This window comes from Beta vulgaris, chromosome 9 (assembly GCF_026745355.1).
Source record: "Beta vulgaris subsp. vulgaris cultivar EL10 chromosome 9, EL10.2, whole genome shotgun sequence".
NCBI classification, from domain to species: Eukaryota; Viridiplantae; Streptophyta; class Magnoliopsida; order Caryophyllales; family Amaranthaceae; genus Beta; species Beta vulgaris.
In genome coordinates, this window is record NC_079210.1 from 48,129,965 (window position 1) to 48,273,757 (window position 143,793).

General features: G+C 35.3%; 10 protein-coding genes, 2 long non-coding RNA genes and 2 other non-coding genes across 19 annotated transcripts; 8 read left to right on the forward strand and 6 right to left on the reverse strand.

Annotated features, from left to right (window-relative positions):
- The first annotated feature begins 1,596 nt into the window (after nucleotides 1-1,596).
- Nucleotides 1,597-7,199, forward strand: LOC104904331 (protein RER1B). The gene is made up of 4 exons (XM_010692551.2): nucleotides 1,597-1,793; nucleotides 2,032-2,417; nucleotides 6,452-6,632; nucleotides 6,746-7,199. The coding sequence occupies exons 2-4, from the start codon at nucleotides 2,074-2,076 to the stop codon at nucleotides 6,797-6,799; spliced, it is 579 nt and encodes a 192-aa protein (XP_010690853.1). The 5' UTR covers nucleotides 1,597-1,793; nucleotides 2,032-2,073; the 3' UTR covers nucleotides 6,800-7,199.
- A 3,293-nt stretch (nucleotides 7,200-10,492) lies between these two features.
- LOC104904332 (phenylcoumaran benzylic ether reductase Pyrc5) lies at nucleotides 10,493-19,378 on the reverse strand. Its single transcript, XM_010692552.2, has 5 exons — nucleotides 19,084-19,378; nucleotides 18,710-18,844; nucleotides 15,777-16,014; nucleotides 14,899-15,102; nucleotides 10,493-10,842 (listed from the first exon to the last, which is right to left on the reverse strand). The coding sequence occupies exons 1-5, from the start codon at nucleotides 19,348-19,350 to the stop codon at nucleotides 10,676-10,678; spliced, it is 1,011 nt and encodes a 336-aa protein (XP_010690854.1). The 5' UTR covers nucleotides 19,351-19,378; the 3' UTR covers nucleotides 10,493-10,675.
- Nucleotides 19,379-21,043: 1,665 nt separating this feature from the next.
- On the reverse strand, nucleotides 21,044-25,135 carry LOC104904333 (probable pinoresinol-lariciresinol reductase 3). Its single transcript, XM_010692553.4, has 5 exons — nucleotides 24,841-25,135; nucleotides 24,604-24,738; nucleotides 22,649-22,886; nucleotides 21,875-22,078; nucleotides 21,044-21,422 (listed from the first exon to the last, which is right to left on the reverse strand). The coding sequence occupies exons 1-5, from the start codon at nucleotides 25,018-25,020 to the stop codon at nucleotides 21,256-21,258; spliced, it is 924 nt and encodes a 307-aa protein (XP_010690855.1). The 5' UTR covers nucleotides 25,021-25,135; the 3' UTR covers nucleotides 21,044-21,255.
- Nucleotides 25,136-26,319: 1,184 nt separating this feature from the next.
- LOC104904334 (protein THALLO) lies at nucleotides 26,320-34,689 on the reverse strand. Of its 3 annotated transcripts, none has more exons than XM_019251997.2 (17): nucleotides 34,538-34,689; nucleotides 34,292-34,403; nucleotides 34,073-34,167; nucleotides 33,706-33,832; nucleotides 32,863-33,008; nucleotides 32,519-32,662; nucleotides 32,133-32,275; nucleotides 31,289-31,376; nucleotides 30,800-30,979; nucleotides 30,076-30,246; nucleotides 29,911-29,988; nucleotides 29,663-29,793; nucleotides 29,419-29,551; nucleotides 27,502-27,770; nucleotides 26,914-26,977; nucleotides 26,757-26,825; nucleotides 26,320-26,650 (listed from the first exon to the last, which is right to left on the reverse strand). In XM_019251997.2, exons 2-17 carry the CDS (start codon nucleotides 34,398-34,400, stop codon nucleotides 26,525-26,527), a joined length of 2,073 nt encoding a protein of 690 aa, XP_019107542.1. In that variant the 5' UTR covers nucleotides 34,401-34,403; nucleotides 34,538-34,689; the 3' UTR covers nucleotides 26,320-26,524. The 3 variants fall into 3 exon arrangements, with proteins under 3 accessions (XP_019107542.1, XP_010690857.1, XP_010690856.1); XM_010692555.3 differs by having other exon boundaries at nucleotides 29,663-29,799; XM_010692554.4 differs by having other exon boundaries at nucleotides 29,663-29,799; nucleotides 34,292-34,445; nucleotides 34,538-34,676.
- A 2,381-nt stretch (nucleotides 34,690-37,070) lies between these two features.
- Nucleotides 37,071-41,139, reverse strand: LOC104904335 (putative pectinesterase 11). The gene is made up of 5 exons (XM_010692557.2): nucleotides 40,650-41,139; nucleotides 39,731-39,890; nucleotides 39,110-39,298; nucleotides 38,077-38,321; nucleotides 37,071-37,456 (listed from the first exon to the last, which is right to left on the reverse strand). Exons 1-5 carry the CDS (start codon nucleotides 40,970-40,972, stop codon nucleotides 37,261-37,263), a joined length of 1,113 nt encoding a protein of 370 aa, XP_010690859.1. The 5' UTR covers nucleotides 40,973-41,139; the 3' UTR covers nucleotides 37,071-37,260.
- A 2,959-nt stretch (nucleotides 41,140-44,098) lies between these two features.
- Nucleotides 44,099-44,183, forward strand: LOC125493916 (small nucleolar RNA U30). The gene has a single exon (XR_007270241.1). It is a non-coding gene; the product is annotated as a small nucleolar RNA U30 (small nucleolar RNA).
- Nucleotides 44,184-47,541: 3,358 nt separating this feature from the next.
- LOC104904336 (hypothetical protein) lies at nucleotides 47,542-54,849 on the forward strand. The gene is made up of 5 exons (XM_010692558.4): nucleotides 47,542-47,916; nucleotides 48,030-48,109; nucleotides 54,230-54,348; nucleotides 54,474-54,550; nucleotides 54,637-54,849. The coding sequence occupies exons 1-5, from the start codon at nucleotides 47,682-47,684 to the stop codon at nucleotides 54,660-54,662; spliced, it is 537 nt and encodes a 178-aa protein (XP_010690860.1). The 5' UTR covers nucleotides 47,542-47,681; the 3' UTR covers nucleotides 54,663-54,849.
- A 2,213-nt stretch (nucleotides 54,850-57,062) lies between these two features.
- LOC104904339 (uncharacterized) lies at nucleotides 57,063-74,654 on the forward strand. 3 transcript variants are annotated; one of them, XR_008967574.1, is made up of 5 exons: nucleotides 57,063-57,077; nucleotides 59,934-63,422; nucleotides 65,435-65,491; nucleotides 65,590-65,773; nucleotides 74,506-74,654. It is a non-coding gene; the product is annotated as an uncharacterized LOC104904339 (long non-coding RNA). The 3 variants fall into 3 exon arrangements; XR_008967573.1 differs by lacking the exon at nucleotides 74,506-74,654 and adding an exon at nucleotides 72,344-73,125; XR_008967572.1 differs by lacking the exon at nucleotides 74,506-74,654 and having other exon boundaries at nucleotides 65,590-66,115.
- A 7,917-nt stretch (nucleotides 74,655-82,571) lies between these two features.
- Nucleotides 82,572-83,966, forward strand: LOC109136048 (uncharacterized). The gene has a single exon (XM_019251666.1). The coding sequence runs from the start codon at nucleotides 82,572-82,574 to the stop codon at nucleotides 83,964-83,966; it is 1,395 nt and encodes a 464-aa protein (XP_019107211.1).
- A 28,679-nt stretch (nucleotides 83,967-112,645) lies between these two features.
- Nucleotides 112,646-114,367, forward strand: LOC104904340 (protein RADIALIS-like 3). The gene is made up of 2 exons (XM_010692562.4): nucleotides 112,646-113,075; nucleotides 114,200-114,367. The coding sequence occupies exons 1-2, from the start codon at nucleotides 112,798-112,800 to the stop codon at nucleotides 114,225-114,227; spliced, it is 306 nt and encodes a 101-aa protein (XP_010690864.1). The 5' UTR covers nucleotides 112,646-112,797; the 3' UTR covers nucleotides 114,228-114,367.
- A 624-nt stretch (nucleotides 114,368-114,991) lies between these two features.
- Nucleotides 114,992-118,587, reverse strand: LOC104904341 (uncharacterized). 2 transcript variants are annotated; one of them, XR_791607.4, is made up of 4 exons: nucleotides 118,384-118,587; nucleotides 118,089-118,251; nucleotides 116,601-116,644; nucleotides 114,992-116,490 (listed from the first exon to the last, which is right to left on the reverse strand). It is a non-coding gene; the product is annotated as an uncharacterized LOC104904341 (long non-coding RNA). The 2 variants fall into 2 exon arrangements; XR_007269789.2 differs by lacking the exons at nucleotides 114,992-116,490; nucleotides 116,601-116,644 and adding an exon at nucleotides 117,256-117,352.
- On the forward strand, nucleotides 117,815-117,887 carry TRNAR-ACG (transfer RNA arginine (anticodon ACG)). The gene has a single exon. It is a non-coding gene; the product is annotated as a tRNA-Arg (tRNA).
- A 10,080-nt stretch (nucleotides 118,588-128,667) lies between the features above and the next one.
- LOC104904342 (uncharacterized) lies at nucleotides 128,668-132,051 on the reverse strand. The gene is made up of 3 exons (XM_010692563.3): nucleotides 131,354-132,051; nucleotides 129,173-129,262; nucleotides 128,668-128,806 (listed from the first exon to the last, which is right to left on the reverse strand). The coding sequence occupies exons 1-3, from the start codon at nucleotides 131,981-131,983 to the stop codon at nucleotides 128,720-128,722; spliced, it is 807 nt and encodes a 268-aa protein (XP_010690865.2). The 5' UTR covers nucleotides 131,984-132,051; the 3' UTR covers nucleotides 128,668-128,719.
- A 3,104-nt stretch (nucleotides 132,052-135,155) lies between these two features.
- LOC104905003 (clathrin coat assembly protein AP180) lies at nucleotides 135,156-138,663 on the forward strand. Its single transcript, XM_057391677.1, has 3 exons — nucleotides 135,156-135,785; nucleotides 136,788-137,749; nucleotides 137,840-138,663. Exons 1-3 carry the CDS (start codon nucleotides 135,211-135,213, stop codon nucleotides 138,661-138,663), a joined length of 2,361 nt encoding a protein of 786 aa, XP_057247660.1. The 5' UTR covers nucleotides 135,156-135,210.
- The last annotated feature ends 5,130 nt before the right edge of the window (nucleotides 138,664-143,793 follow it).

Genomic DNA, 143,793 nt, shown 5'->3' on the forward strand with positions numbered 1-143,793 from the left:
GCTATGCTGAGTCTACACATTTTAAGTGTGTTTCTCATCCCAAAAATAACGGCCGACAAGATAAATTCAGCTTTTGCCAGATTCCTCTGGACCAACCCCAAATCTAAAACAGCAATCCACTGGAAGAGCACAAAAATCATAGAACTACCAAAAGGAGGTGGAGGATTAGGAATCAGAAACGTTCATTTTTTCAATAAAGCCCTGCTTACTAAAGCAAGCAATCAGAATTCACAGCTCAAATCGATCATTAATTTCGCAGGTTCTTTTAGCCAAGTAACAAAGCACCCCTGTAGATATTGCTGTAGATGAAAATTAAAAATAAACAAGTCATCTTGGGGGTTTAGAGGACTATGCAAAGCGGTACAGGATTGTCAAGAAGGTTTCACTAGACAAATTGGAGATGGGTCCAGCACAAGTATTGAGACTGATAAATGGCTTATAGGAAACCCAGTCACAGTGAAAACTGGAATTCATCTAGAAAGCATGGGAATAAGGATGGTGAAGGACATTTTCAATACACATAGCAAATCTTGGAATGTCCCGCTTATCTGGAGATGCTTTAAAGCAGAAACAGCCACCAGGATACTAGCCACCCATATTCCCACGGAAGATTTGCGGGATAGATACGTATGGACTGAATCTAAGTTCGGTGCCCCCAGGGTCAAAGATATCTACGCATTTTATCTAAACAAAAATGGGTATCAGGAGAATGAGAGTCATTTATTTAGAGATTGTAGCATTGCATCTCGTGTTTGGGCAAGCTCGACATTGGGAATTAGAATTCAAACCAATCCTGATATACCGTTTGATGAATGGATTAAGAATTTCCTCAAGCTACTCTGGAAGGAAGATGGTGTCAAATCTATACGAGTAACAGATTTCATCGCCACACTTTGGGCTATATGGATTCATGAGAATAACGTCGTTTTCAGAAAAGATGAGGTAAACCCAATAAACATTATGCATATGAAAGTAATTTGCTTAAAGGAAATCATTGAGGTGTAACAGGATTAAAAGTAAGATAAAAACTGCTTACTCGATCCACAAAAAGCTTTACTTCAGACAGACTACTTCTATTCTCAAACTAATCGATGTTATGAAGAGTGTATAGTAATGGTGGATGGAGCATGGAAGAGATACAAACATAATCGGCCAAGGGCAGGGATCGGATGGTTAGCTTTTCAAGGAAATAATAAAATTTTTGAAGGAAATGATGTGGTATTTTCTATATCATCACTTCAAACTGAAGCACATGCAATTCTTCGAGGGCTACGTGAAGCAATATCTCATGGTATTAATCGTGTTTCGTATTTTATCGGACAATAAGAACCTAGTCCAAGCTATACAGAAAAGCTATTATCCATTTGAAATTGCAACAATAGTTCATGATATCCAGGCTCTATATAATAACTTTCTATTTTGTAAAATTCATAAGGTTAATAGAAAAGATCTGGCTCCTGCTCATGATTTAGCTATAGCAGCCAGACTAGGTAATTTAATGTAGTATTTGTTTGTACTTATTGTCAAAAAAAAAAAAAAAAAAAAAAAAAAACAAAATCTAGCACAAGTACACAAAAAATAAATACTTAAAAACACATAAGAAATCAAAAAGATTCATAGAGAAAAGGGGATAAACCGAAAAAAGCCCTCCCCAAATCTCTCTTTCTATCCTACTCCATTCTACGACCTTTCAACCTCCTAAGAGCATCAGATTTCACCATTACCACTGTCGGTCTAACTCCATTTCACACGCCATTTACGAAGCTTCAACTTGCATTCTTTTCCTCTAAAAGGTAAATCAAATCAATCTCAAACTCCAACTTAAACTTTTCTCTCTCCTCTAATTGAATAAAAGCAAAAAGAATTGACAAAAACCCATCATTCTTTCGTGATAAAATTAACCAGATCACACTTTCCCCATTTTTTCTTACTGATTTCGACCTAATTAAACAAAACCCACATCGCAAGATTCTCTCTATCAACTGATTTACCCATAAATTTCCCTAATTGTTTGTACTTTTTTGTGGGCAGATCTTGTCGTGGTTCGAAATCTGTAAAAATTAGGGTTTTATAATGGATGGTTTAGGTGGGTCGTCGACAGAAACTCCAGTGAGCAAGAAACTCCATGAATTTTCAAGAATTTACCAGTATTATTTGGACAAGACGACACCTCATGCAGTTCCTAGATGGGTGGGAACAGCAATTATTGCTTTGATTTATGGAATTAGGGTTTATTTTGTTCAAGGTTTTTACATCATTACTTATGGTCTTGGGATCTATATCTTGAATCTGTTAATTGGGTTTTTAACCCCATTGATTGACCCTGAATTAGAGGCTTCTGATGGTGCTGTTTTACCCACTAAAGGTTCTGATGAATTCAAGCCCTTTATTCGCCGTCTTCCGGAGTTTAAGTTTTGGTAACTTTCTTCTATCATTTCATTGATTTAATTTGGTATTTTAGCTGAAAATTTGGTTATGTTTGATGATTTGGGGGTTTTTGAATCTGGCTGTATTGGTGTATGGAGTAATTGATTGTTTATTTTTTGTTGTATTGGCTTCTTGTTGAATCGTTTAGCGAGACGATTAGTGTTTTGGTTTTTGGGTTTGAAAATGTAGCAATGGTGCGGGTTTGAGAGGTTACTGGGGACTATGCTAGTAAAGCACTTCACCAAAACTTCTCAGTGGAGGAGGTAGTTTGGTGAACGAGGTGTTAGGAGAGTAAGAATTCGTTGTTGATAGTTGTATTGCCTCGCTCCAGCTTAACAATTCCGAGATGCAAAGTGATCTTTATCGCAGTCTTTACTTTTGGGATTTAATGAATAGCTGAATAGTTTCTGAGTGATTTTGGGGACTTGCTGGGATTTGTGGGTTCGTTTATTGATGTTGGTATTTGTTGGTAGAAGAGGTGTGTTGGGTGAGAAAGTTACCAAGATCATTTTCGAAGGCTATGATATCGTCATTTCTTTGTCACGATAATTTGGAGTATTTATCTTCTCACAAGCTGTTTGTAGGCTTTGTTTTTAGATCTAAAGAAGTTATACTTAACTCAAATGTTCCGAGCTTATTCGTGGGATTTGGAAGGTTGGCTGCCATTTTTGCGAGCTTGGAAGAGGATGTTTAAGATTTTTTTTCCGAGGACATGGGAATATTCTCAGTTCATAGGTTTATCTTGTTCTCGTTACTTCTTTCTTTATTGCACCGTTTCACGCCCAAAGTTAAGGCATCTCATGGTTCTGATCACTACAGTTGTTGGTACTTGAAGTTTTGGGTTGAGGCTATTGTTTTCTGTTGTGGCTTTTTGTTGGTTGAGGACATTAAGGGACCTTAATAGATGGTGATTCTATGTGCTTGTGGAGTTGAGGACATATATTAATAAGTCTTGGGCTTGTAGAGTAGAGTAGGTCATCTAACACTTGCTGCACAAAGCAATTTTGGTCTTTCATGTCAGACAAATGATATTAGATTGGAGAAATTAATAGATAAAATGTCACAATGTTAGTTCTACGAAGTTTATATGGAATTTGACACTATCTAGATCCATAGATGTTGTTGAACTGCTGAAAACAAGAGCAGCTTGTGTCTTGTAATTCAAAAGAAGTTGTTGATTTCACTTGATAATATGCTTATATCACACTGCAATGAAAACTGATGATCTGTGACAAAAGCATATAAAATGTTCCATTTTAATAAAGTAAATGCCTGTCTTCTCCTTTATCTGAATTTGACATTAAATGCCCGGAATGAATAGACAAATTACCAGCTAATTTGATGGATATGTTGGGAAGATACGTGGCTGAGCTCAAAGTTTAGAAACAGACTGCTGGATACAGAACTTATATTGCTTCTTTATTTTTTATTTTTTTATGTATAGAGAATAGACTACTGTGGACTACTGTGGACTTTGCATTGGTTGCCTTTTCTCTCAAGATGAACATATTATAGGGACGGGATTTGGTTCTTAAGTTCTAATATATTATTGCCTGTAGTCTTCCTTGCATGTAGCTGCACACTTGCACTCTTTTACCTGGACGATACATCTTCAAATTTGGGGTGTTTGTATTGCTCTTGGGTGAGCTCTCCCGAGGTTTAGCCATATACATCTTTTTGAAGTTGGTTGAAAGTGCTTTCTGAAGTGGGTTAGACATGTCTTGTTGTATCACCGAAGCAGGAAGGTGGACTTTAGGTACAAGTAGTTGGCTCCCGTAATATGCTTGATCCTTGCTCCGTAGTTGAGTTTCCCCCCCTATCTTGTAGTATCACAGGTTTAAAATCTTAGCCTGTCGTGGTCAATACAGTCGTGTGCCCTTAACTCTTGACAAGAAGAGATGGCTGATGTGTAGAATTAAATCCCCCCCCCGCCCCCCCATTTGAAGGAGATAATAGAAGAGAGAGCTGCAATTTTTTTTTTCATTATTCGTAACAAGGGAAATAGTTGTGATTGGATATTGGAGGATGGATGTTGATTCAATAATTATGGCTTATTTTTAAGAATGGATAGCAGTTAGAATTATCAAGAATTGATGTTCATTTTGTGATGCAAGGAGTATTATGTTATGCATATTGCTTTCAGCGAGAACTTGAGATAAAAGAACCATTTCCTATTGAATCTTATTAGTTCGAACAGCAAAATTTAATATATATATATATATATATATATATATATATTATAAATATATATATATATTATATTATATATATATATATATATACGTATCTATGGGTGTTTGGACAAATATATACCAACTATGGTAATATAGAGAATGATACCCAACTATTAGCTATATCAGCAAAAGCGCATTGTATGACATGAGTCACATGACCCTAATTACTTAATGATGAAAAGGATCCTAATTAACAATAATCTAAATTGATCAAAAAATTATTTTAAATAAATCCAACCTCTTCATCTCAACGTCCTTTCCTTTTCCTTTTCTCCTAAGTTAGCCACCTTCATTCCCATTTTCTCTTCTCTCACCCCATGTCCCCACCGCCACCTAAACCTTCTCTTGATCCTGTTGCACCATCAGAGCACAATCTTCGTAACTAATCCCTCTGTTTGCCGACCAGATCGTCGTTGCCATCCTGTGATCCCTATCAAGCCTTTTCATTTCCTTCTTGCACCCCTTTCTATCTCTCTATGTATCTATCTATCTATCTTGCATCTTTAGTCATGTGAGCCACTATCACTAGCGTCGATGGCCTTAGCCCCATCAATTTTGTCATTTGGTGCTTCATTGGGTGGTGGAGTCGTGATTAAAGGTGGTGGTAGAGGTTGTGGGGTTTAGATTTTCTCTCCCTCTTTACCTCCCAAATCTTCTTTGTTTCTCTTAGATCTAGGATGAGTGTTGGTACTTGGTGGGGTTGGTCTGAGGCTGTCTTGATGGTGGAATTGATATCTGATAGTTGGTTAAGTGGTGTGTTTTTTGTTGGGTGGCTGAGAAGGTGGTTGTTGGGATGGAGGTGTAGGGGTGGTCATTTGGATTGAGGTCGTGGACTGCATAAGTTTCATTGAGGTGAGTCTAGGCCCTAGGGATCTTGTTGGGGTGTTAATTATGACTGAAGGGTTGGGTTGGAGAGGGAGGGGGTGGTGGGCATGAGAGAGACGAGGAGGTAGGGTGGTCTGGGTCGGGGAAGAAAGTGGAGGGGGGAGTGGTGGTGGCTGGTTAGGGATAAGATATATCATAAGAGAGAGAAAAGAGGAGTGGTGATGGGCTGGTGTCTGGCTTGGGAGAAGACAGAAAAGGGAGGGCTGTGGAGGTGGGTGGGGGGTTTCTGGCTAAATTATCTACTGAAGTTAGGTTAGTGTTGAGTAGGGTCTGTTAAATTGTATATTAAGTAAATAGGATCATTTGATGCATTTTTTCACTTAGGCTGTAGCTGGGTGCTTTTTTGTATTATTTTTTAGTTGGGAATATATCTGTCTGACCACGCTTAGCTGCGTACATACATATTGAATTTTCTTTTTGAATATGGGCTATCTATGGTGGTTACCCTAGACTTGTTGACTTCCAGACCGTTTCTGATTCTTGTTTGACAGTTGATGATTGTGATACATTGGTGTTTTTTATGGCTGTGTTATTGGTGTATGCCCAGTATAATAGTGAGGGTCGACTCTTGACAAGAAGATCTGACTTGCTGACTATAACCTAGTGGTGGTTCTTTTTTCATATGTGGTTGTAGTAATGGATACCTTACCATATATTTACTTGTTACTTGGGAAAGAGTGGAAGTTGATTATAACATTTGAAAGTTGGCAAGGATAGTTTGGAGAATCATTAAGTAGTGATTATCTTCTTTTTTTTTTTTTTTGTCAGAGGGATGTTTATATTGTGAAAACATAGGCATAAGCCATCCAACTTTCATCGTGGTCATGCTTGTTCTTTCAAGTCTCTGATCAATCAAGGTTATGGTCTCTTCTGTTTAATGATCTCCTCTGTTTATTTACTTGCAGGCACACCATAACTAAGGCGTTCTGCATAGCATTTGTTATGACTTTCTTCTCTGTGTTTGATGTTCCTGTATTTTGGCCAATATTGTTGTGTTACTGGGTTGTGCTGTTTGTTCTCACCATGAAGCGCCAAATAGCACACATGATCAAGTACAGATATGTTCCTTTCAGCATTGGAAAGCAGGTAGGTGGTCCTATGAAGTAGTTTGGTACTTTCCTCCCTGTATATTGTTTTGGTGGTCTTATTCCACAATCTTACCTTCTGACTACTGGCTTGCTGATTTTTTTTTGATGCAGAAATATGGAGGGAAGAAATCGGGTGCAGCTGCCAGTGGTTCTCGTGCTGACTGATGATACATCCAATATTTGCAGGTATTGGAGAAGTGAAAGATCAACCTTAACCTTCCTCTGAATTTTAGTGTAGGACAAGAGTGAAGGGGGCAAATTGTGACCAAATATATATTTTTCATCTGCGTATTTTAGAAGTATATACCGCTATCTGGTTGCATTTTAATTACCCTGCATTTGCAAGGAAATTTGTTGTTGCTTAGTGTGGACCTATACTTGGCTGTTGTTTTTGTTAAATGGTATCGATTTCATGGTGTATTAAAGCTCCAAGTATTAGCAAGGCACTTCCCTATTCATTTATTTTCCTGTTCCTTCTTTTTTTCTCCGTGAATACAATTCTATTGTTCTAATTCTGTATGTTAAATACACTTTTATTATACTTAAACAGGCATTATTTGACGTACTCATCAAGAATAATTTGCTCTATAACTCAGTTGGTGCTCCATATTTTTCCTTTATGTGCTTGATAGCTTTCTGTTGCTAAATCTCGAAATATTGCAGACTGTGAAAATCATGGAAAGAATGAGGAGGGTGGATATTTTTGCAGAATCATAGTATTGTCAGCTTGCATTTGTACTGATATGGGTTAAATTTGTGACCAATTTCACTGCATTTGCTGCAACACAGGATATCTAGTTGGAAATCTGAAATTAGGCAGAAGTTAAAGGTGATGTTCTTCAATAGTTTCTTTGGTAGTTATAGGACAATCAGCGATTGTGCTAGCGTAGTTATAGACTTATAGGTGGTGGAATTTTCACCTCAAGCGTTTGAATCTGATATGAGACAAGTTGTCCAATATCTGATACGGGAAAATACTTTCTCCAAGCGTTTGAATCTTTTGAGTGGTGGAGAAAAAAGGGAAGAGAAATGGAAGTGGGCGTAGTAGAGTGACCTTTTATTTTCAGATCTAGTAAATAATCCAATTCATTTTCTTATTTTGTATCTAATAAGGCAATAAGAAAAAGCAAATCCCTGACTTCCCTTTCACTTTTTCTTCAAATCTTAGGCTATGTTCAGTTCACCTTATTTTTGCTTATTTCAGATCTAATCAGATCAGATCAGAAAAAATAAGTTCAGATCAGTTTAGATCATGCTTATATTTAAAAATCATTATATCTTTCATTACATATTAGTAAAAATTATAATAATTGAATATTAATAAAGTATTCATTGAGACGAATCAAACAAGACCTCACATGACTATAATTTTTCTTATATGTTGAGAAAAATCTAAAAAATAAGATCTTGTAATCAGAAAAAATAAGATCAGATCAGATCAGAAAAAATAAGTTTAGATCAGATAAGTTCAGATCAGGAAATTTCAGGTGAACTAAACATAGCCTTACTATTCAATATTGTGAGAGAGTGCTTTGTCTTACAGGAATAGGTTCTGAATCTTCTGATGGTAGAGAAACTTGTGATAGATTATAGTAAGTTCATAATTAAATTACGGAATCACAAAGGATAATATTCGTTCTCTTTTAGGCTTCGTGATTTAGCCAGTGTCTATTAATTATTTAATTTACTCTCATTAGTCTTATATGTGTTTTATTTATTTGCGAGATTGAAAATTCGATCTAACCCGACCCGATATGACTCGAAATCTCATGGACCCGATATTAACACATATCCAAACGAACCCGACCCGACCCAAACGCAACCCGAATAAAAGCTGACCCGATTATGACCCAACCCGTTTGCCACCTCTATTTCTATTACTTGCAACATTTCAGAATAATTGCAACATAACACATTTTCATGAGGTATATCTCTTTTTTCATTCATTGAATGAATCATCCTTTTTATCTCTCTTTATCTGCTTAGTATATGAGGTCCTTAAAACAGTTCGGATAGTTTAGGCTTTTAAACTGTCCAAAAACTAGACCCCTCTTAACTTGTTCATGAATCAGCCTAGCTTGGTTGCTCAATGCTCTAAGCCTTGGCCCTAACTAGTCTATTTAGCCCAACCCTAATGTATATAGTAAGTACTATTCAGAGATTTATTCCAATTAATTTAATGGACAACTTGCAATATTATTATGAGATTATAATTACCATATTTTTTTATGTTACAAGAAAAAATCTAATTTCAATCATTCGTTCTCGCATGGTAAAGAAAATACCGATCAGTTTTTACTAGTAGTTGACGGTCCCCCCCTAAGCTAATTTGTTTAGAACGGCAAGATTTAGCACACTAAAGCTAAATAAATACTAACCCCCACATTAAAAGGGTTCAAATACAAATTGATTAATTGTTCTAATTGTAGTACTACTACTTTGTTGGCTTTTTCCTAAGAAAGGAAGTGAAAAGCTCCTCCAATCCGTTTTTATTCTTGTAAAGAGGAATAAAAGCAAAAAAACTGTTAGACATTTAGGTGTTGTTTGGTTGGAAGCTATTTTCCTTGGAAATACAAATTCCTAGGAAATACATTATGAGTGTTGTGTTTGGTTGGAGGGAAATGGGAGAAGCATATGAAATACAAATTCCAAGGAAAATAGAATTTCACATGAAACATGGGAAATTACTCACTAACACTCCCTCCCCCCCTGGTGAGTAATTTCCTAGGAAATGAAATTTCCCATGAAATGTAAATTTCCATAGGAAATTACTTCCCATGTAAACCAAACGAGACCTTATTTTTAATGATATTGTATGACGACGGTAGTTGGTGTACAAAGAGATCATTGATCGTTTAATGCATGATTTAGATCTAGTTTGAGCATCCGATTTTTTCTTGCTCCGCAAGAGTGTGATAGAGTATATATACAGAATATTTTTTTTTTAGATTTAGGATATGTTCTTGGAAAATATTATCTTTATAAATCTTGTAAGTTTTCCTAATATGATTAGGATTATCATTGTAACCCTATAAGTATCGATCAATATAAGGGAGAGTTTTTCATAATCTAACACTTATTATTTGAGTTAAAAAGAATCACTTGGTAAGTAGTATAATAAGAAAATTACCCCCTTTAAAGCAAATAGTTTAGATAATTTCACATTCCATCTGTCCCATAATATAGTAATTGTTTCCCATCTGTCCCATAATATAGTAATTGTTTCCTTTTTGTACAGTATCCAAGATATAACTTTGACCTTTAATATCTTCAAAATTGTGTATTAATAAAAATATAGAAAGTTAATATCATCAAAATGCACATTAAAGCGAATCTTACAAGATCTTACCTGAGCATTTTTTTTGTATATATTTTAATGAAACTATCTTGTAAAAAATTTTAAATTTTGACCTTAAAAAACAAGCACTATGTATGGACGGAGGGAATAATATAGTGCTTGAGAACAAAATGAAATTAACGTAAATATGTGGATTTATATAGTGACCAGTCACTAGTGAGTAGTGACCGCTGAATTACTGGGTGACAAGTGGTCCAGCAGTCTCCAATTACGTCAGACAATTCACCAACTTATAGCTATAATAAGTAGCTCCACAAAGCTACTAGCTTTGTCAATTTTTTGTGGGCCCCACTTTACTTTCCAACACACTTTCTCTATATACAATTGGATTTATGACATGTGGGACCTACAAAAACGACAAGTAGTTGTAGTTTTTTAATGTGAGAGGTTGTAGTTTAGGAATGTTGTAGTTTGGAAATATGACGTGACATACAAAGCTACAACTACTTGTAGCTTGCCATTGTGGGTGCTCTAATATATAAATTATAACACATAACACATAAGAAAATATAAGTAAATCATATCACAGGACACAAAGCAAAAGTTACATTATTCTCAATAGTAATTGAAATCCTTTTGTTACTACTTGGATAATTTTCCTTAATAGGAAATTAAAATTTCAATTGCATTTGGACTAGAAATTATGATACTTGGAAAATATGATGTCCAAGATATCTTAATTTCTAAACAAACTGGTTGAGGTATTCATCCACAGTAGTGTATTTGACATCAGGATAAAGTTCAGAAGCCTCCACTCCAAATGACTCTTCAATGTTGAAGTTAGTCTGATCACCCTTCACAAAAACAGCATGTCCAATTGCCAAAAATACATTCACTGGTGGTGGGGAATCTGCAACAATAACATTAAACCAACACACCAACCTTAGCAAAATTTAATCATCCAAAAAGGGACTTAGTGATGTCGAAGTTAAAATTTTAGACATTTAGACGTGTGTGACAATGTATATACACCATGTGTCACCTCTGTTACTGCACTAGAATTGTTCAAAGTGTATATAAGTCATGTCGATTAACAAAAGTAAATTTAGCTTGTATCAAGATTGAACCCATGACCTCTTGCTAATGTAACATGACACAATTACCATCTCAACCAACTTTTAATCATGCTTTAAGTGTTCACAATAAAAATTTAAATTACCATCTAGGAAAAGACATAATACAATAAGAAATCACCAGAGAATCAACCCTCTTGGTAAAAATAAACCCGGAGGCCATTGCTTTGCATTATGAAAAAAGAAAACATCTCTTACAGAACTACAGAAGTGGAAATAAGGATGTGTAAATCAATAAATATTAAAAAAATCTAAAAATCTATTTAGCATGAAACTCTCATGAAGATCATGTTTCCCATTTTCGAAACTCGAGAGGACAAAATTTCTTTAAAAGACCAACGAGTTTCCTGCCTCATGATCTTCAGTTACAAAATGATATTATCCCAACTAAAAATCTCTTAGCTAGCACTATAGTCTATACACTATTATATACATCTTTTGTCGGTAATAAACAAAACTACACAACAGATTTCTATGCAACAATAGTTATTTAATCCTAAATTTTGGATTTCACGAGAAATGAACAAATGAGTTGTTCAAAGGCTTTTTCGAGCCAACACAAATGTGCCAAGCACCCATGCAAATGTTACAAGTCACATTGGCTTTCCTAAGAATATTTCGGGAGAAAATATGACCAGGCCCGGATAAGTCCAAAAATGTCCCAAAAACAACCAAATTGAAGGTTATAATACACGCTTTCGTACTTTCTCGTGGTCTGAGATCCGGACGGCACGAAGTGCCTTCTAGGAACATGGGATGACATTAGAAAGGAGTGAACCAGTGAAGTGGCTTAAAACGAATATATGGATGCCTTTATGTTCATTTTGACACAGTTTTAGGTTTTCACAAGAAAAGTTTAAATAGAGGTGTTTAGAGACTTTTCGAGGCAACACAAATGGTGCCAAGCACCTGCACAATGTTACAAGTTACGTCGGCTTTCCTAAGAATGTTTTGGGAGAAAATATGACCAGGCCCAGAGAAGTCCAAAAATGTCCCAAAACAGCTAAAATTGAAGGTTATAATACACGCTTTCGAATTTTCCGGTGTCAGAGCTCCGAACTCCACGGGATGGCTCTTAGGGGCATGAAAGGTCATTGCAAACGATTCATGTGGCTTGGAACGAATATGTAGGCTTCATGAGAAATGAACAAATAGGATGTTAGAGGCTTTTCGAGGCAACGCAAAGGATGCCAAGCACCAGGGCAATGTTACAAGTGATAAAGACACTCCTATGAATGTTTTAGGAGAAAAATATGATCGAGCCTGGATAAGACCAAAAACACTCCAAAAACAACCAAAATTGAACGTTATAACACAAGCTTTCGGACTTTCCCGAGGCCCGAGCTCCGAACGCCACGAGATGCCTCCTAGGGCGATCAGAGGCCATTGAAAAGGATTCATGTGGCTTGAAACGAATATATGGATGTCTTTACGTTCATTTCAAGGTAATTTTGGGTTTGAGGAGAAATGAACAATTTGGGTGTTTAGAGGCTTTTCGAGGCAATGCAAATGGTGCCAAGCACATGCGCAACGTTACAAGTCACGTCGGCATTCCTAGAAACGTTTCGATAGAAAATATATGATCAGGTCCGAAAAAGTCCAAAAATGTCAAATAAACAGCCAAAATTGAAGGTTATAATACACGCTTTAGGACTTTCCCGAGGCCCGAGCTCCGAACGCCACAGGATGCCTCATAGGGCCATGGTAGGTCATCGAAAAGGATTCATGTGGCTTGGAACGAATATGTTGATGTCTTTACGTTCATTTCGAGGAAATTTTGGGTTTCAAGAGAAATGAACAAATTGGATGTTTAGAGGCTTTTCGAGGCAATGTAAATGGTGCCAAGCACATGCGCAACATTACAAGTTACGTCGGCATTCCTAGAAACGTTTCGATAGAAAATATGATCAGGCCCGAAAAACTCTAAAAATGTCTCAAAACAGCCAAAATTAAAGTCTATAATACACGCTTTCGGACTTTCCAGAGGCCCGAGCTCCGAACGCCACGAGATGCCTCCTAGGGCGATGGGAGGCCATTGAAAAGGATTCATGTGGCTTGGAACGAATATATGGATGTCTTTACGTTCATTTCAAGGTAATTTTGGGTTTGAGGAGAAATGAACAATTTGGGTGTTTAGAGGCTTTCGAGGCAATGCAAATGGTGCCAAGCACATGCGCAAGGTTACAAGTCACGTCGGCATTCCTAGAAACGTTTCGATAGAAAATATGACAGGTCCGAAAAAGTCCAAAAATGTCCCAAAAACAGCCAAAATTGAAGGTTATAATACACGCTTTAGGACTTTCCCGAGGCCGAGCTCCGAACGCCACAGGATGCCTCATAGGGCCATGGTAGGGCATCGAAAAGGATTCATTACGTTACAAGTTAAGTCGGCACTTCTATGAATGTTTTGGGAGAAAATATGACTAGGCCCGAAGAAGTCCAAAAATGTCGCAAAAACCACCAAAATTGAAGGTATAATACACGTTTTCGGACATTCCGAGGATTGATCTCCTAACGTCACGGGATGCCTCCTAGGGACATGGAAGGTCATCGGAAAGGAGCATGTGGCTTCGAACGAATATGTGGATGCCTTTATGTTCATTTCGAGACAATTTTGAGTTTCACGAGAAATGAACAAATGGGGTGTTCAGAGGCTTTTCGAGGCAACACAAAGGCACGTGCGCAATGTCACAAGTCACGTCGACTTTCCTAGGAATATTTTGGGAGAAAATACGACCAGGCCCGGAGAAGTCCCAAAATGTCGCAAAAAACAACCAAAATTGAAGGTTATAAGTAGTAAAAACTAAAGGTGACCCAATCCGATTAAAATTTAGCCGGACTAATACTACCTAAGTTCGTTTTCTATTACAACAATGTATTTGGACACAATTTTTAAGGATTTGGAACAAATGAGTAATTTAGCAGAAACGTAACTCTTTAATTAACTGGAGTAGAGAGAAATCATTCTTAGAAAATTAAAGCATTTTAAGACAAATTGAGTAATTAATAATGGTTTTAATAAGATAAAGTAAGGATAATATTGTCAATCAAAGTTATTTTTTATATATACCAAAATTGGAATTGTTGCAATAAATGTGAAACTACCCAAAATAGTAATTATTGTAATATAAAAAAAACGGAGGAAGTATATTGTAACCTCGTCTCATGTACGAATCTATTATATGTAAACTTTTGTGTATTATAGGAGCTTTAGTGCTTTACTATTTAATACTATCATGCATCATCTATTCTAAAATAAGTAAAACGCTGATGGAGACTGTGGAATTAAAGAAAGTAAAGAGATAGAAACAAAAAATTGTGACATGTGTGCAGAAAGAGTCGGTCTTATAAGAGACCATCTAATTTTAATTAAAAATTAGACAATTTTTTTTGGGTAAGATGAAGGGGATTCACTTGAGATCGAGGGGATATGGGAAATTAGTCAAATGAGGTTTAATCCCTATACCTCAGGGATAACAGATGGGAAACGATACCAATACTCCACCACCTCAACCTCAATTAGGCAACTATTCAAGTTCAATGTTAAGAAGAGAACATACCACTTTTTGAATATAGTGAATAGTTTAAGCAATGTCGATTAACAAAAGTAAAATTAGCTTGCAAGAAGATTTGAACCTATGACCTCTTGCTATTATAATATGACATAATTACCATCTTGACCAACTTTTAATTATGCTTTTAGTGTCTACATTATTATATTTGTATCTTTTAAATGTTGAGTTTTCCTTAATATATTTTAGTGGGAATGGGAAAAAAAAAATGCATATCAAGATCGGAAACACAATACCAATCCCGGACATCAAAAATCATACCTTGGATGTTTTTCAAGACCTGTTCTTCAGGAATGTACTCTTTCTCAATGGTTTTACCAATCTTTTTCTCCCACAAGGAAACGAGCTCATTGAAGGACAATGTTGTACCAGAGGGTTTAATGTAGACTATCTTGTTTAAGGTCTTTGGATCATCCATTGCTCGAATGGTGTAAGTTCCAATGTCATCTTCCTTATTGAAAGCAGCTGTGTTTCATCATTTGAACCAACAATAACATCATTAATAATTGGAAATCTTCAAGGTTTTTAATCTACACATCAATTAATCATACATGTAATCATTTGTTATTTGGAACTAATTAATGTAAAAAAGTGTATGAAGGCTCTTATTTGGGTTATAAAACAGTACAAAAATCATAAATTTCCTCTATTGTTTGATAAATCCAACATTAGGCCTTATGTTTTTTCAGCATTAGCAAACATTTGTAAATTTTGATTGCGGTGTTTCTACCAACATATAAGTACTTCATATAACACTCTCGCTTTTAGTTATAATTTTTTTTATATCGCGAAAATTTGCATTGATTAAAAAACGAAAACACTCTCCTTTTTATATACAGAGGGAATATTATTTTCGTAAGCAGAACACCAATTAATATAAGCGTTCAATGTACAAATTAGTAATTTTTGTAATCTACTTTGATTTTTGGACATGTAAATACCAAAAATGTCACAGTTCACATGTTATAAACATTGTGAAAATTTAAAGATTAAAAGAAGTCTATAATTGAATCAAGTTATTGAATGCATGATCAAGGAGTTCAAGTAATTAGTAATGACAAGCTTGCTTATTTCTGATTTCATTAGAAGAAAAGAAGGAAAAAAAATTAGAGACATTATGGAGTATGGACTATTATTACCTTTAGCATTTCCATCACCTAAGATGACAACTTTGTCTCTTGGAGGGGTAGTGGCTCCAGGCTGAGAGAAACTAGGGAGAAAGTAGCCAGCAAAGTTGTTGGATGATACGTAAGTGTAGGGAATTCCGGCAGCCTCCACGGCTCGCCGGACTTGGGCTTTGAGGGCGAACATCGATTTAGCTGGCTCCACGGCACTAGTACGGTCCACATCCACACCAAACTCCGACGGCAAGAATCTCTAAACATCCCCAAAAATGCAAATACTAGAAGTTAATTTAGATTAGTGTATACTTTCCCGTTCTTGATATTGCGACACTTATTTATGTTAGCTTATCGATATACAACTTTGACTATTGTTATCTTTCATCATTATTATGAGAATATATCTTAAGACAAATTCAATGATATTTTACATTATTATAACAATTGATTATTGGGGTTACAGTAGAGTATCAAAAAATACAAAAGTCAAAATGTTGCAATTTCAAAAGAATATAAGAAGTATTTTTTCCTCCTATTTAATTTACATATGTTGTATAGAACGGTGCAAGGACAACCAAATTATGCCTATAAATATGCAACAATACTTCCCCGTTTCTTTTAAAATGGAACATTGAGAAAGTAGGAAGAAACCAATTAAGAAACCGCTAATAAGAGAAAGCTTGGGACACATATTTAAGAGGATACTAGATGAGTTAATTAAAAGGTGGTGGTCCCCTTGTCATTTTTAAGAAAGTTAATTAGAAAGTTAGAAAGTTGGAACCACATGTTTAGGAGGATAAATAGATCTAATTTTCGCCATTTTGAATTATGTGTCACATATTAATATATTATGACAGTTCCAAATAAAGGAAGAGTGTTCGTTAGAAAAAAAAAGGAGGAAGTATATAGGGAAAAAATATTTTTTTGTTTATTGTAAGATTGATTGCAATTGCTCATCTTGTTTGTATTAGGAATATGTATCGTAGGCGCTAATAAATCGAACAATAAAGTAATACGGAGGAAATAAGAAACAAAGCAATAAAGAACACACGAAGATGTAACGTGGAAACCCTTTGAATAGGAAGAAAACCACGAACACTGCACTACTTTCAATATGAGATGATGATTGGAGAAATCTTTAATCTCTCTAGACTTCTGACCTCTCTCTAGGTTCTCTATTCTCTATAGATTGAAGAATATTTCACTCTCTTATATTTTGGCATATCATAAACAATAAAGGCCTCAAACATATTTATAATAGTGTAGCAAACATAATCCTAGAAGACCTAGGAAAAATCGTGCACAAGAGGAAAAACACCCTAGGCGGCAGAACCTGCAAGCGTAGGTTCACAACTTGCAGGCTGACAGATTCTTCGCACTCTTTAACTCGGCCAAACCTTAGGGCGCGAGTTTTGACGAGGCCAAAGCTTGCGGGCTGCTGTGAGTACAAAGCCTTCGTCTATGCTTCGTTTTGTCACAAACATACACCACACCTTATCCATCTACGTAATGAATCTTACGCCACTTCGTTCCTTCTTTCATCTTCCAATTACCATCTCCACACCCAATACCCAACGGTTTGTTGGATTAAACATATAGTGGGTGATGTTTAAGTATAGAAAAGGAAGAGAGTGACACCATGTAGGAATACGAGGTCGGAAAGAAATGGACGAAAGTCACGAAAGGAAACTATATGGTCCCATTCACCTTTTGTTGTACAATCCCTCTCCAACTCTAGAACCACTAAAATAAGTAATTAGGCCAAAAAATAAAGAGCATCTAGAAATCACAGGCATACCACAATCTAGTCAGAGTGTCATAATCTGGGCTCCAAGTAGTCCATTAGATCAAAACAATAAACTGATCCTGAAGAGTATTAACTTGGTAAATTTTGAAGTTAATCATTTAAGAAAATTTCTTATGTTAACCTATTTGCAAAATAGTAATGACATATGATTTCATTTTCTAATATCTTCTTACTTAAATTAAGTGTTGGAAGATAATAAAATTTTCACAAGAATAAAAAGTATTTTTGTAAACCTTCAATTTTTTTATGGGAAAAAATGTAGATTTACAACCAATAATCAAATTTGTGACACGTAGGCTCCGTTTGGTAGAGCGTAAAATATTTTCAGTGTAAAATGATTTTCATGGAAAACAATTTACAATGGAAAACACAATTCCAATTTAGTTTTCCGTTGTTTGGTTCGATGTAAAAAAATGATGAAATGAAAGGAAAATGAAAGGGAAAGTAAGGAGGTAGTGAGAGGAGTGTACAAGAGAAAGAAGGAAAATAGATTTCCCTTCATTTTGAAAGGAAAATGGTTTTCCATCCTTGGGAGAGTAATTTTACCCCAAGGGAAAATGGTTTTACACTCTTTTGCCAACCAAACAATGTAAAACTGAAAATAGAGGAAAACAGTTTTCCGGGAAAACGTTTTACGCCCTACCAAACGGAGCCGTAGTGTAATTAACAACTAATTTTAGACGAAGAGGGTGTATGTAACGTGTCACGCTCTGAATACATGGAGTATATTAATGTTAGTATTATATAGATGTGTGCCGATTTGATGATACAAGATGGAACGATGTTCTAAAAACACAAAATAAAAACTTTATATGAGGAGTTAAGGGGAAAATAAAGACCTCAACTTTGCAAGGGAAAAAAAAGGGTCGATCTGGGTTGGGTTTAGTTGACCCCTTAAAAGAACTCATATAAGGTTGTATCAAACAGTGATCATGTAAAATAGGGTTTGTCAAATTGTTAGATCTTATCAATGACAGACATAATCAAATTTTATTTGATCCCATTTATATTGTTACTTTTGATTTATTTGTAGATACTGTATGATATTAAATCAATCAATTAATTTTAATTTCAAAAACTATATGATAAAATTATGGAAATGGTGAAAGGAGTATCAACATTCTAGAATTGTAACATAAAATACCTTAACATTGCCAGCTTCCTTAATTGCATCAATGATCTTCACTTGATCCGCCAACAAAAAGTAACCAACGGTGGAGATCACAACATCTACTTGCTTGATTGCCTTCACTAAGCTTTCATGATCATAAACATCTCCCTAAGAACAATCACAAATTGAACAACGTTGTAATAAGTTAAAATGCCAAGAAACAATAACAACATATATACAATAACAACGATTGCCTAGTAGTTATTGAGATGTTGTGAACGATAAATCACACGTTCAAATCATTTCTCTCCTTCTTTGTACTGTCTTCGTGGCTCATATAAATAAAAAAACAACGATAACAATAACATTATTTACATTAGTATAAGCTAAGTTTATGTATAACATACAGCCACCAAATTGACACCCAAGCTTTTAAAGTTGTCAATGATGGGAGCTTTAGCAGGGTTAGAAAGCGTTTCATCGCGAACGAGAGCGTACGTTGGGTGGCCTGCCTTAGCGCTCGCTTCGACGACGAATTTTCCGATGTATCCTGTGCCTCCGATCACCAAAACCTTGCTCTTTTGCGCCATTTTTGTTAATGAAGTTTTCTTAAGAAAGTAAGTGAAGAAGTGTTTGAACAGATGTGAAGTTGTAGGTGGAGTTGAACACTTCATATCGCGCTTATAAAGCGCGCTAAGGAAGTTGTAACTTGTAATTACTTTGTTGGCCTTATTTACCAACTTTATTTGTGCATTTGACAAATGACAATTGACAATTGACATTGGGGAAGTTAAGACAAACTATTAAAATAATTAGGATTATTTGTCGTTGGTCAAAAAACTTACCTCTGTTCTATGGTATCTTTAATTATACGTGTCGCACCAAGTATAATAGTTTAAGATATTTTGGGTGATTAGTTACGGGTTGTGATGTTATGTACACCCAAGTCATAGTTTGGGGTGTTGATGTGAATTTTGCCTTATTTAAATTGACTAATATTTTAATTACACTATTATATACTATATGCTACAATGCTAAATTTACCTTTTATACAAGTTTATTACTTCTTTCGTTCTGTTTTAAATGAAACGTTTGCTTTTTTACACAACCCAACGCGCTTATTTAATCATTAATATCTTTAGTTATACACACGTAAAAAAATATAAAAAAGTTATAATTTGATAGTATGCATCAAGTCAAATCTAACAAGATCTCACTTAACTATGTCTTTCTTTTATAATGGCAATGAATTGGAGTCAAAATTGATCAATGAATAATGTCATTTCAACCAATGTTTCATTTAAAATAGAACGGATAAAGTATTAAAAACTACTCCCATAAGCTACAATGCTACATATTTTGTTTTGGTAATTTTTGCCCTTCACATGAAATTCACATATTTCTTTTAGTTATTGCCAATAGTGATTAAAAAAGAGCGGATGAAGTATTCAATAAAATGCCAAGCTAGGTTTGACCTAGTGATAAAGATCTGATCTCATGATTTCAAGGTCATAAAATCAGATCCCACTCGAAGCTTCTTGGGGGTGAGGTCTCCCTTACCACCCCTCTCCCTCCAAGAAATCTGACCTGCAAACCTGACTGATTTTACTAGTACAAGGTGCCGGTTCAGTAGGATCTCTTCATCTTACCAACTTAAAAAAAGTTTCCAATAAAGGAATTGACCTTGATCTTGACTTCGTCATTAATAACGATTTTTTACACATGAAGTTATGACCTAATTCCTCCATATTGCTTTGGTCGATGAAACTTCATTATAGATCTGAGGAGTAGTACTGTTTACTTATCTTTAAGCACACTCAAAATATCGAATTAGGGTAACAGGAATTCTGTGCCCATCATGACCTCTTACTGAGTCTCATGACTGTTGAGCTGCATGAATCATGACTATGAATTATTGAGTCACCCATTCACTCTGCAACCATGATTAAGATACTTAAACCCATGGCATAACAATAATGAATGAAGAGATAAGTAAATGATGAATCCCAATTAATGAATGTTTTTTTTTCTCTTTTGAAGGAATGAATGGTTTTTATTTTGAAAGGTTAGATTAGCTCATACGTATAGTTAATGACCGTATCATTTTCTATTTTCAATTTATGAAAAACGAAATAAAAGGTAGTTGGGGATCCCAATCCATGAAGAAGGGGATCCCGATCCATAAAAAAACTTCCAAAGAGTGAAAATTGGAGATTTATACCATAAGCAAATATCCACACAAACACCTCAAATATGGGGTTGATGAGAATCGAACTCCCTACTATGAGATTGGGAGATGGGAGTTCCAACCATTGGACTCCCACATGATTCTCGCGTGCACAGTGCATGATACTAGCGACGAAAAGGTTGCCTTACTATTAACTGCATTCTTATTTAGTAGTTATAGTACTAGTAATTCAGTCTATACAATAGATGTAGCAATACAAACTGACAATCAATCTGAGTAGCAACCTTCTCCTCGAATTTACTAAAATTTATACAGTGGCAAGCATACACAAGCTCTCAGCCTAGAAACTAACCAATATATGTACGAGATCAGTTTAAGCATACACTGATTCTCAAAGAAGAGTGTCAAGATATTCGCTAATTGTGGTGTACTTAAGGCGAGGGTATAGCATAGTGCCTTCCACACCACCAGATGACTCGACGTCAAAGTATGTCTGATCCCCCTTCACAAATGCCGAGTATATGAAGACAAGCGCCATATTGTCTGGATATTGAGTTTCTGCAGCACAAATAGGACAACTCTTAGTACAACTTATAGAGCATATCTGCATATGGCATAAACTTATACTTAACGCGTCCCCTTTCCTCCTGAAGCATACAGCAAAACCCCGATAAGAGAACTGAGTTTAAAGTTAAACCTACAGGTGGGTTCCTAAGGGTGTGAATATCGCTGAGTCTTGAGCATAGTTTTGCAGTGAGTCTCTGATAGTGTTGGGAAAGACTTGGCGATAATCATGAAACAAAAAGGAGATAGTCTTGGGGTGGGTTTTGATAACCAAGAATGCACTCAAGATTATTATACGCAACACTTTCTTGAAATCAATCCTTTATCAAATGTGGCCTATTAATTGGACAGTGATGTATCTTATTACGTATTTGTTTCTCTAGTTTATCTATAAATGGAACCTACGATTTGTCAAGTTAGGAGAGAGTCTATAGCTGGTACGCTACCTTTGATCCTGGCAAGAAGCTCTTCTTCTGAAACATAAACTTTCTCCAATTCTTTTCCGATCTTACTTTCCCAAACATTGACCAGTTCGTTCAAGGAGTAAATATTTCCTTCTGGTCTCAAATACATCGCCTTATTCAAGGTACGTGGGTCATCCAGTGCGCTGATTGTAAAGGCAGCAACATCAACCTCTTTCACAAACACGCCTGTAATGTGAAGAAAGCAAACAGAACTCAAACAAATAAAGCATTCCTCAATTAAGCTAACTATCTCGTGCAGTAAATGGAAAAACTGAAGGAGCTGAATTGCAAATCAACAGGATGATAAGTTTTATAGATCCCGTACATCACTTTCTACTTGCAGGCATTTTCCTCATCTTGGATTTAAACGTAAAGCAAAAATCATATTAAAGTTAATGGAGGAGCAAGAACTGGGCATATAGCCTAATAATTCTAATGCTGAGTGTAGTAGTTCCATGCTAGTCTTTGTGTAAGTAATATAGTCTATTTCATTACTACGTAATATCTATGTTCCATGGACTCTTCATTTTACCTCAAGTATCCGAGTCAGGTTTTTAACACTCAAATACAGTATAGACACTTCCACACTTTGAATTAGGCCTAGATCATTACATAAAATAGTCAAGACAGACACTTGGAGTCTTGGACACGTACATGTCTTCAACATGAGTATTTGAGTACGTAGGTGTAACATAGTTTAATAGCAGTATAACAAACTACTTTAGCTATATCAAAAAGAAATGCAGTTCAACAGACCTTTAACATTTCCATCCCCAAATATTGTAACTTTATCCCTCGGAGGAGCTTTTAGCCCAGGTTGAACAAGAGAAGGGAGCAAATAACTCATGAAGAAGTTGCAACAGACGTATGTATGTGGAATCTCTTCAGCTTCCACTAGCCGCCTGATTTCAGCTTTTCTCGAATAGAAGCTGTGGTCCATGCCAGATACTTGCACCTTGTCTGGATCTAATCCGAATTCTGAAGGAATAAATCTCTGTATTACAAGTTACAACATCACATAGTTACAACATCACATATAGAAGCATAATCTAGCATCAAGAATGGAAACAAATACTACCTCCGTTTCAAAATAAGTGCAACATTTCCCTAAAATGGAAATGTCATAATAAGTGCTACCAAGCTTGTTTTGGAAATGTCATAATAAGTATATAGATTAGACTTTCTATCTATCTTAGCTAGGATGATCCTAATAAGTAATAACTAGCTGCTTTTTTCCCTTCTGCATTCCACTTATGTTGCAACTAGCAAGTAATTACTTCTACTAGGAGAACTTCGATAGCTATTCACGTAAAACTGAATATACATCTAGGCTTTGTTTGGTTGAAGGAAAACATTTACAATGGAAGATGATTTTTTGTGAAAAAACATTTTCTAAGGGAATACACAATATAAATTAGTTTTCTTTATGTTTGTCGTTATCGAAAAAGTTAGGAAGAACAAGAAGAAAATGAAAACTGAGAGGAGAGGAAGGATGGGAGAAAGAAAGATGAAAGTAATAGAGGAAAATATGGCAATGCTACCCTTAGAAAGAAAAAAATTCTTATTTTTGCCAATTTTTCCGAAAAATGTTTTTTTCTTAACCAAACACAAAGAGGCCTATAATTAGTTGGGAATAAAATTCAATAACCTCAAACCTTCTTTTATTGCTAACAAGTAACAACCCTTTATTATCAAATAAAGTGTATAAACTGGCATGAACTTTCATTGAGCTCTAACCATCACAAATTATTATTCACAAATCCCAACAAGTTATGATCAATGATCAATTAATCCATGCTTCCACTAACAATCAATTATCCAACCACAACAAGTCCAAATAACCACTCAAAAATAGAACAAAACCATCAAAAATGAGAACAAAACAAATCTAATTGATCATAAACAAACACTACAAATAGCACGCGTTCACTTCTCTAATACTCCCACATACTATTCTATATAGTTGTAAAACTTTGACTTTCACACCTGACTTTACACACTTCGACGGTTCAACCAATAATGTTTTTCAATAACTAATTAGTAAAAATTACAAAAAAAGTTATTTTTACCAAGATATACATATGAAATAAATCCAACATTTTATGGAAATATTTACTTTTATATATTAGTAAAATAATAACGCTAATATGATTATGTGAATAGTGTAAAAGTCAAATAACTAACTAAAAAACGCGGGTGTACAAACTACTAAGGCTATATCTTTTGAACAAAACTGAATTTATCTAAACTGAACTAAACTTAATTTGTATGAACTGGTCTGAACCTAATTTGTCTCAACTGAATTAAATGAAAATTATGAGAGGAAATTAACTGAACTGAATTTTCATTAATTCAGTCCAAAACAACAAGAGCCTTATGGTATTTCTTCCATAATTTCTTGTTATCTTCTAACGTGTGTTGCCATGATTCCACCAAAAATACAATACCAAATGAAGATAACAAAAACCTATGTAGCATGAATACTTCTTTTGGGTCACGTACTCGTACCCATACCTGTACCTGTGCCCAATCCCGTACCTGTGCCAAAATTCCCTATGGGTACGCGTACACATTCCTAAAATTTCAATGTCGTTTTCAGTCCCCATACCCGAATCTGTACCCGTAACTGTCTCGGTGCAACCTAGACAAAAACAATCCTTAAGCTTACAATATATTGATACTATACTGTATGAGTAAAATATTAAAGATACCTTGATACAACCAGCAAGCTTGATAGCACGAACTAAACTCTTCTGGGCAAGAACTTGCTTTGATGGAATAGCACAAATCACAACATCCACTTGTTTCAATGCTTTAACCAAACTTTCTTCATCTTCCAAACAACCCTTCATTCCAAAAAAAAAAAAAAAAAAAAAAAAACCCATAAAATTCTAAGAAATACCCAAAAAAAAAAAAGGAAGAGGGTACCCAAAAAATAAAGGACATACCTTAAGAATAAGGGCACCAGCATCTGAGAGAGACTGAAGTTTGTGAGATTTAAGAGGGTCAGAAGATGTAATTTCTCTTACAAGAGCAAATGTAGGGTGAGACTCATCAATGCTTGCTTTTGCGATGTGGTACCCTAAATTCCCGGTTGCGCCGATTATTAAAACTCGACTTTTGTTCATTTTCCGGTAATCGGAGATATGGTAGTTGCTAGTTGATACTCTTGTTTTTTTGCTCACCTGTTTTCTTTTATTCTTTACTTGTATGTTTTATGTTTTGGGAATATAGCACTTTCCCTAAATCGGCACCACGCTTGTCTTTGAAAGTGTACGTGATTGAGTTGTAGTGGATTAATGGTTAAGATTGAGGTGTTGTGAATGATAGTCACAGGTTCGAATTCTCACTTTTTTTTTTTTTTTTGTACTGCCTTCGTGGCTTATATGAATCCAAAAAAAAACTTTTTCCTAAATTGGTTTGGTTTGGTTTGGTTTGGGGTGTGTCATGTGTGAAAGCCTTGGTAACCAACTGTTTGAGTCCAAAAAAGACTCAAACACTCACATTGGTACCATTATAACCTGGTATTGGTATCACATTGTTATCAGGATTGGTACCAAGCAACCTTACTTTGGTATCAAAATTTTCGGACAATGTACCAATCTAACCTAGCATTGGTACCAAACAACACGCGAGTGAAATTTCCAAAGCTTAAAATGACCAAATTGCCCCTGTTTGAGTCTCCTAAAAGACTCAAACGGTTGGTTGCCTAGACAAACTCGTCATGTGTGTAGGTTGTAGCACTTTAGTGGAGGCGAACTTTTTGTTGTGAAAGATTGAAAGTACACTTACTCCTTCCGTTTCAAAATATAAAGTATTCACACTTTACGAAAATTTTCTTTTTTCAAAAATATCTCTTATAATATGATAGCAAAAATTATAAAAATTATATTATTGGATTCATTTTGAAAAATACTTAAGGATGGGAGTTAGCTCAAGTGGGTAAAGCGCTCCTCCTTAGCCCCTGAAATCGGGGGATTCGATCCTTATCCCCAGCATTATGCTGGGGTATTTCCTTAATATGCTATGCATGCCTTACCAATCAATATATTGGTGTTTCCTGACTTAGTTTCCTAATAAAAAAAAATCTTGAAACTATATTGGACAAAAAGTTATTGCAACAAAAATAAACTATATTGAATAAAAATGTAGTATTTCACTAAAACGATATAAGTGAGGTAGAGTTGCCATAACTTAGACATTAAAAGTTATTGATTTCCTCCTTGCCATAACTTAGACATTAAAAGTTATTGATTTCCTCCTTACTCTAGCTTGATTTCATTTACTTCCTCCGTAACATAAAGAATGCATCAATTGAATATTTTATACCTCACAAATAATACCCAATTGTTACATTCTTTCTGTTAGGAAGTCCGTATTTCTTTGTCATAAACAGAATAGACCCTTATTTTTCACTTGGGCAGGAGTTTCATCAAACACAATGCTTTTCAATATGGTAATAGAATAGATTTGATACAATAAAAGTAGCACTGCACTGGTATACATATAAAAGAATAAGCCTCTTTGTATTACCCAGCTCCCACAGCAAAAAATTGCTCTTGCACCCAGCCCCTAACACAACTAGCCAGATCTGAGATCAAACCCAAAAAAACACCACAAAACTTCTTCAACCTAAAACCTCGTGCTTCGACTAATCCTAGGATTGATACCAGTTACTTCCCCACCATAACTAGCATTTGGTTTCCTAATATCTCGCACTTGCCCTTTACGACGATTGACTGCCTTATCATGCTTCATCTACACAATTTTGAAAAGAGCTTATATAAGAAAATAGGGCAACAAATTCACAAAAGAGCTTAAGATCATCAGAAAGATGCACTTCTTGCGAAGTTCTAATCGTTACCTTGTACTTTGTCCTTGGATTTTTATTCTGTTTCTTACGATTACGAGTGAGCCCTCTATTTTTCTCCATCTAGTATGTAAAAAAACAATATCAGAACAGTTCATCTGAATGTATATGCCAAAGTGTTAAAGAGGACAAAGTAGAGTTTTCTAGTTACCTGAGTGGTGATATGACGTTTTCCATCAACAGTGATCTCTGGTTCAAATTGGATTTCTGGGGTTCTGTACAAAACAGAACATATCAGTATATCACAGTTAAAAAAGAAACATATATCCTCCGCTGATCTGCCCTCTTCTAATCTATACACTTTTACTTTGGCACTATTCACTAACTCTAACCATTATTTGTGATTAAAAGTTCGATACATCTCAATATATATTTGCATGATATAAACTTTACAAATTTTATTGATAATTGAAGTTATCAATGGTCAAAGTTATGCGTTGTCAAACTTGAAAGTCAACTGCTCCTACCTTACCAGGATTGAAATCAATAAACCCAGAGATCTCAGTCACCTATGTTTTTATTGGATAATTTCACACTATGACTAAATTCCAACCGATCCATGACCCAAGCTCGGTTAGATTATGAAAATTCTAAGAAATTTTTGGTCCAAAAAAAACATATCAAGTGTCCATACCCGAACTTGAGGTAAATGGCAATAGTAGCAAACAAGCTCCATGAATTAGCAGCACAATTCGCCAAGAATAAAAGAGCATGAAATGTAGGAAACTCGGTGATTTACCTTGAATACATCTGTGCCTTCATTTTAAGCTTAGCTTCACGTTGACCTTTTATTAGATTGTAGTAGTCATCTTCAGATCCGTTGTCTTCATCATTATTTCCAGCATCAGCTTCATGGTCACCAAAACTCTCAGGCTTGTTCTCAAGTTGGGTATCATCATCATCATCTTTTGACTTGATTCCGGCTCTAGCCAGAACCCGAAGCTCGTGTTTCCACCTCCTCTCTCCTAGATCATCTCTTTCCGGCAGGTCATCATCACCAGAAATACCCTTCGAAAGTTGCAAAAGAATAACAGCATGATCAGACTACAGGCATTAACCATAACAGGAAAAGGTCAGACCTTCCTAATGAAGACATAATGACTAACTTAAGTAGCTAAAATGGACAATTCTCATTCGCAATCTGCAGTTAGAAATATCAAGCTTTTTCTTTAATCAAGGAAAAGCCACAATCAACACCACTTCGAGGTACTCCAACGTCAACTGACAAAAAACGGGCCTAAACCTAAATCATAAAACTGTCACTAACAAGAGAAGACACCCCTCGTCCGTTACAATAGGCTGGAATGATGATGGATTAATAAACTGGCCATGGATCCGATATTCATGACCAACAATCAAAATTTCCTGTCGCATTATGAAAACCCAATATACTTTCCACTCTATCAATGCTCTTAGGCATGTTGCGTCAATGGTCAAGTATCGATGGGACCAGCGGCGGATCCAACGTGGGTTTTAGTGGGTTCAACTGAAGCACAATAATCTGAAAACAAGAAAAAAAGAACTGGAAAAAGAGAAACGGAAGTAACTAGTAATTACAATATAAAGATTCCAAGCGACATGATAGAAGATGATTTAACTTGGCCTGGAAGTTTTTGACTTTTGCCAACTACATAAAGCCTCTATCCTCTTGGATGACGTGGGTTCAAACCCTAGTAGGGTTTTAGTGGGTTCAACTGAAGCACAAAAATCTGAAAACAAAAGAAAAAGAACTGGAAAAGAGAAACAAAAGTAATTACGCAATAAAAAGATTCCACGCGACATAATAGAAGATGATTTAACTTGGCCTGGTAGTTTTGCCAGATACAATTCCTCTTGGATGACGCGGGTTCAAACCCTAGTAGAGAAGCTTTTCGTTTCCTCTATTTTCACTTCCTTTTTCTTTCTTTTCTTTAGAGTACTAAGTTATTTTTTAACTGGTACTCCTCTCTTTTCTGATTTTTTTCCCCTTTGCTTTCAATTTTAAGTCTCTTTTTCCACTTTCTAAATATCTAATACTACCCTTGTTTCACTATAATTGTTATATTTGTATTTTGTCATCATTCACATACACTATTTTGACCGTCGTTTGTGAAATATATGTACAGAAACTATAGTCATATAGATTCTTCATAGTCATTAATCCTGTAACTTTGTACCTTATAATGCTTAAAGAGTGTTAAACATTGCTCATAGCTTCAAATGTCAGATGCTTATCATCTATTCAGAGTGCTAATATCTAAAGATTTTAAATTGTCATAACTTTGACAGGACAATTAGACTCTTATATGATAGGTAGAACTAATTATAATTTCTCTTGATTGATAGTTATTAGTACAACTTGAACCAATAAATTAAAAAAAATATCGATTTATAATCGTCATTTTTTTGAACAACTCCAAACCCACATGGGTCAATTCCTAGATCCTGCAATGAATGGGAGATATGCCATAGGTCCACTTTTCTCAAGCATTATTTCAGCAGACAAGGCAAGCTTAGAATCCTATGGCCACCAGAACTGCCAAACATATGCTTCCTGTATCTATTGGAAATATCAAAGTACAACAGTATGCTACAAAATCCAAGCACACAGCAATCGACATAATATAATACTGAGATAAGGAGGAAAAGGAGCCAGAAGAAAAAGGAATCAATGTACCTTCACCATCTTTTTCTTCCCGGGAACAATCTGGGAGAGTTTACTGGAAAGAGTTGAGGTACTTCTAATGCCACGAGTGGTCACCTCCAAATCCATGGCATCATCGTCAAAATCATCAGTTGTTTCAAGCTTTCTGTTAATTTTATCAGCCATTATATAACAAAAGCTTGATCAAAAAACAAGGTACACCGTACATCTAACTTGACAAATAAAAGGTGTCACTAGCTTGCAAAACAGAATATACCCAGCAAGCTTTGTAAGTTTCTGCTTCTTGCCGTTGACGTTTTCTGGTGCAGCAAAACCAGCTTTCTGCTTCAATTTTTCCTCAAGTGCTGCTCTGTATTGTAACATCTTCACACTCTCTGAGCTCACTGGCTGATCCTACCATATGATAGTTTCACATCAGTATCCTTGGCTTGTGGAAGAAAAGATACAGGCACACTCAAAGGCACATAATACACCACCAAAACCAACAGGAGAAAAGTAATCTACCTGGTGTCTGTCCATTTTTCGCTTTTTCACATTAACCTCCACAGACTGCATTTTAACTGGTTCAGCTACCTCCCTTAACTGCAGGTAAAGTATAAATCTAGAGCTCAAACTTGGAAAAGAAGAAACCAACCATACTAAAAGAAGCAGGTTTGAGACAATGATCACCTTGGATGGTTCTTGTTTCTCAGCTGATGACCCAAGCTCGTTAAGTTTTAAAATAAGATCAGAAGATAACCCACACTCTTTCCCGACTGACTTATTAGCGGTTGCAATATCACTTTTTTCAACCAAAACATCCTCAAATCCATCTGGGATGAGCCCATCAAGTTCCTTCACCTAAAGGAGACCAAGACAATGATACAATCATAAGACATTCAAACATTAACGTGGATCAAACTAAAGAGCGCTATATATAGAAGACAAAGATGGGATGTAGAGTATTAAAAATTTCAAGAATATCCCGTCACAAAAGAAAACATTGTGCTGCAACTCTAGGCAGATATCAAACAACTCTAGCCTCTAATTTTGAGTTCCTACACGTAATATTGCGGAAAAGAGAGGGAAATAATGGAGTAATACACTGGTATAACATGAACTAAAATAATAAATATGAAGAATGAAACATACTTCACATAATAGAACTGTGGAGAACTAAGATACCAATAGAAAAAGTAACAAGAGTGAGAAATAAACACAAGACTGAACCTCAAAATCAGATATGCTGAAGATGTGAAACCTCAACAGCTTAAAGCTACAGATATTGCACAAGCACACAGCACATGGAAGGACGAAAGACAAGAAAATAAGCCAGCTAGCTTAACAAATCATTATGCACTTTTCTCGAATTCTAGAGAGATGCAAAACTGTTATATTAGTAAATATAAAAAACCTTGTCCAACAAGCTCTTGATCTCCACAAGACGAGATATAACAGGATGGCTACGAATTGGCTGCCCTTCAGATTTCAGAAGGAGATAAAAAGTGATAGCTTGGCAATAAGCGAGCAGCAAGAGTTGTTTCACCTCTAGATAATGCATTCCTTCTTTCTTAGTATTCACCCCCTTTCTGACCTGAAAGGGCAACAAAGTACAGTTAGAGCATGCTGAATGACACGTTTGAATCATTGAAAGGACAGTCAGTATAAGGCTGGTCCTCAACTACACGCTAGTGAAATCATATGCTAGAAAATACCCATGGTTGTTAAAATGAGTAAATACTATAGCAGAACCTTACGAACGACCAATCCGTTTATACTGCTTAAGTACCAAGTGCACTACATGCCATCTGACTTGGACAAATCTTACAAGTAAGTAGCATAATGCATCACGGATTAAACAAATAGGATCATTATATAATTGAATATCTAATGAGAAATATACCTTAGAAAGAAGGGGATTAACATCAGTCTCAAGCTGCTTGGAGGCATCATTGAGCTCAGCTAACAGTCCAACTAATTCTGGAGCAGAACTACAGCAGAAAATAGTGCAACCATAATAATGTCAGCAAAGTGAGTCATTCGAAAGCATAGAAAGATATGACACCTTTTATGATTCCAATAAAGCAGAAAAGGCTACCATTAATATAAGGTTAAGAACCTGAGAAATAGCCCTACCATAATCTCATAGTACCACAAACAGAGATTATTGATGTACTCTATACCACAATACATTATACATACAAAGTCTGAAGATCTCAGGAATTAGTATTTTGTAGACCGTTGGACTTGCCCAATATCAATATGCATATATTTCAACAGAAAGCACAAGTGTAACACACTTAGCATACTTTCTTATGAGTCACCCCCATACCATCTTATCTCTCAGAATCATGAGGTCATGATCTTGACAGCTTATCATGCATCACCCAAACTAGAAATCATAAAACTTCACATATCTATATGTGATTTATGTACTCTATACATAATAATCTTTCCCTCATAAAGCCAAAGGTTCAACAAACCTGCCTCAAGCAATGAAGACAACTTTGATAGTATTTAATTATAGCTCCAAATATTAAATATCAAGTATACTATGAGCACCCAGAATGTCCATGCAAGCACTATCTTAAGGACAGATGCCTCACAACTATTAGTTTATTCAAGTGGGAAAAATGAATACAAAACTTTGGAAATGCAATGATGATAATTCTCCCGGCATTTTAATGAAATTCTATCAAAAAAAATAATAGCTTACAAAGAGGGGTAACAGGAAATAAGATGCTTACCTGTATACAACATCCATTTGCTCATCCCTTGACAATGCACTTAAATCTTTCTTCACTTCTTCATACATTGGCACAGCATCAACTTCAGCTTCTTTATCACTGGAAGATTTTGATTTAGGCCTCCCCCCTTTGACCATCATTTCCTATTACCATCAATAGTATGAATCATGAACCAAAAAATACCAAAACAAAATACAATACCCAAATCCACTATTCCAGATTCTCCAACATCAAACATCAAAGAAGGGATCACACTTCACAGCTTCAGCTTTTGCGCATTGGTTGCGGTAACAAAATGCAATTGGAAATTTAAAAAAGGAATGATATAAGAATTAAAATTTTAGATAGAAGTATAGATTTTATAGGCCTATAACTAATAAATTCACCTCCATAGTCGGCTCATCATCACTGTCATCCTGCTCATCAATGAGTCCAAAATCCTCAGCCCTCAAAGATTCTGCTCTTTCCTTCAGCAATTTTATCACCTCTTCCTCTTCCTCTGCAGGGGAATCCTCACCACTTGATTGTAACTATGAGATAAGATCACACACATCATCAATAAGTTACGTAAACTTCTCTTGGAAGTATTAATTCCAACTCTACATAGGGATTTTTCAATTATATCACATCACTTTGTACTTCTTCTAGCAATTTCCACAGCTCTTTTATCTATTTATACAATAAGCAATGAACCACGATTCGATATTACAACAGTTAATTAATATATTACCTCATAATCTACATTATCTCCACCGTGGTAACCGCTCTTTCTTCTAGACCAGAGCTTATCTTTCTTCTCATCCTCTTCAGCATCATCATCCTCTTCCTCCTCAATACCACCAGTCTTCTCCCTTAAATATTTCTGCTGCCTTACAACTGCGAATAATCCAGCATACAGTGATCAGTCACATATGACACCAAACATGAATAGGTGACACACGTCTACAATGGTTAGTAGTACAAGAATGCATCCAAAAAAGCACATTCCTTAGGTCAGCCATATATTGCATGATATATCATGTCACTACGTCAGACCAAGTACACGTTGATGGAGGTATAGACACATAATGAAGCACCACTAGCACATGATGATCACACATTCAAATCTCGAAATTTTCAAGTAATAACTATCATATACCCAATTTCCATCAAGACAAGGTAGCATGTCCTGGAAGATGTTCACAACTTCCTGAAACACAAATTAAGCTTCTAAGCCTCTTGGGCAAAATGTCTATGACTACTAGTGTTCGCAATGATTTTAATACGTGCAAGATTTATGTGGAAGAACCCTGACCATCTGCATAATCAACAGATAACATTTCTTCAACAAAACCTGTTCCTGAAGCGTACAAATAATGAGAAACAGTAGAAGAGGCACTTGGGGATTCTCTCATGATATCGAAACTAAACTGATATAGCAAACTCCAATTTGCAAAAGGATGACAATATTTCATCCTAAATTAGAGCTTTTCGTCAAAAATTTCTGTGATCCATTTCAGTGAGAGGGAATGTATACCCTTGAAATAGCATAGCAACAAACAATCAAATAAAACAATGTCAAACTATATCTTACTTTTCGCAGCAAGGCCTTTGAGGTTGCTATCATCGTCATCGTCCTCATCATCATCCTCATCTTCCTCATCATCCTCATCTTCCTCATCATCCTCATCCTCATCCTCATCCTCATCCTCATTTAAACCCTAGAAAAAGATAAATTTGGAAGATAAATTCAAGTAAGACTCAACATAATTGATGCTAATATGCAGCAACTTATCTATCTTTCAACATTCTAGCTTAACAAATTACCATTGACTACATAAACAGCAATAACAGAACAACTAACAATTATATAATAAAGTTCATTATTTTGGAAAAAAATTACAAATTACCAAAACACATCATTTTTCTGATTAAACCAAACACAAACGTGAGAAACCAACCTCATAATTAAAGACAGACAACTCCTCATCATCGTCTTCAGAATCAACATTATCAGCATTTATATCCAAAGGAATTATATCTCTTTTCTTATGAACTGCAAAATTTCACACCCACAAAAAAAAAAATTAACCCACTTTCTCAAATTAAAATTTAAATAAAAGGGCATTAATCAATTGCATAAAAGAATACAAAATCAGAATAAGTTTTAAGAAATTTACAGGCATCAATTTCATCGTCGGGAGTAATAAAGTCTGCATCTTTCTTATGCAACTTAATTTTCTTTGAATTCTGAGGACCTTTTATCTGATTCTTCCCACGCTTCCCCATTTACTGAAGAAATTTCCAAAAAAAATAGAAATTTACTTTAAATCCCTGAAAAATTTAAGACAAATTACAAGCAAAATAATTGAAGAAATATTATGTTGGAGTAAACTACTATAACTTGATAAATTTGCGTGACTCACTTTGGAGAAAAAAAAAAGGTTGGATTTTGTGTGTCGTCTTTGAGTTGAGTTTGATGCGGCGAAATAGAACACAGGGGTTTTAGGGGGGCGGCAAACATATACTACGGCGGAGGGGTTTTGTGATTCGTAAAGAGTGAATTGTAGAGACAAACTATAATTAACTCAACTAAAAATAAGTTCAAAAGAACGAGACCTTATCAGTTTGAAGTCAAAATCGTCTAAAGCTTTGTTTTTTTGAAAGATTTTTCACTTTGATTTAGCTCTTTTAATTATTCTTATAGTTTTACTTTAATTTAGTTTAGTTTAACTCGGCTTATTATTTCCCTCAAAAAAAAAATAAACTCAGCTCACTCTAGTTCCATTTAGTTATGTTTAGGCCAATAGAACATGGTCTAATAGAAGTAAGTTTTGGCCTTTTACGTGAAGAGAACCTAGTCATAACAGTTGTTACTTATTAGTAAAATCAATGTTGGTGATTGTTTGGTCGATGTATGATGAATGAGACTTTTTAGAAAATGTAATGTGGATTAATTGTTTTGTTGACAAAAAAGTATGAAATTAGAAGTAGAGTTTTATAGGAATTTTCACTTCCCAATACATGTATGAATTGACTTACCTAGTTCCCTTTGGTAAGTGGAAATTTTCATAGAAAGTTGCTAACTACAGAGTTTTGAGAAATTCTGATAAATTTTCATTATGGGATTTAGGTGTTGTTTGGTTGGAAGTTATTTCCCTTGGAAATACAAATTCCTAGGAAATACATTATGGGTTTTGGGTTTGGTTGGAGGGAAATGGGAGAAGCATAGGAAATACAAATTCCAAGGGAAATAGAATTTCCCATGAAACATGGGAAATAACTCACCAAGGCCCCCTTTGTGAGTAATTTCCTAGGAAATGCAATTTCTTATGGTGTCAACCAAACAATATTGTCTAATTCTTAGGAAATTAACAAGGGAAAGTATTTCCCATAAAATAAAAATTTCCATGGGAAATTACTTCATATGTGAACCAAACGAGGCCTTAATTTAAGTCAATTTGAAACCCACGTGAACTTCTACTTTATATGTGAACCAAACTATAACTTGGCCTAAAGGCACTTTGAGGTTTAATTTCCTTATTATCCTCCTCTCAACTCTTACCGTATATATCTAAATGTTTTTTTTTTCATTTATTAATAATTTCAAGTTTATGATACCATCTAGTAACTCAAAGCCTACTAAACTCCGACTAATTTGAGTTCAAGTTAGCACGCACAATCCAATTATAAGGGCAAAGCTCTCCCTGCAAGTATTTGTTGCATTGCTATTGCTCGAATTGGAGACCTTTGCTTAAAAGTGCACTCTATTTACTAACGGACTAAAACACTTGTTGATCGATTCCATCACTTTGATCATCGTACTTCTTACATGTAGTATGATCATAACTTAATTACACAATTATTATCTCCATGTATAAGTAATAACCACTACATATGAATCATATTTTCATCAAACCTCTCTTTCCACACTCATAGTCCATAATAAAAACCATTTCTCGTGTTCCTTGTGATCTTCATTACGAGTGATGACTTTGTTTATTCCACATCTAAACATACAAGTTAGCTAACTAGATAGATGCAAAAAGGAATTTCTTGATTTAACTCAAGGAGGATAAAATAAAAGCTCCTCTTGTGACATTTTGGTCATGAAACGAAGTTTATTTTTAAGACAAGATAAAAATGAAATTTAGTAATGCTATATGTTAAATGACAATTTTTCTATAAGGAATTGTTAATATTATAAAAAGGACAAAAAAAATGTTTGAATATTGTTCAAGGTATGAACAATTTTTCGTTCTTCTTGGTAAGGAGTTAGACAAATCTCAAATCGGAAAGCTATTTTTTTGAATTCTTATAATATGTAAGCACTAGCCTTCATATGCACGCGATGCATGCGTTAATTTTAAAATTTATTATTCTATTAGATACTTCATTCGTACTTTATTTATGATTAAACTTAAATGTGAAAAATTCAACAGATAGATAAATTTAGATATATTAATTTGCTAATGTAAAAAAATAAAAAGGTTGTGAGTGATTGTTAACATTAATTTCTTGTGAATGAATATTGAACAGAAAGAACAAAAATAATGAGTTGGTTTAACTGGATTAAAGAGTATCAAAGTATGTGAATGTTCAGATTTTCATGTGCACGTTATGTATGCCATCTTTTTTATAAGTATAAATATTTTGTCCATTTAATTTTTGATTGAAGTATTGATGCATATACCAATTTAAACTTGTTTTAAATGGCAAGTTGGAATGAGATTTTTAAATGATTTGCTTTTGTAATATTTTTCATTCCATTAATTAGATCATTAAGGGTATTTTAGTCACTTCAGAAGAGGACACCACACCTCCTCCCTTGGCTTATATAATAGAGATCATATGATCAACAAAACCGTATCTAAAAACTATGTTAAACAATAATAGATAATAAATCAAGGTCATGAAAGGAAATAATTGAGATATAAATGCAATTAGGGAAAATAGACATAAATCAAACGGAATTTCATTTATCAATACAAATATTTTAAAATTCAATCACCATATAATAAATTAAGATTACAAAATACATCTCCTCAAAAAAAAAAAAAATATATTACACAGAATATACAAAAATAAATCTACATATTTATACCAATATAATTTGTAATTTGAATTAGCCATTATTTCCATAGGGACTTCATAACTTCCCAGGATTAGAAGAGAAGCCTTTCTTAAACTTGATTGGTGCAGGTCTAATCCACCCTCTTCCACCAATCATGTCCTTGCTCAAGAATGGTGCAGCTTCTTCATTTGTGAGACCTTTCGACCAACCAACTCTTTTTGCTCTATTGGCACCTGGTCCATAGCACTTGTACTCTCCATATGTCACAGTTCTACAGCAATACACACCAAAATAATAACCGACATTAGGTTACTGGTCATTATAGCAAGCTCAAAATGAACATAATCACATGATAAGTAAGCTCCAAATGAGCAAAAGAGTAAAATTAGTCTAGGGTTTACCATGCACAATTGCACATGATACACCCGGGTGTATAAAACGCAGTCAACTTTTAATAATGGTGATGTTTATCCTTTTGTTTGATAGGTAAGATGAAAGGCTCTATCGAATCAAAACCTTTGCATATTAACTCTGTATATATCATCCTATTAGGGACTGTATTTTCTTGAAGTGCCTCTAATTAAGCTTAAAAGGAAAATTAATAAAATATACTCTCTGCGGTAGTCTTTATCAGTTTACCGGCCGTATTCCTTTTTGGGATGTCCCTTATTAGTTAGTTTACCCCTTTCTTTTGTTTCTATATTTAGAATGGGACCACTAATTTTTCATCACATGCACATTCAATTTTAATATAAAATGATAGTTTCTCTTTCTTTTTATGACCCACAATATTATTTCTCCTAAAACTATATGCAAAAGAAAAGGGTAAACTAATAAAGACCGAATGGAGTATATTTGAAAACAGTATAAGATAAAAAGTATGTTGTATACCTCTCTTTTTTGGAGTCACCCCAATTGTCCCATCCTACAGTCGAAATTGCACTAGACAAGTAACTTAGTGTAAAAATCACCCTAGAATGCACACCCCATGGCCTTCCAAGGAATGTTGTTTCGACCCCTTTGCCTGTGATTTTGCATCCCAAAAAAATAAAACCAGTACTTTCCAATGGTGTCTCCCTCTTTTGGGCAGTAATAGCAGCAACTCCAACTTCAATCACCGAATGTACATGACATTTCTGAAAAAAGGAGGGGGAAAACATATGCATCATTTACGTATGCATGCAATTATGCATATTCATGCAACATATAGGAGTATATTTATAGTAATGAAATTTGTAAGTCTTTAATAATGTCCGCAGTGATACTGATAGTGCGTAAACTTCTTTTATTTATGCAAATTTTCACGATGTCAAAAAACATATATATTGAAATGCCTTCTATTATATGGATTTCACACTAAATTCAGCATCAACATGATTGTGAATGACCATCTAAATGTGGAATATAAAATGATATATAATTTCTTCATAGATCTTCCTAAAAAATATATATTCACTCAATACGCTAAACTTCACATTTGAGATAAAAGGTGATCATCATAATGATTGTTTATGTATTGTCGAACATTTGCTAGTAATTTTCTACTACCAAAACCGGAACGCTACAAGCTTACAATATTGTTGAATTTCAATTTTTAGGAATTGTAAGATTGAGTTTGCTATAAAAAGGCGGTTGTTTACGTCTAGTGGAGTCGTTACTATCATTTTTGTAGCATATTCATGATTAGTCCAAAGGCATTACATGTTGGCAAAAACTTTTATTGTATAGTAGTGACGTTAATTATTTCATAGCGGTAAGTGTGTATTTTTTTTAAAGAAAAAAGTGTCCTAAGATTAATTAATAGAAAGAGAGTTTATGAATATATACGACGAGACTTCCATTGATTAGTGACCTTTTCAACGTTGTTTGACACCAAAAGGCGCATATATATGAAATCAGTAGTATAATTTAGTAGAGAACTTACCTCAAAGAGAGAAGCAGCATTGCCACATATGAAATCAGTAGCTCCTTCAATGTAACAACTTTTATAATAATGTCTTCCAGTGTCATCAAGGAGAGTATCCTGGTATGATACCATTCTGCAGCCATAGAATGCAGCCTTATCCCCTGCCACTCTTAAAGCAACTCCTACCCCTCTTGTTCCATACGTATTCTGTGCATATTCAAGACAATATTTTTATCTTTAATTTGTGTTATTGACTTTTACTAAAAGTTTTACGATTGTGTATGTATTCATGCATGAGATATATTACTACACCATACAACAAATAAAACGATAAATTCATTAAATACAATTTTCTTGAGTAACTCTTGAAATGAATTTACATATAAAGTACAAGTATTGTATATATATCCAGATGCACGTAATTACATACTTACATACGTAAACTTGATGTTGCATGATATAGTACATATACATATGTGCTACATTGATGATGCACTCGTCACTCTAATATGCATATCGAACTATCGATCAACATATACCCACAAATGATGAATATATATACTTATATATATTAGTGTCTTATTATATAGTCTTTGTTTACTGATTTGGTCTAAAAAACAGAAATAATAATAAACTTGCCTCAAATGTAAGGTATCGCCCCACAAAATTAGAAGCGAACACAGAAACAGTAGCGGAATCATATATGTGACCACCAGCATCCCATGTTATGATAGTATCATTTGCTCGATTTCCACTTAGAGTTATGTAGGGCTTGGTAGCTGGAACAACAATCTTTTCCCTGCAACAAGAAAATCACACAAAACAGAAACATAACTAAGCTTTAAACCAATTAAGTACACAAATATTTAATCAAGTATAGCACATAATTGACTACTATAACACTTGAAATCTACATGTTTACAAATTTATGAAGCTGAATTTTTTAAAGAATTTTTAACTAAATACCACCTTCTAACTGATACGACTATAAACCACTCATATATGCTAAATTGTCTTTTTAGAGGCACCTATTAACAATTTTGATTCAGAAATTGTTCATTTAAGTTTAGTTTAACATGGTCCAATATCAAATACCTCCAATTAATTAGCCTTGATGATATTCATATATTAAATTCTAATTGTATCTCAGGAGATAAGAACACAAAAGTGAAAGGTACAATAAAGTTGACAATAACATTCACTTAGGATAAAATTAAGGACAAAATAAGGATGATTAGCCACTTAGCCTTATAATTGGCTAGCTAGTTTAACATTATGATAATTCAGGGCGAAGCTATGTTGTTGGGGCCTAAGAGGGTCATGGCCTCTGCAACCCCAACATAGCTTTGAAGAAAATCAATGGTAATCAATGGTTATATCTTATTTCATAGGTAAATTAGCTTCCCTCAACAATTATGTTTAGAATTCTCTGTTAAACTGGTCCCCCTCCACAACCAAGCCTAGCTTCGCCCCTGGATAACTATTGCCACAAATTTAACGACTTTTGAATCAAAATCATTTAAGAGTGGTTCATTTTACACTTGAAAATTAGAATTACCTGTAAGTTCCAGGCTTAACCCAAATGAAAACAAACTCAGTATTATTAGAGGGCACAGCATCAATGGCATCTTGTATCTTCCTATAGTTACCCTGACCCGATTGATCGACTCGGATAAGGACCGCCGTCGACGGGTCCGTGGGAGCGGTGGTAGCCTTAGTAGTAGACGACGAGGAGGAAGCCATAAGCGTGGACAAAACAATGAAGAGTACTACAATATATTTGCCAAAAAACAAGAGAACAATATAAGAGTAGTTGTGATGATTTTCATTAAGACGTCGTTTAATATAAAGGCCACTACTTCCTCCCATGCATGTGCGCATGTGATTGATTTCTTGCAACAAATTATCCTCCTTACTCGATGGAAGTGCAAAAAAGAGGAAGAATAGAGGAAAGTACAAAGCTAATTATTCTCTATTGTTGAAGATGAATCAAGTAAAGGTGGTTGAATCTTTATGTTTGAGTATATTTTGTACGTAAAAATCAAGGTTGTGACAATTGGTATATATATATATATACGTGATGATTGTAAGGATTGTATGTTAAGAAACTTATTATATGATCTTTATGTAGTTAGCCGATTTCTTACCAACAAAGTCCAAAAATGGCATACATTATGGCAAGTTTTTTACGCTTTTGTGTCATCAGAATTTGTTGGAAGTGGATGGCATGCAACTGGCAATGCGATATCATGGCTGCTTGAATTGTTCAACTATAGAAGTAGTAAGTACTAAAGTGCATTCATGATTAGACACTCACGTGTACCGTGAGTATGGTATATTCAAGACTATTTATTGCTCAGTTGCTTATTTGGATCTCACCTCATTTTGCTAATTTTGCTCATCGTCATTTAATTTGGAGTTTTCTAAATCAACAATGATCACCCAAATGTATGATAAAAGTTATATAATGTAACATTAACTACTTTTTTTTTATTATTAGGAAAGATAATTGGTTCGAAGACTTACCCCTGTAAGGCTACTAGCCTGTAGAGTACACCAGCTCAGAGGTCGGGTACAAGGCTAAACAACAACCCAGAAATGAATTTCCCAACATATTATTGGGATGAAGATTTGAATCCTGGTCAATACCTTGGAATTCGGGGTGGTACTCCACTGACCTACCACCTCTCCCTCATAATACTTAATACTTGATCTATTTATTTCTACTCCAACATGCAAAGTTTCATTTTCATATTTGTCAATATAAAACTTTGATCATTAATATTTATTATCGATAAAGTAAGGGGAAAAAAACTATCGTTGTAGAATGTTTTGCTTAACGTTCAAGCTCAAAAGTTTGAAATTCTTGCTGAGACTAGATTTATACTTCATTATACAAACCTCTACTAAGTCGTCTATTTTCCAAGAAAAATGGCGGGCTTTATGTGTTGGTTACAGGTTATAATGCCTTAATTTAGCGTTGGACATCCTTACTAGGACTTTGATTAGACTGAACTCAAGAAACTTTTCAACATTATCTGTTAGCAAATACCAAAATTTAATGAAAATGCTAGCTAGTTTTAGGAGTATAATGATAACCAACAAGCTAAGCGTGTATCCGATATGGCACGGCGCAGCCTTTCATCGTGAATTCGTGATTATCATAAGCAACTCTGAGATGGCTTAATTAGCACCATTACAATTTCCTACAATATATATGAATCATCATACTATCATTTACCAATGATGTCACTAAGGATCTTGGACTTGAGGTCCAATAGTATGACTTCTTATCTCACGGAATTTTTTTTACCAATGTCTAAAGTATAAGTACATCTATACTAATATATTAAAAGGCGTGCGTAAACCAGGAACGGTGCCACGTGGCGCTCTCCCTAGAGAATTTTAGATCATGTAATCCATGTACAATAAAAAAAATTAGAAATTGCATAATACAGGTTTTGATCCCGTGACCTCAAGTTCATGCACTAAAGCTTTAACCACTAGACCAAATAGTATTTAGTGCTATTATATCAAAGTACAATATTAATAAATGAAAATTTTCTTACCCGGGGCATAGCCCGGGCCTAATAACTAGTTGCTATTTCAATAGGTTACACTTATTTTTGGTGAACAACGGTAGCATTAAGATTCAAATATTATGGGGAATTAAAAGCCTATCACAATCCGTATATGAAATTGCAATCATCATTAATAACTTGACAAAATAGTTGGCACAATCAATTCAAAAAATTAACAAGAATCTTCAATCAAAAAAGTTAGCGATATATCGTGACAACATTATAATTTGTATTTACAAAGTTCAAACAATATGGTTTATTAACATTTATAATCGTTAAAAAATTATAATAAAGTCGCTGATAAGAAATTATTAAATCATCGACCAGAATTTTCAGTGACGGAATTGAACAGTTAAAAACCGATCATCTTTAACTTAAAAAGATAATAACATCTATAAAAAGACCTCAATAATTTACATTACTACCAAACTAACTTTAGATAAAAAAAACATGTTCATTTACACATAACTATTTCTTCCGTTTTATATTATTCGCTACACTTCTCAATTCACGGATTCCTAGACAATTTTTGGAGAAGAAAGAGGTAAAGAATAAAAAGAAAAAGGACCCATGTCAGAGGAGAGAGATAGAGAGAGTTTATTGCCCCAAAAAGAAGTGTAATAAGTAATGTAAAACTTCCCACAATAAAAAGTGTAACGAGTATTATGAAACGAAAAAAGTACATAAAATTGTTGATGCACGCATCACATGCATAGGCAACTAATTAAATCTAAAAAAACTTGTAGTCAGTAGCAAAGTTATTAAAATCGCGATTCAAATCTTAAAATCTTACGATTTTACGATTCAAAATATGGTAGACGATTCGATTCACTGTTCTAGACGATTCTATACATTTCTGTTGACTAGCGAAAACCTCGCAAGTTTAAATCATGCTAACAAAAAAATAAGAGATTATATATTGTTAGTTATTGCCAATATAGTGGGTAAACAACTATTTTTTTCCAATTTTTAGGTCTTTTAACTTATAATTTTAGCATATTCAATGAAGTTTGAGTGCAATATATTTGATTATACATGTTTGTAGAATCTTACGATTCTACGATTCGCTTCTAAAGGTTGTTTTCGATTCAAACTAGAATCTCGATTTTAACAACATTGGTCAGTAGTACTCAATAGTTCATAACTCCATAATCCATATACAACGTCTTTGGAAAATTGGATCCCATGATTCAACGGAGGCCCATATGACTTAAGCCCTAACCATCAAAAAGATGCTGTGATTCAAATAGGGTTGAGGCGTCTTTGGATATAAATTAAACCCTAAACGGCTGCACTATAACTTCATCTTTATCATCTTCTGTTTTTTGTTTATATCATTTTCTCTCTCCTCCACGAATTTCAATTGTGTCTTCTTTATTTATTTTTTCCTTATATTTGCAATCGTTTAATTTATTGAGGTTGAAGGTGCAATGATGATTAAACTAAATCTCGTTAATCCGATTGATTAAGCTGAGGATAATTTTGAATTCCATTCTTAATTCTTTCTGAGCACCTCTCCTTCATCTTCACTTTTAATATGTTTTGTAAAAAAACATCATTTAGCATTTGTTTGGATTTGATATTTACTTACAGAAAATCCCTTTTTTTTAAAAAAAATGTTTGGAGATTGCAAATATGAAATGAATATACTAATATGTGAGAATTGATATGTAGTGTATATAGATCTGAGTTGGTTTTGCTCAATTTGATTCACCCAGTAATTTGTAGAACAGCGGGTATAAAGTATACAACCACAACATAACTACATTTGTATTGTATAGAAATATAGAAGTATATGCAAGTTCCACTGTTTTGGATTTGATATCAGGTTTTGATTAGTTTCAATCTGTGTTTCATTTTATATGTAAATCTTTTTACACTCGTCAACACTATCCCTAGGCATCTCGCTCCAACCAGTCGTTCACTTGTCTTATTTATTGTTTCCCCAAATCTCAAACAACATTTTTTAAAAGATGATTTGACAAACTTATACTACCTCCGTTCTTTTTTAGTTGCAATATTTGACAAATTGCACTATTCATGTTCTCTTATTTGACCACATTTATTGATTTATATGTTAAACAAAATATAATCATGTGGGTCTTGTTTGATTCGTTTCGATGTAAGCTTTCATAATATCAAATTTTTATAATTTGTACTTACATATAATTAGAGATAAAATGATTTGAAATTGTACATTGGCAAGCATGAAAGTCAAAACGTTGCAACTAGATAAAAACAGAGGTAGTAGAATATGTTAAACTAGTTAGTAATGGATTAAACTAGTCTATAAATTAATTATAATGTGATTACTAAAGGAATAAAATTGGTCACTAATTATACGAACTAGTCATATAATCAGAATGTTGGTCCATTATTTTCTTGGTATTAGGTTTGGGGAGTTGAGCTGGTGCCTAAGTTTAATTTAGAAGTAAATTGTTGCTTACAAGACCAATTGTAAATTCCCAACTCTTCCCCAGCTATCCCTTAGAGCATGTACAATGGTTAGTGTCTCTCCAACTAGCTCTCCACACTCTCTCTCCTATTCTCTCTCTTCAAGCTACTCTCAAGAGCCATGTCTAAAAACACCCAACAACAATAAAACCCTTTAAAGAGTTCTCCATTCAACTTTTCATTATTTTGTGGTCCCCATGTCAATAAATGAACCTCATTTCATATTATGATCAAAGTTATATAAATTAAGTTATTCATGTAAATTAAATATAATTACAAATTAATCTTTTTCATAATTTAAGCAAAGTAGAATTTTTAAAAAACAATATAATTATGAGTGCTAATATTTAATTTTCATAAATTTGGCATGGAATGAAGAATTAACCTACAACATGAAAAACTAATTTTTAAATATCCAATATTAGGCTCATTTTATAGATAAAGGAAAATTATACTTGTTGGCATAATAATTATTACCATCTTTTTTTTAATTTTTATAGAAAAGATCATTAAATGGTTGCATGAAAAAAAAAGAATTGAAGTAATTACAATAAAAAGTGGGTCCCACACATTGGAGAGCCATCTCTCCATCAACCCAAATGGTATCTCCCCCAAGAGCCATTTGGCAAAGTGTCTCCATGGAGAGACACCCAAGACACACCCAAGAGCCCCATTGTTGGGTAAGAGGTGGCTCTCCATTTTCTCTCTCCTTGGAGAGCTAGTTGGAGAGCTAGTTGGAGAGCCCCATTGTACATACTCTTAGGGCGTTAATCAAGTGAGTCGATCATGAGTAGGACCTTACTTGTCTCGGCTTGAAAACTCGAAATCCTACTTGACTCGAAAACTCGTGAAATTCACCAAATTGTATCTCGATTCTTGTTTGTTAAATTTATTTGTAGCTTTGCTCGAAACTCAACACGAGCTCCATTGCCTCGACTCGACTACTCGAAAATCATTGTTTTTTAATTTGTTATTTCTATTAAACTCATGTTACTAGTATATGAAGTATGATTATGGAGTCATGGACTATGAGTTAAATTTTTATTGGGATTGGTAACTTAGATGTTATTTCAATTTTTTTTTGTAAAAAACTTTGATTAAATAAAATAAATTATTAGAAAAATATATATAAGAAAAATTATAAAACTGCTCGCGAGCTTAACAAGTCAATTAGGACCTTGCTCTACTTGTGCTCGTCAAGGTTTCGAGCCGAACAAATTTGAGTCGAATTTTGGTAGAATGTTGACCAAGTCAATTTTGAGTTGCTCGATCGATTAGCACCCCTATTTATCCCTCATTACAATGTAATTGAACCTCCTGAGAGTTGTGAAGTGACTTGTTCACCAACTTTATCTCACTTGATTTTATTATTGAAATTCTATCTTCTTTGAAGGGAAAATATTATTGGCTTTTAGTTTAGCTTTTTCTTTAAGAATAGTATAATTTATTAATCTCAATAATTCAATTGCCATAATTGCTTTGGTGCTATTCTATCTCATCAAGTATTGACTTTCAATATCATATAAGTAGAAAGAAATGGGTAAAACGAAGAGAATTAGTAGGAGTTTAAATATACCAATAGCAAAATTTCAATCTTTAACCTCTAATAATCATAAAAGAACACCTTTTCATTTTTTAAGTTCTCGAATATTTCATAGATAGATTTTAGATATTCGAAATTTCAAATTGAACCAGTTGAATTTCGTATATTTATAATCGGATTTGGATCAAATATCCTATATGTCCTTCGGAGAGTTGTGCATAGTTCCCCCGACTGATGCAAACCTGCAACTAACTCAAGACATGAAAGACTTGATAATGGGCCACTTATGAACATCGTTTTCATATTTAGCTCAAGCTTCGAATGAGTACAACAGATCCACGACTAGTACACATATTTTCCAACCAAAAACGAAAAAAATAAAATCAAAAGGGGTCTAATATCCCGTTTGAACCCAACATGACACATGGTATAACCGTCTTGGGCTGCTCTTTTAAAATTAGACATAATCCCAATTCGACATGATTATCTATTGGCCCATCATATACCTGGTTTGATGTGCCACAAAATCTGCTGGCTCGATATGTGGATTGATACGAACCGACCCTTGCATAACCTCCACACTCTAGGTATGGCCCAATGGCGGAAGCCTTATAGTTTAGAGCCCAAAGCTCAGTATACAAAAACAAGTTACACAATATCAGAATATATTATTATGAAAAAATGTAGCCCTCTATAGCAAACCTTTCAAGATCCGTCACTGATATGGCGTATGGGGCTCAATCGCAAATGGGTAACCCTTTGAGAGAGAACGGTCGTCAAGAGAGTAAAAGTACAACCCGTCATAAACTCGCAAGTTCAAGACCGGGCCTGTTTACGAGCCTCGTGCCTATCTAAAAGCCTCGTGACTCGTTCTTTCCAAAAAAAATCAACAATGGCGGCTTCTTTTTGCCTCCATATTCCAAATTTAACCTTTACCCCTCTTCACTATTCTCCCAAAATCAAAATCAAAATCAAAATCAACCAAAAGTAATATAGTTTGAGGAGAGAGAAAATGAGAACAATAGGAGAAGAAGAAGAGGTTTACAATTGGAGAGAAGTGCAGTTACCATCATTGATACCCAAAGTATCTGAGCCAGAATTAGAGAGAGAAACTGGAGAGAGAAGAAGAGGAAGAGATGTGTTAATTGCAGTGGATCATGGGCCCAATAGCAAGCATGCCTTTGATTGGGCCTTGGCCCATTTTTGCCGCCTCGCTGATACTCTTCATCTTATTCATGCTGTTTCCAGTTTGTTTTCTTTTTTCACCTTTTTTTTTTTTAAATTTTGATTATATGGGTTTTATCTTTGTTGATTGTGATTAATAAAATTGAGGATTTGAGGATGTTTGATTTATGATCAGGTGTGAAAAATGAGGAAGTTTGCCAAGCAACAGAGGTGCTTATGGACAAATTAGCCGTCGAGGCTTTTCAGACCGACATGGTGAGTTTAACGATCCGTAGATTATGCACACGTCTGTATGGTGAGGAAGGTGCATACATGTACATGGCTAACAAGGCAATTGTACATGAACACGTGTACATGACTAACAAGCCAATCGTACATGAACACGTGTAACATTGCTAACAAGACAAATGAACATATTTACATTTCTGTTAGTATATTCGTATGTGCTCATTGGGATTTGGTATGTATGTTCATAACATAATGCGTGATGTTCATCGTGCACACATTTCATACCATACGAACGTGTCTGCCTACTAATTTGCATGAGTTTAAGTTTTAAATTTTAGCCCTTTTTTAATTATTTCACTTCTTTTGTTTGATTCGTCTCAATTTAAAGATTTCAAATATTAATTTTTTATAATTTTTACTTTTACGTATTTAGAGATGTCTACGTTCAAAAGACAAATGTGAAAAAACGAAATTGTGCAATTCTAAAAACATGAGGATCTAAGGATGTATTAAGCTGAACAAAATCTCATACTACTATAAGACTAGTAAAATGAGGGTAACTTGTTCTCCTAGAAGACCCATTATCTAAAAGTGGCCCGTCTAACTTATAAATTGACCTTCTTAGGGTACAAAGTAAGGTGGACTTACGATAATTTTATTGTAAGTTTACTAGTTGTGTTAATTATGACAATTAGCCTATGGAATCTTACATGCGCTCTACTTTGGCTTATTGGAGATTTGAGAGTTTTCTGTTTTATTTGATTGTAGTTGGGTTAATCATCTTTCTTTTGTAATCTAATCATTGATGGAGGAGGTTAATTGGAGTCGGGGATGGAATAAGTATGATATTAGAGATTGAGTTATGTATTTCTTTTGCAGATTGATATTTATGTTGTTGTGTTTTACGAATTAGTAGTGTTGAGTTGTGCTAAGAGTTTCTGATACTGCATTTTGTCTAATTATAGAGACAGTGGTAGCGACACGCCTATTATCAAAGTAACGTGGGAAGGTTAAACAAACTTTTCTAAACATGAAGAGATTAAACAATGTGTCAACTATTTTTGGATGAAGCAGTAGTTGGTAAAGTTGTTTCGGTGATACATTGACACACTTATAAAGTGATGCATCTTCATCTCAATTTTGCATTTTTTCTTACCAAGATTGTCTATTGTCAATAAGGAACCTGTCTTTAGTATGCATATAGTTGATGGTATTGGTACTTGATGGTATTGGTACTTGATGCAATGCAGGCATGCAGCCATGCCATTAAGCTTTCAATCTTCTAGCAACCAAATAATGTAAAGAGGAGTATTCAAGGAAGTCAACAGTTTTCTTGAATCTTAAGCAAATTTCTTAAGAACGGAAGAAGGGATTTCGATGGTTGTAGTTACAGTACAAGTTTCTGTATACTTCCTATGAACTGTGAAGTTGCGCTAGTATCAATACTCCTTAGGGAAGGATGAAGCCTTACTTTATACTATCTATATAGACCAGGCCTATATATTTAGAAGGTTAAACCTCACTACTAAATAGATTAGGCCTATATACTTTTCTTACCCAAAACAAGTCCCAACTTGAAACCAAAAAACTGGTGTTGAGTTCAGGTAGGGATATTAAGATGTGAAGTTCTGACTCGATGTAAGCAGTGAAATTAAAACCTTTTCGGATATGATCTCTTACATAATGAAAATCAAGCTCTAAATGCTTGGTGCAGCCCATGAAAGACTGAGTTGTGTACAATAGAGTGAGCTGTTTTATTGTCACAATATAAAGAGATAGCCTTAGAAATGCAAATTTTCGAGTCTTCTAAAACGCCATTAAACCACACTAGTGCACTGGTAGTATTTTATATACTTTTGTATTTTGATTCATTAGATGACTTGGACATTGTCTTTTGACTTTCAGTTTTCCAAGATACTAAGGACTCCCTGGAATAACTCAATAGTCAATGCTCTGTGAGAGACCTTCCGGAGAAGGCACATGAATCCAAGTCTGCATTACCTATGTCGCTTGAAAACAGCTTTGGCTTTTGGAAACTGAAACGGAAAACCTCAGTATCCATCCATTTGTGGGCTTCATTACCATAATAAGATCTACAGTAGGGTTTTGGAAACAGAGAAGTTTCTGAAACGGTGAGACTTTATATCACAGATATTCTCGTACTTCATAGTGTATCACGATAGCTAGTGATGCTGAGATCTCCTTGTGGGTTGTAGTATAAACCCATAAACCCCAATCAAGTGTACCTCTAAGGTATTTCTCCACATGGAGGGCAGCCTCACAATGTGGCACCTCTAGGCAGCTCATATATTGACTTGGTGTTGAAAGCTAGGTCAATTTTGCCAAGATTAAGGTAGAGGAGCCTTCCTATGAGTCTTCTTTATTGTTATGGATTAGACAACAGTGAACCTTGATTTGTGGATAGCTTCACAGGCTCTAGAAAAGGATATTTAGTCTCTCTACATTGGGCTAATTTTGTTCAGCTCGGAATATTTAATAATACTTTCTTTGTTCAACCATTTTGCTTCCCCAAAAAATTATCTCATTTCTCCCAATTTTTGATTGTGAATTCTCTATCAAGTTCTGTCTCCAAATAAGCAATAATTATTCATCATCCGCTAGTATGGGTAGATGATCTTAGATACTCCAGCACTAAACAACATTTTCCATCTACTTCTTTATGAAACAGAGAATAGTTATTTTTTGCTGCTTGAAATCTCTTCCAAGCAAAAACTTTGTGAGCTCAATGTTCCACTGTGTGGATGGCTGCTTCAATCCATAAAGACTATTCTTGAGCTTGCGAAATTTCCCAGCTGACACATTTGAATATGCAAATTTTCCAGCTGGAACCTTTGATAAATCTTCTTGAGGTCTCATATAAACTTTTTCTTCTAGAAATCCATGCAGTAAGGAATTGTTCTTATCTAGTTGGTTCAAGTTCTATTTTCTTAGGGTAGCAAGAGCAATTAGAACTCGCACATTAGCAAATTCGGATACCGCAGAAAATGTATGTTCGCCATTTTTTTCCGTCACGTTGATTGTTTCTGTTAGCCACAACTTTTCAGTTTGTATCTAGTTTTATCAACCCGTCTGAAACTATTGCTCTCTTGTCATTTGGTAAATCATTGATTTCCTAAGTTGCATTCCTCTCAAGAGCTTCAAGCTCGCCTTTTGGGACCCTGCTCGTTGTGAGGCTTCTTTGTAATTGTTTGTTCTGGCACCCAAAGGACATTTCTTAGTGACACCAGAAACCCAGGGGGGTGTAACTTTTTGTTATCTCTAGAATATGGACCGAAAAAGGAGACACGTTTGTGTTGCTATGGTTCTTTCTCCCAGGTCTTGTGTACTCATAGTCTTTCAAACTCTCCAGCAGATATCTAATTCTTGTAGAATTTTTGGTTTATTCTACAGTTTCACTGTTGTCTATTCTCAATACATTTGCTATTCCTCTACTGAAACTTCTCAGTTATTTCTTGCTGCTTTAAGATCATCTTCACATATCATATTGCCATCATGCCATGTTCCTCTTAATTACTCATAGTCAAGGAAAGGAAATATTTTCTTGGAAAACTTCAACTCTACTTTGAAATCTTCTTTTCTTCTCAAGATAAAAAGGTTTATATCCTATTTGTGCCTAGGGATGACTAACTAACACACTCCTTAGTCCTTATCTCTTTTGCTTCAAATTTATCAGCCTTTCATATGATAGTTACCACCCTATCACTACACTAGACAATAAATTGATCAAATGTGTTTCTGCTAAGATGCCTGCTCCGGTGCTCCCCATAGACAATATGGGAGAAACCGCTATGAATTTGAAGTGCCCTAGTAGTTTCAAGTAAAAATGTGTATTTTCTTTTTGTTCTTTCTTTCTGCTGGGGTAATTCTATGATGCTTTTATCATGCACTATAAGCTAAGAGGTTGTCACTCTGAGATTGCAATCTGAGTTCCATTGTCACTAAGGACTTAAACCTTGGCGTTAATGTGGTTCTTCACAGGCTCTAGTATCCTTGTAAGCTAGGTTGTCACACTGAGATTGCAATCTGATTTGTTCAGCTGGGAATATTTAATATATACTTTCTTTGTTCAACCATTTTGCTTACCCCCAAAATTATCTCATTTCTCCCAATTTGTGATTGTGAATTCTCTATCATGTTCTGTCTCCAAATAAGCAATAATTATTCATCATCCGCTAGTATGGTAGATAATCTTAGATACTCCAGTACTAAACAACATTTTCCATCTACTTCTCTATGAAACAGAGCATAGTTATTTTTTGCTGCTTGAAATCTCTTCCAAGCAAAAACTTTGTGAGCTCAATGTTCCACTGTGTGGATGGCTGCTTCAATCCATAAAGACTATTCTTGAGCTTGCGAAATTTCCCAGCTGACACATTTGAATATGCAAATTTTCCAGCTGGAACCTTTCATAAATCTTCTCGAGGTCTCATATAAACTTTTTCTTCTAGAAATCCATGCAATAAGGCATGTTTTTATCTAGTTGGTTCAAGTTCTATTTTCTTAGGGTAGCAAGAGCAATAAGAACTCGCGCATTAGCAAATTTGGATACCGCAGAAAATGTATGTTTGCAATTTTTTTCCGTCACATTGATTGTTTCTTTTAGCCACAACTTTTCAGCTTGTATCTAGTTTTATAAACCCGTCTGAAACTATTACTCTCTTGTCATTTGGTAAATCATTGATTTCCTAAGTTGCATTCCTCTCAAGAGCTTCAAGCTCGCCTTTTGGGACCCTGCTCGTTGTGAGGCTTCTTTGTAATTGTTTTTTCTGGCACCCAAAGGACATTTCTTAGTGACACCAGAAATTCAGGGGGGTGTAACTTTTTGTATCCTCTAGAATACGGACCGAAAAAGGAGACATGTTTGCATTGCTATGGTTCTTTCTCCCAGGTCTTGTGTACTCATAGTCTTTCAAACTCTCTAGCAGATATCTACTTGTAGAATTTTTGGTTTATTCTACAGTTTCACCGTTGTCTATTCTCACTACATTTGCTATTCCTCTACTGAAACTTCTCAGTTATTTCTTGCTGCTTTAAGATCATCTTCACATATCATATTGCCATCAAGCCATGTTCCTCTTAATTACTCATAGTCAAGGAAAGGAAATATTTTCTTGGAAAACTTCAACTAGACTTTGAAATCTTCTTTTCTTCTCAAGATAAAAAGGTTTATATCCTATTTGTGCCTAGGGATAAGTAACTAACACACTCCTTAGTCCTTATCTCTTTTGCTTCAAATTTATCAGCCTTTCATATGACAGTTTCCACCCTATCACTACACTAGACAATAAATTGATCATATGTGTTTCTGCCAAGATGCCTGCTCCCCTTAGACAATATGGGAGAAACCGCTATGAATTTGAAGTGCCCTAGTAATTTCAAGTAAAAACCTGTATTTTCTTTTTGTTCTTTCTTTCTGCTGGGGTAATTCTGTGATGCTTTTATCATGCACTATAAGCTAAGATGTTGTCACACTGAGATTGCAATCTGAGTTCCATTGTCACTAAGGATTTAAACCTTGGCGTTAATGTGGTTCTTCACAGGCTCTAGTATCCTTTTCAGGATTTCCCTTACTTACTGCTATACATATCAACAAATGTGTCTCAAGTATCTCTACTAAGAGTCATCTACGACAGTAAGTATTTTCTTCCCATTAAGGTAGATTTCCTTTAGGGTCCCCATGAGTCCTGATGAACTAGATCAAAAATATGCTTTGTATGCTAAGAAAGGTTGGTATGCTGATATGTACAGAGAGATATGTGAATAAGCAATAAATGGTATACCTTCTCTCTTCTACTTGTGAGCTATTTACATGTGGCGTATGTGGTTGCTGGATCCCCCTTGTATAACACGGGGGGGCTGGTTTAGTTATTGGGCGCAGCTCCTTCACTTTGGTATTTTTTTTCATTTGCCTATCCTTTTGACGCTCTTGGACTGGTATCTATAATAGGCTCAAGTGGATGGCTGTTAGGGATTCAAACAATAATTATTCGAAAGAAGGATGTCTACTTGCAGTCACTAGCATAAGAATCAAGATTAATTTATCATGGGTTGTTATTTGTTCCAATCGAATATCCACGCGCTCTTTTGAGAACTGACCCTGGCCTCTTTTTTCTTTCCAATGTTCAGGTGAAGACTGTCGCTAGGATAGTGGAAGGCGATGCAGGGAAGGTCATCTGCAAGGAAGCAGAGAGGTTGAAGCCTGCTGCTGTGATCATGGGTTCCAGAGGTAGAGGATTGGTTCAAAGGTACATACTTACCTGACTAATGCATTGCAGGAATACATAGATTTCACATCCTTTTAAGCTTATTTTATTTGGTGCAACATCTCTTAAGCTTTCTTTAACAAGTTTCCCAATGTTGTGTCCACTAGTGTGTTGCAAGGGAGTGTTGGTGAATATTGCATCCATCACTGTAAAACCGCGCCAATCATAATTGTTCCTGGGAAAGGTATTGTTCTCAAATCTGTTACTGAAGTTAATCTAGTTACGTAATACTGGAAATCGGAATCGCTGATGCAGTTGCTTGGTATGCAGATGTGGGCGAGCAATCAGCGATTTGATCGAGGGAAGAGTTGTAAATTCTGATTGTTTTTCAGTTTGTAGTTAACTGTATGCATCTGTAGTTACTGGAGTGTGATTGTATCTGGTATGTGTTACATTTTAAACCCGAACTTTAAACAACCTGGATACAAAACTGAACCCATTTACATATTTTGTAACTTATAGTATCTCTGCAGTCTTCTGATATATTTGTAGCATAACCAAAAATTTGTTCGAAACTAAAGCGAGATTCCAAATCGATTGTTCCAATTTGTCAGTGTTAAACTGTTAATATACCAAAAGTTATGGATTATATATTGTTCATATACAAGGGCAGTGTAATTTCTAATAAAAATAAGATGAGAATTGTTTATATATTAGGAGGTTCGAGTAATAATATCAATAGGTTTGAGTTATTTAGCTCAATTAATGTATAAAAAAGTTACTCTTATGAACAAATGTAGTTACTTGTACGAATAAAAGTAGTTATTTTGACGAGAATGTTACTCAACAATAAAATAGTTTTGCTCATACAAACAAAAGGGGGTATTAACTAGTTTACTTTTAGGAACGAATGAGGTTTTTTATATGAAGAAATGGGGACACGAAATTACATTGTAAACAATTGGGGTTATTATTAGATAGGGTGGATGTTATTTATATGAACGAATTAGGTTTTTTTTATGACAAAATGGGGTTACTCGTATGATTAAATGAGGTTATGTATAATTAAACAGATTCAGGTTACTCTAAAAAAAATTAGTTGGTTACTCATATAATATGTTGAGGTAACCCTAACCAATGAAAGGTGTTACTCTTATAAGAAATAGAGTTACTCATATGAATAAATGTGGTTACTCTTATGAACAAATGAAGTTACTCGTGTGAAAAAATGTGATAATTCATAATTGTAAAAGAACGTTACTCTTATGAAAAAGCGGGGTTATTTTTGCAAGAAAAGAGGATAATGATCAGTTTATTCTTATGAACAAATGATCGATGTTACTCGTAAGAATAATGAAGATACTTTTGTTAACTATTGGGATAGCTCATATTACTAAATATATGGTCATCCTATAATTAAAAGAATTAGTCATATAATTGAATGTAATCGCCCTACTAGACGAGGTTACTCTTAGCAATAAAAGGATTTACAATTATAAGGAAATGAAGAACTTTTATAACAAAAATAAATACCAATCTTATTCTCGTGAAATAATGTATTACTAATATGAATAAATATAGTTATTTATGTGAACATTGGGGGTGCTCATATGATTAATTGAGGTTATTGATACGAATAAATGAGACTCCTTTTATGATTAAATAGAGTTACTCGTAATATTAAATGAGTTACTCATATGATTAAACGATATTACTCAAAAAATAATAATATAATGGGACTTTTTTATAAATAAAATGCCCTTACTGTTATGAACCAATGGAGTTAATCATCTTATGAACTAATAGAGTTAATCATGTGATTAAATGTGGTTACCATGCGACGGTTGATGTTACTCTTAACAATAACATGAGATTACTCTAATAAATAAATGATGTTACTTTTATAACAAAAAAATACTAACTATTTTACTCTTATGAACAATTAGGTCAAATTTCAAAAGGCTATATTTAAGAACACGTCCAACATTTTGAACAGATTCAAGTTGGAGATGAAAATTTGACTCGATAGCTTTTCAATGTTTGGTTAAAAGCAGCATTGAAAAGCTCAATTATGATAAAAAACGAGTGAGATGTGACCTCTTAAAAATGAAATAACAGTTGGTGGACGCACGAGCACATATTAGAATTTGTGATCTTATGTGATCTTATAGATGTTTATTTGACGTCTATTTACACTTATCACGTCTCTACTAGCTATAAGCCTATAACCTAGTATTTTCACGTCGAGATCACCAAGTTCTAAATCCATTTGATCGTATTTCTTGAACCTATTCAAGGGCCAAATCCCTTTCATAAATTAAGGCCATCCTCCGTTGTTCTCCCTCGAAAATTGATACATATGTTCACTATCCACTGAAATTTGGATAAATTAGACACTAGAAATAGACGATTTATAAATAACTTATTCAGTTAAGTGCTGAATAAGTGAATAGTAAAGGTGATCATATGCTTTGGTCATAAAAAGTGGCCTATTTTGGGCTAAAGTCGCGAAGGCCCAAATTCGGGCCAAATAATTCGCATCAAAGCCCGGTATTTCGGGGACGAGAAAACGTGCCCAAAATCGAGCCAGGTTGGGCCGGGCTAATCTTGATCACCTCTATTGAATAGTATTCCACTGAGCATATGTTATTTTAGTCTGAACTGAATTTTCCCGCCTTTCACTCTCTCTTCCTCATTCCCGCCTCATCACAGTGAGATGAGATGATGATATTCAAGCAATCTTTGATCGTTAAATAAAAAAAAAATCATAGGTGCGATTTCTTCAAACCCTAGCTTCAAATTTCTTATATTCGATTTCTCCTTTTGTTTAATCTTGCGATAAAATAGTAAAATACGTCAATTGATTTCGAAATTTGCTTCTGTTTCATTTTTTTTGACAATATTGCTTCACATTTCGAGCAAGAAAGATTGTAGATTAGGTGTTTTATGTAGCTCTAGAGAAACAAATTTTACTGTAGAATTTCACAATACTTTGGTCGTTTTATCTGATGAGATTGATCTTTAATATACGAGCTTATGATTTCGCATTTTTCATAAGATATCACTAAATTAATGTTAATCTATGTTTGTGTAACTTTCTAATTACTATTGATATATATATTTTGATAGTATTCGTGCTAATTTATTTAGTCTCATGTAGGAAAAGTGAAATGATTGCAGAATCGTGAAAATTCCATGTCAAAAGTTGCATAATTATATATATATAATCATGCTTTGGTGCTAAAATATCTCTTAGATCAATTGATTCCTGTAGCTTGATTTCTTGACTTATGTTAGTTCTAAATTGCTTCTCTGAATGCGTATGCAATTTTCGCGTTTCTTGATGAGCTTTCTATGCATACCATCTTGGGTGGAGGCGATGTTATAAACATTAAGTTTGCATCAGTTTACTTTGTGTACTTTATTAATACTCATTGTTGATACTTAGCACTAACATCTTTTCTAAGGAACTCTAAAGTTGATCTCCTGGATATACAAAAGAGTCGAATCCAATGTTTATAAGGTGGTTGTGGTGGAACTTAGGCCTATACTCCCTCCGTTCTCTATTACTTGTTTCACACATTTGACCATCAACAATTTTTATTATTTATCAAATACGCATAAAATAGAGATCACGGAAAATATGGTCAAAGTTTACAAACTTTGACCTTAAAAGAAAGTAGAGCAGCTGTTAGAAAAACTTCGGGTTTATATGGTTGCATCTCACATGGCTGTAGTAGTGGTATATGGTTGTGGTGGCACCTTGGTTAGTTTTGGTGTATATGCATGCTACAATATCTCAAATTGCTGTCATGCTACTTTAATTGGTTATTGTGGCGGAGAGGTGCAATTTTTGCAAGTCCTTAATCCTCCTTGTCTTCTGTTTACATAATCTGGAAAAACAGAAAGTTTCTGGTGTGCAATGCTTCTATAAAAAATCTTTCTTTGTGCTGGTATATTTACATTATTACATAGGAGAAAGGAATCTATCTTTCGCATTTCTTATTCTTCCGTTCTATGGTGCTGCATAAACGTTGTGGTGGAAGGGGACTTCACATATAGAACGGTCCCATGAATGAGACTATGAGATAAACAAGGTCATTGCTTTTGTATTTCCTATTGTTGGGAGTAATGGTGCTTGACTGCTTAGGGACTGTATTGAATGGAAATGTCATTGCGAAATTTTCGGTGATACCAGGAGAACACTACTAGAGTGATTAACTGGATGAGGTTGGAGGACCACCTATATACTGTTTATATGCCTTGTAAGGGAGGGAAGCTGTGGTCTCGACTTTGTTTCAGGAAGAAAATGATGCTATCAAGGCATAGTTATTGGCTGTGGGTCTTCTGCTGTTGCTATAACGCTCTACTATACCTGAATTGCACCTTTCCTTGGCTTTCCGACATTCACAAAACAAAAGAAGCCTTATCGGTCAAGCATAAATTATTGCTTATCTGATGCATAGTAGATATTGTTTAGAGCTGTAATGTGCATACAGGAATAAAATTTAATGAGTACGGAAAAGTATTGATCATCTAAGGTCACCAAGTTGTTGCATATTAAGAAGTTAGTTCTCAGCGATTTTGTTGTGTGGTTCATAGATTTGGTGTAAAGCTTGTTGATAATTTACTGAGATCTCCACACTACTTTAATAATGCCCTGTTTCTGTGATCTTGGTAGTTCTCCCGTCCTTAGGTCCCATTACAGTTGGCATCTTTTCCTTTCTTATTCAGCTCTATGTTAGATAAAGATAACACATAATCAAGAATACAGACTTCTCACTGTTAGTATTGTCCTTGTAGTTTTTGTTGTTTACTTGCACTAAGAGCGAGTTCTTCTTAGATGTTGAAAACAGCATATTCCAATCTGTTAATTGTACAACACTAACACTTAATTTGGTTAGCAATATGGAGGAAAATATCCAATCTTTCCAACATTGCATGGATTTGGCTGATAAAGATTGCGAAGAATATTATCATTCCAATTCCCTCCCCTTTCCTTCTCCTATGTTATATTGAAACATTGAAAAATGAATTCCTATTTCTTTCCCTCCGCCCTCCAAATTCTCATATCCAAAGACACTCTAAAGTAGAAATTGGCTAACTTATTCACATATCCAAAATCTATTATTGTGCTAAATCATCAACTAGTAGACAGAAACTTGGCATGCTTCAAGTGTCATCATGCTATGTGACCGCGACACATCAGTTGCCATTATCAACTAGGCAACTAGTCTATAATTGTTTGGTGTAGTAATTTATGGGGTTAAAAGGAATCTCTTATGATTTTGGCCCTAGGGGTGCCTACAGGTTCAGACCAAGAATTTTCTGAGTCTGTACATGTTTCCAATGCAGAAAATTGGTAATAGTTCAGTAATTTTGTACGGATAGGAGACCTTTATAAAAGCAGAATAGTTAGGAGGAGGGTTAGTCACCAGAGCAGGAACACCAGCAAATTAAACCGAAAAGTACTATATACTAGAGCTTAGAGCTGTAATGTAATAATTCACAGAATCAGTCTGCTTATTGCAATACTACGTCCAAATTTCTTTTAGCTAAAGTATCTCTATGATTCTGGTTAGTTTTTACAATTTTTGGAATATTTATGTACTCTGTTTCTTTCTCAGCGGCCACATCATGTTTGGAGCTACCAAAAATCTACCGTGATATCATACGAGTATGTGTTTGCATGACTGCATTGGCAATTTAAAACTTCCTCAGTTGCTGACCAATATAAGTTAATGCAATATCGAGTTTCATGACTTTAGTCTCATTAATTAATTAGTAGCTTTTAGAGAATGTAACATTGGTTTCGTTAAAAAGTTATTGATCTCGTTATTAATCTTGAAGTTATCCATGATACATTGATACTCATATCCACTTTCGTTCATTTGCCTGTTAAGTAGCACCCTTAATTTTTTTTTGAGGTGAAGCAAAAGAAGTGACCTTAATGTACCCATGTATCATAAATTTACATTTCTTCTTATGTCTACTTGCTTGGTGCTTTCGGCTGTTTATTTCGCAAGGTTATATATTAGAGTTATGATAAGTATATTATATTAGAGTCCTAGACTACTAAACGAGTATAATTTCATTATGATATTAGGTAAGAGTGCGAGGCGGATCAGATGTGGCTGATTGAAAACAACTTTCATATTCCCTTCCTGTTCTCCTTTCATTGTTGCCCTCCCTCTGCCCCCACCAGTATCTCTCATAACTCTAGTCTTTGTTCTCTGGTCCCCTTCCTCGCTAAAGTGAAGTAACCTACTATAGTACTGGCTTCTTAGTGATGCAATGAAGCAGAAGTGCAGATGCCAATGGGTGCTAAAATTATTACTTTCACCTCATTGCCTTTGGATTTATACATACAGATATATACCTATGTACTAAACAGAATCATAAAGAATCCTAGTTAAGAAATTTGATTTGATGCTCCACAGATGTAACTTCTAAGATTCGACAACTGATTTACATCTCCATCTTTAAATTGCTCGATTCAATGGTGCCTGCACATTAAATGATGGCTGTTAAAAGACCTGTGAGGTGTTTCATATTTTCATAAGTTTTTAGTAAAACACTAAATGCATAAAATAAAAACTAGTAACTACCACGATAATGTAATTGTAGTTTTATGCATTTTGCTGCTTTAAAAAGTTTTTTTTAATTATAATCTTGTTGCTATTATTAACTCTAAAACCAAAGTCCTGTTCCTGTAGATACTTCTTTTGAGATATTATGTGATTGGACTGGTGCTTAAGATAAGTAACATCATGTCCTCATGACCTAGTTTTGTTAATCACATCCTTTTCAAACCAAATTTATGTAAGAAAATTAGGAGTGTTTGTATATTTATAGTTATTAAGTAGGTTTTATAGTTAAAAGTAGGAGCACATGAAACCTAATATAGGAAATTGAATAAGATGTTTCGGTGTTATCTACCTGTGAATGTCTGTAGTGGAAATGATGTTGATTTTCCTTGTTGAAAATCCATGTTGTAAATATTTTGTAATTCAGGATCCCATTGTAAAAAATTTGGAATTTGCTGCAAATATTAAATCAAATTAATGTTAGTGAAAGAAAAGAGTTACTCCTAACAAAAGATTGGTCACGCCGAACTGAAAAGGAGGAAATTACATTGAAGTAGGATGTGTCAAGAAAATTCTCTGGTATTGATACAGGAGCACTGATGCTTCTCTTCAGCCCCAAATCAATTGGGTTTACGGCGACTGTGGATACACTAACTGGATCCATTTGTTCAATAGGATTGTATTGTAGGTAGCTGGGATGAGTTAAATCTGGTGATACCCCCATTGTTGGTAGACTAGTAGAGCATGCTGCAAAAACCTGTTAAAGAGAGTTGCAGAAATCAGTTCTTTTCAGCAATTTTCTCGTCTCTTTTTCGATGAAAAGTTTCTGCATGATTAGTTCTTTCTTATGTATTTACCTCTTTGGCAATTAAGTCATCAATGCTGAAATCAAGCCTGGGATTAACTGTTGCCAGTTTCATGGAAAGGAACTGTTTTAAAGAAAGAGGGAAAAATCAGTTAACTATTGGTAGTTACAGGAACTTTTTTTTTTTTTTTTTTCCAATTTCATTACGAACTCTGTTTACCTCTACTTGTCTTTGAAGAGATTGAACATAATTAATTATTTCATCAAGCATTCCAGCTTTCCCTGTGATCTTATTGCACCCTGGAACTAAATCTTGGAGGTATTTCATTCTTTCACTGATTTTTTCCCTCCTTACCTGCATTACAACCCATAAATGCAGAATATGAGTAATCTGGTAACATCAATGTATCAATGTTTATTTACCTCTAATAAAGTGTATATATTTTCTTACTCTTTCAGCTAAGCTGTGGCTATCAGTCGCCTGGCCACGCCTTGCTCTGACATGAATGTAATCAGGCTTGTCTAACTCGGACGCCTTTGAATTATCTTTAGATGTACACCCTGAAGTTTCTTTGTTTTTCTTGTCATTGTTATTCTCATTGCTTTCCTTTTGTTTACACTGGCTACTATTGCTGCGTCTATTGCTATGTTGTTCGGTGATTTTTGATTCTTCCTCTTCAGCATACCCTTTGCTCTTTTTTGACTTGCTGTCTTCTTCTGCATCTACTACCTGCAACATATAATTTGGACAGGAAGTTTTTAGGGGATCAGTTAGTGACATGTAATTTGCTGATGAAGTGTTCAGTCTAATTAGATTTTGCATTCAGGATCTTGCAGACTATATATATATATATATTGCTACAGAGTGTGTTTTTGGCATATAAATGCGGAATTAAGTTCGTAATCCATAGAGAGATCTTTACCTTTGGTGTAAAATTATTTGCTTTCCTCTTCTTGAAACTCTCTTTTCCAGCTGCTCCACTCAGTTTCTGATCTGATGGGAGGAATTCTCTTCCTTTGGCATCATGGGTCGCGTTAACAGCGGCTGCTGCTGCCGCCACTGATGGCGGGCAACTGATTGTTCTCGAAATGCCATAATCCATTTCATAGCCAGGACTGTTATGGACTTGCCCAGCAGACTCCATTCCCAAGCTCCCAACAGTAACCCCACTTTTCGGCATCCCAAAATCCATCCACCCATTCTCCAAACCCGGATCAGCCTTAATGGGTCGGTTCAAAAGCTCATTTAGAGTTGGACCAGTTGTAACTGGGCTTGTGCTATAATTCATGTTCATGTTCATGCTCTGAAAATCTTGTGCTTCAGCAGGTAAGAAAGACAGCACACTCAGGTCACTAAAGCAGCTCAGTTCTTGTTGTTGCTGGTGTGGTTGGACATGGAGAAGCTGGTCTTGTTGCCACTTAAAAACCAATCTCTGTCTTTCCAAAACACTCATCTCCATGCCCTTAACTCCGATTACATTTCCGGGCATGTTAAGGCAGTGTAACATCTCCGGCAAAGTTCTATTCATTGCCTACCAAATCTAATAATAGTAAGTGAAAAATGATTGTTTTTGTGCTATTACCAAGTCTTAATATATACTTGTACTAAAATAGTTTGTTGTTCTTTTGCTTTTATGAAGGTGGGGAGGAAAGTTGGTGTGCTGTAAGGATTAGGCAGGCTTTTGTAATGATTTGGTACCTAACACAAGTTCTTCATGACCAAGGTACTGCACTATGACTCTTTCTCCTCTCTTTTATAACTTGATGCAGTTTTAACCTCTGCTTGGAAAAATGGAATGATAGAAGAAATTGAGGGAAGTGAAGGTATATATAAAATGAAATAAAAAAAAAGACGCTGCTATCTGACGTAACTAGCCGCAATAATTAGGAGAGATAAAAATTTAATCTTTGGTTTTGAAATTTATTTTTGCATCAAATATATTGATGGTGTTCTTGGGGGACCTGAGGAGGCAAGTAGAGAAATGAAGTAGATAGATGAGAGAGATAGAAAGGGGCAACTGGGGCAGAGAGCCATCGAATGTATCCATAACTAGAGGCTGTGGGTTGTGGGACCTTCTTGACATATGACTGCCACGTGGGCTTGTTCTGCCAACGGCAAAACGGGGTTTGAGACTTTGAGTGAGTCTTGCTTGGACGGGGTTTAGACTTCAGACTTCAGAGTCAGAGGGTGTATGGTTTTTTCTGAGCTTATGATTTGTGATTAATTTAGGATTGTAATCATCTTGTTTATTACGGATTTTATATTTTATACTCCCTCCGTTTCACAATAGGCTTTGCATTTCTAATCTTGCATTATTGACGAGTAAAGAAAATCTTTCAATTTTAAAACGCAGTTATGTGGGGTCTTGTTTAACGACAAAAAACATGCATTGGCAAATGTGAAAAAGGAGAAACGGGAAGTATAATGGGGGATGGAGTATTTACTTATCTTGGATTTGGAGGGAGATGTAGTGGTCCCACAGTGATGGCTTGGCTGCAGGGAAGTCCGGGCCTCCATTACGTTTATGCCCACATGATTAAGTACATGTGGCAGTTTGTAGGAGCTTCTACCCTATGACATGGCAGCTTGATGATGTGTAAGGTGATGACTGATGAGGTGAAATGGAGGAGTGTAGGAGTCTGGTGAAGTATGTTGTTAAGCTGCCTTTTGCCTGAAGATTCTGCAGGTATCTGGGAATGGGGGGTGTTAAGTGTACAATGATGAGTCTACCAAATTTTGCACCTCTTATTTGAAAAATCCTATAAGAGTACTTTGCTTAGTAAAAGTAACTTTAAGAAGATCATTATCTTCCCTTAAGAAAAATCATTATGTAATCATATTGTTAATCATATATTATCATAAGAGTTATGGGTTATACAAACAGCTTTCATCCCGTCATTCAAGTAGTTATTGTCTAACAATTACGGCTTTAATTTGCTTGGTTAGGGAACCTGGGAACATTTGATTTCTTATGTCTAATTAAATTTGGTTTTTGATGTTAACCTCTTGCCCCCTCACTAAAAATAGGAGGTGTAACAGGATATAAACTTGGACCAATGTTGCTAAGACTATTAGATCTTCAATTAGGATGACTTTAAACAAGATTAATCAGATACTAACCCTTTGCTAGGAATAGCCTATGATTATACTGTGGATTGGTTAGCATTTAGCACTTTAGAATTAATGAAGTAGAATTTCTGCTTTTTTGTTGTTGAAGGATAAGATGTCTTCTTCATGTACTTATTCTACAGATTTCGTCAATCTAATCATGTCGCGCATTGTGGGCTTACTTAGACAGTGATTGATGGATTAACATAATTTTTCCCATTTGGTTTGGCTGAAGTGACAAGTTCACTTTAAGCGGAAAGCTCAAAGATAATTTTAGGAATCTCAGAAAAAATATCTACTAATTAGCAGATTATTAAGGATATATGTCTCTTGTTCCTTGTAGAAGAAGTTGATTGATGGAAATTAGTATCCATACTGAATTGGTTGGTTTCCTGAAGTTCTTCATTTCTGCTCCTGCATGATCTATACTTCATAATTAAAGATTAAAGAGTACTTAAATCGCCTAATAATATACTCGATCTCTGCTGTCTCTGATTCGCACACGCTGCTAGACTTGTTCTTTTCTATCATTCCATATATGATTGTCCTTAACTTGCCTAAAATTACTTGCAGGATCAGATGCTGTTGTTTTCTAACATTCTCGTCATATTTTTGCTCTGTCTTCAGGTATTGTAATTATATCCGGTGATCTATTACTCCCTAAAAAAAGAGATACAAAATCTGGTGATCTATTTTTCTTCAGAAACTTTTACATTCTTCTATTCTTCTCCTACGATATTATGCTAATGAAAACCGTTTATATGATCAATGACGTAATACAGTCTTGTCTCGCTTACATGATGCTGCGATAGACAATTACGTTCAGATACCAATCTGAAGAGCCATGTTGAAGATAATCTGGATATATGGTGGGGAGCAAGTCCAGTGAGGATGAAGGGTACTTCCATTATCAAGCTCTGGGCCCTGCAAATTCTAGTGTCAATCTCTATCCTACCTTTATAGTTAGTAAGTCTCTCTCTTCCTTCTCATTCTCTTTCAACAAGTTGCAAGGTAACCAGTAACCACACATTATGATCCTTAAGGAAAAAAAAAGGTATTAGGGACACCTCTCTCATACTTTGCTTTCCATCACTGTCATATATGTGGGCTTGATCAACTCAGAAAGATTACCTATTTTTCTCTCTTGCCATTCCTTGCCTCTAGCTTTATTTTAGCAAAAATTCGAGTTTGATACTTTTTACGTTTGCCCCAATTTGTCAAAATTCGAGTAATCAGGGCTTTTCATGTATGATTGAGTAGTGATTTGTTATTTATGGAAGTTCATGCTTCTCCAGTTTTATCTAGGATTATTTCTGGTGTAATGATATGGACAAGTTACTTGTTTAGACTTTAGATTTGGATATGTGAAGTAGGGGTTTTTCTGAAGGCAGGTTGTTACATGGTAATAATGACATATAGAGCATTAGAGATATAGTGCATTGTTCTTTGAGTGGTAGTGAACTGAATTTAATTTAAGTGAACTGAATTTAGTTTAAGTAAATTTAATTTAAGCGCATTGAATTTAATTTTTAAGGTTACTAAACTGAATTTAATTTAAGTGTTTGAACTGAATTTAATTCAAGTGTCTGAACGGAATTGTTTAATCAGAAAATTAAGCATATATTCAACTATTTAATTATGGAAAATGATATACATAGGTGCTTAAAATGGAAATAAAATATTGAATCAAGCATATTACCTTAGTTGATGTGAAAATGTGTCTTGAATTCTTAAACTATTTCCATTTAAAGAAATGTATTTAATACTTATATGTAGCCCTTAGGGCTACATATAACATTACCCTTTAATTATTACAATATTGAGATTTTAGACGATGAATGGAACATGCGTTTTGTTTATTTATTTCCCTTGCTACTTATTCTACCATTTAATTGACGATAAAGATTACATCTCTTTGCCAAAAGGTCCTTTTGATTTAGAATCTTACCTTATATTTACATTATGTCTTATATACATTTTTATATCTTAGAAAGTTCTAATTTCTAAAAAATGAAGAAAGTTGCTTATATCCACTTGGTAAGTAGTGGAACTCTCTATGTATTTTTTTGCTTTATAGAAAATGCTATGACATCCGTAAAAGCAACTATTGTGAAACTGTAACTCCTCTTGTTCAACCAAATGACTATAGTATTTAACATGTTTAAGGTTGCTTGAATAATTTATTCTTCATCTATAATTAGTGTAATTTTCATCTATCGTATGATACATTATCCTTCAGAAAACATTATAAAGAGACAAAAGGTAGAATAAGAAAAAAGGGGGAAGAAAATACTCCAATCACACTACATAAGGTATAATTTTAAATTTGTAACCTTGTCCAAAAGTGGAGGAAAATATTTGTTTAACTGACTTCATTAAAAACCACACATAGCAGTATAGTGGAGTGTTGAAAAAGTATGGACCTTCCAAGTAGAAGGTGTCAACTTTTGGGAGTATTGTGGTCCTGATCAAATCTAAGGTGGAAGTTAAATTAATAGGTCTTCTGCAGTGCAGGTCCATGGAATTCACCAGTGGTTGATAAATAGCATCGCTACTCTGAGTTTCAGACTAGAGAATTTAAAACTGGTTCTTTTGCATTGAGAGAAACTCAATTGGAATGAAGTGAATTGAAATTAATTGAACTAAGAGAAATTGAATAATAGAGAGAAATTAAACTGAAATTAACTTAACGGAAATGAAAATAAGTCCAAAAGAATAGGAATTTAATTTTATTTCTTGTAATTTTTTAAAACATAATCAAGCTAGATTTCCAATCTTAGTTTAAACCGAGGTAAAGTATTTGGTTATCTATCTAAAACTAAAACGGTCAGCAACTGAAACTGTCACAAGTAGTTGAAACCTATAATCTTTGATAACATGAACAGTTTGGTAAAACTAACAAGTATTTGGGTCCGGGCGTTGTCCCGGCTTGGTATTGTGTTTTTGAACTTGGTATGCATTCTTTTTTCCATTCCCACTAAAATATATTAAGTTGGTTGAGATGGTAATTGTGTCATGTTATCAAAGCAAGAGGTCACAGGTTCAAATCTTGTTGCAAACTTAATTTACTTCTTATCACGTGACTTGTAACATTGCACGAGTACTTGACAACATTTGCATTGTCTCGAAAAGCTTCTGAACATACCATTTTTCATTTCTCGTGAAATTCAAAATTGTCTCGAAATAAACGTAAAGACATTTATATATTGGTTCAAATCACATGACTCATTTCCAATGACCTCCCATGTCCCTATGAGGCATCTCGTTGCGTTCGGAGCTCGACCCCGAGAAAGTCCGAAAACGTGTATTATAACCTTCAATTATGACTATTTTTCGGACATTTTTAGATTTCTCCGAGCCTGGACATATTTTCTCCCGAAACGTTTTTAGGAAGGTCGACGTGACTTGTAACATTGCGCGGGTGCTTGGCACCATTTGAGTTGTCTCGAAAAGCTTCTAAACTCCCCAATTTGTTCATTTCTCGTGAAACCTCAAACTGTCTCGAAATGAACGTAAAGACATCCACATATTCGCTCCAAGCCAATGACTCATTTCCAATGACCTCCCATGCCCGTAGGAGGCATCTCGTGGCGTTCGGAGCTCGGCCCCGATAAAGTACGAAACGTGTGTTATAACCTTCAATTTTGGCTCTTTTTAGAACATTTTTAGATTTCTCCGAGCCTGGTCATATTTTCTTCCGAAACGTTTTTAGGAAAATCGATGTGAAATGTAACATTGCGCGAGTGCTTGACACTATTTGAGTTGCCTCGAAAACCTCTAAACACCCCAATTTGTTCATTTTTCGTGAAACCTAAAACTGTATCGAAATGAACGTAAAGGCATCTAAATATTCGTTCGAAGCCACATGATGCGTTCCCAATGACCTCTCATGCCCCTCGAAGGCATCCCGTGGCGTTCGGAGCTCGTGCCAAGAGAAAGTCTGAAAGTGTGTAATATAACCTTCAATTTTGGCTTTTTTTGAGACAATTTTGGACTTTTTCGGCTTGTTCATATTTTCTCCCCAAACGTTCATAGGAAAGTCGACGTGACTTGTATCGTTGTGCGAATGCTTGTCATCATTTGTGTTGCCTCGAAAAGCCTCTGAACACACTCAGTTGTTCGTTTCTTGTGAAACCTAAAATTGTCTCGAAATGAATGTAAAGGTATCCTCGTTCTAAGCCACATGAATCATTTTCAATGACCTCATATTCCCCTACGAGGCATCCCGTGGCGTTCAGAGCTCGGGCCCCGAGAAATTACGAAAGCGTGTATTATAACCTTCAATTTTGGCTCTTTTTCGAAACTTTTTGCTGGATTTTTCTGGGCCTGGTCATATTTTCTCCCGAAACGTTGTTAAGAAGATCGACGTGAAATGTAATGTTGCGTGGGTGGTTGGCACCATTTGAGTTGCCTCGAAATGAACGTAAATACATCCACATATTCGTTCCAAGCCACATGACTCATTTCCAATGACTCCCATACCCTTGGAGGCATCCCAAAGTGTGACGGAGGCATCCCAAAGTGTGACTCTTTTCCTAGAATATAAGCTACATATCAAACAAGATAGTTGCCAAATATCGCCTTACTTAGTGGAGTAGTATAATATCTTGCAATATACATGTATTGATGTATATACTATTTAGCTATACTATGATGGATGAATTTGGAATTTTATGAATTTAGAACGTTGTGTCATGCTCTTCACAATCTTTGCACTCTTAAATGTCACCTTGTGATTGGAGCTCAAATTTCAATGTGATATTATTGGCTTCAGAGCTAATAATAGTTGAAGAAGATACTAGTTCAGGGCGAGTCATTGATGCAAGATTAGTATGAGTAGTAGTTTAATAGTATTTTCATGAAAAAACAAGTCATATCATCTTATCTTTCTTGTATGATCTGAATGGAAGCATAATAATAATAGAGAGAGAGAGAATGGGGTAGATGGAGATAGATTTAGGGAGGCAGTGAGAGACATACAGCTGATTCGATGGGAAAAGAGTATCCCATTACTACCCACCTTTCTTTCCCATTACTACTCCCCTTGTTTCTGTCCTCTGTTGCGGCTCACAGTTATTTCTAATCATATGCAAATGCAGCAAAAGGACACTCTACTCTGTGCTCCCTTTCCTTTTAGATTATGAGCTAATTACTATAACAATCTGTTTGGTTCATTGTTTTTAGGTTTTAAGAAACGGAATCAATTCACTTACCTTGAAATCGAGAGTTCAGTTTTCAATAGGAGTACTTTGAATAGATTTTCCTTACCCTTTCCTTTACTCTCAGAGTATCTAGCCTGCTAATCTTGGTTAGGTTGACTTGTGCGCGAGGTTCCGATTCGGTAGAACAATTCATCTTATCAATCGGAAAAAAAAGCTACGGTATAAATTTTTAGAAGTTTTTTTTAACTTATTGCATTACTAGTCATTTAAACTATAACATTTTAATATTAGGGGAATTTATGTGATCAAATGGTTGTTTTTTTTTTTTTTTTGATGGGAGGTGGTCAGCTGCCGTGGTGGGGTGGGAATTGCGTGGATCAAATCATTCTAATGTAAATTCCACACTAGTAATAATAATAATATCTCCTCAATATGTTAAAAAACTTAGCAATGTGCAAGATATCATGTAGGACCACAATGGAAATAATCCTTTGCCCATTTCACTTGTTAGTCGTGTCAGATGGGCGATTTCATATATGTGAGCAAACATTAATTAGGAATGGTCTAGCAAGAGGTGTGATATGAGTCTCATAGTAAGATGTCAAAATAACGTCTTATAAAAATTTGATACCAAAGCTAAGTTAAAGTGGTTTAAAATAGCGTCATTTGGTACCAAAATGTAACCTTGGTACCAAATTTCAAAATATAATTGATACCAAAGTACTCTATTTTGATACCACTTTGACTTAGTTTTAGTAACAAAAATTTTGTGAAATGCCATTTTGACATCTCACTATGAGTTGCCAATACTTTCTCGTCAAACAACCTTGTTAACTTGGTTACATTGTACTTCATTGAATTCGTTGCCTTTCTAGGTTATGGTCTCCCATATAGCTCGTGCTCCTAGAAGTAACCTAGAAAAAGCTTTCTTTTGGGAAATGCATGAAGGAGTTTTATGATTTGAAAACGCCTGTCATGCTCATTAGATAATATGATAAAATGGAGCCACTAAATAAAGGATGTTTATGCAGATTTTAGGATATGTATAATATACCATACATAAAAAGATATCATCCTCTTCATTTTCTAATATTTACTTTTCTGCATTTCTGGTATTGTTTGAGATGGTTAGTTGAAAATGATGATAGCTAGGAAGATCTTTGTCGATTAATGTTCATTGATTTTCAAATATGAAAATTTATGTACTGACCACAATCAATTATACTTCCATGATGTAAGAGTTATAGATGTGCCCTTTAACTTTCTGGGTGTACCTACTCAATTTATTTGATTGCTTCAAGTTAATATCTTCATATATCGTACATTTGAGCCATGCTTAAGATGAGGGGAATTACACAAGGGTAACGAGATCTGGAATAATTAGACTACTTTCATTGATTGGTCATATTTCATGTTCATGCTTCATTATAAGCTGAGGAAAAGGTGGGGTTTAGCCAAAGAGCAACCTATGCATCCAACATTCTACTAATGGACTTTCTTGGTATTAGGGAACTGGAAATTCACTATCGAAATTAAGAATTGACATTTTGTTAATTTTTTAAGATCGCAAAATCAGATTCAATATGCTACTTTAAACTTGCTAGTTTTGATGGTAGGATTTGGATTGAAAAGAAAGAAAATGAAAGCATTTAAGTGACTTTTCCATGTTTCTTTCTAACACTTATAAGGTTTTATAGAAAGTGTCGAAATAGGAGTCGAGAGGAGTGATGGGAAAAGATTCTAATAATATCGTCACATTTCTTTTCTCCCAAAATTGAAGAAATAAGGGAGAAAAGACAAACTAAAGAGTTGTCAACTAATTTTTTCCTTCTCCGTCCCCTCGGTTAATTAAAGCTAATAATAAAAAATTTGATTCCTTATAAATCCTTCCATTAAATCAAACAATTGGAAAATTTAATTACTTTCATTTCTCTTGTTTTCCTTCACTAGAAAAACCCAAACAGGATTATCAAGCTCAAAGATAAAGATTAATGTAACTCAAACATTAAGAGCTCCTTCCTGTGAGTATATTGATTTTAACCCATTACCAATTTTTTAAAATTTTATCATTTAAGTTTTCAACTTATCGTTCTTTTATTCTTTTTTTTTAAAAAAAATTTACATCGCAATTTTATATTAGATTTTAATACCATGTGCTACATTATATATGATTTTCAATATATTTGGAAGTTTTCCAAACTTACAAGATCACATAAGTTTACGCGCCAATTAAAAACTCCAAATATATTAGTCTTATGTATAGACACAAATTTTTCTTTGACCTGAACTTGATAGACCTGACTTGAAAAGAAAAAAAAAATACGAAAAAACCTCTAGCCGAATCCAATTTGAATTACCCTATTGCCTCCTATAGGTAAAGACTATTGGCCCATGCCAATGCAAAGGGGGAAGGCTTATTGAATTGAAGAAAGCAAATGTGTGGAGGGCAATGAAGATATAATTATCACTGCGAAAATAACAGATTGTTCGTCATTGACCATACTATATGGGTTTCTTTCTCTCCTGGCTCCTAGTTTTCAATAAAACATGGAGCAACTGTCTTTGGCTTCTTAAAATATCACATCTCCAGTTTTCTATGTTATCTTTGATCGTCCAATAAATATATATATGTGCATCAGCATGTTCTTTCCCAAAGTTTCTTTAGGCCCTCATTTAACATTAAGGAGTTTGCTTTATAGGGACATACACGTTAAGTTATGCAGTAACCCACTATAATTAATCAGTCTCAAACCTTGAAAGCAAAAAAGATACGTGTGCTCATTTAACACACGTATTTAGGGAGCGTTTGGTATAATTAATGAAAACGTAACAGAAAGAATTTGGATAGGCAGGGGAAATGTAAATGCTGATTGTTTCTTTTAATAGTTGTTTGGTGTCGTAGTGGAATGGAAACAATTGAGAGGTTTATGATTGATGAAGGAAACGTAATTTGTTTCCACTAGTTTGATAAGGGTAACAAATGGGAGGATTATGTTTCCTCTCCGGAAACGATATATGTTACTTGGCATCATACCAAACAATTAGAAATAGAAAGCTTATTTGAATCCATTTCCGACATCAAATTTTTTTATACCAAACACCTTATAATTATGAAGTACTATAACTTTAACCGTCACATGTTCAATGTATTACATATTACTTCATGATTTTTCATCAAGGTATTTACTAACTTATTAACTGTAACAAATGTGTATTATTTATGAGGTGTAAAATAATTATTTATTACAATTATTATTTTACAGAGGAAGTAATAAATAATATTATGATATGGTTAGCCTTTATTTGACCATGTTTTGACGTTACATTTGATCATGTGCAACTTTAATCATTGATAACTTTAACTAATAATAGTAAAACATTACAAAAAAGCATATATCCTTAATTAAAATCTACATTGAATACAAGTATTCAAGCATCTTACTAGAAATCATTTTTATACATATGTTTTTTTTTAAAGACAACGATCAAACAAAGTTCGAAAATACATTTAATTCATGAAATCTATATTGAAAAATAGCATGTTTATTTGTAAAATTATGTTTACATAGTTTTGATTTATTAATACATAATATTTTCGACATATTCTTGTGCATTATGTTTGAGATTTATTTATTGACAAATTCGTAATAATTTAGTTGTATTTGCCATATTTCGATTAATCATATTGAAATAGTGTCAGTTTTCATGCAATTTATCATGATGTTGACCATAAATATGGGGCATAGAATAGATACTAATTCACTCTTCCACCAATCATGGGCCCACGATTGTGAGATTTTTATTACTTTTTATGCTAAAAATTTTGTGGCCTGTTTCTTTCCTAGTTGGGCCCAAACTATTAGGGCTAGGTCCCATTAATGGTGGAGAAACGATATGCTATCCTTTCTAACAGTGACTACATTTATCAAATTGTAAAACTAAAAAGCGATTGATAGCAACTTCTAATAACCTAATTAAGATCCTTCAGTTGATTTTTTGTTGTTTTTTTTTTTTTTTTGAAGGGACAGTTGATTTTTTGTTGTTGAAATAGGGAAGCATAGATTAATTGTTAGCGATTAAAAGCCTTAATACAAACTCGTCCCATAAATTTAAAATATAATTAGGAGGATTGGGGATAAGCCTAATTTCATTCGCGTTTGGTTAACGGCTAAAACCCTTCGGTTGATTACTTGGCCTATTATAAGCTCATAATGCAATACCAAATCTCCCGGTTGTATGGCTCAAATTTGGTAGTTATGTAGTCCCTAAATTGGTTTTAATCTTGACAACAAATCCCCCCCCCCCCCAAGTTAATTGAGAATCATACTTACAAATAATATTGAGCTGGTGTATTGATTTTCTTATTTTTATTTTTTTTACCTAGTTAATTAAGACTATGTTCTACTTATCTTATTATTACATATTAGTATTTTGGTCCGGATGATGCCCAGATTAGGTACAATTATCAAATATATTATTAGTTACAAATTTCATAATTGATTTTATTAAACTTTTGTAATTTTCTATTGAGCGCAGGATTAGAAAGTGGATATTATGGCATGATAAATTGTTTCAAAAAAAACTTTTGAGGAATTAGGGATAAGATTAACAATGTCAATAAATTGGGATAAGAGAATGTTAGTACCTTCAATAAAAATGTTAGAGATCAAAAGTCAGTCCTTGTCGTTATAATTACATATAATTATACAATTTTATCATGTTTTACTTTGAAACATTTAACATTGAAATTATAGTGGATTGATGGTTAAACTCTCACATTCCATTTTAAAGGTCATGAGTTTGATTTCTAGTAGCTACACATTGTTAATATTTTTAATGAGATTATAAAATTGTGACACAAACATTGGAGAGTGTCATGTGGCAGTTGGCACTATTCCTTTGATTGGAATTCCTTTCAATTTATTTGTATAGATAGATTATAAAAGAATAAGGTGTTGTTTGATTGACTATCTAAGTTTATGTGAAGTTTAATTTCCTAGGAAGTTAGAACCAAAGAGGTTATTTGATTGATGTTAGCATAGAAGCTTTATTATGGAGTATAAGTTTGAGGAATTTCAAACAAGTTAAAATTTGTTGATGAATTCTACAATACATTTCATAGAGGTCCAATATGTTAATCTAAGTTCAGGTAAGTTAATATTATTTCACATGTAAGTGAAATTTAGATTAATATAAGAAACTCTGAATCGGTACTTGATGTGTTTCTTAATATATGCATCAAATTGATTGACACACTTTTTAATGCACAACTTTGATCATCAATCATCGATTATAGATTATTGAAAACTTATTCATCCGTTCCATAATAAGTAAAACATAGGAATTGAACACAAGATTTAATAAACATCACTTTCAAAAGCCAAAAAGTCATAAATACCCTTCACATTGTCAAAAGGAGGAGAGATAAAAGCAAACCACACAAGTTTGTGATGAATACTCTTATCATTTTGTCATTTTTTTTTTTTCATTTAAGGTATGTTTCACTTATTTTGAAACGTTCTAAAATAATAAATGTTTCACTTATTATGGAACAGAAAGTATAAAATAATATTTTGAAAATATACATTAAAATTAACCCAACAACAATCAAGATAACGATATTTATCTTCACACCATAATAACTAAATATTGTTAAAATTATATTGAATTTTAAATATCTATTAAGAAAAGGAGAAAGTAGTTCCTACCCGAGTAAGTCGGCATGTACTTTATTTCCTTTAAAAGGATTGGTGGATTAGAACAAAGTAATGTGATAAAGATATTGTCTTTCCCTTTAAGGAAAGCAAATTTATAGAGGAACATAATACTTCTCTAAGATGGGAGAAATAGAGTGGATAGATGCATGCATATGAATAATGGAGTAAATGATGAAGAGTATAAAACACAATATAAAATGAGTAGTCAATTGGCACACAGTGGATATATGGTCAAATATCACGTGAAGATGCCAAAAATAAAAACATTAGAACCAGAGTGACAGGGGGATCGAACTGGAAAAGGAAAAGACTACGTTCTCTTAGCCCAATGTCAAATCATGCCCTTAGTGTTTATTTTTTTGGTTGAACAGACGAACATTAATATAAGGTTATACTCCCTTAGTCTATTTTGATAGTTTTAGTATAGTATGTTTGGTTAATCATAGAAATATGGAGAAAATGAAAATTCATAAAATTTCGTAAATGAGATAGATGTTTCATTAACTTAAAAAAATGAATACAAAGGCAATGAAAATTAATAGAAAATAGAACTTCTTACAAAAGATGGAAAGTTTTTTTTTTTAAAGAAAGAAAAGGGATTTCATTAATATTTCGCCAAACGGCACTTACAAGTCATTTCTGAAAAACATAAAATTCTAATAGAAATACATATCACCCTATAAATGTAAACATCGCAGATTTGACTTAATTTTGCCTTAATAAAAATCTTCATCTGAAGCAATGCAATCTGTGAGTTCGCTCTGGTTCGGCATACGATCTGCAGATGCGGAAATTTTGGGATGAACGTACTCCAATAGTCTTCCATAATTTTACAGAAGTTGTGAAACCCTAATTCTTCAGGTTGAATCTCGAACTTCAACCAATGAGAATAATTTCTCATACCTAAAAACAAAAGAACTATACTCACAACTCCCATAGGGGAGAAGGAGATTTCCAAAACAGAAACTAAAAACCCCATAAAAGGGTTTGAGAAAATCTCATAAAGAGATACTAATTTATTGAACCCCATAAAAGGATTTCCAAAAGATGGAAAGTTGATTACCCATTAGTCACTAACTATTCTCGTGGTCAATCAAACTAGTAATTATTTTAAAATTTGAAGTATTCTTATGGATTCTTGTCACATAAACAAACTTTTACAATGAGCTTGATTGATCCATGCAATTAGGCAATATAACAAGGCCTCTAAAATACAGGGACTTCGACATGTATTTCTATTAGTTATTTGAAGGAAAGATATCAAAAAAGACAGTTGGATTAGTGGTAAAGCTGGATAGGAAGAAGCGAGTAGAATATGGGTTCAAGTCTTTATAATAATAAAAATTAATTCATTAAGGTTTTGTTATTTCAACTTTTTGAAAAAGTACCCAATTTCCAGCCGTAAATGCCCACACGATTATTGATAATATGATGTAATATGAAATTATTTTCAGTATCAAAGTAATTTTTTTTTTTCAAATTGAGAATATTATATGTTTTTTGAACTACAAATAAATGGCCCTATTTTAAGAAAGTGTATAGAATCCCGTTACATTTACCCTGTTCTTGAGCTTAAATCCTGATTATTAACTAGAAATACCGTATATGATAATTGACTTGAATTGATATCTGGATGTCATTCAAAAGGTTATGACTTACTAATAATACAATCATGATAGCCTTTTAGGGACCAATGTTAATCTTAACTTTTACTTAACACAAAGGGAGACATTAAGCTTTTGCATTTGATGTCTAGTTAGCACTAAAAAGACCTTTACATAGCACAAATTCATGCCTGCGACATCTTTTTGGAATAGTATATCCGTATAGTTTTGTATTGTACTATACATAGACTTTTTTTTTTTTTTTTAATAAGTTAGTAAAATGAAGGACTTTACTGAATTGACACATCGCACAAGTATAGCCAATCAGGTTTGTAGGTCAGACTCTTTAGAGGGAGGGGGATGGTAAGGAAAAACTCACCCCAAAGAGCTACTAGTGAGATTTGATCCCATGACCTTAAAATCATGAAGCAAGAATTTCCACTATTCCCTCTAAATGAATGTGGGATGTATATTGCCACTTTGCCGTCCCGCCATTATTCCCCCGCTATAAATTTGGCCCGACTCTGTTATGATCCGACCCGCTTCTGACCCACACTGATCCTGACCCGACGCACTACTGACCCTTTATGAGGCGACCCTTCTATAACCCGATCCACTTCCAACCCACATTGATCCTGACCAAATCCGTCCAATAACCAGGTCTAGTTATGAGTTATGACTTCACTTAATTCCCTCCCCCCAAATACTTGCCTCCTGGGTATTTGGTGGGAGAAGTCTTGTAACCATAAGTATTAGTCATTCTTCATTTATTTTTTTGTCTCGATATTTTATACTCAAGAATATATGAGAAGATAAAATGTAAGAGACTGAACATGCAAACATACAGAGCATTTCTTTTTGGGTAAAAAGAAACCTTAGGTGGCGGTGAGTTGTCTCAATTTGACAAGAAGAAGAATGAATCAAATCTTAAAACTGAAACGAAAACTCCAATCACCGAGTTATTTGGGACATCCTAAAACCAGAATGCAAGCTTTAGGTACACTAAGAAATTAGGAATACAAACTCTAATAATTGTATACCAATGATTCATAAACATACATCATTAAAAGGTGTGATCACCAAAAATATACTGTTCTTTTTCTCGAAGAACAAAAATATACTGTTCTAGTAAACACACATTTTATAATTTTCTTTGTTTTTTAGGTAATTGATGGTGAGAACCAAAATTCCACAATAAGAAACAAAATTGCACAATAAGTGGGATGTATATTCACTATTCCATATAGGCAAGAATTAATGATAACAACTATTTCACCAAGCAAATATTGTTCAAGCATGTTATTGTAACATCATCTACTAGTGCTAGTAACCAAGGGTGTTTGGCCATTATTATTGGTAGATTTTCCACTTTCTGACTGAAAAATTGCAAGTTCAAATCTTGCCACTAAAAATTTTCGAGGATGATTTTCTGTATATATATATATATATATATATATATATATTTCTCTATGTCATAATACTGATACGGTTTACCTCTCGCTCTATATACACTTTTCTTTGATCATATTTTGTAATATCTAAATAAGGAAAAATACAATAATGTGTGATTTTGGTATATTCATTTCATCTCGACATATTTTCTAAATATCAAGTTTTTTTATATATAATTTTTACTTATAGAAAATTAGAGATATTAATAGTTAGAAATATGTATTAACAAACATGTGGAGAAAAGTTTCTAGTATAGATCTTTCTAAAGATAGGTGATTGTAAGAAAGGAGACCATATGCCTTTGTCTCCCTCTCAACTGGACATTAAGGCCATTTCATAATAACCAACCCACTCAAGAAAGCATTTTCACTTTACAAATTTCCTCTCTCTATTTCCTCTTATTAATATCCAACTACTCAGCCAAATTCCAAATATGTAGATTATTAAACCATGAAAAGACTTAAAATACACTTGTTCTCTGTCATCTGATCAAAAGCACAATTGTATGGAGCTTAATATTATAAACTAGTTAACATAGAAGCAGGAAAACACTGCCTAATAGATAACAATTGGATACTTTTATGAAGCATTTGGTTTATATAATTGTGTTATAAGGTATGAATTTATAATGATCAAAATCCATGCCTACAATTTCTTTAATAAATTGATAAATTTAAAACTCATACCTCAAACTCAGAAGGTACGGGATTTAAAAACTCAAGGGGAGAGATGAATACGTCTCATACCCAATACCTCTAGGTATCAAATAAAAAATGAAATTCATTCCCGAATAAAATCAAACACATTGTATCAGATATCAAATTTCAAACTTATACCACCTTAGTTTCAGTCCTGATTCCAAATCCATACCACTATATGAACTAAACATGGTCTATAGTTTTGCCTCAAGCAATCTTCAGTATTCCACAAGAAAATACTCTAAGAATGGTTTTTAAGGGAAAGAGAAGAGAGGGTGAAATGATTTGTTTTAAGGACCCTCTTTAGGCAACAACTGACAACTTGACAAGAAATCAAATCCTCAAATAATTTGCCTGCATGTCTTGAGGACACGACGATCAATCATATCAACGGTCCTCTTACCAACCTCCTTCATTCATTCATTCATTCCAAGTTCATTTCTTCAATATATATGATTATTTCATAATAAGTGCAATTATTGTTTGGTGGCTTACAGAATTTTCCTTTAAGAATAGTCTAAAGAAAATTTTATAAGATGAAAAAAAGTCCAAACTTGATAAACCTAAGTAGAAACAACTCCAAACTCTTGTTAATAAGCTACAATATAATACCCAATAGTTAAGTTCAACGTTAGCCTCTTAATCTCAATATATGACAATGCAACCCTAATAGTTTGTTACAATGAGAGAATTTGGAGTGGAAGGGAAGTGAGGCAGATCAAAGAGAAATTCATATGGAATAATTCACCAAGGGGAAATAAGTTTAACAAAAGGAACTATTTGTCCTCCATAAATTCAAACCTATCTCGGCACTAATAATGAATTGCCTGGGAGAGAGAAAGAAGATGGAAAAAACCCAAAAAGAAAACCAAACCCTCCCTGCCGCCCTCACGGCACCCGCCGAACTTTCAACCGTGGGCTCCACCGCGCTGCCAGAGGCTCCTGAAGATGCCAAGTATCCGAATGGTTATGTAAGTGGTGCCGCCTCCCCAATCCCTTTTCGCCCCCCTGACCCTCTTGCGCCTGAAACCTCTACCATAGGTAAGCCTTTTACCTCTGTTGTTACCTCATTAAATGCAAAGCCTTTCTTAAATGCGTTGACTCTGTCAAAAGGCATGGACACAGAATGTTTAATTCCTCGAATGCCTGCTGTAAATGCTACTGTCATGCCTTATGCAACGGACCCACCTCAGGGGATGAAGGAGGATGAGGTATTTATACCTATTTCTAAAGAGGAATACTCAAACTTAGCAAAAGAGTGGGAATTTGCTATTATCTTCAAAGTCATGGGACGGTCCTTCTCCCATGAATTCTTGAAAGGAGAACTGGGTAAGCTATGGAAAACAAAGGGGCTCATGAACCTGATCGCTTTAGGGAAAGGGTTTTACAGTCTCAAATGCATGACGGCAGAGGAGAAAGATAATATACTGGTTGGGGGCCCATGGTTTCTGTTGGGCCACCTCCTGTGGGTGCAACCATGGAGTCCGGGGTTCCAACCTTCTGCTTCTCAGATCAGGCAATTTCCGATCTGGATTCATCTCCCGGAATTGCCGATGGAGTTCTTTAGGAGGGAAGTCTTGCAGAAAATTGGGAATGGAGTGGGAGAAACGTTGAAGGTGGACTCTCACTCAGTAGAGGGGGGAAAAGAAGATACGCTGCCATTTGCACGCTTGTGAAAGAACACAAAATGCTTCCCAAAAAGATATATATCGGCAGCCATGTGCAAGCCTTATTATATGTTGAAGGACCATGGTGGTGTACAACCTGTAACCACGTTGGTCATATGGAAAAAACTTGCCCGGAGAAGCCACCCGTTCCCGCCGGTGACAATATAAAGGAAATGGACGTGGTAAGGATGGAACCTGTGAATAAGGTGGACTGGGTACCAGCTAGACGACGGCGGCCGTTGAAAAAGAAAGAGAAAAAAGATACAGTAGAAGTGGGGCCCGTTGAGCGTTGGACTCCAAAAAAGGGGGAAAGGGACCCATCAGAAACTTCGGATGTTGGAGCTAAGGTAACCAAAAATTATGTCCTATCACCACAAGTGTCAACTGGGGGCAATCTTGAGACCATCAACCCTTTCCATATTCTGCAAAATAACAGCCCAGAATTAGCAGAGGAAATCTCTGCCCAAATCACCTCTACCTCTCACAAAGCGAAACGTGGCCCCCCTTGTGAGGCTGCTTTCTCCCACAAAGGAGAAGTTGTCAAATCTCCAGAAAAGGCTATGGAGGTCTCCCTCGAAACCCCCTGCACTCAACCTCTCAGTTCCCAGAATATATGTAACCACAATCTAACCCAAAACCCCCAAAAATCCATCACAAAAATTACCACTCCCTCACTCTCACAAAATGTATCAAAACCCAGAAATTCTGAACATCTCTCCTTCGACCTCTCCTCCCCCGCTATCCCCAACCTTCTCCCCACCACCTTCTCCTCCCCAACCAAGAGTGCAGTTAGTGAGGAACGAACCCTCCATCTACTTTGCACGACCAGTTCGGCCCATAATGCCGGACCTGAACCCAGGTTATGTAGATTACCTACTGCCGGAGAATTTCGACGAACCGATGGGAACTCTAACGGACGTCGAACTTCATATGGTGAAGATGATGATCTTCAACCCACTGGTGTCACCGGAAATAGCCCAAAATCTGATAATGTATGCAAACTCAGAGATTATGATACCCCATCTCCCCCAATTCCAAGTGTCAGCACACTTACCCCCCATAATGAGAATTTTCCTGGAATGGTTTCTAAGGAAGGAAGTGAAGGTGGAGAGCGACGACCGGAATCTGCTACAAAATCTGGGGCCTTGGTTGGACCCGGCGCCACTCCTCCCTATGGTAAGGACAATGTTGCTATTAAACACAATGCCATCCCGGGTCCATGCAATGAGCAACACCGATGCACTAGTCCTAGTGCAACTCCAAAGGCCAATGAAACAATTGGAGATGAATGTATCTTGGGTAGAGGAAAGAGGGAGAAGAAACCCTCGAGAGGCAGAGATGATGCTATGGCCGCATCAAAAACTATGGATTTGTCCCAAAACCGGGGCAGAAGTAAATCCGTGGGAAGTAGGAAAAGAGGGGGTTCTAAGGAGAATCATGCAAACCCCAAACTTGTTTAAAAGAATGACCATCCTATTCTGGAACGTGCGCGGCATTGGCCGGCCTTCTTTCTTACCAAATTTCCGGCTCCTTATGCATCATCACACGCCTTCTATGGTGGTCTTGGTGGAAACGTGGGTCACTAGGGAGAAAACGGCATCCATTGTTAGTAACCTGGGTATGGATTCTTGGCATCTGGTGGAGCCTTTGGGTTTCGTGGGAGGCATTCTCCTGCTCTGGAATTCACATGTTATTGATTTCCAGGTCCTAGGAGAAGGGGCTCAAGGAGTTCACGGCGTCATGGAGGTTCGGTCTCTAAAATCTTCCTTTATTTTTTCTACTATTTATGCTAGTCCTAAGTTCTGTATTCGTAATCTTTTTTGGAATGAATTAAAAGATATAGCTCGTAGTATCAATAAACCTTGGTTAGTAATGGGGGACTTTAATGATGTTGTTTGTCAAAATGAAAAGCTAGGAGGTAGGAAAGTCTCTCTTAGGAGAGCTAACTTGTATGCTGAAACGATGGATAAGTGCAATCTGTTAGATATGGGATTTTGTGGACCAAAGTTTACATGGACTAACAAAAGGAAGAAAAACCCTATTTATGAGAGGCTGGACCGGGGATGGGCTAATGTCGACTGGCTAAACATTTTTCCTGAGTACAAATTATCTCACCTTCCTAGGGTTACATCTGACCATTGCCCCATATTATTGAACCTTACCTCTCAAAGTGAGAATGGAGACCAAAGACCCTTTCGTTTTGAGCCGATGTGGACGCTGGATAGCCGATTCCTAGGAGTAGTTGACCAGGCGTGGCCTAGGACGAGTATTCCCCTGAACTCAAAACTAGATTATACTAAGGATGCCCTTAGGGTTTGGAACAAGGAGACTTTTGGCAACATATTCGTTAGGAAAAAAGTCATGTTGGCTAGAATTCGGGGGGTTCAGATTTTCCTCCAAAACAACCCCATGTCCACCTTTCACCAAAATCTTGAAACTGATCTTCAGAAGGAGCTTTTAGATGTTTTAGATCAAGAGGAAATGTTGTGGCGGACTAAAAGTCGGTTAGAGAGAATTGGGGAAGGGGAGAGGAATACTAGCTATTTCCATAGAAGTGTCACCATAAGACGGGCCAGAAACCGAATCTTTTGCCTTAGGGACGAGGTGGGGGGGGAAATTCACGACCCTATAGCAATAAAAGACCATGTAGTAGGATTTTACCAGAAGTTGTATACCTCGGAACATGAAATTTGTATTAACCGTAGACAGGGAAATGAGGAGAATAACAGTCAGATTAGTATAGGTTCTGAGCCTACTAATGAGGAAATCCGGGAGGCTTTGTTCAGTATGAAACCCCTAAAGGCCCCGGGGCCGGATGGATTTCATCCGGTGTTCTTTCAAAAAACCTGGGAGATTTAGGGTTCGGACACTTGTAAAGCTATTCAGGAGTGGTTTAGACAAGGCCAAGTACCAGAGCATTTATGCCACGCTCTTATTTGTCTAATCCCTAAACAAGCCTTCCCGGAAACCATAAAACAATATCGTCCGATTAGCCTCTGTAATTCGATTTATAAGTTGGTCACTAAAATCCTAGTGAATAGAATGAAACCACTAATCCCACATTGGATATCCCCGAACCAAAATAGCTTCATTAAAGGGCGGGGGGCCGATATCAATTTAGTGGTCGCCTCTGAAATTCTGCATTCTATGCAAAAGAAAAAGGGAAAATGGGGGTGGTTTGCCCTAAAAATTGACTTGGAAAAAGCATACGATCGGGTCGAGTGGGGATTCGTGAGATCATGCTTGCAGGGCTGTAATCTGGATGCTCACTCCATCAAACTCATCATGGACTGCATATCCAAAGCATCCTCATCAGTTCTAATTAATGGTAGGAAGACTGAGCCTTTCTTGCACTCTAGGGGCCTGAGACAGGGGGACCCTATGTCCCCGTATCTGTTTAATATATGTCTGGAACAGTTATCAAAGGCTATCCATGAGGCATGTGAAAGATCGGAGTGGACCCCGTTCTGGGTAGGAAGGAAGAAAGTGCCTATTTCCCACCTGTTATTTGCGGATGACCTACTTCTCTTTGGTCGGGTGGACGAGGATACGGCCTTTGCGGTCAAGAATACTCTAGAGGAGTTTTGTAAGGTGTCTGGTCAGAAAATTAACGAGTTAAAAAGCAAGCTTATCTTCTCCCCCAACACTTCCGAGGAGCACAGACTCTTGTTTCAGGAGACTACTAGGGTGGAAGAAAATGATAACCTGGGCACTTACTTAGGCCTTCCTATCTCCCATAAAAGACCCACTAGATCCCAAGTGCAATTCGTTGTGGATAAAGTGAGAGCTAAGCTGGCGAATTGGAAAACCAAATTCTTGTCTAAAGCTGGTCGCCTGTGTCTGATATCTTCCACTCTCTCTACTATCCCTGCTTACTATATGCAAGCCTCTATGTTTCCAGCCTACACACTTAAAACCTTGGACAATACATGCAATAATTTTCTGTGGGGGGATTCGGGGGAAAGTAGGAAAATTCACTTGGTAGGGAAAGATCAAACATTTATGCCTAAAAACAGGGGGGGCCTGGGTATTCGAGCCCAAAAGCAAATGAACATAGCGTTTATGGCCAAACTAGGGTGGAAGCTGTCCCAAGCCCCTCCTAACCTGGCCCAAGAGTGCATTCGGTCCAAATATATACACAAAGATTATGCTACCAGTTTCAAGAATGGCTCAAACTTATGGAAGAACATAGGGCTAGGCTGGACCCTACTACAAGAGAACAGCTCTTGGAGTCTGGGGAAAGGCACGAAAATTGACTTATGGGGAGATAATTGGTTAGCAATAGGTAATTTGAGAAGCCTCATCCAGGGGCCGCTAGGGGAAAGGGAGGAGCAGCTAAGAGTCAGTGACCTAGTCGAGAGGGGGAGATGGGACCTGAGTCGAATATCCTTTGATCTACCGTCAGACCTTTCTGAGAGAATCCTGAGCCTTCCAACCCCTAATAGTGATGCCCATGAGGACATACTCATCCCTGATTTCTGTGATTTTCATGGCTTCTCCTTGGCCAAAGCATATGATGCCCAGTTCAAGGCCCCTCTCATTAACCTTAGTTGGATCTGGAAATCGAACATGGAACCCAAACTAAAATTCTTCTTCTGGCTCCTCTGGAGGGATAGACTACCTCACAAAGCCCTCCTAGCAACCCGAAGAATCACTTCTGACGCATGCTGCCCTAGATGCCAGTTAGATCCAGAGACATCCGCCCACATTATAAGAGATTGTAGTCTGTCCGATCAGGTTTGGAACGAGTGTTTACCTCATGAGGCTGGACCTAGAGACTTTAGGGAGTGGTTAAAATACAATGTAGGTAAGGAAGAGATGTTTAGAGGTATCCTGTGGGCTGATCTTTTCCCGTACTTGTGCCACGAAATTTGGAAAGATAGGAACGAATGTAGTTTTAAGGGCACGTCACCCTCACCCCCACAAAGAATTATTTTTAAAGCCCTAAGATTGACCATAGAAAGAATTAGGGCCCTACATTGCTTACCTGTCATAAATGAGAGAGAAGTGGGGAATAGCTCTAGAACTACGCAAATGTCAGCCAACTTTGTTATCCACGTGGATGCTTCCTTTGTGAACCCCCTTACACCCATGGGAATAGGAGGGGTGGTTAGGGACAACCATGGGGGGTGGATTATGGGCTTCGGGAAAAACTGCTTCACCTTTGATATCTTATCCTCGGAACTATGGGCCATTCATGAGGGCCTTCTTATTGCGTCCATGTATAACTTTGACCATGCCATCATATTTTCTGATTGTAAAAATGCAGTGACGATTTTAAACAACAGTGATATCAATCCTGATAAGTATATGAGTGTGATTTCTGAGTGCAGAAAGCTATGGAAGACCAGTCCGGGAGTGAAGATTGATTCTTGTAGCAGAAAGGAGAACCGGGTGGCGGATGATATTGCTAAACAAGTTCGACGGCGTCTTCATAGAAGAAATGTAACTAGGATTTTCCCCCATCCCCCTAGTTATTGTATGACGGATCTAGTATCGGATTGTAAAACAATGTTTAATTTAGTAATGTAAGCTGGCTTCTATTTTCACCAAAAAAAAAAAAATTCAAACCTAACATATTGTAGAACAACTATTAGGGTTTGTTTATTATCGTAATTTTTTTCTATTAGTTTTGAAAGAAAAAGAATGAAAACTAGAAATTTTTAATTTTGTATTATTGTCGTTAGATTTCTAGATCGACTTAGTATCTATGTAGCATGGGTACTTCTTTTAGGCCACGTACTTGTACACGTAATCGTGTCCGATACGATACGTATCCTCTATGCCTACGTGTACCCATCTCTAAAATTTCAAAATCTTGTCGTCTTCCATCCCCGTATCCGAATCCGTACTAGTTCCCGTATCCGTGCAACCTAGCTTAGTATAGCAGTAAGAATGACTATTTTAAGTTTGTCGGAGAACCTTCACATTGCCGATGGTAATGCTATTCCTTTAAAAAGTCAGGAATAGCATGACATGACTTAATATCTTAAAACCAAGCATTAGAAACTAGAGAGTAATACCAATTAGTTACTTGTAATACTGAATTTATGGCTTACAATCATGATGTAATTAAGGTGGGGAAAGACTTTCCAAGGTCACCTTAGGGTTAGCTAATACCTAAAATAACAAACAAATAAGTTTGGTAAGCGGTAGTAAATGATTGTAATCATAATGAAATCATATGTAATCTGTTAGGAAAATACCCTACTCATTACCATGGTGATGATTTTCATCTTCAAACATGTGATTAGCTTTACAAAACTCCATTTTCACTCAATACTACCTTAAAAATTGGTAATGAATGGTAATATGATTTTGTTAAGAAAATCACAAGTGGGGGGGGGGGACATTTCCAACTACCATAGACTTTTTTTTTTTCGATCCATATGAGCCACGAAGGCAGTACAAAGAAGGAAAAGGGGGATTCGAACCCGTCACCTATTGTTCAAAAGTACCTCAATCTTAATTACTATACCAAGACATCCTTGGTAACTACCATATACATTGACATGATACTTCTTATATAATTTTACATACCAATTATTACCATGTACTCCAATCTACTAAACGAGGGATTCAAGGTAAAAAACTCACATTAGGGAAAGATCAACCAAGGTCCCCCTAGCACTGTTTGAGGAAACACCTCAACTACCCCATGCAGAACTAGTTACCCTCCCAAAGAAAAAACATGTAATCTAATTAGCTAGTAATCTTATCTAGAAAGATACTTTGCCATCACTAGGAAACATACCTCAAAGCAATGTCAGTGAGTCTCACTAGGTCATCTTAGGTCTCTAATGAGATCATGCATAGGTCTAAGATTACCTGGAGATCCAGGAACAAATGCAACCAATAGGCCTATTCTCGCTTCAACTCCAAAATTCTTTTTAGTGGTTGTCTACAACTCTCTAAATAGTCAAGAATTCCAGTACAAAGCTTTGGTGCAACTGTGCAACTCTAGAAAGATTTCAAGGTGGTCACTCACATCCTGATCCTAGTGTATCTAGAGCATCTAGTATACCCCTTTACAGTATCCAACATGGCTAATCATGTATTCTTCACATGAGCACTTGAGATGAAAGTTGAGAGAGGGTGCACACTTATATGCCCAGATCTAGGATGCAAATTGTATATACTTTATTTGATACAATTGTTATTTCTGGAATGTAAGGGATTTCTTGGTTTTGTTATATTACTTTTAGCCTTGATTAATGCTTAAGAACAAAAAATGGAAGGTTTAAACAAAGTCTTAACTGAGCTTAAAGTTTCAATAAACCTCTAAAACTCCTAAATTATAAATCAATGTCTTCAATTCCTAGGTCCAGAAAAAAAAAATTAGGTTGAATTTGTGGTCAAACTTTACAAAGTTTGAAGTTTGACAACTATTTTTCACTCATACATAATAATATACTACTTCTATATGTTCTATATTTGTTATTAATTTTGTTAGTGCATTTTTAAGAAAACTTATTTACATCTATAATGGTCAACAATATGGATTATGGACTGTAAAAGTCAAAGTGTTGCATTTAAAAAAAAAAAATAGTCAATTACCCCGATTTACATTATTTAATACTTCATTGTACTTAGCATAAACAAATACACTTGCACATTTCAGGGAATCACGATTCATGTAAATCATATTTGCACTAGAAAAAGTATATTCTCACGGATACAAGTATCAAAACATTATCACGTGCATAATGGTTAGTTTAGCTTTTAATGTATATTATCAACAATTAACTTTATGATAATATTTACTAAATGTTACCTTCGTTTCTTAAAGTTCTTATAAAAAGTAGGAAAAACCAAGAAACACCCACTTTACGCAATCTTTCTTTATTTTTGGAACTTCTCTTTTACTTCTAGTAGTTTGCTCTTATTTTCAAGTATGTCTCTCTTACTTTTGTTATCAAAAGAAGATAATATTCTCAATAGGAACAACTAAATGAACGATTTCGATGGAGAAATTAGGAAGAACACTTAAATATTGACGGAGTATCAACAAACGTCTAATTAGGCTATAAATACACATTGTAAAATGTAAAGAACCTATAACCTTTGGAAAGAAGTAAAGGAAGATCAATCTCTGCCTTCTAGAAACTCCAACACAAGTAAGATATTTTTGTTATGAAATTTAACATGGATCCCAGTTAATTGCCAGATCCACAGCTTTATGGAGCAAAATTATATCAGCACTGAACATTTTATCGTTGTAGGATGTTGCCAAATGATAGGAAAGGGATCTTACCCATAGCTTGTGATAATTGGAAGTGCTTGGGTCCCTTTTGATGTGGGTTCCTCCCAACTGTAAAGACAATACATTTAGGAAAGTTAGTCTTGCAAAATTATGATGGTGCTTGGTAGGGTGTAAACAAAGTCAAGATACATCTGAAAATCCAGCTGGGAATTCAAATAATTATGGGTGAACATTAGGTATATGAATATGATCATTCTTCAGGAATCGGAGTTGAAAGTAAAAGTAATTCAAACAAGTTCCGTAAACCTAAAACTCGAACCGAAACCAGCTAAATTGTTAAAAATTTCGGACATGAATCAATGACTACCAATATCAACTTAAATCTACTTTTCTATTACGATAAGAAAGATAAATCAATGACAACTTATTTCCTACAACTTTGTAAGTGATAAGCAATCAGTATTCTAGTACCGATTTAGTAGGAAAGATTCTCATTGTACTTTTTAGTTGCTCCAATTTGAAAATGTAAATATTCGAAAGCATACATCGAGACATATCAATAATATACTCAAAAATAAGGTCAAATTAAGATTATAAATAATACCAAAAGTTAAAATAGAGCAAAAAATAAATAAATTTGTTTTCAGTTCTAAGCCCATTCGTGTAGTGGAAGTACAATAACACGATGAATAAGGTCAATAATACACATGATACAATTATTTATTATACATCTAAAGATAACAATCCTTTGGGAAGATGCTAAGAATTTTGGAGTGGATTGGTTCGAAATCACAGCTATAATGAGTGATACATGATATGATGTAAAACCAACTCTTCTGCCGGATTGCATTGACATGCATTGGCCCCAAACGTGTACATCTAAATAACAAAAATATGAGTAGTTGTGGCTCGAGGTCTTGACATTTTTCAAAGCAAAAGGTAAAGGATCTTTAAGATGAAAGTTCATACAGTACTAAGAATTTTCTAAAGTTTTAGCCAATCCTCATTATACCCACTGTGTTATGAAAATAACCCTAAAATGTTGCCCAATAATCCTATTCTCCCTTAGTTGATTCACATTAATTTTTGCATCATTCACATACTTTATGTAAATTGTTATTATGTAAAATGTTACTAGGTTTATCTCAATATATATATATTTTCAAATTTAAACTTTTCATAATTATTATCATATATAATTAAAGATACTAATGGTCATACTGTCAAGGTTGTGCATTTGTCAATGTAAAAATCAAGGTGGAGCAACTAAAAGATAGAGAAAGTATGTATTACTGATAAAATTGGTTAAAATTAGTTCTTAAAGGCCATGAGAAAAAAAAATAGAGCAAAAAAAAAGAAAAAAAGAATAGAGATAATACTCTATGCAGATCCAAATTTTTAAGGAAAAGTGCACTAAGAACGGGTAATAACTCAAAGATATATAGGAAATTTACATTTCTTCAATAAAACAAGAGATTTGAACTTATCAGAGAGGATCCATCTTATGTTTCATTATTTGAATATAGCATTAAATACATTTCTTTAAATGGAAACAATTTAAGAATTCAAGACACATTTTCACATTAACTGAGGTAATAAATGCTTGATTCAATATTTTATTTCCATTTAAAGCACCTTATATGTAGCCCCAAGGGCTACATATAACATTTTCCTTGAATATATACCAACTTACTAGAACTTATTGAAAGTTAAATCTCTAGACAGGAGTTGGGTCATAGGTAGGATCTCACAACACTTTACCAACTAAGGTAGATGACGTTCACTTATTAAACGTTAATGGGTCATATTAGAACTTCTTTTTTAGCTTCATTAGCCCTTTATTAGCCTTTCTATGAACTTATCATCCTATTATCAACACTTAATTAACCCTTATTAATCCATAAATGAACTTGTCCAGATTAAAAAAAGCGAGAATTTGAGCTCCAGTCCTGAAGTGTAATGTAATCAAGAACCAACACATGACCTATTTGGTAAAAGGGTAACAAATGGTGATAATGCAAAAGGATTTATAAGTAACAACAATTGAAAGAGTCCCCCAAGCCAAGGGAGGATATTAATGTAAGAGGAATGGCCGGGACGGGACTCCTAGCCCTAGGTGAGAATTTTATAGAGAATTCCAATGTCCATATAATGCTTTTCATTTTCGAATAGCTTATTTTTCATAAACTTTTATCATCATTCATTACCACTTCTTTTGTTTTTTTTTTTTTTTTAAATAAACACTAATGTTTGAGTATAAAGTTCCACCACTATGGCTATTGACATGATTTTTTTTCTTTATACAGCATTATATGCTATTTTATTATCATTAACATCATTATATATTGGAAAACTTGCCAAAAAAAATCTTTTACGAGTTCATTTTTGCGAAAACAAATCAAGATCAAATTTTTTTTTGTGTCAACACCGAAAAATAATACTAGGTTTGTTTTCGCAAAAAATACTTTATAAGGTTTTTTTTTTTTCGCAAAAATGAACTCGTAAAAGGTTTTTTTGATAAATTTTCCTTATAATGGGTAGTTAATTTTTAAGCTATTGTATATGTTCAAAGGTCAAACATGTATTTTAAAAGGTTCAAACTTCAGCTATAGCTCAAATACATTCCATTTCGTGAGGAGGGTTTCCTAATACTTTTTTTCTTAACCTCATACACAAAAGTTCAAGACATTTCATATGATTAAAATTGAGATCTGGGAGACTGGGACACTGTATAATGATCGGGCCTAACTAAACAACCAACTTATTGTATTGTTAGTAGGCAGCAATATAGTATGGACAAGCCATGATGATAGACACTACAAATGGGCTAAATCTAGTGATCTACTCCAATCTTCACATTAGAAACGAATAAACGATGGCAGACCAACTGCCTCCACGTAATTGGGCTTTGAGATGAAGAAGCCCAAAGATTGTTGGAAAATTACCTAAAGTTTAATTTGTTACATATGAGGTATGCTGTCCAGACCAAGCTGAGACTCATGACGGCCCGTTTGGTAAGAGGTTATAAACGGTGGGAATGATAATGCATTATAGTGTAAATTTGTACTAGAAATCCAATATCATTACCAATGGTAATGCTACTTAATCACAAAATATTCATTTTCTTCCTATAATCTCATTACTATCCATTACCACATGAGAATGTGGTATTAGGTGGTAATGAAAATTTATAAAGGAACACCCATGTTTTGTGATAAAGTTTCATTCCAATAATTATGGACATGTGAAAATCTTTACAAATTTACACTAAATTTTATTACCATTACCACTATTTATAACCACTAACCAAACGGGCATTGAATGAAGACTTCGGCTAATTATGTCTCACATTAGGAGATCATTACAACTTGTGCAAGGTGAGTCGGATTCAAAATTAACTCAATGCACGTTGAAAGTTAGCTTAAGAAGACAAGAAGAATACAACTATACAAGTATGTTTTTTAAAAATAAAAAAGAATAATAAAATATGTAAATAATAAATACTCCTTTAAAATAGAAGGTGAATCTTCCTTACAATAAAGTACACTTCATCTGCTTCCTAAAGATCCCCCTCCTTTACTTTTCAGATATGCGGCATCTCAATACAAAAGTTTGGACACTAATATCTCTAAAGATTATGTATATGTAAAAATTAAAAAAATTAAATATTTGTAAAATACATATTGAGACTAATCTAACAAGATTCTAATGACGATATTTCTTCTTAGGTATAAGTCACAAACAACGGTAAAAGTGAAACTTGTGAATAGTGAAAATTGTACAATGATTGTCGTCCTATGTAACCAATGCAACAGAACATATTTCTTATGACATACTCACAGACGTTAGTGTAAAATAGATAGAAATCAATTCATGAAATCATACATAGCCATCTTACCATCATAAAAAGGACTAAGAACAGTGACGGATCAAGGAATCCAACCTTATAAGTTCGGAGCCGGTTGAAAAATAAACTACATTCATTTATTTATATAGATGAAACTCATTTTCAAAAATCTTATCTACTACATTTGGCATTTTAGTTGTACGGGCAAGTTCTCTCCACCTTGTCTTTGCTTAAATCCAAAAAAAATTAGGAAAGTTCCAAAACAATAAAGAAAATTCAGAGAAATAAGAAAAGTTATAGAAAAAACGGTGGAGAGAAGAGCCCCTAAAGCACTTGACACCTTAAAAGGCCAAAAATATACAATATCCTTATACCATGTAAGTTGTAAAGCAAACACGTAAAAACCAATAGTCGACTCAAAAGAAAAGAACCTAACCAATGCTATCATGAACATACAACTATTCAAATTTGAAGCCTTAAGGCACGTATTTGAATTGAAAATGAGAATAAACAGGACTAGGACATGATCTTACAGTCTTCAAGCATCTAAAACTTTATTTATTAATTTTTTCAATGGTAAGGATTATTCTGAGTAAATCTCAACTTTCATACTTTCTTGATCCAATATTTGCAGGTCGGGTGCTTGAAAGTAGAGGAAAGATAAGACTACTTTTGTTCCAGAAGAACCCAAGACCTCTAGGATCTCATGTAAGAACTTTGCCAAGTGAGCCAAGTTTGCTTGGTATCTAAGCAATTGACAGGCATATATAAACAGGGGTGGGAGGTGAGGATGGCCAATTGACACACCTTGACAGAAGGATTCCCTAATTTTTTCCTGAATCTAACCAGAAAAACAACATTGAACTGCATAAGTAATCTTTTCTTAAACTTTGTACTAAATTAGCTAATTCGGCCAAAGTAGCAAAGAAGAAGAATCTTCCGGACAATATATACTACTGTTTTCAAACATCCAAAGTCCAAGCAAACATTTCGAAAGAAAAGGATTATACCATTACATGGTTAAAGGAACAGAAATTAAGCATTACCAGAAAAGAATGGTGGTAAAATTATGGCATCATGTATTCATGCACTGAAGACTCACAAGAGTCAAAAGACAAATTCCTTGCACAAAGTGACAATTGCTAATACTTCTATATAAGAATGATACTAGTATACTTCTATATAAATATAAGAATGATACTAGTATGCTTCTATGTAATATAAGAATGATACTAGTATACTTCTATATAATATAAGAATGATACTAGTATACTTCTATATAGTAGTATTTCTTTTAGGAGATCATTACTAGAATGAAGAATCTGTCTCTTTCTTTCTCCTGTAAAATCCCTTATCATACATTAAAACTATATCACCCAATCAAGTGGTCTTGGTATAGTGGTTACTCACTTTGTCCCTTAACCAATTGCTTAGGAGTTCGATCCTCAATCTTTGGGAATGAAAAGAGATTCTTGGCCAGCCCTTTACCCTTAAGTGGAGCACCCGAGCGAGAGGACAGCAATGGGTACCTTGGTTGTTCACCAAAGAAAAATTAAAAATATATATCACCCAACCAATAGCATCAACTCCAAAACCCCACAAGAGTGATATGCTGATATGCACATTTAACCCTCTCACTATTACGGCCTAATGTTTTTATATTCCCAAGTTGACCATAACACCATAGTATCTCTATCAGCTTTTAGTAAGAAGATATTACATGATTCCGCTTGCTATGGCCTATGGCATTGTTTTTTATTATCTCCTGATCTGCATCTTATGATAATATTCCTATTCCCATCAAATTGGCCAATACAACACCTCTAAGAAAGTTCAAATTTTTATTCCTAATAATGTAATAAAAGGTAATTTGGTAGCAACTGACTTGGACCAGATCTTTGTGGTGCAACTTCTTTAGGCCCTTTGAAAGGACATGACACATAAATCTTCTTATCCAATTTGTTGGGGTGATTTTGACAATTGAAAAAGAGAATACATCAAATATTAGAGGGGACCTCAAGACCCTATACTGAGATCCTATTCCAAAAAAGGGGTCTTCCTTTTGGTTTAGGGCTTTCTAATGTTAGTAAGGACCACATGCCATTAATTAGGAAGGAAAAGATTATGAACAACAGCCCACCATTGTTCTGCATTGCGCATATATATAAGAACTTTGCCTTTCATCTTCACTAAAAAGTTGACTAGTCAAGAATAAATCTAAAAATAAAAGTACTATTTTATAAAGAAAATGAAAAGCACGAACAAACAATAGAACAAAAGGGGAAAAACCTTGAATCTATTCGTAGATTTTTTACGATAACTTTGTTTCAGTCGAATTTGTACCTTTAGGTCATTCCATCAAAGAGTTTTGAATGAGGTACATGGTCATTTAGATGCAATGCCAAACCTTTTTTTTTTACATTTGATTTTTGCTAGATATATCTTAATATATTGTAACTTGTTTGAACTTATCAATCTACTTTGTAAAACTTTGTCTAACTTATTACTACTGTAACTTATCTTTTTTTGAAACGTGCTTGAACTTATTGATCTACTTTATAGAACTTTGTCTAACTTATTAGTACTATAACTTATCTTTTTATTGAAGCTTGTTTGAACTTATTAATCTACTTTATAGAGCTTTGTCTAACTTATTACTACTATAGCTCATCTTTTTATTGAAACTTGTTGAAAGTAATCTAAATTTTTTCCCCTGAAACCATTTTGCTTTTTAAATTAATAGAATGCACCCTAAGGAGCAGTTGAATGAACGAAGATAGGAAGAATTACAAAAGAACACGATGATATGACCTTCTAAGGGAACCAAATAATTTTTACTAGCTTATTTTCTATTAAGCTTCTATTTAACCCACAAAAAAAACATCCACCCACAGGTTCATCTCTATTTCATCAAAAGCAAGTTATTAGGTGCCATATGTTAAAAACAAAAGTGGCAAATATGCTATTGGGTCCGAGTTAACTAGCTCGGATCATAATAATATAGGCTATAGCTATTGATTTGGTCGGATCCGCTCCGATCATAGTAGGTCATTTGTCCACTACTTTGCTACAAATTAATACGTAAATAATACCAGTAGTAGTCATCCATTATCATGCAAGTTTGTTTCAAGTTGTGTCAGTTTCAATTCTAATGAGAACCAGGTCATCTAGCTTCAAATACAAACTAGATTTTGATCGCATAATTCAATTAGTTTTGTCGTGTCTTGCAACAATTCAAGTCTCCTTTGATTGTTGCCACTTTTATTATATGGGTCAGATACTCCAGAATTTCATCTGATAAGACTTTCTCCAACATAGTAGTATATGGTTTAGTAACTTCAATTTCCTTAGGCTACAATGCTACACCATATCAGAATATTGAAGCAATAATACATGCTAAAGAGTTTTAATAGTTAATACAGGTCAAGAACTCAAGATACAAGCAATTTAAATTATAAAACAAAGAAAAATTGCTTATATTCCCAACTTTATCCTTAGAAACCAAAAAAAGAATCACTCAGCGCCTCTTTTCCCCCCTAAACCTAGTTTCTCTCTAGCCACTCATTCTTCTCACCTTTTACCTTCTTCATCTGAAGGTTACGAAGGATGACTTCCTCCATGGTAACTAGTAAGCCCCTTTCCTTCTCTGATTTCAATTTCTAGTTTGTCCTTTTTATTTTGTTGAATAAGTTGGTCTCTCTTTACTAGAGTTTCTCGCACTCCGCTACGGGAAGTTTAGTATTCTCTATTATAAACGAATCCTTCTTCCCTATGGGAGTTGTAAGTCTAGTTTGTTTGTTAACAGGAAGGTATTAGAAGCTCGGCGGTCAACATGGTTAGTATCCAAACTATCTCTATTATATAAGGGAAGGGGGGAGCAATGGTGTCCTTTTTTGAAATGCCTATTTTGCCCCCCTTTCCTATACTAAATTACAAATTCACTTACAAATCAAAGGGGGCTTCAAACAAAAATACCAAAAATATAATTATAACAATCACTCACAAGTCAACTAAAATCATAAAATTGCATAATTTACGTTATGCAAATTACTAAAATGAGGAAACTTTATAAAAACTTAAAAATTCACTTACAAACTACAACCTAATAAAAAAATTGACTTGAAATCAAAGTGTCCACTTTCTTTACAATTTATGAAGTACTGTACTTAATTCAAAAATCAATTAAAAAATTATAATATTAGAAATCATAAATAAATTCAATAAAATTTCTATTTTGTTCATAGAATTTAACTTTGAAAAGTAAAAAAAAAACAAAAAAGATGGTGAGAGACTTAAATGACAGAAACTAAACCAATCAAATTTTGCAACTAAAAACAATCATACTTTGTATAGCTAATGTTCAAATTTTGACTCTTATGCTGAAGAAAATCGAGTTTCTGTTTCGAAAAAAATTCAAGCACGCATCGCTTGCAAAAAATTCTAGTGTAAAAATAATAGAAGTTCATTAATAGCGGCTTGGTTCAACAAATATAAGGTGTGCCACAATAAATGATTTGTTTCATTGTAATTTCATCAAAGATGAGTTTGATTTGATCTTGTTTGATTATATTTTTTTTCCTTAATACCTACTGTGGATATCGTTTGACTTTTAATTAATGAAATTTCTCTTAAAAAAAACAAAACCCTAGTCGACCACAATGCATGACATGTGAAAATTTACAAGGGTATTCCAATTTCCAAGGTAGTATTTTTAATATAGTCGGATAAATTTTGAATCAATAGTGGTTAGTCCTTCCGCTCATTATAAATTTCCAATTTGCTATTCAAAACTAAAGAAATTCTAACCAAATTTCTGATGTCCAAAATAAGAAAAAAATTCAACTTTTCATGATCTTTACGAAGAGAAGAATTAAAAAATACTTAATATCACATATTGTTTCGGTATCGAAAACGGTGCCGGACTCTTTAAGACTTGTCCGACAGTAGATGGATGTCCGTGAGGGATCTGCAACAATGACAAACGTGAGCTACCCTCGGGGGTGTTTCGAGGAAACCCCCTCCGACGCTCAAGTCAGCTAATTACTCAAGAGGATTCCAGAGAGAGAGAGAGAGCTTAGAGAGAGAGATAGGCTATTTTTAGTATGAGAGAATGTACCTGCAGGAATAGTACTGGATGGCTATTTATAGGCGTACTATTCACCTGACAGGGCGTGTAATCTTGTGACACTTGTACTGTTGCGATTGATCTTGTCAGAGGGAAGATTCCCTTTACTTTGTCGTTTTCCTTGGCCGTGACGGCGGTCTCAGCATGAAGACAAAAGATGATGAATTTCGAGTGGTCCCCCCTTTTGTGAGCCCACGTCACCTTGATTTGCTCTCGGCCAATATGCAATGTCCGCTAGCAAATTTGGGTTACACCCATACAACTAGCCCCCCAGCATCTTTGACGGTCGCGACCGTCATGGATGTTCTATCTTGGTGACGTGGATGAATTAAGGTTCCCCTATTAATTGGCCTTTTTCTTACTTCCACGTGTCAACCTGGGGTGAGTCGTTGGTTTTTGAAAAAGTGCAATCATTACTAAACTCTGGAATCCCGCTCGTTTTTTTCCTTTTTGGACTTTAGGGTATACTGCGCGAGCGACACTTGTCATGCATCCGCAGAGGCAGTTGATACGGTTTCAATCCAAGCCCTTTATTTCGGTATTTAAAAGCGAAATTCCTTTTTTCTTTCTACTTTTACTCAACTCCTTCTCCTTCCTTCAGACTTTTCTCTGGTTTTTCTCCATTTTCTTGCGAACTTTGAACTCGCTGTTTCTTGGTGCTAGATTGCTTCTTTCGCCTCGAAATTGCCAAATTCTGCTACTTTTCTTTGTTCTCTTCACACTCTCCGAAAAAAGGTCACTTTTTGGCTCCGTTTTCTGGGTTTATTCTCGGGGGATTTTATCGACACTGTTGCGACATTTTCTCCGGCGAGCTTTTGCTAGAGAACCGTTTCCTGGGACGTTTTTCTTTGTCGAGGTTCTTATCTTTCGGTCTGTCCCTTGTTCAGGTACCCCCTTTTTCTATCCTTTAGTTTTTCTCTTCATTTTTTGTTTTTATTTTTCTTTCTTGAAATCATGTCGGACCAGTCAGATAGTCAGAACTCTTTAGGAACTAACTTGATGACTGAGAGTGAACCCTCTTCTCCTTCTCTTCATGGTGGGTCCAGCTCATCCGATTCTAGCCCCCCAGACGGGAGGACTCGCCTCTTGGCTGACCTTCTTCTTACTTCTGACCGGGAGAAAGAACTTAAGTCTAAGTTTTTAAATGACCGTTCCTCTCCCGAATTGGCCAATTTGACCACCCAGTTTTTGACCGCTAGGATGAGTGGGGATAATCAAACACTTAAGGAATTGAGACATCAAATTCTGGCCCGTAGGACACTTAGGCATCCTCCCCCTGATGCCGTCCCTGGGTTGGATGTTCAACCTTTGAGAGAGCATGCCTGGCTAGAGAGCCTAGCTGATGCTGGGGTCGTGACCGATCCCAGCGTTTTCGACCGTCTTGCCCGAGATCCAACTCCTTCTCATCCCTCTCATCCTCCTGTTGTCAATTTAGGTTCTGATAGCGACTCTATTGCCAGCATGAATCCCGTCCCAGTCAATTTGACGTTGGAGAGAGTTCTGCTATGCCTTCCTCTCCGCGGCATGAGGTGATCCCGGCCCGGACAGATGTCCTTCATTCAGGGAAATGGTTGCCAGTGGACTATAGTGACGGCCCAAAGAAGACCGTTATTTGCAAGAACTGGCGGTTGGCAGCCTTAGAGCTGAATTATTGTGAGGTTGCTAGGAAATTGTACGGCTTTCCTTCTGAGTACAACCTAGTAGTCCCGGCCGAGGGAAGTAAAGTGATAGACTGTCCTCCCGGTCATGTTGCCGTGTATGCTCATCACCTAGAGTATGGACTGCGGTTTCCATTGGACCCGGTAATAGCTAAAATCATCCAAGCTTTCAACGTCTGCCTTGCCCAGCTAACGCCTCTGGCCGTTAGGAATATAGTCGCTTATGTTTGGGTTTGCCGTTATAATGGCTTTCCCGAGACTTTGAATTTATTCCGGCGGTTGCACTGGCTGAGAAAGAACGGCTCCGCCGAGAAGGGTTGGTGGTCTCTGATGACGGCCGCGGACAAGATGACGGTCTACCCAAAAATGAGTGGGCTCAAAAGTTGGCAGGGAGCCTTTTACTGGCTGAAGGTTCCGGACAATTTTCCTCTTCGCCGCCACTTCACCAAACCTTTTCCCAGGATGGAGGATGTCACTAAGTATGAGTTGACGGAGGCCGAGTGAAGGCCTTCGAATATTTTGATTCTGTGGACGGGTCCTTGAGGGGGATGAGGGTGAGACGAGGATTCCCCGTATTTGGCTTCCTCACGCCAAATACATCCTTGGGAACGAGCCTTTGTCCGCTGTCTTCCTATGCCGGACTCATCCAGAAGGTGGGTAAAGTGACTTCTGGTCCGACATGATCCTTATATATCTTTTTTTTCATTTTTGCTTATGCGCTTAACTTTTCTTGCCGTTCTGACTGTTCTGTATGGTTTGCTTTCAGGGGACGTCAGCTTGGATTTGGAAGAGCTGGGTTTGGACGACAAGCTACAACCCATGGCCCCAAATCCTGATGAGCCTCTTATTGACTATGACACTATCCACGGGCTCACTGGCGGCCCTCGGGGAACTGACAGGAATCCCGGCCGCGGAAACCGGGCTGGGAGGACGGCTCGTCGTGCTGGGAGAACTCAGGGTCGCGGCCCTGGTCGCGGGGAGTCAACTCCTTCTCGCTCCACCATCCAGGTCCCCATAAATAGGGGTGGCGGTAGCACCTCTCGTCGACGTCCGCGAGAACCTGAGATTGATGCCCCTAACAAGCGTCAGTCTGTAGAAGTTAACTCTACGGACTTGGCCGTGAATGACAATCAGGGATTCTCTCTTTCGCCTGTACGAGAGCCAGCCCCGGGAGCCCAGCAGCTTTCGGATTCCTTAGCTCGCAGCAAAGATGCTGCCGTTGGTTCTAGCTGCTCTACCCGCCAAAGGGTGTACGAGATGCTCAGCAGGCCAACCTTCCTCTCGGACCTCGGTCCAGGAATCTTTTGCCGGGCGCAAGAGTGGATTGAGACTAACATCGTCCCTCTTTGCGCCTCTGTCAAGGCTGCCCTTTCTCATCCTCCTTCTACTGCCGGCCAAGCTTTCAGACCGGCTCTGGCGTGAGGGAGGATGAGTCCATCTTTGCTGACATCCCTGCCAATGGCGGTACTTTAGGGTATCGTCTTCTGGGACTTCAGCTACCTTTTGACCGTCCTGCCGACAAGTTGGTCGCCCCCGCTGCTCAATTGGCTCACGACCTCGTTGTGGTAAGCCTTCTTTTTTACTTCTGTTCTCGTTTTTTTTTTTTTTTTTTTTTTTTTTCTTGCTGTTTTTTCAGGCCGGTAACTCTGCTGTTGAGTTGATAGCTCAATATCTTGAGTACCAGCGCGTGGCTGAGAGCGCTGGCGGAGTCATAAAAGATTTGGAGGCCGACAAGAAGAGCCTTTCTCTTCAAGTTACTCAGCTGGAGAGTGACCTTGAGTCTGAGAAGAAGGCGAGGACTGAGGCCGACAAGGAGATGGCGGAGCTGCGGCAGAAGGCCAAGGACTTGGACGAACTTCAGCTAAAGTGCTCCAACTTGGAATCTGCTCTGAAAACTTCCAAGGAGGAGACACAAGCTGCTGTGAAGGCCGCCACTGCTGAGGCCCGGCAAGCTGCTCTGGGTGACTTCAAGAGGTCCGAGGAGTTTATTGGACTCCTTGGCGAGCGGTATGATGGTGGATGGGTGGCTGCCAAAAGGTGTGTCTGTCACTCCCATCCTGACTTCGACTGGGAGCAGATGGAGGTCGCTTTTGGCGAGGGAGTCCACAGGCAACCTTTGGCGGACGAGCCTTACATATGCTCTGAGGAGATAATTGCCAACGTCTTACCTACCGCTGAAGATGAAGCCCCCCCTTCCTGAAGATTTTGGCGGTCATCTTCAACCTCTTCCGTAGCATCCAATAGTTTGTAATAGCTTTATTTGTCAGCCTTTTAGATGGCATGTAAACTTTTTCTTTTAACTTTCGCTACTGAATCTATAAATGCCTTGTGTTTAATGGCTGCCAAATTTTGTATGTAGTTGGCCGCCAAGCCAGTAATTTATGATTCACTTTTGGTAGATGAACCTTGTACTTAATTTGAAATTTCTGTCTGTTATCCAATTACATTGGTAATGCTTATTTTACTCATTGCGTCCATTTAATCCTTTTGTCCTGCAATGACTGTTTGGTCTGTCATCTGACCGTTATTGTTTGTTTCGCCTGTTATGTGGCCACTAACGTTTATTTTGCCTGTTATATGGCCATTAGTGCTTATTGTGCCTGTTATGTGGCCGATTTGCTTACGTTGCCTATTATATGGCCTTTTAGCGTTTATTTTGCCTGTTATGTGGCCGCTAATGTTTATGTTGCCTGTTATATGGCCATTTAGCGTTTATTTTGCCTGTTATATGGCCGCTAATGTTTACTTAGCCTGTCATATGGCTGATTATGTACTTAGCCTGTCATATGGCTATTAACCTCACCTAGCCTATTATGTGGCTGGTATGATTACTTAGCCTGTTATATGGCTGTTAACATTTGTAACAATCATTTTACTTTACTTAGCGAAAACACGGATAATGATGAGCAAACATAAATAGAATGTCGGAATGCTAACGGAGTTTTATTTATGTATAATGCCATCAAAGGCTCCTGGCCCATTACATTTCTTTTGAACTATACATAATATTTCTTAAGGACGTCAGCATTCCAGCAGTTCTTCAGCTCTTTCCCATCCATTCCTTTGAGAATGAAGGATCCCGGACCTATCTTTCGAGCTATGATATATGGGCCTTCCCAATTGGCAGTTAGTTTGCCCTCTGTGTGAGCTTTTCCGGTGGCGGCTGTCCTTCGCAGAACTAGCTCGCCTTCAGCTAACGGTCTCTCCAAGACCTTCTTGTTATAGGCTTTACGGATTCGGTCCTTGTACATCGCTGATCTCAGTTCCGCTTTTAACCTTATCTCTGGCAAGAAATCCAAATCCTCTTTCAGTGCCTGATCATTCCTTTCCAGGGCCTGATGTTTTATCCGATAGGTGGGCAAGCCTACTTCTACTGGCAACACTGCTTCTGCGCCAAATGTTAGCTTGAAAGGGCTTTCTCCCGTCGCTTCTTTCTCAGTTGTCCTATTTGCCCATAGAACAGCCGGTATCATCTCGGCCCATTTTCCCTTAAACTCATCGAGCTTCTTTTTTAAGGCGTTCAGAATTTGCTTGTTAGCGGCCTCTGCCTGACCGTTACTCTGAGGATGGCACACTGCGGAATATGCAAACTTCACGCGGAAGTCCGAGAGAAAAGACTGAATGGGCCTATAGTCAAACTGGACTCCGTGGTCGAATACAATCGCGGCCGGGATGCCAAACCTAGTCATAATGTTCTGCCAAATGAACTTTTTTACTTGGTTGGCCTTTATCTTCGCTGTCGGCTCCGCTTCGATCCATTTTGTGAAGTAATCAATGCCCACAATCAAAAAACGCCTTCCTCCCGTCGCGGTAGTGAACGGTCCCAGAATGTCCATTCCCCACTGAGCGAATGGTATCGGACACAGAATGGGCTGTAAGTCATTGCGGGCCTATTTATCACCGGTGCAAACTTCTGGCACTTATCACATCTTTTCACATAGCCTTGCGCATCGGACAGCATGCTGGGCCAGTAGAATCCAGCCCTGAGTGCCTTTAAAGCCAGTGCTTTACCTCCAATGTGGTTCCACAGACACCCTCGTGAATTTCTTCCATTATCTTCACGGCCTCAGCAGATGTTGCGCATTTTAACAGTGGCAGGCTAAATGATTTTTTGTACAACTCATTCTGGTATATCACGTACCAACTTGCTTGCTTCTGCAATTTTTTAGCGGCTGTGGGGTCTGCCGGGAGCATTCCTGTTTGCTTGTACCTCACTAGCTCTGTAAACCATTCCCCTTGCTGGTCAATGCTGTATACCATGGCCACTTTCTGTGCAATGCTTTTTTCCTTGAGGATGTCGACCGTGACCATCCCTTCCACCTGGAATGAGTCTGAGCTAGCTAGCTTAGATAGGGAGTCCGCCTTCATGTTCTCAGCCCTTGGAATCGCTTCAACTTCGAACTGCTCAAGCTGTGCTATTATTTCCTTGGCTTTCTCCACATACTTAACCATGTTGGGCTCTCGGACCTCAAATTCTCCTTTAAGCTGACTGCTAACCAACTGTGAATCTGTTTTCAAGAGGACGCTTTTAGCTCCCCTGCAATGCACATTCTTAAGCCAGCAATGGCTGCTCTATTCTGATTCATTGTTGAGGCTGGGAAAGAAATTTGATGGCGTATTCGAAGGTGCTTCCTTCTGGGCTGGTTATCACAATACCGGCCCCTGCCCCGCTCGCGGCCGAAGAGCCGTCTACCTCCAGCAGCCATGATTCTTTTTCTTTTATCTCTGCCTCCTCATAAGCCTCAGTCATGAAATCCGCCAGCGCTTGCGCTTTTATGGCCGTTCGCGGTTTATACTGAATATCATACTCCGACAATTCAATGGCCCATTTCAATAAACGCCCAGAGGTGTCCATCTTTTGCAGAGCTTTCTCCAACGGCTGATTTGTTAATACCTGAATTGGATGACAGTCAAAATAGGGCCTTAACTTCCGAGCCGCTACAATAACCGCCAATGCCATTTTTTCTATCTGCTGATACCGGCTCTCTGGGCCGTTAAGGATGTGGCTGACAAAGTATATTGGATGTTGCTGTTTCTCCCTTTCTGTTATCAGCACTGCCGCTACCGTTTTGGGGGGGCCGAGTGTACAACTGCAGTGTGTCCCCGCCTCTGGCCTTGTTATGTTGGCAGCTTTGCGAAGGTGTTCCTTACGGCCGAGAGGCTTTGCTCTGCTCTTCCCCCCATTCGAACTTTTTATTCCCCCTGAGCAACGCGAAAAACGGAAGGGCCTTATCAGCCGACTTCGATATGAATCTCGTCAAAGCGGCCATCCTTCCTGTTAATCTCTGGATGTCTTTGACACTTTTGGGCTCCGGAAGGCTCAAAATTGCCTGAACCTTGTCCGGGTTCGCATCAATGCCTCTTTTGCTCACCATAAATCCAAGAAATTTTCCTGCTCTCACCCAAAGACGCACTTCTTTGGGTTCAATTTCATGCTGTATTTTCTCAATTTTTGAATGTTTCCTCCAGATCCGTCAGATGCTCTCGGTCCGTTTTACTTTTGACAATAGAGTCGTCCACATACACTTCTATATTACGCCCCTTCTGAGCCGCAAATACCTTGTCTACTAACTTCTGGTATGTTGCCCCAGCGTTTCTCAGGCCGAAAGGCATTGCCTTATAATTGTAAACACCCCATCGTGATGAATGCCGTTTTCTTACGGTCCTCCTTTAATAAGCTGATCTGATGATACCCTGAGAAGGCATCCATGAAACTCAGTAGTGCTGCCGCTAGTAGAATCCACTGCTGATCTATCCTTGGCAGAGGATAGCAGTCCTTAGGGCATGCCCTATTCAGGTTTGTGAAATCTACGCACATACGCCATTGGCCGTTGGCCTTTTCTCACCATGACTACATTTGCCAGCCATTCAGGGTAGTCACAAGGCTCGATAAAATCAGCCGCTATCAGCTTTTCTACTTCTTCTTTGATGGCCTTATTCTTTTCGGCTGAGAAGGCTCTCTTCTTTTGCTTTACCGGTCGGACTGCGCTGTCGACGTTTAATCGATGGACCATCACGGCCGGGTCTATTCCTGGCATCTCGTCTGCTGAGAAAGCAAATATGTCAGCATTTTCCCTCAGGAGAGTTACCAGGTTTACCCGGACCTCGGGTCCATGTCCATCCCGACCGCGACCGACCGAGCAGGATCATCTGCCAAAACTTCTTGTTTAGTTTCTCCATCAGGCTGTGGCCTCGGCTCATCCTCGGCCGGACTCCAACTCTTCTAGCGGCACCTCTTACTCTTCCGGACAATGAGTACTTCCTCTTCTTCATTACTGTCATTCTTCTCTGCCTGAGTTCTTCTCATGGCCCTCCTTTGCTTTCTTGAGGGAGGATCTGGATTCTCGACCGGGAACCTTCTTGCTGGTTGCTTTAGTGTTGTTAAGTAGCATGATCTTGCCATCTCCTGATTGCCCTTCAATCTTGATGTGGATCCGTCATTGGAAACATACAACATGGTTAGGTGGTAAGTTGAGACGACACCTTGGACGTCATGAATGAATGGGCGTCCAATGATTGCATTGTATGCTCCCGGAACGTCCACTACCAGAAACTCAGTCATAACGTCTCTGGCCGACTCATCCTCCCCAACGCGCACCGGGAGTGAGATTAACCCTTCTGGCACCACTGATGCCCCTGTGAATCCAATGACGGGATATCGGACCGGCTTCAAGTACTCACGGCTTAACATGAGCTTTTCGAATGTTGATAAGTACAGAATATTCGCGGAGCTTCCCCCATCCACCAAAATTCTATGTACCAGGCAATTTGAGACTTTTAGTGTTACCACCAGCGGATCATCATGAGGGTACATCACATGCTTCGCATCCTCCAGGGTGAATGACATGGCCGGCATCGCCGGCGGATTCTTCCAGGGCAAGCTGGCGTTGAAATTGACTTGATGTCGGAACTCTTTTAAACTAGCCTTGCGCCGTTAACACTTCCTCCATGGATAGGTCCCCCACTGATAACTGGATCTCGCTGATCCGGGATTGAACATTTCGAGTCACGGGCTTTACAAGATCGCCCTCCTTTGTCTGGGCCTTGTACTGACTGAAATACCCTCTTCTTATCAGATCCTCCAGGTTATCTTTTAAGTGCCGGCAATCCTCAGTTATATGGCCGTGATCTCCATGGAAATCACACCATTTGCTTTTATCACGATTTTTATGGAACATCGGTCTCGGACGCTGCCATTTATCGCTATCCTTATTCATCAGAAAAATTTGGCTTCTAGAAGTGGTGAGTTGAGTATATGCATCGAACCTCTCCTTGCGTTCACCTCCTTCCCGGCCATTCTTTTCACGATCCTGCGATCGCGGTCATACCTTTCATTCTCCCTTCACGGTCATTTCCCCTCTTGACCATATTCGACTCCTGCTTTCTTTCCTCACGGCCCCGATCCGCCTCGCGGGCCTTATCCTTCTTCTTGTCATCTTTCTTTCCGACTCTCTGTTGCCTACAGCTTTATCAAATTCCTCCCCTCTTATATAGTCATTGGCCAGGGTTGTGTATGATTTCCGGCCCAGATAATTCCGGAAGGGTGATCCCTCCTTGAGCCCAGTCATTAAGGCTAAGACGGCCACGTCTTGCTGCAGTCGAGGTATGGAAACTGCCTCAACGTTAAAGCGGCCAATGTAGTCTCTCAGACTCTCGTTTTCTCCTTGTTTGACTGACAGCAATTCCCCAGTGGTGCGTTCACGACGCCTATTGCTTACAAAGTGTGTACTGAACATGGATGACAGCAGAGAAAAGCTAGAGACGCTACCTGGCTTGAGACTTTTGAACCATGTCTGAGCTATCCCAGTCAAGGTTGAGGGAAAGACTTTACACCATATGGCATCGACTTGAGTGTAGAGGAACATGTGTCCTTCGTAAGCCGCGACGTGATCGTGGGTCTGATGTGCCATCATACTTAGAGGACGGCATCTTGATTCGCGTCATAGGATGATTCAATATTTCCAGAGTGAAGGGGGAAAGCTTAGGCTTGATCAAGAGGTGACCCCCAGCCGAATAGTTACTAGCACCGACGGTACTGTACTCACGGCGGGAGTGACCCTGCGTTTCCTCTTCAGAATAGTATACCTCCTCAGTTTCCAGAATTTCCTCCTCATAATCAGATCGGTCTATTTTCTTCTCCATTTCCCGTCCCTCTCTTCCCAAGGACTGCATTTTTCGGAGCGGGGTCCCGTCCGCGTTCCTACCAGCCAGAGCCGGTGGTCGCTTACGTGTACCGCCAGAGGGTTGGGGAGGAGCATTTTGTTGAGGATTACCTGTCAGCATCTGGATAAATGATGCGACCGTTTGCAATTGCTCAGGAGAGAATTGACTTAGCTGTGCCAAGTTGAATGGTACGCTTGGGTTTGGGGTTTTCCTCGTTCCCTGGTGTCCGGTATGGAATTGGGTTTCCCAACGCACCAGTGATGACTGGCTGCGAGGAATTCTGGCCTTGCTCAAACTCAGGCTGACCATGGGTAGCGTTGTTTGTGTCTTCCATGACTGATACCTTAGAAAGGGTGAGGTCCCCTCCTTCTAGCGCCAGTTGTTTCGGTATCGAAAACGGTGCCGGACTCTTTAAGACTTGTCCGACAGTAGATGGATGTCCGTGAGGGATCTGCAACAATGACAAACGTGAGCTACCCTCGGGGGTGTTTCGAGGAAACCCCCTCCGACGCTCAAGTCAGCTAATTACTCAAGAGGATTCCAGAGAGAGAGAGAGAGCTTAGAGAGAGAGATAGGCTATTTTTAGTATGAGAGAATGTACCTGCAGGAATAGTACTGGATGGCTATTTATAGGCGTACTATTCACCTGACAGGGCGTGTAATCTTGTGACACTTGTACTGTTGCGATTGATCTTGTCAGAGGGAAGATTCCCTTTACTTTGTCGTTTTCCTTGGCCGTGACGGCGGTCTCAGCATGAAGACAAAAGATGATGAATTTCGAGTGGTCCCCCCTTTTGTGAGCCCACGTCACCTTGATTTGCTCTCGGCCAATATGCAATGTCCGCTAGCAAATTTGGGTTACACCCATACACATATGCATATCAAATATTGTAAAAATAGAGCAAATGTGAAGATTTTTAACAAATTGATGGTTTATTTGATTCCAAGAAGAAAATTATTATTAGAAAATTACTTCCTCCGTCCCTAAAAAGAGTTCTCATTTCTTTTGGGCACAAGTATTAAGAAGAAATCATGAGTGAGACAATTAGTTGTATTACATTAGAATTAAAAATTGAAATTGGTATACTATTCATGAATTGTTTATTGAGAGAGAATGTAGATCACTTCATAAAGTCATATTGTTTGTGAAGAAGTGGGTAATAATAATATTTTAATTGGTGGATCCATACCCAATAAGGAAATGAAAAATCTATTTGGAACAAACATAAAGTGGAAACTATATTTAGGAACGAAGGGAGAACAACTCATAGGGTGTTGCATTTCATAAGAGATCCTCAAAATCTTATCAAACAAGTCCAGTTTTGTGTTAACAGAATCTAGACTTGTTTTTAGCATCAGCAGTATAAGCACCAATTATTGAGCTTAATATAGGGCCCAGTTTTCTTTTCAACCCCTTCTCCATTGTATAGAGCACAGGTCACAGAGGATCTCGATACTACTAGGAGGAAATTTCAAGCCTATACAAATTACAAACTCATGCCACATACTAGAATTCTATTGGTCAACAAAAGGGGAGACATGCACGGCTGATTTTAGAACTAGACAAACATATGCTTGTGTAAATCAGTAAATGGCTCAAGTTTTAAGCTGCCTAGGCTACGCAAGCTAGTAAATGGGTTTTGGAATGTTGTTTCTGACCAAATAAATACATATCTCAAGTACCAAAGATATGTGATAACAATAAACATATCAATAAACCGCATGCTTGAGTATTTAGTTTGTTGGCATTTACCTCAGCTTAGATTATCGGACAAAATCTTGCTGCAGATTGCAGAATCACGTACAAGCCAAAATATGATGCTGACACAGCGACATGCAAAAAGAAAATTGATCAACATTGTACAAAGGAAAAGAACAAAAGAATCAAAGTCAAATTGTATTCTTTCAGATCACCACTCTTTAACATTTGTATTATGTGATTCGTGAATATCAAAATCTGTCCAACAAGATGACCTATTATTGATTCTTCCAAAGGAAATATCTGAGGAACTGTAGTTATTTTCAAAAGTTCAAGCTAGTTAGTTAGACAATCTTAACACTTGCATAACAGTTAAAGTGTTGAACCATTTACTTTCTTAATAGTATCACCAACAGATAATTATACGCACACGAGTGAATATCCGCACTTGTCTATTTGGTAAAGGGAAAACAAGGTAAATAATAAAGAAAAAAATTTACGCTTAAGTTTGCCTTATAAGGGTTACCAAAATACGCAATAAAGCTCTGATAGCTTAATTATTAGGTAAGCAACAACTAAATTGGAGCACATTTGGAAATCCTTTTCATTCTACCACCGTTTCAAGATATTCACCAGCTTTCTAATCTATCAGCTAGAATGTTTCAACCCACCAAATAAGAATATCCTTACCTCAAGTTAAAAATTGTTGAGCCTTTAGATGGCAAGCTGGTTGTGCATTCATTTTCTGATTTCTTTGTAGTCCCAGGGTATTGATCAGTGGCGGATCCAGGAATTGGGCCACGTGGGTTCGGACTAATTTTAATATAAATTTCAGATTTAATTTTTCTATTTGGAATTGCAAATTTTTAAAGAAAACGAAAAAAAAACTTTCAACAGTTGTACTTAGCGAGGCTTTCATTCTTGATTACATCATTACAAAAAAAAATATGATACTTAATTTCTTGTAGTAACGAAAGACTATCAATTTTTGAACAAACTATAGAGTTATGCAAACTATGAATCGAGTATCAACTATTAAGACTTTTTTCATTGAATTAACTTATCAATTAAGTGTTATACACTTATATGTATAACAAAATATGAAACTTTAACAACTAGCTAACACAAACATGACGTAGACAAAAAGATAATGTGAATTAACCAAATTCATTAGCCTTTACAATATTTGTACTTGGTGGGAATTGGGGGATTTATAGATAAAAAGAAGAGCTTAAAAAATAAAGGGAAGAGTAAAAAAAGAAAATAAAAGACCAATGATATAATGCAGTAAGCCAAAAAGGAGGATAAAAAAAAGAAAAAAAGACCAAGGATAATACAGTAAGCCTAAAGGGATTAAGAGAGGACAAAAAAGGAAAAGAAAAAGACAAAAAGATAGCACAAACAAGATGTAGACAAAAAGATAACGAGAATTAACCAAATTCATTAGCTTTTACAATATTTGTACTTGATGGGAGGGGGAGATTTATAGATGAAAAAGAGAGCTTAAAAAATAGAGGGAGGATTTTAAAAAAGGAAAGAAGAAAAAAAAAGACAAAGGAAAAAAAAATAAAAAAATAAAAAGACAATGTAAGTAAGCCTAATGGGAGGATGAAAAAAAAAAACACATTACAGAGATTCGAACGTGAGACCATCCAACATGGTGTACAGTAGCTTTACCGCTGAGCTACCTTAACTTTCAATGATATAATACGCTTTGTTTAATATATGTTATATTGTTCTTTTCGCCCAGTTTCCTTCTTCTTATCCCGGATCCACGTGGGTTCAGTTGAACCCACTGAACCCACGCTGGATCCGCCCCTGGTATTGATCCAAGTTCAGCTATGTTGCAACTTCCCAAGAGTAAGTTACAATAGACCCTATGACAAGAACAAAAGAATTGCACAAGGTGAAAAGTAAATATCAAAGAGCTATTGCACAAAACTTAAACCCAACGTAAAATAAAATATATATATATATAGCTCAAGTTAATTCAACCTCCTCTCTCAATTTAATTTTGGGTGCTCTCTACTACAACCAGTTCAAAAACTGTCAAAAGTTTATGTTTCACTATAACATATCATTAGTATTTAGTTTGTGAGACAGTAACAGGCTAACAGCAAACCGATACAATCTACTCCCAAACCAAACCATTCTATCAACAAGTCCAGAAACAACAACTTCTTATAGAAAAAATATTAACAGAGGAAATAGAACTATTTCTTCAGTAACCATAATTAACATGGAAATAATTAAATAAATACCAGAAATTTTGTTCAGCTAGTTCCACAATATCATGAAGGTATGTGCTACTGTTTGTTTTCACTTCAGAGTTCAGAGATACAAATGCGAAGAATATTTGCTTTAACAAAGAAAGAAGAAGCAAACGTATCATACCATTTTTGTCCATCACTGACCCACCTAAAACATAGTTTAACACCCTCTTAAACCACTTCCTTCTCTCACACCACCAAAGTTCAAACTAAAGTTGCACAAGAACATCTAAAAAGTAGTTGAATATAAATCAAATAACCATGGTGAAAACTTAAAGCCCAAACAGTTTTCCCCTGGGAGAGAAAAAAACGCTTTTTGGAAAATTCATAGTGACATATACCTAAGAAGAGATCCCCTATTTCTTTCCTCCGGTTTTGAAAGTGAATCCTATGTTCACTTACCCTGCTTCTCTAATGGAATTTTGATCCTGTGGTTACAAAGGAAACGGGTCACTCATTTTCTCGACTTTTTGGCTGATAAACAGATTCGCCAACTGGCTTTCTTCTCTTTCTCTCTCCTCCTCACACCTCCTTCTTACCTCACTATAAGTAGCCTTCACTTGAAACATCTTTCTACAAATCAAAGCCTGAAAGCCACAAAGCTTTAGTCTCATCTTCATAAAAATAAACTCTAAACCTCCGCCCTTCTGAAAAGAAACACAACAAATCAAGCTCTCTCCTTCCTTTTCAAATCTCTTAGAGAAGCTATAGTATAAACCTGTACAATGGCATCAAACTCTTATAGCTCAAGCAGGAATGTAAGCTCATCGTGGACAGCAAAACAAAACAAGCAATTTGAGAGGGCTCTCGCGTTGTATGACAAGGATACCAAGGATCGTTGGCAGAATGTTGCCAGGCTTGTAGAAGGGAAATCAGCTGAAGAAGTAAAGAGGCACTATGAAATCCTCCTTGAAGATCTCCATCAGATTGAAGCAGGTCGCGTCCCCTTTCCTAACTACAGACAAAACGCCGCAAACTCCATGAACTTCAATGAAGAGCAAAGGTATCACTTCACGAATACGTCATCAAAAATTAATATGTACTAGTAATTAGCCTTAATTCTAAATTAGAGTAGTACAAACTGATTAACAATGATATAACGTACTGAATGCCTATTACGTATTATAACTAATCTAAGCTAGATTATTATTAAATCTTGAAAATGTTGTAGAAAGTTAAGCTGATATAAACAATTAGACCCTAAGCACACATATGCATATTTAATGCATGTAGTACGCCAAAGTTCTTGTTAGTTGCACTTGGCCTAGTTGTTTGAGTTCAATACCACAAGAATGCAGGGACCAGGGATCCAACTTCTAAGTCCAGGAAAGTTGATAAGGAAATCTGGGAAAGTTGGGGAGTTTTAGGTGGCCCATATACTTTGGCTTGATTATCAAATATAGGTTGTTTACTTTAACAGAAAGAATCTGAATCTAAAAATATTCCTTTCTTACCTGCTTATCCTGTCTCAAGTCCAAGATAAAAGTTCACATGTGATCTCATCCTAAATTTATTCCAGATCCCACCTAGTTTTGGGTTTATGACCCTTTCTATTTTTATATTAGAGAAAAATGTCATAAAAACAAATCAAAGCACAACTGGGCTCATAGCTTTTTTTGAAGATAATGACCCAATTAATACTTATTCACTAATTATCAGCACGAGTCCCTCTGCATTAGCCAGCAGGCAAGGGAGAAAAAGAACACATGTATGGCACTATGGCTTTCTCTTAAATTTAAGGTTTCTTTTTTAGTTTTGGCCAGAGGGGTGGGGAGAGGTGAGAATTAAGTGAACGAACCTTGACGAAGAAATTGAAGTTAAAAAGAAAATGATACCTAAGAGATATTATAGGTAAATATAGAAAGAAAGAAACAATCCCATTACTGTTATTTACAATTTCAATGCTCCATTGAGCCGGAAAAATATCAATGCTTTGGCAGCTTAAATTAAAGGATCTTTCAAAATGCATTGCAGTATCTGCCTTGCTGCAAATTCAATAGTTTCAATGCCTAATCTAGCAAATTGGTCCCCCGCACCCCCACCCCACCCTCTAGATTAAACTAGATAGTAAGAAAGGGGAGAGATTTCTTTGTTATATTAACTTTCTGCTTTGCATATTTTTTTCAGGCAGTTAAGGTATCTCAGGTTGCAGTGAAGCCCCAACTCCAAGTTAGTCTGGAACTGCCTTTTAGTTCCGTCATCCTTTCCTGTAACTGCAATCTAAATTATTTTTCTTGACCACGGCTTGTGTAATGTTCCATCAATGTGTATGATAAAACTATGATTTTATGATGACTTAATTTTCGTGAAACTTCCTCACATTTTATTCTTTCTAGTCAAGACCACAAAGAGAAAGAAATTCATTCTTAAATCTGCTACAAAGCTGAGGGAGAAAGGATTGAACTTAAATAAATCCACAGTTTGCAATTATGTGCACTCGTTAGATGCCCCCAAAAACACTTACAATGCAAACTGAGATCCTAAATGAACTCTTCCCTTCTCTCTTAAGCTTAGCCAGAGTGCAGCATTTTTAAGTTCACTATTATGTTGCCATAGCGGCATCCAATGGACCAACAGTATGCTCCTTTTTCCAGTACAAAAACAAACGCTGCTCGGGCCATTCTAATTTCCTGGTTGGCATATTTGTCATATCAAAAAGGTCATCAAAAAGGCTCCCTTAAGCTAGTGAACAGTGAAAGATATTTTAGTCCTATCATGGTATGAAATTCTTTTACCATATTAGACAAAGATTCCTCATCTTGATAGGACTTATAGATCAAGCATCCGATAACATTGTGACATAATATTCGACAAAAAGACCTAAAAGCAGAAGTACAGTCCACATATATATTGATGGAATTCATTAATTTACTAAAACCTATTATAAATGATGAAAAATGAAGCTCTGTCCTACCATGAGGCTGCTACAGTAAAGAAAGGGCCCTTTAAGCCTCAAACATGAACCCCGAAGAGCTCTTATTCACTCTTACACATGAAATCCCACATCCATCCCCGAAATTTCCATAGTTTCCATCAACAGGGTGAGGCCTATGTACAGTGTAAACACTACTGCATTTATATTTACGATGCACCATAGAGTAATAAGAATTCAAAATTTCAATTCAGGATGATAATCAGCAAAATGGAAAGGGATATTAATTAATACTCCATTTGCCTTGTTTTATAGATTTAGAAATTATTTTGTCTCACGTATCAAACTAAAAATACAAAATTATAGTAAAGATGTGACTTTCAAGTTTCAAGTGCAAGAGGGACAGATAAAGATAATATATAAGAAACAAGGATTATTTATCTCGTGATTCCAAAATCAAAAGAGTGAAGAGGATTCTAATCATACACCACAAATAAAACAAGTTACATAAATCAGCCTCTTAGTCCTGACAGCAAGAAATGGAACACTTTTTTGGTGGGTATAGATTATAGAAGGCGCAAAGGCTCATACAACACATATAACGAAGAATGGATAGATTAAATGTGGGATCACATGTATCCACTCTCTTACTTATAACCTTTAGACTAAACCTCATTGGTTTAAAAAAATTACCTACATAAGAGTGGACAACGTTACACAGACTACACTTCGCCACAAAATAGCAATTTTTACGACACACCTAATGGAGAAATTGTACAAGTAGAAAGTAGTCACCCATCAATGATGTAGGAAATGATTTTGGAATAAAATCATTGCAGCTAAAAGGAATTTGACTGGAGGCTTAATCCCAACCTCCATAAACCACAGTTTTAAGAGAAAATAAATATGGCTAGGAATAAGAATTAGCCAATCATTTCTTCATTTTTGCATTCAGCATCAAACCAATGGTCCAAGTGACGACTAAACAAATGAGAGTTAAGCCTTTAGAGATCCCAAACTCAGCCAAGAAGTCAACATGAAACAGAAATAATGGAGAAATCTCTATAAATCTGATCCCTCAATGAGATAAGTGAAATCTGATTTACTTGGCAAAGCATCTCAATTTGATTGGCCGTAGCAAAAATAAACATCTTTTCTGACCTTCTTAGCATTTCCAAATAGAGTGGCCATGGAATAATCCTATCTCCACCAAATCCTCAAGAATCACATCTCAAGATCAGATCTAAATTCTTAGATACTCCCTTTGAAATATCCGGACCTCTTTACGCATCCCCAAATTGATACCCTATATATGGAACATATTTTGGTAATTCGGATACATGTATTATAACTCTATGTAGTAAAACTTTATATTAACCTATGTGTTTCTTTTTTAAGGCTTTTAAAATTGATTCCCATTAGAACATTTTGGTTTAGAAAAGAAAGCACTTAGAATACCATTAATTAACGTATCTATAGCCTCCACAAGGCCTTGGGAAATTTCCTTGTTATTGAATATTCTCATACATTAACAGGAAACCTTCACCTGAAAAAGAAAGAAGATGAAAAGGCTTCTGTAAATAACAGTAATGAATGTTGTCAGCATCGCCGTATAGTGATCCACTTCATTAAGTTGCAAAGGGACTATGAACTTACAGTCAACTCCAAAACCTTGAAACTATCCCCAGTCTAAAACATCCCTAAATAGTATAAAGAAGGATGTATCAGCCAAAGAACACGACACATAAATTCACTCCAAATCCAACAGAAACAAATGATAACATGCATCAGTATCATGGTCAAAATCATAATATACACCTCCCCAGCCAAGGGACAACAAGAACCCTGCAATCAAAGTTAAGGTTTAATACATTGATAAATCCCATCGGCCAACCTAGAAGGAATTGCATTTCAAGGTGACATGTATAGCAACAGCCACACTATCTATAACTAACTTCTCTTATAAGAATATGGAGCAGAGAGGAGCACACATACATCCATAAACCATATATGCAGTATGATTACAATAACACATTTGTTATTTTGTCCTGCCTATATATCATGACAAAGAGTAATCAACTCAAAACTATAGCAAATGTTTCTTCCATTCACTTTTCAGGACTATTTCCCCTTTCACTTTTTAAATGTTCAATTCAGATCAGGAATTCTTGGTAGTGTTGCAAATGAGAAACTCAAAGGTCCTTACTGTTTTTAAACTTTAGGAAAAAGTACTAAGAACAAATCTCTACAGTAGATTTTCCTCTCAAATTACCTAAAGCACCCTCATATTGTACCCACTCTCTCCCATAGCCACGTACCTCACTGGGGTGTTTGCGAACTGCGAATTTGTTCGAGCATTCTGATTTGGAGTTCGCCCATTCGCAATTCGTGGATAAAGGAGCTCCTCCCTAAAACCAAAATTGTAAATGTTGTTCATAAATAACTCGGTTCTTGTACAAGTATATAAGAATACACTAGCTAACCCAACTAGTCTTCCCTGATTCTGTGATTCATCACATATTGAGTATACCTACAATTGCTACATACAAAGACTTTTTTATTTACTTTTAAATCAAACTAACATGTCCTACTTTAAACCCATATTATCTGTCTGCTTAACTAAAATTTTCAATTCCATATTATTTGCCACTTTAAATTGTCTCTCTTTCTTTCGTTCTTTTACAATGCCCACTTCAGATTCTCAATGCAATGCTAAATGTCACTTCAAACTTCAAAGAATTCGTGAGTTTTAAATTCCACAAAGGAAGAAGCGTGAGTAATGGAGAAAGTAGTTTACAATTGTAACTTTTGTAAGAGCTTTTAGTTCTGAAAGTCACTTTCTATAAATTGACCTAGAAAGCAGCAACTAGGATTCCATGGCCCAATGGATAAGGCGCTGGTCTACGGAACCAGAGATTCTGGGTTCGATCCCCAGTGGAGTCGTCTTTTTGTTATTTTGTTTTTGGTTTTATAGCAGGTACTCATCTAAGTAACAGAAATCTAATAAAATCCTCTAAAGCAATAAACAATTCAAATTCTGCAAAAACTGAATACTAAAATTAAACAAACTAATACAGATCAAATCAATGATTACTAAGAACTTAATGAATTTTACAAATGCAAAGCTAATGTTAGTCAACTAACCTGAAATCGACGAACAATGTGAAATCCCTAAGGTCGATTACAGTGAAAAGAATTATCGAAGTTGAATCACACATTCCTGGATTACGAACTAGCGGAATTACAAAACAACGATCATCATAAATACGCTTCTTACAGACTGATTTGAGTTGAAAATTGAGGAATTCTGGAATTATGCACAAATTAGGTTTAGGAGTTAAATTTCAAAGTTGTGTTCACAATTCTCATTGACAACAACTAGATAACTTACAAATTTTCGATTTCATGAAATGAAATTGAATAAAATCAAAAGTTTTACCTTATTGATTAGAGATTGTTCACTGATGTGGAAGAGATAGATTGAACGCGGAATTCATCTGCTTCGATTGTCGTTTCGCCGACATTGTCGATTGAAAATGTTTATTTTGGCGGGGTTTTTGTAATCTCCTTAGTCCTTATAAAGGATGCAGGTGAAGACATGGGGTTATGATATGTGCTCCACTCGAGCAACTTATTCAATTTTCCTAACCTCATCCATGCAAATGAGATTAATACTCCCCCCTTTACCAAGGACGTCTTAGTTTAATAGTTAAGATTGAGGTGCTGACGTGCTGTGAAGGATGGGTTATAGGTTCGAATCTCCCATCTCCTTCTTGTACTTTGGGGTGTTTGGGGGAGAGAGTTTTAGAGAGAGTTTAGAGTTTTGACCAATAAAAACTCTAACTTGGGTGTTTGGTGAGAGAGAGGATTAAAGAGAGTTTTGTACCGAAAACTCTGATCAAAACTCTCTTTTGAAAAACTGGGTAGATGAGTTTTTTCATGAGAGTTTTGGAGAGAGAAAAAACAAATGACTATTTTGTCCATATAATTACTACTAAAATTTGTCTTAAAAAAAAACATATGTCCATAAATGTCATTTTACATGCTCTAAAAAGTACAAAACTCTAAACAATCAACTAAGTTACCAAACACCTTTACACAACAATTATTTAAATCAGCAGTCAAATCCTCTGAACAAAAAAGTAATCATCTAACCACAAACTCTACACTCTAACCTCTAAACTCTAATCACCAAACAAGCTTGTATTGCCTTCATAATCATATGAAAAATTATTTACAAAGTTCGTTATATCTTTTTTTTTTCTTTCCAAATCAATAAGTTAGAGATGTTATAAATGTTTTTATTAATTGAGGGTATAATAGAAAAGGAGGGGTGAATTTGTTTTTTTTTTCGTTAGTTGAGAGTATAATAGGGTTTATAATTTTTGGTGTCCCCCCTCTCTTTCCTTATACTAACTATGTTTTTTTTATACATGCTACATTTTCCTTAAATGGAAATGTCATAATAGATGCTAAATACCATAAATTGATCTATTTTCACCATAACGATTTTACACAAATTATTAGAATAAGCGGTCTAATTTTAACATAAAGTTAGACGAACCCAAGACTGGATTTTTCTAACAAGTCTACTACATTTTACTCGGACAAAGAAGAGGGTAAAGGGAATGATCGATATGTCTTAACAAACAACAAATAAGGGAATTAAACTAGTTCATTCTCTTACACTTTCTAGAAAAACCCAAACCAAACATCCTATGTTGGACGTTTCATTATAACATTAACATTACAACATGTTGTGTGTCTCCTTAAATTAATGACCAATGCAAGAGCAACTCCAATGGTGCAAAAAAAAGGACTTGCTAGCAATTTTGCAAAATACTTAGCTAGTTGCTTAACCATTGGAGTACAAAATGGAGTTTTGCTTTGTTAAGCAAATTGGCTCTATAGAGCAAATTGGCTTAGCCAATTTGTTGGGTCCCACCCAACAAATAGCTTCTCAATAAGTGATATTTTATTTATTAAAAAAAAGAAAAAAGTGATTGTGGGATCTAACTAAGCAACAAAATGATTTAGCTAAACCATTAAAGGGAAGTTAGCTAAAGATAGAATTAGCTAAGAAAATTGATGTGGCATCTTTAGCCAAGTATTGTTTTAGCTAACCATTGAAATTGCTCTTATATGCTTGATATTTGATATATGTCACATGTGAGTGCGATTAAAGAAGAGAATGATGTTCGTGAACCAGGGTGTAATTCGGACAAATTCTCGAGTTTTTACTTTGAATACTTTTTTTTAATGTTTTAACTTATATTTATTTTAAATTAGTTTGTTATATATATATATATATATTCTAAATTATATATATTTATGTGGAGTAAAGAGCACATCTAATAATTGGTTAACATGGTAATATGTCTACTTTACAATCAATTTGATGGTGGCATGTTCAAATCTTACTACACAAAGTTTTGTAAAACATATTCCTTGTTAAGCATATAACATTGCATACTGTATTTTATCAAGAATTCTTTTTAATATACTAGTATAGATAGATGGACTATTTTTCTCATTGCAGTATAGTTTTAAATTTGATCTTATAAAATAAGCTAATATGTTTCTCCTAATTAATGTGATTATGGATGTGGCATAGGCCTATTTATGAACTCTAACACTTGCATCTTTACCCTAAGTTGGGGTTTGTCTACTTGTGTTGGAACACAAGGTGACACTCAAGAAGGGGGGGTTGAATTGAATGACGAAATTTGATCGATTTTCGCAAAACTTTTGTTATCGCACAGTGCCAGACACTGTGTGAAACACTCGAAAATTTATGTTTTGAGTTTTTGCGAAAATTAAAACTAAAACTATATTAATCAATACTCAAACTCAAGATATAACGTGGTTCAATCTCACCTCTGAGATCTACGTCCACAAGAAACAAAAACTCTTTTATTTCTTTAAATCCTAAAATATCAACCTCTTGATACAATAAGATTTCCCTCACTACTAACTCTAGTAGCGACCCCCAACACTTAACTCTAAGTGTTGACACTCTCTATAATGGTGAAATTACAGAAAGAAAACGACCCTCAATTGTGTGCTTCTTAGTCAAGCAATTTAGAGGACAAGTACACTCGTATATTCGTTACTTGAATCTGACTCAAACAGTGCTATACTCTGTGCGAAGGAAATAGTTTTCAGCTCTTAATATCTCCGATTTTTCTCTCTGAAAACGTGAGATCTAAAAGTGAATTATAAATCCCTTTTATAAGACTTGGTTTGGACGAAAATCCTTCAAAAATATCTTTATCTTTTAATCCTTAATTTAAGGGATAAAACTCTCTTTTTAAAAAACAAACCTTATCTTTTTCTATCTTTATCTTTAATCTCAAAAAGATAAGTTTTTTCTTATTAGATTTTCTTTTCAACTAAAATTCTGTTTTTATCAAAAAATATTTTCCAAATCCTTTTTGAAAACCAAATTACGTTGTTTACTAAAATTCTTTTCTAAAACTCGTTTTCATAAATTTATTTTCATAAAACACGTTTATAAAAATATTTTTCTAAAACCACGTTTTTATAAAATTCTTTTTCTAAAACATTTTTTATGAAAATCTTTTATCTTATTTTATAAACTAATTTCCTTTTTATATAGACATATAATATTAATAAAATTATTTATTTTCTTAACTCTAAGAAAATAATAATTATACTAATTTTATATTTCTATATTTAGCACATAGTATATCACCTATTTCAAGCCTATTACATTTTTACACAAAGTAACTATTCTAAAGAACATATAAACTTGACTTCAATCTTGATTCTTCTTTTCTTCAAAGTCTTCATTTATTAATTCCTTTCTTCATGCATCTGTTTCAAACTTTCATACTATAACATATTATATTAATTTTCATCATCAAAACATAACATATATATGCACAACAAATTCCCCCTTTTTGATGATGACAAACCATAAATATAATATTGTTAGATAATCACTTGTTCCCCCTCAAAGTATGCATCATAATCACTTGTTCCCCCTCAAAGTATGCATCATTAATCATATTAGGGAAAGTAACATAATATCATTCACATACAAGTAACTTGGTAACCAAGATCATTTCATTCAATAGTCTAAGTATTATACCCATCTTCCCCTTTTGACATTATCAAAAAGGAGATCATCAACATGTTTAGCAAGTCAAAGTGAGATATAGTCAGTAAAATAATTCAAGTAGCTCGAAGCAATAAATACTAAGGATGCTGGTGCTATGTCATAATCCAACTCACAATCCGAAGTCATTAAGCAAAAATATAATCCAACTCACAATCCGAATTTATGAAGCAAGAAATAATAATGAAGGATCATTGTTAATAGCTAAGAATGTAAGATGGAGATAGGTAATACAAGCTTAAAGATTCGAAATGGCAATCGGCTCAACAAGTGCTTAAACCCTCCTTTTCATATTTTCAACTTCGCAAATAAACATCATAAGACTTTCTTCACTATGGCACTGTGTGTGCCACTGTGCCACTGAACAATCTATTCCTTTCAAATATAACTAATCTTCGGATATACTGGAATACAAAATGAAGATCTTCAAACCTTTGATAATATTTTTTCCATCTATGAATTGAACTTTAAGATTTATCTAACACAAGTGTCTTACTCTTCTTTTCTTCTCTTCTCTCTCTTTTTTTTTTTTTTTTTTTTTTTTTAAAGGAGTCAGACCATACAATATTACTAGAGTCAATCAATAAGATATCAAAGGCGAAATAAGTTAATTCGAAACTCATTTTCTTCTAGATACATCTCATGGCACACACTGTGCCCTGCACAGTGTTGAAACAGTACTTTCATTCTTTCAAGCATTAGTGTTTCTTCCAACCTTTTCATGTTCCCCCTTAACTAATTAATGTGTCTTCTTCTTTCACTATCTTATTAATATATATATATGCTCCATATACCATGAATCAGGATTAAAAGCACTTGTTGAACTTTGGATGAATATGTGAAGAAAAGAAGGATAATAATAGGGAAATGAGATAAGGTGGGACATATGAAAGAAAAAATAATGAGGCACAAATGTCAAATTCATGAATAGAAAATCAGAATATTGGGCTAAAGATCAAGCTTGCTATAGAGAAAGAATTTGCATTTCATAGCTCAAAAATTCGGCAACTTAGGATCATATAGCTTATTAGTTCGGCAACTTAGGATCATGACATTAGGACAGCATCATTAGACCATTACGAGTCCTTTTATATCAAGTGGACCTTTACTCACAAAGCTTCACCAAGACATGCATCAATAACACTCTAATTAACATATTTAAAGGAGGACAATAGGCATAATACTCAACTAATTTCCAGAAATTAATCCCAAAGCCACGAGTTATCTTGTAAAAGGTTCATGCATGACATTCAACATAATTACCTTGATCACATAATTACTTTTCAAACCACTTACCACCATCACATTCTCTATGGAGTGTGTTAAAGATTTGCCGACATTTCAAATACCAATTTATCCCTTTTTATTAGTGCCAAATATAACACACCCTCCATGGTAGGCTACTAGTGAGAGGAATTGAGATTTATCACTAGTCATATGTCTTGAGCAGCCTTTGTCAAGATACTATAGGCTGCTTCCTCTCACATTTGCCTGCAAAAGAATCACTTGTTAGTTTTAGGAACCCAGATTTGTTTGGGTCCCTTTTTCTTACGCTGAGCATCAAGTATGTCTTTCCTAACCCAGATTTGAGTAACACGTTTGATATTCTTTGCAATTTGATTTTTCTTTTTGTTGCAGTCGTCAATTAGATGACCATTATTTCCACAAAAATTGCAAATTAGATATTCAGGAAGGCCCACGTATTTTCTCTTTCGGAAGTCTCTCTCGTAGGTCCTTACACAGAGCCTGGCACTGTGCGGCTGATTAGTGTATCCTAATCCAGTTTTGTTCATGTTGTTTGTGGTGCTAGTTAAGTAGTTTAGAGCATTCATTCCGTTTGTCCATTTGTCATGCATCTTACGAGCAATGGAAAGTTGTGATTCTAAGAATTCGACTGAGGTATTTAGATCACTACTTCTTTTTCTGGAAATCTCTAAGTCTCTTTTAACCTTTTCAAGATCTTCTCTTAACTTAGCATACAGGCAGCATTGAAGGAACAATACTAGATTCCTGTCTTGAATTTTTAAGTTCAGTCAATTCGTGATTTAATGTTTCAATTTGTTTTTCAAGACTCGATTTTTCCGCTTCAAAACAGTGGATGGCACTGTTCGATTTTTTATGTCATCAGCCAGGATTGTTTTTTCGTGTTTTAGTGTTTGTATCTCAATGTCTTGCTCATCAATCCTTTTCAACAATGTTTTATTTTCTTTCAATAAATCCTTATACTCTAACTCTAATCCAGTCTTTAGTTTGGTCAAATTTTTTATTTCCTTTTTCATGATATCAAAATTATCATTCATGTTTTGACAATCATCAATTACATTACCAAGTAGAGTGACAAGTTGACTTTTTGAAAGAAGATGAATTGAAGGTTTTAAGGAAGTTAGGCTTACCTCACTGTCTTCTACCTCTTCAAGAGGGTTCGAACTTTTAGCCATTAAGCATAGATGTGAGTCGTCCTTGCACAGTGCCGTCTTCAGTGTTTTCTGTACAGCATTCAGACACTTGCCTCGTGGCACTGTGCCACGCACTGATCTCGTCAGAATCCGATCTCCCCAGACTGCCGCAATCATGCTTTCTTGACTCTTTCTTCGACTGCTCTCGTTTTTCCTTAGGCTTTTCTTATCCACAGAGGCATTCTTTAATCCTGTGATAACTCACCACACTTGAAACAACCAGAGTTAGTAGCACTTTTCTTAGGGTTAGAAGTAGTGCCTTTACCTTTGAGTTTCCACTTCTCCTGAAGTTGTTGCTCCTTTCTTTTTTAAGAAATTTTGAAACTTTCTAGTTAGAGACGCTACTTCTTCATCACTTTCACTATCATCCGTTTCTACTTCAGTTTTTAAGGCCAACCCTTTATTCTTTGGTTCATTTGATTTAGGATCTAAAACAAGTTCATGGGTCATTAAAGAACCAATTAGTTGTTCTAGTGATAGTTTTGTTAGATCTTTAGCCTCTTGAATAGCAGTGATTTTGGGAAGCCATTTATTAGTCAAACTTCTTAACACTTTTCTAACTAAATCTTCAGAAGAATAGATTTTTCCTAAGGATCTTAGTTCATTAGTTATTAGTGTGAATCTGGTAAACATATCTTTAATAGATTCGTCCTTATTCATTGTGAACAATTCATATTCATGGACTAGTAAATCTATCCTAGACTGTTTTACCTCATTTGTACCTTCATGGGCCAATTCCAGTGTGTCCCAAATTTCCTTAGCTGTAGTGCATGCCGAGATCCTTGAATATTCATCAGATCCAATTCCAGATTGGAGAATACTCATAGCTTTGTAATTCTTTTCGGCTTTTCCATAGTCAACAGAATTGTACTGATCTTCTTCCTTGTCGATCAGCTTTCCTTCAGCATCTTTGACTTGAATAGGTAGAGGTCCAGTCTTTATGATTCTCCAGCATTCAAAATCAGAACCTTGAATGTAGATCCTCATCCTAGTCTTCCACCATCCATAATCCTTCCCGTTGAAAACAGGACACTTGGAATACCTGTCACGATAGTCATCTTGCGTGTTCATGATTTCTATTCTCTAGATGTGAGTCTTACGAGAATAGCCTGCTCTGATACCACTTGTTAGAACCCAAGGTGACACTCAAGAAGGGGGGTTGAATTGAGTGACGAAATTTGATCGATTTTCGAAAAATTTTGTTATCGCACAGTGCCACCACTGTGTGAAACACTCGAAATTTCTGTTTTGAGTTTTTGCGAAAATTAAAACTAAAACTTATTAATCAATACTCAAACTCAAGATATAACGTGGTTCAATCTCACCTCTGAGATCTACGTCCACAAGAAACAAAAACTCTTTTATTTCTTTAATCCAAAATATCAACCTCTTGATACAATAAGATTCCCTCACTACTAACTTAGTAGCGACCCAACACTTAACTCTAAGTGTTGACACTCTCTATAATGGTGAAATTACAGAAAGAAAACGACCCTCAATTGTGTGCTTCTTAGTCAAGCAATTTAGAGGACAATTACACTCGTATATTCGTTACTTGAATCTGACTCAAACAGTGCTATACTCTGTGCGAAGGAAATAGTTTTAGCTCTTAATATCTCCGATTTTTCTCTCTGAAAACGTGAGATCTAAAAGTGAATTATAAATCCCTTTTATAAGACTTGGTTTGGACGAAAATCCTTCAAAAATATCTTTATCTTTTAATCCTTAATTTAAGGGATAAAACTCTCTTTTTAAAAACAAACTTTTTTTTCTATCTTTATCTTTAACTCAAAAAGATAAGTTTTTTCTTATTAGATTTTCTTTTCAACTAAAATTCTGTTTTTATCAAAAAATATTTTCCAAATCCTTTTTGAAAACCAAATTACGTTGTTTACTAAAATTCTTTTCTAAAATCGTTTTCATAAATTATTTTCATAAAACACGTTTTAAAAATATTTTTCTAAAACCACGTTTTATTTAAAATCTTTTTCTAAAACATTTTTTATGAAAATCTTTATCTTATTTTATAAACTAATTTCCTTTTTATATAGACATATAATATTAAACAATTATTTATTTCTTAACTCTAAGAAAATAATAATTATACTAATTTATATTTCTATATTTAGCACATAGTATATCACCTAATTCAAGCCTATTACATTTTTACACAAAGTAACTATTCTAAGGAACATATAAACTTGACTTCAATCTTGATTCTTCTTTTCTTCAAAGTCTTCATTTATTAATTCCTTTCTTCATGCATCTGTTTCAAACTTTCATACTATAACATATTATATTAATTTTCATCATCAAAACATAACATATATATGCACAACAACTTGTTTTCCCTTTCTTTCTCTTATGGCATGATTTTACTTGTCATTTCTATTTCTCTCCTCTTACTAGCTTTTATATGTCGAGAAAAATGATAACTTTATTGTGAAAAACATGGGTATTATAAGTTACTACCTTTTCCATTACATATTAGCTGCTAACACTTTTTTTTTCCAGAAATATCATATTAATGACAACATTATTTTATTTAGCAATAGATTCTATCTTTTTGTGATCCTATCACATGGGCTCGTCTTTTGTTTTACTTTTCTATATCTCTATCCACTTCTCAAAATTTGTATCTCTCATATGTTGCAATTAAAATGAAACAAAGAGAGTATAATTTTGCATTCAGATGATAACTATATACTTCCTCCGTTTCATAATACTCGCTACACTTTTTATTGTGGGAAGTTTCACATTACTTGCTACACTTCCTTAATAAATTTTCTCTATCTCTCTCCTCTCACATGGGTCCCTTTTCTTTAATAAATTGAGAAGTGTAGCGAGTAATATGAAACGGAAGAAGTATCTGCTTTCACCTATCAAAGCCTAATAATGATTTAGCCCATTTTGCTCATACATAATAATGGTCTTCGTGAACACTGCATAAATTATGCCTGAGATTACAAGAATTCCATCCCTAAGAAATGTATGAAAAGTACGAAAATTAGGACAAAGCTTCAAACTGAGAGCACACTAGCTAGAAGTAAGTTTGCTGTCAATTGCAAAAAGAGTTTAGCATTTCTTTGAGGCATTTGTTGAAGGCGCAGGGCCTTTCCAGTAGAGCTAGGTGACCTGCTTTGGGAACCACTTGCAACTCAATTTTGCCTCCTAATCTTCTGTTCATTGATCATCATTAGATATAAGAGTAATAGTCAATAGTTTTCAATCGAGTACATCATCTTAAAAAGTATATATCACTATGTGAGTGACTTTAATTTTTCTTTTGGCTTCCTTTTGGAAATTTCGTGCTAAGAAGAATTTTCTCCGAGCTGCTCTTGTACCGAGTGACTCACCTAGAGGTTCAAATTGTATGTTGGAATTGTAAAAAAAAAAACATACATACAATATATGTAAACGAAATAAGGTTTTTTTAATTTATAGGGTACCATCCTTGTGTTTCTACATTTTTTTAGGTTGTGCCCCTAATTATTTTTTTCTTCTAATTGTACCCTTGAATTTTTATTTGTTCGGTATTGTAGTCCTTTGTTAAGTCAAAGTCAAATTTATCATTAGTTTCTTATTCAGTTTCTTAGACTTGCATTGAAAGTGAGAGAAATTCTTTGACATTAAAATGATTGGACAAAATGAAAAAATAGGGTAAAACTTTTGTGGGAAATTTCCCTCAATATAGTATATAAAAAACTAAAAAAGTAGAAAGAAGGTAAACGGAGAATTTGGTATTGACTTAATAAAGGGGTACCAGCATATTGAACAAATAAATAAAAAATTTAAGGGTACAACTTAGAAAAAACAAAACATTATAGGCAAGAAATAAAGTAGGTCATAATAATAGAGGTAACACTATTTTCGTCCAAACTTAAGATGGAAATTAATTGTCGCGTGCAAGGAGTTCATAATATAACTTCCTCCGTTTCAAACTTGCTAGCAAACAAATTTGACTAATTGTATTTCTAATTATTTATTTGTAAAAATTATATTTTTTTTTGATATTGTAATAATATTCATTAAAACAAATCTAACAATATTTGATAAGACTATTATATTTGTTTTTATATATTAATAAAATAGATATAGTTAGAGCGTTATATGAATAATGCAAAAATTAAAAATATTACCCGTAAAATGAATGTATATATATGGATGAAAAGTACTAGCTAGATAGAGGGATCATACTCATTCAAGCTGTTTGCCACTTCCAAGGTGAAAATTTTGTCTTCATTACCCCATAGTAGATGTATCCTCTAAACGAAGTTTGCCAAGAAAAAAAAAATATTAAAAATAGCTCTTTGGTAAGACGGTTTGATAATAGTAGCTAATTGAACAAAAATCATAACTATTAACTTGAAAATCATAACTAATAACTATACACAATTATAACTTTTATCCTAAATATAATAACTAATCATGTAAAAAGTATAACTAATTGTCCAAAAAATATAACAGATGATAGTCGGTCTTTTATAAGAATTTGTGAAATATCAATCACCACGTCGTTCTGGTCAGAAGTTCCGATTTGGAAATCTTCATAGAACTTAATTAAATGAAGCTTGTCAATTAAGAATGATAATAATCATTAATTAAATAGAATACGTCCTATATATGCTGACCTGGTGAAATTGATGGCTGGTGACATCTTCATCTTTGACCACAAGAGCCTCTAATAGCTCAACTCTCTCCTTCCTATTGCTAAACATGATCTGGCGATTTACATCCAAAAAATATAGTTATAATATTAAGACATGTTTAGGGGAAGTGTCTTTTTACGTAATTTATAATTCTAACTTTTAGCTATTGTATAATCAAATTATTGTATCGCTTTTGTTTTCATATTGTTTAATACATGTATACTTTTGAATATTATTATTATACAATTTGAAAAGAAGTTTTAAGAAGTTTTTTTTTTTTTTTTTTTGACAGGAAGTTTTAAGAAGTTGATGATTAATTAATGCATTAAAAAGAATCTAACAAATTTCATATGATATTTATTTATATCTCTATTATATAAGGGAAGGGGAGTTATGATGTTTCCTTATAAATTTAATTAACTATCCATTAGTAAATCAACTACTACGAAAAAAAAGAAAAAAAAACAAACTCAAATATAGCAATAAAAAATTAATTTAAATGTTAGAGAAAATCAAGTTACAATTGAACCACCAAAAAAAGAAACATTGACTATAAGATTTAGTACATTTATGCTGAAAAAAAAAAAAATATTACATTAATTAAATATCTTATCATCAATCAATTCACAAATACAATCATGTATTACATCAAATCGGAAAATTCAATCAATTAACAAAGTGAAATTATTTATTTAACACAAAAGACTATGCTAATACAACATAAAAAAATTAAATAAATTCAATTAATATTCTTCTGTGGTTCATCAAGTTTAATTTTCAAAACCTAAAAGAAACAATTAATAAGTAAAAAAAAAAATAGTAAAATAAGGTTAGGTGGTAGGGGTTTATCCTATGAATTTTAGCCTAAAAAATGTCTAATTGTCAAAGTTTTACCTTGTTTATGTCTAAAAAGGCTATAATTTATGCTTGAAAAATAAAAAAAAATCAGGCACACATCACATGTATTATTTGCTAGTATAAATATGTTAAAAGGTTTTCCTAAACAAGGAACAATGCCTACATGGCGCTCTCTCTAAGGGTGTTTTACTTCATGTAATCCATGTACAATAAAAAAAAATGCATAATATAAACTTTGATCCCATGACCTCAAGTTCAAATACTAAAAGTGGTAGTATTTAGTGTTATCATTAAAAGTACAATATTAATTAATGAATAAATTTTTTCCTTATCCAGAACATAACCTGAATCTAATGACTAGTTGTTATTATAATTACTAGTATAAAGAATTTGAAGCAGGGGGAAAGTTGATGTAATATATATTATCTTCATCTAAAGCAATAATTGTCCCATTCTAAATAACTTTATAGCAGTGATTAAGAATATAACATATTAATTAGCTATAGGAAAAGCACTTTCACTATCCTCAAGTCTTAGTAAATAATTTTCAGTTTCTTATACATCACTCCTCAAAATGTATTTAATAGTCTATACAATACTATATAGAGAGAATTTTTGTTTGATATCTCTATGAATGATTATAGATAGTGCGTGAATAATGCATAAAAAATTTGGGAGCTCTAAAACCAATTCCTATATCATAATAATAATAATTAGCATAAATTACTTTATATGTTCTTAATCTTATACATGACATTCAATTACCCATTAATTAATATATTTTCTCCGTTCTGTTTCAAATAAAACATTGATTGAAATGACACTATTCATTGATCAATTTTGATTTTAATTTATCGTCATTATATAAAGAAAGATATAATCAAGTGGGATCTTGTTAGATTTATCTCGATGCATACTATCAAATTATAACTTTTTAATATTTTTACTTGTATATAACTAAAGATATTTATGATTAAAGAAGCGCGTTGAGTTGCGTGAAAAAGCAAATATTTCATTTAAAACATAATGGAGGAACTAATAATTTTTCAAATTAATTTTCATCTAACTCAATTTGAAAAAAAAAACCTATTTTTTCAGGATTATGACATTTCGAGAGGATTGCCTTAACACATGACATGACCATTATATGAGAAATCACTTTGAAGCTAATCATGATAGCTATGTAATTACTTACGATATACAACAATTAGTTGCATAAGCTAAGATATATATTAATTAGTGTACCAAGCAAAAAGAGTTAGAGATGGGGACAAAAGAGAAGGGAGATTTAAATTGATCAAGTACCTCAAGACAATGTTTATAGAAGAAATTAGGCAACCAAGGCAAGCGATAAGACCCAATACGAAGAAAAACCTTAACGCCTTCAACAGAATTCGGCATCAAATAATCCTTCCAACTACAAAACCCTATCCTCTCCAAAGCTTTACTACTAATAGATTCAGACAAGGCCAAAGTTGAGCTACAAACCACCAATGAATCCACCAATTCTGGGTGGTGTTCCGCCATCTCGAAACCGACGAAACCACCATAACTGAACCCAATCACCATACACTTCTCTTCAACACCCAACTTTCTTAACCCTAATGCAAAACAATCTGCTTGGAATCTTGTACTTCGATTTGATTCGTTTGTGTAGGAGTTACCAAAAAAAAGGAGGTCAGGGATATAGAGGGAGTACTTTTTTCTTAGGGAAAAAACTTGGAATTGCCATGATAATATGCCATTACCTGCAAAACCATGGATAAGAACAATAGGTGGTTTTTTCTTGGTTTTTTTACGTGTGTTAATATTGGTTTTGTTTACCCAGAAATGGATAATTGTTCCTGGCTTTATTTCTATTTCTTTGGGTTGCATACCTGCTAATTTCATTGTTTTGTGTAGCATGGATATGTAGCAACTCACTATATTCACCATCTCTCTCTGTAAATGGATAAATGTGAGAGTTTTTTTTATAAGGGAAGATGTGAGAGTTTTGAACTTTTTATACACTACTTACTTTGGAGTAGTAGATATTTTTTTTTTACTTTTTATTTCAGGTCGATAAAAAGTACGGGTAGTTCAGTGATGTTAGCTTTTTTTTTTTTTTTTTTTTTTTTGGTTTCTTTAATCCTGAATAATTGACAAAGACTCAAAAATCAATAGTACTGTTTCCAGTTGACTCTACTACGAAAATTGTTGGTTGTGAATTCGTAGATAATTGGTAATAATATAATGAAACGAGACTTTCTTTTTCCTCTAGTTAAATCTTGTGGTTAAGAATACTTTCTCCATTTCTCAAGAGAAACATAAATAAAGTGGGGAGTTTCCCTCAACAAAAAGAAAAAAAAGAAAAGAAAATGGGGAGTTAACAAGGAATGTAGAGAGAGAAAAATGAGACCATAATAAAATAGAGTAATGATATGTTCTGCCCAGCTTATTTCCAGTTTAGCTCAGTTCAATTCAGTTTAGTGCAGTAGTTCAGCTCCAATTATTATTTCTATTAATTAGTTGTAATTTGATTAATTTCAGTTCGGTTGCAATCAATTTGATTCAATTGCAATCAGTTCAGTTTACTTCAATTCAGTCCAGTTCAATTCAATTGTTCTATGCCGAAGACAACATGTGCTAATTCAAGTGATGAAACAAAAAATTTGTGGTCCCTCTTGCTTTTCGGTGCATATTTGTAATAAGAGTGAAATTTTTTCACCATTTAGAGTTTGGTTGCACTAATTGTGACTATTATAAATAAGAGAATCATTTCAGTTATTGAGAAACAGAGGTAGTAATGTGACTATAATAATAAGTATATCAATATATCATGAGTATCATATATTAACGCTATTTTTCATTAATTTGCTTAGTTTGAGTCCTCTAAAATGAGACATAAGCAAGGCAATTACCTTAAATACAACTATAAGGTAACTGATCAAATATTATAACCCCCACAATTTAATGAGAATTGAGAATCATTGACTTTTAGAATTGGAAGATATCACAAAGTTAGAAATTGATTAAAGGGATCATTAGAGTCAACGATAACCAACGCCACATTTGATTTAATTTGTAAATACACGTACATTGCTACATCTACTAATTGGCTGAGTAGACTATCTATTAAAAATAAGGATTATACTATATGCAGTCCTTAGGGTTACATATAATACATAAATACACTATTTAAAATGGAAATAAGTTGTGAATTTATGGAATTTTTTTTACATCAATCGATGTAATAAATGACCAATTAACGCAACTTATTTCCATTTTTAGCTTCTTATATACAGCTCTTAGGGCTGCATATAGCTTTTCTATAAAAATAAACAATCACAAAAATAAATTTGCTCGGTCAACCTTCACTAATCATTAATGTCTATCTCTAAGAGTTTGTCTTGTAACATACCGTTTACTTCTAAATTAAAATTAGGTAATGGTAAGCCCAATATTAAAAAGAGAATTAGCCCAACAGGGACTAGGTTAATTTCTCTAAGTGACTAATTTAATCCATTTTCTAACTAGGTCTACTTTTATATTAAAATTATGTGAAAGTATTGGGTCAGACCGTTTGACCCAATGAATATTGTCAGACGGGCTGAGCCCCGTACTGTACAATTTTAATTTTTGCTGTGTTACACAGCGACGCCACTCCTCTCATATTGAAGAAGAAGATTAATATACAAAACAAAGCCACTTAGCTTCTCTCATATTGAAGAAGAAGATTTTTTTTTGAAGGGAGAAGAAGAAGACTAATATACAACACAAAAAATAAAAAGAAGAGGAACCAGCAGACCAATCATCTACCACCTCATCGTCGCCTGCCTACAACTTCGCCTTCAACTCTTCAATAGCCGCCATGTGCTTCTCACTTAAACTTGATGATGAGCTCATTTAGTTTGGCCATGTGGACATGTTGAAGGAGGTTGATTTTTTCTATCTTTTTTGGAAAATATAGATGAGGAGGACAGTGAGAAAATTAGCTAGATATTTTCCCACAGCAATTGTGAGCGGAAGATGTCGAGACAAAGTGTAAATTTTGTTAAGCTGGCAGAAGAGGAATGAAGAAGAAGGAGAAAGTGAGAGAAAACAGAGGTTAGTGTTTTGTTTTTTTTTTTCAGTTGGACTTTGTTTTCTTTCAGTTGGACTTTGTTTTCTTTCAGTTGGACTTTGTTTTCTTTCCGTTGGACTTTGTTTTCTTTCAGTTGGACTTTGTGTTTCTTTCAGTTGGACTTTGTTTTCTTTCAGTTGAAATTTGTTTTGTTTCAGTTGGACTACCTGAAAAAAATGAAGACTACCTGAAAAAGAATGAAGACTACCTGAAAAAAAAATGAAGACTACCTGAAAAAGAATAAAGACCAACTGAAACCCAAAGTAAGTCTAACTGAAATACAAAAACCAACGGAAAAAAAAAGAAGACTAACTGAAAACGAAATGAAGACTACCTGAAAAAAAAATGAAGACTACTTGAAAAAAAATTAAGACTAACTGAAAAAAAATTGAAACCACCTGAAAGTCGTCCGACCAAAGATTATGGTCGGACGAGTCCGACACAATACGTTCTCTAAAATTATACCGTCTTGTTTAATAAGTTTTAATTTCTATATATAAAAGTGGAGGTCCACTAACACAATCATGTCTTAATAAACACCACCCTACATAGTTCTGCTAATTTAATTAAAATTTCCACCATCTTAAAAAAAAGAGCATATATCCACCCTGGAAATGACGGGTGATGTGCTGTTAATTTCCATTTAACTAAACGAATAAGTCCAAGAGGTTTAAAAAGAAAGTCCGTGCCACGTTATATGGGATTAAAATGAGTCAACTTGAAATTAAGTGCTCATGCATGGCCTCCCACTAACTTTTTTCCTCCTCAACCATCCAAAATTCCCTACCTATTATTCACCCCTCAAAAAAAACATCTATAACCTCTCCAACATTTTCTCTCTCTTCCCTCTTTCTCCTCAAATTTCATCAAAATCTAATTTGATTTTCTTGGTTACATGCATTGTTCAATGTTAGGTAGCAACAATACACAAATAACTCTTGCATTTATTGCTTGATGCATAAAAAAACTACAAACTAATTAAGAAAAACTCTCCTAGACGTTTTTTTTGGTACATAACAAGTCATATAATTAACCATTTTCTTATAGAAACAATCACAATATGCCGAGCAAGTTAAAGAAGGCCATCTCGGCCATGAAGGACCAAACGAGCATAAGTCTCGCCAAGGTAGGGGGAGCGGATTCATCGTCTCTTGAAGTCGCAATTTTGAAAGCTACAACACACGACGAGGTACCAGTTGAGGAACGTTACGTGACAGAAATCTTACGAATTGTGTCCTCAAATAGATCCTATGCGGGGTCATGTGCACGAGCCATAGGACGCCGCATAGGAAGGACACGTAATTGGATCGTGGCAGTAAAGTCACTCATAATAATTCTCCGCGTCTTTCAAGATGGAGACCCACATTTCCCTAAGGAGGTCATGCATGCCATGAAACGAGGGTACAAAATCCTTAATCTCAACTCATTTCGTGATGACTCTTCTACTTCTTGTCCTTGGGATTTTACGGCTTTTGTACGCACATTCGCCCTTTACCTTGATGAACGTCTCGAGTGCTTCGTCACAGGCAAGCTTCAACGGCGTAAATCGTACCATCAATCTGACCGTAGCAAGGCTTATTCGAGGAAAAATGAGCCTATTGTCCGTGACATGAAGCCTAGTGTGTTGCTTGACAGGTATTATATTCGGTTTTTGTTTTTCCTTTATAATGTGTATTAGGTGTTCATTATGGTTAACCGTTCCGAAATAACATTACGGGTCGGTAATTAGAAGTTTCGGTTCGCTCTTTTGCGAAACATAACCGCTTAGACTGGTTACCGCCTAAGCGATTAATCTTTTTTCGGTACAATTTTTCGGTTAACCATTTACCGTTATTTAAGTTATAATATTATGTTTTGCTTAATGTACATATACATACTCTAATATAAAATGTATTATAGAGTGTATAATAAATCTATTGAAAAACATAACTAACACTAATGATTCACTCCATTTTCAATTATAATGTTTATATTAGTACTAGAGTTTCTAAATAATTACCTACTTCATCTGATTGTTGTACCTTACCAACAAATATTAGAATTAATGTGTAATTGTTTGAAATTATTTCACAACAATTAAATAGAGAAAAAAATATTTCGGTAGATCGATTAATCGTTCACTCAAAAATCATAACAATAACCGTACCATTTAATCGTTAATTTTTTTCGGTACGGTAATAGTATCGTTAAAACTTTATTTTTGTCGGTACAATAATCACCCATTTAGACCGACTTTTCGGTATTTCGGTATGATTTTTGGTTTCCGTTTTTTATGAAGACCCTATCATACGATAAAAGAACCTGTCAGGTATAATACAAAGAACATTATTCAGAAGCTTATTGCACATTACCAATTGGCTGAAAATAAATTGTGAACATATTGTCTAATTATTGTTTGTCAAAAATTATTAAAAGAGATGGTCTAATTTTAATATAAAAGTAGACCTAATCACCAAATGAATTAAACTAGTCACCGAAAAAAATTAACTTAGTTACTATGGGGATAACTTTCTTATCAATATTGGGCTGGGCTTACGATTATCTAATTTTAATTTGAAAGTCGGCAGTCTCTTACAAAACAAACTCTTATATCCAAGTGATGTAACAAGCTCCTTTTACTCATGTTTTGATACACAGGATCCTCCATTGGCAGAAGCTACTAGACCGTGCAATCGCCACCCAACCCACCGGCGCAGCTCGAACCAACCAAGTGGTTCAAACCTGCCTCTACGCAATAGTCCAGGAAACATTCGACCTCTACCGCGACATCTCCGATGGTCTAGCCTTATTGCTAGACAGTTTCTTCCATTTACAATACAAAAACTGTGTAAGCGCATTCCAAACTTGTGTTAAAGCTTCAAAACAATTCGGAGAACTTGCCTCATTCTTCGAATTATGTAAGAGTATAGGAGTTGGTAGAACCTCAGAGTACCCTAGTGTACAAAAAGTGTCGGAAGAACTTATAGAAACCTTACAAGAATTCCTTAAAGATCAATCATCTTTCCCTGCAACTAACGGTAGACGTACAACTAATGGGAGTGCAAGCCTACCTCCACTTAGCCCCAACTCGGAGTCTAGCTCGGTAAGACGGTCCGAGTATAGTGGCTCTCATGGTATGTCACTCGAGGATCTTATAGGTGGGGATGATGGTTATAGCCCTGAAAGGTATTCAGACCCTGGTAGGGAGAAACCTTCACAACTAGAAGAGTACAATAGTACAAATGATACTGTTTCTGTTAAATCTGATCCAGCTGATCATCGAGGAATTAACTCGATGTTGGATCTTTTGTCATTAGATGATCAATCTTCCATGCCTGAATTTCAAGGGCAAAGCCAGCATATGGAGTCGAATATCGAAGGAATAAGCTCGCCCTCTGGTTGGGAGTTGGTTTTATTTGAAACAAATGTAGATCAACCATCTACTGAAAGTAGTAATCATGTTAACCATGATAGTGTTGTTGCAAGTAACAATAATGGGTTCGAGTTGGATTTGTTCAAAGATTTTAATAATGCTCCTAGTACCTCATCGTTTTCGCCTTTGCATAATGAGCAGAGTTATTATAACCCGTTTTTACAGGATACGGTTGGTTTAAGTGGTCAATTTGGACATGGGAGTACAAATGCAAGCTTCTTGAATGATGGTTTTCCTACTGATGTAGGTTTCAGTGTTGGAAGAAGTTTTCCTACAACTTTCAATGCTGAATTTGATAATACTGGTGGAAATAACATGGATCATTTCTCAACTGGTTTTCCTACTGAATTAAGCATAAACAGGACTAGTTCTGTTCCACTTAGTTTTAACGCCGAATTTGGGAATAATATCAGCAACAACAATAACAATTTTGAAGTTGATCTGTTTGATGACATTGGTAGAAGCAGTAATTTTAGTTCCAACACCAACATATCTGTTCTTCCTAATGTTGGTTTTTGTGAACACAATCGCAGTATCTCAACATCTTTTCTAGACGACTTCAATCATGCAAATGTCAATGTATCAACAGCTCATCATGCGAGGTTCGCAAGTAGTGATCTAAGTGCTTCGTTAGCCTTTTCGGATGGTTCTAGCAATAATGCTTGTGCTAGTGAATTTACAAATCATCATGCTAGGTCCGGAAGTAATTTAAGCATGACTTCTTCAGCTTTTTCAAATGATTTTGATAGTACTAGGGGTTATACTAGCGATGGAATAGTACCGCCAACTTTTTCAGGGGATGGTAATGCAAATGCGATGAATGCAATTGTTCCATTTGGTCAAGTGGGAAACGATGATTTATTCTCTTCAGGTCCCAAGTTTCAAGCAACTCCAACGTTTCGTGCCACGAGTTTAGATATGGATCAGCATCAACAAAGTAGTTTATGGAATGATAATGATCCATTTGAGTCATTTCCAACTACATGGAATGCTAATGATCATCAGAAGATGAGTGGGGTTTTAGATCAGAAAAATCTATTGCAACAACAACAATTGTGGTTGCAAAACCAGAATAAGATTATAGCTAGACATTTGACATGATCTTATTCATCTTATGAATGATATATAATCACCTTAATTGTATATTGCTGTAGGTTTTTGTAATTTACTGTATAGTTAGCTTGATCTATTTCTTGCTGTACGTATTCATTGGTGACGAATTTTTTTTATAGAAATATGCACTCCAATTTCTGTAATTCTAGTAGGTTTGGCTTGTTAAAGTCCCTATGACCTATACTTGGTATCTCAAATTCTCAATGAATATTCTGCTTGGTTTTGCAAATAATCTAAGTTCTTAAAGCTCAATCCTATATACTATCTTACACAAAGGGCTAAAAGGTCAAATATTAATTATTAGGGCATGGAAACTCATGTTTTTTTGGTCATGAAGCTTGCTCAAAAAGATCATGGTGTAGCACTCATGTACTTTTGATGATTTTATTTGAGTCAAGGCATGATGCAACTCATTTTAGATCATCCATAGCACGTCAACTTTTTTTTTTGGCTGGGCTCAGATCAGTGGCGTATCTAGGAATTTACTAATGGGGGTACGAATACGTAAGTAGTTAGACTCATTAATTTTTTTTTTCAAAATAAAGCTTTATTAACATTTTTTTCTCCCTAAGTTTAAGTAAGAACTTAGATATAATTGCTAACTATTTAAGTGTTCAATGTTTCAATTTAAATAACCAGATCTTTAGAAATAAGTTGTTCAATTTAAAAACAGTTGTTTAAGTATATAAATGAGAAATTTTTTTTCTCCTTAAGTTTAAGTAAGAACTTAGATATAATTGCTAACTATTTAAGTGTTCAGTGTTTCAATTTAAATAACTAGATCTTTAAAATAAGTTGTTCAATTTAAAAACAGTAGTTTAAGTATATAAATGAGGAAATTTTGAAGGAAAAAGAATAGAGACAAAATTATTATTTCTGAGCTTTTTTTTTGTGGGCTTATGAATTTGTAGTTGCAGAGTAAGCTTACTTATAAATTTTTAGTTTCACACTAATAGCCATAAGCCCATAGAGTATAGTATATAGTAAAAGTGTTGAAGATAAATTAAACATGAGTCAAAGGGTAAGTAATTAAAAGCATAAAAAGAACTTTGTGGGGTTTTGAACTCGAGACCTCCTCATAAATTCATGGATCTTTCTTTTCCCTTTTGCTACCAACAAGACAAACCTCAACTTATTGATTTATTTTCATTATTTTCCATAAATAATGGGGGTACAACTGTACCCCTTGTACCCCCTCTAAATCCGCCCATGGCTCAGATTGTTAATGTTGAGCTCGATTCCACCATACATTAAATATTATTTGTAGTAGGTAAATTACTCATTGGGTCAACCAAGTGCAAATATTAAGTACTCCTAAACTAATATTTAAGCTAAGCATCAATAACATTGACGCTTGTTTGATTATTTCCTAAAATAATCATTTCTCTATCTTTTAATTAGTTGCACCACATAGTTATTGACACTATTCATCAATCAACTTTAGCCATGTCACATCATTATATAAGAAAAAAACTAGTCAAGTGGAATCTTGTTATATTCGTCTCAATGCAAAAATTCCAAATATCAAATTTTTATAACTTGTTCTTATACGCAATTAGAGATATAACATTCAAAGATGCGTATCAGCAATTGTAAAAAATCACAAGTTGCAACTAAAAGCACAGAAAAAGTATTTATAAAAATGTCTTTTAACACTTAATTATTGTTAACCCTTAGGAATATTTCTTAATTTAAGGTTGAGCAAATTTGTTGCGTACGTTCAGGAATCGAAATCAATAGAGAACCAGCGTTGGCCAGAACCGAATCTAGTAGTTCTGGGTATTAGATACTGATTGCCGATGGTTACGGTACAAACGACTAGTCTTATATGCACGCGATGCGTGCGAAAACAAACAAAAGGTCAATTGCGTAATAATATATACGAAAAATTATTCATAAAGTTCATTGTATATTTTTTTCTGTTTTTTGAAAGCCAATAAAACAATGATAATGTAAATATTTTGTTAATTGACGATATAATGATAAAAGATATGGTGAATTTGTAATTTTATTACTTACGGGTATAAAAGGAATTATTAGTTTTGGTGTCCCCCTCCTCCTCCCTTATATAGTAGAGATTCTTAATTTTTTTGGAACCAAAACTATTTAGATACCTAGTTACTTTTCCAATTAAAATCATATATATACACATATATACATATATACATATGTACTAAAAAATCAATTATATTTAGAAATCCCAAAAAAGTTTCAATTTCTATTATTTTAACAAACTAAATTCTCGGGGTACTCTAGATCCAACTATTTAGGAACTAGTTTGGCCAAATCTGGTTTCGTTTTAAATTTCAACTAACTAATTCCAATTGATTACGGCTCCAGATCCTTAAAGTTTGACTGAATTCCCGGTTGTGCTCATCCTTAATTAAGGCAACCTTCTCCTTTTCTATTACCGAGTTTGAAAATTATTATATGCAGCTTTAAGGACTGCATATAAGAAACTAATAGTAGAAATATTAAGTAAAGTCTAAGAATCCCCTCAAAAAAAAAAAGTAAAGTCTAAGAATTGCTAACATTGATTAATGCATGACATTGTTATAATTAGAAGGAAATGCAGCCAGTAATCTTAGATATAGAGAGTAATACCATTTTAGAAAATAAATTTGGTATTACCTATTTGTAGCGCTCAAAACTTAATTTAGAGGTTGTATATAAGAACATTAACATGGTAAACAATAACTAAGCATTAATTATGTTCATCGATGTGTGATATGGCCGGTCATATATTCCTATATTAACTCAGGGCCGTCTTAAACATTTTGGAGGCCCTGTTCTAATTTTAGGATTGGGCCCCTAGTGTCATTTTTTTTGCAACTTAAATGATAAAAAGAATCTTATATAATGTTACAATTATATATTTTTATCTTACAAATCGAAAAACTAAAACCTCAAAGTACTCATTTGAAATTGTATGTAACAACTCAATTTAAAATCAAATTATTAGTGATGTTCTATTTACAAAGATAACAATAATAATTTTTATCTCACTCTAGAAAGGTACAATAAAAAATAAGATTTATGTGATGAGGTAGCTGAATCTGTAAACTAGTAAATTTGTGGTCACAAATTATTCAATTTTTATTAGGTAAATATACACTTCCCAAAAAGATACCCTAAAAATTTGAAAAGAAAAAAAAGTAAGGAAAATAGTGGAAAAGTAATTATGGAGTGGTGGGGAGATGAGTCAAATGCTCAAATTTCAAGAAAATACCACAAGACTTGCAAAAAATAGGTATGATATGTTGAGGAAGAGATTCGAACTCAGCACGTTTGTGTTAGGAATATTGAGCTCAAAGACCAACTTAGCTAAGATATGTAGTTGAATATTTTAGCACCAAATTATGTATATGCTTGTTTCCAGATTTTGGGGCCCCAAAAAGTTCGGGGCCCTGTGCTATTGGGCTGTTTGCACAGCCTAATAGCCGGCCCTGTATTAACTAGTTATTATGCACGGGCTATGTCCCGGGTAAGAAAAAATTTCATTTGTCAATATAATACTTTATGATAATAACAATAAATACAACTTAGCCTGGTGGTTAAGACTTTAGTATATATGTACTTGAGGTATCGGGATTAAACCCTATACTACGCAATTTCTAATTTTTTTTTATTGTATATAGATTACATGAACTAAAACTCTCTAGGGCTATAGTCAACACTGCTCTTCAAATGTTATCATGCATACATAATTAATTTTAATGAACATGTAAATTTATTTATTTTTAAGGATGCAAGGGATATGTTTAATAACATTAACTAATTACAACACATGCATATTTGTAATTTTGTGGAAACATGGATCACTAAGAGATGTTAGATGAGATGGTGATTCTTTGAAACCCTTACATAATGTCAGGGGTTCGAGCCCAGGCTTCAGCATATTTATTTTTTAAATAATGACCACTTGACTTTGTTAATTAACAGACACATGACAAAATTCTGGTGGCAGGAGGAGGGTGCCACGTGGCGCATCGACGTTGTTACGCACGCCTTTTAATATATTTGTATAGATTGATATCGTTTTATGAAATGCATTTAATGCTTATATAAAATCCTTATAATTACATATATATCAAAATTAATTTTTAATTTTAAGGTATACAATTTTTGCCGAAACTTCATTAATAGACATAATGCATTCTTGTCAAGAAATGTGAGAAATTTGACAACCTCAATGTTAAATATGACTTGAAATCTAGTGAATGGCATAAGGCTAACTTTGAATGCACATATCTCTCAATCTATAAATGATTTTGATGTGATTCAAATTGGAGGTGATAGCTTGTTCAAAGAGCTTTCCAACGATAGGTCATATGCCCAATTTCGATAAGAAAGAGAAAGTTATGGCTGTTTTACGAAAAACTGACGAAGCAGTTTTGTCCCGGGCCCGATCGGGCGTTTTGGCCCGACCCAATCGGGCGGTGCGCGATTTTGGGCGCTGAACGCGTTTTTCCGATCTTTTTCGTTTTTAGGTTATCTTTTAGGGTTTGTACGGGTTCCTTATGATTATAAAAGGGCTCTTAGTGTTCATTATTATTAACACAACTTATGAAACACTTTTAGCCTCTAGATTTAGGACTCTCTTGTATTATTCTCTCTGATTTTCTCCATTATAGTGAAGAAGCTCTAATCCCCACCTGTGGATGTAGGTCAAATTTGACTGAACCACGTAAATCCTTGTGTTATTTGTTTGTTCATCTTTATAGTTTTCTCACCTTCATTATTTCATTGATTTTCTGTTCCGCATTAATCAAACTACAACACCGATTTCCTAACAAATTGGTATCAAGAGCCTGGCTGTTTAAGATCTTAGGTGTTTATAGAAAAAGTTTGATTTTTTTTTTATTATGTCAATGAAATTCGATATTGAGAAATTTGATAGGCAAGTAAATTTTGGCCTATGGCAATTAAAGATGAAAGCCATCCTGGTTCAAAGTGGTTGTCACAAGGCTCTAGAAGGTGCATCCAAAAAGCCTTCGGGTATGACGGATGAGAAGTGGGAGGGATAGATTTGAAGGCACTTTCAGCGATTCATTTAAGTCTTTCTAATGAAGTTTTGAGAGAGGTTGCCAAAGAGACAACTGCTGCGGGTTTGTGGTT

What these genes read in the sequence shown, in the direction of transcription:
- LOC104904335 (XM_010692557.2), bottom strand. Translation starts at nt 40,972, where the DNA reads ATGCGCACATGCATGGGAGGAAGTAGTGGCCTTTATATTAAACGACGT. An exon ending in GTTAAGCCTGGAACTTACAG is followed by an intron (nt 39,891 to 40,649) that starts GTAATTCTAATT and finishes TTCTTGTTGCAG; the next exon opens with GGAAAAGATTGTTGTTCCAG. An exon ending in GGCGATACCTTACATTTGAG is followed by an intron (nt 39,299 to 39,730) that starts GCAAGTTTATTA and finishes GAATATGCACAG; the next exon opens with AATACGTATGGAACAAGAGG.
- LOC104904340 (XM_010692562.4), top strand. Translation starts at nt 112,798, where the DNA reads ATGGCATCAAACTCTTATAGCTCAAGCAGGAATGTAAGCTCATCGTGG. An exon ending in AACTTCAATGAAGAGCAAAG is followed by an intron (nt 113,076 to 114,199) that starts GTATCACTTCAC and finishes TATTTTTTTCAG; the next exon opens with GCAGTTAAGGTATCTCAGGT.
- LOC104905003 (XM_057391677.1), top strand. Translation starts at nt 135,211, where the DNA reads ATGCCGAGCAAGTTAAAGAAGGCCATCTCGGCCATGAAGGACCAAACG. An exon ending in CCTAGTGTGTTGCTTGACAG is followed by an intron (nt 135,786 to 136,787) that starts GTATTATATTCG and finishes TTTGATACACAG; the next exon opens with GATCCTCCATTGGCAGAAGC. An exon ending in TACGGTTGGTTTAAGTGGTC is followed by an intron (nt 137,750 to 137,839) that starts AATTTGGACATG and finishes GTTTTCCTACAA; the next exon opens with CTTTCAATGCTGAATTTGAT.
- LOC104904334 (XM_010692555.3), bottom strand. Translation starts at nt 34,400, where the DNA reads ATGGGGAAGCGTGGGAAGAATCAGATAAAAGGTCCTCAGAATTCAAAG. An exon ending in ATGATGAGCCGACTATGGAG is followed by an intron (nt 32,276 to 32,518) that starts GTGAATTTATTA and finishes TGATGGTAATAG; the next exon opens with GAAATGATGGTCAAAGGGGG. An exon ending in GGAAGAAAAAGATGGTGAAG is followed by an intron (nt 27,771 to 29,418) that starts GTACATTGATTC and finishes CAACTTTCGAAG; the next exon opens with GGTATTTCTGGTGATGATGA.
- LOC109136048 (XM_019251666.1), top strand. Translation starts at nt 82,572, where the DNA reads ATGACCATCCTATTCTGGAACGTGCGCGGCATTGGCCGGCCTTCTTTC.
- LOC104904342 (XM_010692563.3), bottom strand. Translation starts at nt 131,983, where the DNA reads ATGGTGAATATAGTGAGTTGCTACATATCCATGCTACACAAAACAATG. An exon ending in TCTATAAACATTGTCTTGAG is followed by an intron (nt 129,263 to 131,353) that starts GTACTTGATCAA and finishes GTAAATCGCCAG; the next exon opens with ATCATGTTTAGCAATAGGAA. An exon ending in CCAGCCATCAATTTCACCAG is followed by an intron (nt 128,807 to 129,172) that starts GTCAGCATATAT and finishes AACTTCGTTTAG; the next exon opens with AGGATACATCTACTATGGGG.
- LOC104904331 (XM_010692551.2), top strand. Translation starts at nt 2,074, where the DNA reads ATGGATGGTTTAGGTGGGTCGTCGACAGAAACTCCAGTGAGCAAGAAA. An exon ending in CTTCCGGAGTTTAAGTTTTG is followed by an intron (nt 2,418 to 6,451) that starts GTAACTTTCTTC and finishes ATTTACTTGCAG; the next exon opens with GCACACCATAACTAAGGCGT. An exon ending in CTTTCAGCATTGGAAAGCAG is followed by an intron (nt 6,633 to 6,745) that starts GTAGGTGGTCCT and finishes TTTTTGATGCAG; the next exon opens with AAATATGGAGGGAAGAAATC.
- LOC104904333 (XM_010692553.4), bottom strand. Translation starts at nt 25,020, where the DNA reads ATGAACAAAAGTCGAGTTTTAATAATCGGCGCAACCGGGAATTTAGGG. An exon ending in TGGGGATGGAAATGTTAAAG is followed by an intron (nt 22,079 to 22,648) that starts GTCTGTTGAACT and finishes TTCACATTACAG; the next exon opens with GCGTGTTTGTGAAAGAGGTT. An exon ending in GCTTCTTGCCAGGATCAAAG is followed by an intron (nt 21,423 to 21,874) that starts GTAGCGTACCAG and finishes TTTGTGCTGCAG; the next exon opens with AAACTCAATATCCAGACAAT.
- LOC104904336 (XM_010692558.4), top strand. Translation starts at nt 47,682, where the DNA reads ATGAGAACAATAGGAGAAGAAGAAGAGGTTTACAATTGGAGAGAAGTG. An exon ending in TCTTATTCATGCTGTTTCCA is followed by an intron (nt 47,917 to 48,029) that starts GTTTGTTTTCTT and finishes ATTTATGATCAG; the next exon opens with GTGTGAAAAATGAGGAAGTT. An exon ending in GGTAGAGGATTGGTTCAAAG is followed by an intron (nt 54,349 to 54,473) that starts GTACATACTTAC and finishes TGTGTCCACTAG; the next exon opens with TGTGTTGCAAGGGAGTGTTG.
- LOC104904332 (XM_010692552.2), bottom strand. Translation starts at nt 19,350, where the DNA reads ATGAAGTGTTCAACTCCACCTACAACTTCACATCTGTTCAAACACTTC. An exon ending in TGGGTGTCAATTTGGTGGCT is followed by an intron (nt 18,845 to 19,083) that starts GTATGTTATACA and finishes GATTGTTCTTAG; the next exon opens with GGAGATGTTTATGATCATGA. An exon ending in AGGTGATGGAAATGCTAAAG is followed by an intron (nt 15,103 to 15,776) that starts GTAATAATAGTC and finishes GATGAAACACAG; the next exon opens with CTGCTTTCAATAAGGAAGAT.